Below are 144,179 nucleotides of genomic sequence, written 5' to 3'. Positions count from 1 at the left end.
TTAACCAAAGTCTATCTTTGGGTTTGAAGCCTGTGTCACGTAAAATTCCATGTTCGGGACATAAGTTGATAATCTAAAATATGGCTGCTGTCAAATGCGTCTCTTTGGGAGGCAGTATTCTAGAAAGTAGATTTGCACCTCCGTTTTCTCTCAACAAATTTCTGATTGAATGGGGAAGGTGCCAAATGGAGGAAAGCCACTTCCCAACAAGGCAAATAAATAAACAGGGCTGTTGTGGGGCTTCTGTGAGCTGCTGTCGCTTTGCTTGTGTTTATTTTACCTTGGTATCCTATTGACGGATACTTTTAAAAGTTTTTCTGATAAATAAAGCCTTTTGTTTATATTGTTGAAGTCCAGTTGATGGCCTCTAGTTGACAGAACTGAAGGCGACCATATAAGGAAGTCGTATGGTAGTTGGAGAAACATTTGTTGCCCTCGTTACTTTTCCCTGCCCATTTATGTCTCCTACCCTCTTCTGAAGGTTGTGTTTCCTTGGTGACTCGTTGATATTCTAGTTAATAAGGTTTACCAATGGATAACTTAATTAGCATAACTACACAGAAATCAGACTAATTTATCATTTTAACACATCTTTAATTGTATCTTCATTGCTCTTGTTCAGCCATCTTAATGCTGTGGTAAGAAAATGTACTGCACAGCATCTTGTCAATGTAGTGGAGCGAATGGGAGCAGGACGGCTTTTATCTGGAATTAAAGATATAACTGATCGAATTATACTCGCTGCAGCAAAATTTTCACAGGATGGATCACAAGAAACTAGGCAAGTAAATGTATTTTAATGGTGAGTTTTAAAAAACAATCTAGTGATTCAACTTGTAGACCAAGGATGGTAGATTTCCAATTTCGATTACTTTGTCAGCAGTAGGACTAATTTTTACATAGAATCTACAGCCTCGAAACAGACCATTTGGCCCAACTGGTCTATGCCTTTGTTTACACTCAAAACAAGCCTTTTTGTAGCATTGAGATCAGAATTGCACACACTACTCCAAGTGTAGTCTAGCCAAGGATGCAACCAGGCTTCTGTGAGAATAATAACTGAGCCAAGTTGACCCAAAGTTGCTGAGCATAGAAAAAGTACAAAGTAAATTAAATTAGCTGTTAACAAGGGTGAATGTTTCCACACAGATGAGAAAGAAATTCTAACTTTTTTGAATCCTCTTATTGTGTTCTGATGTAAGCATTATTCAAGACCAATAGTAGATGTTCTCTTATTTAGCTATGTAGCCTGGCACTCTCGGAGGAAGATTTCTCAATCTTGTAAAACTCTATTTAGCAAGATTAGAAAATTAGCTGCTTGCCTGCTGATCACATTTTTTTTATTGAGCATAAAAATGGATTTTTAATGTTTCATTCGGTTAAAGCCTGAGGATATCAGTAGGATGCACCCCTATTTGGGTTTCTGTTTTGTCAAGATATCTAACCCACTGGAATTCTGATTGCAGTTTATTATCCCTGGGTTACATACCCTTTACTTTGGTAATTAAGTTATTGAAACACAAGTCTTTGTAGGTGATTCAGTGACTTCTTACCATATTACAGATACTATGGACGCAAGATGCTGTTTATTATGATGACTCACCATGATTTTGACAAAGTGTTTGAAAAACATTTGTCACCCAGGGACTTGCCTTATATTCGAGATACTGTTAATAATCTTCGACAAAAGGTACAGTACAGTTGGTATTTAAGGACCCCAGTCAATAATTCAGTCACTCCTAATGCAAATATTTGAAAATATTTTTGCTACTTTATTAAGCTATAGCATGACATTTTTTTAAGCAATGATTAATTTTTTTTAATCGTTGTTTGCTTTTTTAACACTAACCTATTATTCCTCTTCATAAAGACCTAATTATGCTTTTATTTCTTTAAGGGCCTTGGAGAAATGCCATTAGATACCCCATCAGCAAAGGGCAGACGACATCCTGGTAGTGGAGGAAGTATGCGAGCTTCATCTAGCTCCAGGGAAGTACAAAGTTTAACAGGAAGGTATTATCAAATTTACTTTGCAGTTAATCAATAATTGGCTCTCTGCGAAAAGAACATTGTAATGTAGTGGCTGAATTTCTAGTTTTTTCAATGTACCTGGATTTTATGATTTTTATAATTTGAATACAGTATGTAGAATATATCATACCAATGCAACTATTGTAATAGGCAGGGTGGGGGGTGCGGGGGGGGATATTTGAATCTAGCATCTTGCTGACTCCCATACGTTATCTGCAAATTACATTCTTTAATTTGTTAGTTACTAGACAGCTAATTTAATTTAAAAATATTTTCTCTCAAGTTGTCCCATACATCTTTAGTTAACCTGTGTTGTTGAGGGGTCAAATGATAGAAGGTGTGAAACTCTGCCCAGGCAGGACATCCCCACTGGTTTGGGTTTTCTCCGCTTTTTCTTTTTCTTCTCACTTCTTTCTACTTTCCACTCTCCAAAAAAAAAAGTCTTACGATCTGAAAGTCCTTTGCATCCAATAGGCATGTAATTTCCTTGAGGTTTTCTGCATTTTCCATCAAGTTTCAGAGAGATGGTTTCCATGCATAATCTATATTTAATCCCAAAATATATATTGTTTGTAACTTAAGAGTATTGTACGATGTACCATACTGGGCAATTTTTCATCATTGCATAATCTGGTAACTGTAAAATGTACCACTTTATTCTGCTGTATTGCTATGATACAGAACAGAAATTGTAACCATGGAGACACAGTAGTAATAGTGTATCTCAGGAAGAAATCAAAAACATTTCCACAGTTAGCTACTTTCTAAAAAATATAATTGATCACCCGAATCAGAATTATTTTTGTATGTGGGCTAAGTTTTAATTTTTCACTTCCCAGCTAGGTTGCCGCTCCTGATTGAGTTTTTAGTGCTTTATTCATATTGGTCATCCCTCAAGCCACCTGAAGTAAATGTTGTCTCTCAATGTAGTTAGATGCACTGTAGGGTTCTCAATTAATGATATTTATAGTTGGCTGCAGATAGAACATGTAGGAAAAATTAAACTGAGTCTTTAGCATCAAACCCACATTGTACATTTTTAATCAAGAAAGGGCAAATGTAACTTTTTTTTCTAATGCAGATCATTTTGGAGAACCTTATCCCTTTTCAATACATTTTTTTATGTGAGCACATCTTGGGTTGTATTTTGAGCAGAAGCTTTTATACAAAACTTTCTTCAAAAGTGAAATTGTATGATTATGGATTTAATTCAAAACAGGGATATCGCAGAAGGAGCAGTGAATTTACGTGATTATACATGGAAACCATCTCCACGAAACTTGATGGAAAATGCAGAATACCTCAAGGAAATTACAGGCCTATTGGGTGCAAAGGACTTTCGAGATCGTAGCCGAGGGATTGAGCAGTTATTAACGGATTGTCAGAACAGCCAAGAACTTGTTACAGTTAACATCGTTAAGGTAACCTAGGGGCAACTATTGAATGCTTTCTGGAAATCCAAAAACATGACATCTACTGGTTCCCCTTTATCCACCCTGTTTGTTACATCCTTAAAGAACTCGAGCAAATTTGTCAAACATAATTTCCCTTTCATAAAACTGTGCTGACTCTGCTTGACTATTATGATTTTCTAAATGTCCTTCCTTAATGATGGACTCCAGCATTTTCCCAATGACAGATGTTAGGCTAATTGGTCTATAGTTTCCTGCTTTCTGTCTCCCCCTTTCTTCAATAGAGGCATTACATTTGCGGTTGTCCAGTCTGCTGGGACATCTCTAGAATCCAGGGACTTTGGTAGATTACAACCAATGCATCCACTATCTCTGCAGCCACCTCTTTTAAGACCCTAGGATGCAGGCCATCAGGTCCAGGGGATTTGTCCACCTTTAGTCCCATTAGTTTGGGTATAACCTGTAAGTTCTGGTATCATCCTAGTAAATCTTTTTTGCACCTTCTCTAGTGCTTCTACGTGCTTTTTATAATAATATGGAGACCAGAACTGTTCGCCCCACGCCAAATGTAGTCTAAACCAACATTCTATAATTTATGGGCTGGATTTTATGCTTTTCTGTTTTCGGGGTGAAAACGGAGGCGGGACAGGAAAGTTACCGGCCGGGAATAGTCTGCGCTTTGGTAAGGAATTTTTGCCACCTGGCCCTGCGTCAGGGGCCGCAGCATGAAGGGAGGCATTGTACACTTTTCAAGGTGCAAAAATGGGAAACGAACGAACGAAAGCACCGGGCCATGCATGCTTCGAGAACACCTTGGGAGCGGGGGGAAGCGAGGTGCGATTCCAGGTGTACGGGTCGGGTTCGAGTTAAAACTCGGATGGTGTCGCAACAGAGACGTTGCACACCCAGTGCAGCTCATCCCTGGTGGTGCTGCTCAGTGCTGCCGCAAAACGGAACCCAACGCAGGAGACCTCACCGCCGCATTTCGCACCACTACGGGGTGCAAAGGACCAGAAAATCTAGCCCTATAAGTTTAACATAACTACTTTGCTTTACAACTCTATCCCTCTAGAAATGAACCCCAGTGCTTTGTTTGCTTTTTATGGCTGCTGTTCTGTTTCTTTGTCAGTAAATTTTTTCCAGTTTATTTTCCCTAGTTTTATTCTCGTATCCAAAAAAATCATTTTTTCCCAATGTATTAATTTGGTCTTTGTCTTACTTGTGCGCTTCTCAATCTTTCTTAAACCTTACATTGTAATTGCTATTTCCTAGATGTTCCCCGAAGCTTAGTTTTCTTATCTGTTTGGGTTCATTTCCCATTACCAGATCCAGCAGTGCTCCCTCTCTTGGACTTTTTACATACTGGATAAGAAAGGGGCTCTGTACACATTGTAAAAACTCCATTCCCTGTACCCCTAACACTACCTCGTGCCATATTATTTGGGGGTAGTTAAAATCTCCCATGATGATTATTCTATGTCCTTTAGTCACTTCACATATTTGATTTCATATTTCTTCCTCCACCTTTTTTCCAATATTGGGTGGTCTGTAGCATGATGGATCCCTGATTTTTTTATTTCAATCCATATGGATTCTGTTTCTATCATTGTTAGTTATGTCCCTTTTTTCCTACTGCCATTATGTTATCTCTGATTAGTAAAGCTACCCCAACCCCTTCTTCTTTCCCTAGCCTTTATGATTGTTATAACATGCAATAATTAAATTGCCAGTCTTCTTTATGTAGTTATGTTGAGGCAGCATTATTGTACTGTCGAATCCATGCTATTACCTGACTAGTGGCATTTTTTTTTTTAATTTGTGGCATCGCTGACATTTATTGCCCATCCCCAATTGCCCTTGAGAGGGTGGTAGTGAGCCGCCACTTTGAACTGCTGTTCTTTGTAGCAGTTTAGTACAACTGAGTGGCTTGCTAGGTCATGTCAGAGGGCAGTGAAGAGTCAACCACATTGCTGTGGGTCTCAAGTCACATATAGGCCAGACCGGGTAAGGGCAACAGATCTTCTTCCCTGAAGGACATTAGTGAACCAAATGAGTTTTTACAACAATCCAGTAGTTTCATGGTCACCATTACTGATGCTAGCTTTTTAATTTCAGATTTATTTAATTAACCGTATTTAAATTCTCCAGTTGCCGTTGTGGAATTTGAACATTAGAATGTACTCTGAGTGGGGGCTTCAATGACCATCACCAAGTGTGGGTCAGTAGCACCACTACTGACTGAGCTGGCCAAGTCCTGAAGGACATAGCTACCAGACTGGACCTGAAAGAAAGAACCAAGACAAGAGAAAAACATACTTGACCTCGTCCTTACCAATCTACCTGTCACAGATGCATCTGTCCATGACAGGATTGATAGCAGTGACCAGCGCACAATTCTTGTGGAGATGAAGACTCATCTTCACACTGAAGACACCCTCCATCGTGTTGTGTGGCATGCCCGCTGTGCTAAATGGGATAAATTCAGACTAGATTTAGCAGGTCAAAATTGAGCATCCATGTGGCACTGTGGGCTATCAACAGCAACAGAACTGTATTCCAACACAATCTGCAACCTCATGGCCTGGCATATCCTTCACTCTACCATTATCAAGCCAGGCAGCCAACCCTGGTTCAATGAGGAGTGCAGGAATGCAGGAGCAGCACCAGACGTACCTAAAAATGAGGTGCCAACCTGGACCATCTTCAGACAGACTTGCCAAATGAATGATCCATCTTGGCCTGCTCCTGAGGTCGCCACCATCATAGAAACCAGTCTTCAGCCAATTCAATTCACTCTACGTGATACCAAGAAATGGCTGAGCACACTGTATAGGGCAAAGGCTATGGGCCCTGACAATATCCCAGCTGTCGTGCTGAAGACTTGTGCTCCAGAACTGGCCACGCCTCTAGCCCAGCTGTACCAGTACAGATACAACACTGGCACCGACCCGACAATATGGAAAACTGCCCAGGTATGTCCTGTCCACAAAAAACAGGAGAAATCCAATCCGACCAATTACCGCCCCATCAGTCTACTCCCAATCATCAGCAAAGTGATGTCGACAGTGCTATCAAGCAGCACTTACTCTCCAATAACCTGCTCACCGATGCTCAATTTGGGTTCCGCCAGGACCACTTGGCTCCAGACCTCATTACCACCTTGGTCCAAGCACGGACAAAAGAGCTGAATTCCAGAGGTGAGAGTGACTGCCCTTGACATCAAGGCAGCATTTGACCGAGTGTAGTATAATGGAGCCCTAGTAAAACTGAAGTCCATGGGAATCGGGGGAAAGACTCTACACTGTCTGGAGTCATACCTAGCACAAAGGAAGACAGCTGTGGTTGTTGGAGGCCAATCATCTCAGCCCCAGGACATCACTGCAGGAGTTCCTCAGGGCAGTGTCCTAGGCACAACCATCTTCAGCTGCTTCATCAATGGCCTTCGTTCCATAAGGTCAAAAGTGAGCATGTTCGTACAGTGTTCAGTTCCATTCGCAACTCCTCAGATAATGAAGCAGTCGCTGCCCACGTGCCGAAAAACCTGGACGACATTCAGGCTTGGGCTGATAAGTGGCAAGTAACATTTGGGCCACACAAAAGCCAGGCAATGACTATCTCCAATAAGAGAGTGTCCAACCACTGCCCTCTGATACCATTACCATCACCGAATCCCCAAAATTCATCTTCCTGGAGGTTGTCATTGACCAGCCACATAAATACTATGATGACAAGATCAGGTCAGAGGCTGGGTATTCTGCAGTGAGTGTCTCACCTCCTGACTCCCCAAAGCCTTTCCACCATCTAAAAGGCACAAGTCAGGAGTGTGATGGAATACTCTCCACTTGGCTGGATGTGTGCAGCTCCAACAACACTTAAGAAACTCAACACCATCCAGGACAAAGCAGCCCATTTGATTGGCAGCCCATCCACCACCTAAACATTCATTCCCTCCACCACCAGCACACCATGGCTGCATTGTGTACCATCGACAAGATGGACTGCAGCAACTCACCAAGGCTTCTTCGGCAGCACCTCCCAAACCCAGGACCTCTACCATCTAGAAGGGCACGGGCAGCAGGTGCATGGGAACACCATCACCTCCAAGTTTCCCTCCAAGTCACACATCACCCTGACTTGGAAATATATTGCCGTACCTTCATAGTTGCTGGGTCAAAATCCTGGAACTTCCTCCCTATCAGCACTATGGGAGTACCTTCACCACGCGGACTGTAGCGGTTCAAGAAGGTGGCTCACCACCACCTTCTCGAGGACAATTGGGGACGCGCAATAAATGCTAACCTTGCCAGCGACGCCCACATCCCAGGAATTTTGTTTTAAAAGAACTCCTGTCTCTGAATCGTTAGTCCAGGCCTCTAGATTATTAGTCCAGTAACCTAACCACTATGCTACTGTTTCCCTAGTGCTTAATGTGAAACGAGAAAAGGAAAAAATCCATTCCCTTGCAATGATATGGCTTACTAAAAATAACCTTAAAAATTACCACATTAAGATATGTATATAACTTTTCCCCTCTAGATCTTCGATGCCTTCAAACCTCGATTGCATGACTTCAACAGCAAGGTGAATCAGATGGCATTGGAAACCATGCAGAAAATAATTCCATTACTGAAGGATAATCTGGCTCAAGTTTTGAATATACTTGTCCCTGCCATTGTAGATAACAATCTAAATTCCAAGAATCTTGGGATTTATAATGCTGCCATCAGTGTTATTCACACCCTCATTCAGCATACAGGTATGTAGAATTGTTTCAAGATATTCTGTCCTGTAATCAAAATCATGTTTGTTTATATTAATATCTGTCTCTAAGTATGTGTGTACATGTTTATGTATGGTGATAGACATAGTCTTAATACAACAACGGAAGGACATTTGTTTAGAATAAAAACACTTTGTAGAAAGGTATGTATTTGTATACCTATTTGACTAAAGTATCTGTATAGATCGAGTACATTTCAAGTTCTGACTTGTTTTATGTACCGTGTTGAAAATGGAAGAAAAAAGGTCAGTTGGACAGTTGGTACATGTTAATCATCAGCCACCTTGAATTTCATCAGACTTTGTGCCCTGTATGAAGTTAGGTGATCTCCGCTTGAGTGACGAGGACAATATATTAACTTTAGCACCCCTGCATTCAGAAGGGAAATATCAACTCGGGTTCCCATTCCTGTTTACTATTGAGAGATTCCTGTCTGCAATGCGCTATTGGATGTCCGGTGGGGACAGGGTCAGGCTCTGCTATGGTGCCTTCAATGGTGAAATAGTTTTCCAAAACTTGAATAGTGTTCACTTGCCAGGTGTGCTGTACTACCTCACAACTGTGGAATTGCACCCCAGGAAGGAGTCAACATCTTCAGGAGTAGCAGAGAGGATAAAATTAATTGGAAAAATGAGCCATTCTATTGAGGTTTTCTGAGAGTTCATTTCAGAATATTTTAATGGAGCCTTTTGAAATACATGGCATGGGCACGCATCTGCCCACAGAGCCTCCTCTCACCATGATGTAAAAAGGTTGAAGCGAGAACAAACTAGGGAATAGCAGCAGCACTTGTACTACTCCATACTGGCTTTTGACATCCTGAAACAAGGCAGTCGGACAGTACAAACAAGGTTAAACTAGGGGTGCAGCATTTACTACCCTGTTTGTATGGTAGTCGCCATCTTGACGAGTTAGGAACAGGAAGCCCAGGTCTGTATCTGGTACCAGTATTACTTAAGTAGGGTTTCTATCATGCAGATAAGACCCCATTGTAGTTGTCCGGCTATTCAGCAGGATTACCATTGAGTACAGGGCCCACACAGGAAACTGGGCATTGTAGGACATTGAGAGCGGGGTTGGAGTATTATTTAAAGGGGCACTCACAGGTAAGCAGCTGGATTATAGGATCTGTTCTGATAGGAATTATTCATTTCTTGTGAGAGAGAAGTTGTTAATAGCTTCTTCTGGCCTCTTGGAAGGTAGATTAAAATGGAGTGGTTTTGCGAACCCCTATATGATCAGTGGAAGAAGAGAAGGAGCAGCAACAGGGGAAGCTACAACTTGCTGATGAGGCTGCAAAACTTTTGTGAAGAAGCAGGGAAGGGGAGTGGGGATTGTCCCCAGCCCAGCATCACATACCACAACTACTCAGAGGAACAGTGTATGTGAATGCTGCAGTTCAACTGTATGGTTATTACTACTGTGTCATCTACTGCAATCTGACCTGGAGCCCACTCTTCAAGGAGGGCATGTTTTCTGTTGTATATGCTGACAATGGATGTACTCTGTGTAGTCACTGTAAGATTGTATAAGATGGAGACTTGTTTACCTGATGTACTAACAAGGTTCACACTGTGTACATACATGCTGGCACCACTAGAGGGTGCAACTGGTGGAGACCGGCGGTTTCCTGCACTGGTGGCAGGGCCCTGTCTAAAAGGTTGCACACCATGCTTGCACAACACTCTGGAGTTTGGAATAAAGGACCAAGGTCACTGCAGTTCAAGTACAACACATTGCCTTGTGGAGTCATTCATAAGTACATTATAGACATAACACTTTCCAGCAGCAGTCCAAGTTAACAATGGCCCTTGCCGAGTACCGCCATGGAAACCCAGACGTCCGTACGTGTGCAACGCTTCCTTGGCACCGGTCTCGCTAAATTCACTTTTGCCGCCTCACTTACCGGCTGGCGGGGAACACAACACGAAAAGTTGGCGTTCACAGGTAGAACACCTGGGGCGGTATTTAAAGGGAGCTGCAGCTGGACCACAGAGGTCAGTGCTGTGTTTTCTCCTCGCAGAGTGCATCGGTGTTGGCGTGCTGCGACTACTCAGCTTCACAACTATCATTTCGCAAACATTGCTGGGTTTCAGGTCGCATCCATTAGCGACTAGCGTATCATGGCTAACTTCTGCAACTTAATGGGGGCAGTGATGGCACCCCACATCGTCCTGAGGAGAAGACTTTAAAGGTGCAGGCTACGGAGACGGCTTCAGGCCAATGTGGGTGCACGCCAGAGGAGAGGCCCTAGATCTCGGGCAGAAGGGCGTACAAACGCAGGGTTTACCATGCACATTATTCTTACCTTGATCTATCCGAGAAGCAGTGCATAAGAAGGCTGCGGTTCCGCAAGGAGGTGGTCACGGAGCTCTGCCACCTCCTGCAAACATACCTCGAAGCTGACATCGGCATCAGGATCTTGCTGTCAGTGGCAGTGAAAGTGACACTTGCCCTCAACTTCTATGCTACCGGCTCCTTCCAGTCTTCTGTGTATATACGACATTTTGTAGTTTGCAGTACATTGCTGCATTCGCCAGGTGACTGACGCTCTCTATAGCTGACACATGGACTACATAAAGTTCAGCATGTCCAGGCAGAGCCAGGATGAGTGCTTCCGTGGCTTCGCCAGGATAGCGGCCATCCCCATGATTCAGGGGGCCATTGATTGTACGCAAGTGGCATTGCGGGCCCCGCCTCACAATGGAGAGGTGTTTCGCAATCAAAAGGGCTACCACTATGTCAACATTCAGCTGGTCTGCTTTCATAGGCAGACGATCCTCGCTGTCAATGCATGCTTTCCTGGCAGCTGCCACGATTACAAAGGCGATTACAAAGGTATGAAGGCAGAGTTGGCTAAAGTGGACTGGGAAAATAGGTTAAAATGTATGAGCAGTGGCAGACATTTAAGGAGATATTTTGTAATTCTCAACAAAAATATATTCCAGTGAGAAGGAAAGAGTTTAAGAGAAAGGAGAACCACCTGTGGCTAACTAAGGAAGTAAAGGATGGTATCAAATTGAAAACATTGGCATACAATGTAGCCAAGATTAGTGGGATGCCAGAGGATTGGGAATTTTAAAAAAAAAACAACAAAGGACAACAACAAAAATAATAGCGAAGATGGATTATGGGAGTAAACTGGCAAGAAATATAAAAACAGATAGTAAGAGCTTCTACAGGTATCTAAAAAGGAAGAGCGTAGCTAAAGTAAACGTTGGTCCCCTAGAGGATGAGACTGGGGAATTAAAAATGGGGAACAGGGAAATGGCAGAGATTTTGAACAAATATATTGCATCGGTCTTCACGGTAGAAGACACTAAAAAATCCCAATAATAATCTAGGGGCTATGGGGGGAGGCGGGGGGACATATTGGCCCTGAACTCCTCCGATCTGAAATTTCTCTGCGAAAGTACCTGGTGGTCCCGGAGGCGCCTTGGATTCCAGTCAGAGGCCTTCGCTTCCCGTGCTTCGCAGCACGTCCCCGTCTTCGAGATACGCGAGTAAAGGCTGGAGTCACATGGGCCTGGACACCCAATGAGAATGGAAACTCCATATCTCCGAGCTCCTATTACTATCAATGAGAATAACCCTAAAACACCCAAACACAAAATAAAAAAACACAACTTTAATTTCAATTAATTTTAAATATGTAAATTCAATATTTTAGAAGAAAAATATATTTTGGGGATTTTTTGGGGGTGTTTTAACAGGGTTTTAAAATAAACTTGCCTTAGTGGGCAGAGTTTTTAAACAATGTTGTGTCCTTGGATGCTCTAATAATGACTCCATGAGGCAAAGTGTTGTATTTGAACTGTAGAAACCTTAGTTCTTTATTTGTTAACTCCAGAGTGAGAATCACACCTGGTGGCCTGCCTTTCATACTAGGCCAAGCACACCTGTACAGGTAACCTACAAGTCTCCCACTGCTGTGCCCTCTGGTGGCACACCTTGTGACCGTACCAACAGTAGCCATGTAGGATACATGACACATAATGTGTGTTTAAATGTAATTTTTATATGTTTTAAAACTCTTACGCTGGTAAAAACAGGCTATGCACCTGCCTTTACCAGGCTGAAGAGTTTGAAGGACATTCGCTGGGCAAGAGATGGGCAAATAGCCCAATCTCGCCTGCGCGAATGTCCTTCCTGCGGGGATGTGGTAGATCTATCAAGAGATATCGTGATAGATCAGAAAAGCCGGTTTTCGATGCACGCATATTACGCAACGAAAACCGGCTTTTGCAAGGCTTCGCTGGGTCCATACGTATTTCATACAGACATAGCGAGGCCGGGATTTCAGGGCCATTACAATCACTAAAGTAAAAGTACTCAGTAAAATAATAGAACTAAAGGTGGACAAGTCCCCTGCAGTACAGAGGGACCTGGGGATCCTTGTGCATGAAACACAAAAAGTTAGTATGCAGGTACAGCAAGTAATCAGGAAGGCAAATGGAATGTTGGCCTTTATTGCAAGGGGGATGGAGTATAAAAGCAGGGAAGTCCTGCTACAAACTGTACAGGGTATTGGTGAGACCACACCTGGAGTACTGCGTAGAGTTTTGGTCTCGGATATACTTGCATTGGAGGCAGTTCAGAGAAGGTTCACTGGGTTGATTCCTGAGATGAAGGGGTTGTCATATTAAGAAAGGTTGAGCAGGTTGGACCTATACTCCTTGGAGTTTAGAAGACTTGGAGGTGATCTTATTGAAACATATAAGATAATGAGGGGGCTCGACAAGGTCAATGCAGAGAGAATGTTTGCACTTGTGGGGGAGTCTAGAACTAGGGAGCATAGTTTAAGAATAAGGGATCGCCCATTTAGAACTGAGATGAGGAGGAATTTCTTCTGAGGGTTGTAAATCTATGGAATTCTCTGCCCCAGAGAGCTGTGGAGGGTGGGTCATTGAATATATTTAAGGTGGAGTTAGACAGATTTTTGAACGATAAGGGGAATGAAGGGTTATGGAGAGTGAGCAAGGAAGTGGAGCTGAGCCCAAGATCAGATCAGCCATGATCTTATTAAATGGCGGAGCAGGCTTGAGGGGCCAAATGGCCTACTCCTGCACCTATTTCTTATGTTCTAATGCCTTCATCCTGCCGGAGAGCATCAGGCGGGAAAGTAGTGTGCCACTGCATGAAGGGCGTGGCTGGCTCATCGGCGACAAAGGATATGGTCTCGCCACCTAGCTGATGACACCCTTCCGCACCACACCTGTCGAGCAGCGCTACAACAGCAGCCATATCGCAACCAGGACCATTATAGAGCAAACTATTAGGGTTCTGAAGCAGCGTTTCCACTGTCTTGACCGCTTTGGAGGGGCATTTCATTACTCACCTGATAGTGTCCATCTTCACCATTGTGTGCTGCATGCTGCACAACATGGCCATCATGAGGAGCCAGCCATTACCAGCAGGGATGGATGATCCACCTCAGGAGGACGATGATGAGGAGGAAGACTAGGAGCTTCAGTCAAGGAGGAGGCAGCCTGATACTGTTGCAGCTGCAAGTGCTGCTTGACAGAGACTCAATTGCGCATTGATTCCAATGAATGATGCAAGGTGTGCCGAATAGCCAACCTATTCACCTGGCAATCTGCTGGAGGCATCATGCCCCACCCTCCAATCGTCCGTGTATATAAATGGCAAGACAAGATTGTGACAAATTAAAATAATTTTTATTTACAACAAAAATCATAGTGTGCTGTAAAGAAGCACTAAAGGATGCCATCATCCACAGCAAACAATAATTGAAACCAGCCCCCTTGAAACATTCTCACCCACATCCACGTGCAACTATTTACATTGGTCCATATTCGAACAAGGACAGCATCTCTGGCCACTATCAGACAATTCTTTATTGGCTCATCCAGGTGCAGCTATTACATGAGTTCATATTCGAGCAAGGTGACCATCTCTGGCTACTAGCATACACATATTTAGTGAGTCTTTCTGAGTGCTTTCCCATCCCATCCCTTCCCCTCCACGCCTACTGCTCCTCAATGGGATCTCAGTGCCTGCAGCAAGGCTGGTAGAAGGTCATTGCCATAGCTGATGGCCTAGCAGGACGTTCCCCACCAGCTCGGGACCTCGAAGGCCCAGTTGCAGACTGCATCACCTCGGCATGGGCGGCAGCACTCTGGCGGGTGGGGCAAGGGTGGGATGATGTCATCCTGAGAGAGGACATCACGTTCCAACAGGCACGACATGCTGCTACTCCCCTGGGGCAGAGCGTCAGCATTTGGGTGAGCACAGATTGCTGCCCTGCTTTGGCAACGTTAGGTCCCCGTTAAACTGATGGGGCCCCAGACAATGGCAGAGGTCAATGCCTGTGTGGCATCAAGTTGGCTATGCATCAGGGAAGACTGCGTCTGCAGCACACCACAGAGCTGATTGATGCCACCACACACTGACGACATGACAGTCTGCAGGCTTACCATAGCGCTCAATGACTACTGCCACGTCAGCCATAGCCCGTGCCATCATGTCTTGGGCCCCATGGTCACTTGAAGCAAACAACATCCGTTGGTATCTACCAGGGATGGGCTGCTGAGAGGCATGTGCAACAGTTAAGGCGGACTCCTCCATCCTCACAGCTAGTGCATCAATACTCTCGGGCACCCTTGATAATGCACCAAGCGGATCACTGTGCATCCGCAAGGACTGTCTTGCGAGATCCTCTCATTCGGGCTCATCATCAGAGTGCTGCTGAGCATTACTCAGATGTGCACTCACCTTCCGGGGAGTTGGCCCCCTGCTTTCCCCTCCCCCGTGGCATTGCGACAGGCCACTGCGACCCGGATCTTCACCCACCTCCTTCTCCCCGACCATGCTTTGCACCAAAAAGCTGCTGGCCCCGCTCTCTGAGGCCGTTGGATCCTCCATGACGTCCAGAGAGGTGTCCTCCGCCGCCTCTTCCTCGCCACTGTCACCCACAGTGGATGGCTGACGTGCAAGCTCCTGGCCGTCTGAGTCATCATCTGAAAGCACAAAGCCAGAGAAGAGTGATTACCTGCAGGGGAGGGGCCAGGACTGGGAATGGTGTTCGGAACTGCTAGTCTCATGGAAAATGGTGAAGGATTGTGGTGTCAGGGCTAAGTGTCCTGCTAGGGGCTGTAAAGTAACTCAACATACCGTCATTGTCCCGAGGGGGATCGGCCTGATTCACCACACCCACTTGTGTGCCCATGAGGGCCGAGACACGTTCCTCCATCGCAGTTAGGAGTTGCAGCTCAGGATCCCCTCCTCCAGTCCGTATCTGCTCTCTTCTATTTTGTGCGAGCTTAGCCTGCAAGATTAAAGAGAACGTCAGAGTTAATGGCCTTCTATCCATCTGTCTGAACTGCCTTACATAGTTCAGAACATTTTAGAGTATGAGAGTATTTAGCGGTCAATGTAACCGATTAGCTGTGAGTACTTGGTGTGGCAATGCTTGAATGAGAGGGGCGAGGACCTAACCGTTACTGTGAGGATAGCGTCTTCCAGACGCATATGAAGACTGAGGCGGTAACAAGATGAGGAGTGGATTTGCACAACGGAGTAGGAAGATTAACAGCGCATGCAGGCCTTTGGGTGGGTGAGGCTGCAAATGCAAAACATGCATTTGGCCTCACCCAGGTAGAACATGGGTTCAGACACCTTGAGGAGAGACTGCACATTGAGCTCAGAGCATGGCATGCTCAGGTTAATGTAAAATATACTCACCCTCATTCCACTTGCAACACTTGCTGACACGATTTCAGCGACTTCCCGCCAGAGCCTGCAAAATGTTTGGGACTGTGGCCGCCTTACAGCCTCCTTCCTCGGTAGTTCTAGACGCCTCTCCTGGGCATCAATTTGTGCATCAACGGTGACATCGGAGAAACGGTCAGCGCGCTGGCGAGCTGCTGCTGCATCTGCCATCTTCATCCTGTGAGTGAATGCGTAGGAAGCAAATATACGCATTTGGCGGTGCCCCGCCAATCACTGCCTCAATTGAATCCAGGTGGCGGCAGTATGATTGCCGCCCCACATACCGCTGCTGACCGCCTCCAGACTAGCGTGCAGCGCCTGATTCAATCCCCTTTTCACGCGGCAAAACTGAATTTCGCAACTGCCACCTGGCAGTAAAATCTCCATTCAGGCGGTGACACCGCCTCAAAAACAGTGGGTCTGAATTTCGATCCCTTAGTGTATGTAGTCACCAGGGCCCTATTTAAAAGCGTGGCGGCCCCGACCTGCATGAGAACACCAGGCAGGTCCGGGTCATAAAAGGAGCAGCGAGCGGCCCGGGAGCAGCGTGGCGGCGTACCACTTCAGGGAGCAGCACGAGCTTCGATGGCAGCGAAGAGTGATGTCATCAAGATCCAGGTCGGTGATTGGAGCGTGGACAGATACAGCAGGAGCGTCGAGATCGGGGCGAAGGAGCGGCGAGTGACTGTAGAAGGACATGATCGGGGCCCAGGAGAGGATAATTGCAGTAAGACATCTTTACTCTTATACTCAAATCCTCTTGTAATAAAAGCCAACATACCATTTGCTTTCTTAATTGCTTGCTGTACCTGCATGTTAACTTTCAGTGTTTCGTGTACAAGGACACCCAGGTCCCTCTGAATACCAACATTTCCCAATCTCTCACCATTTTTTTTTAAAAAATACTCTGCTTTTCTATTTTTCCTACCAAAGTGGATAACTTCACATTTCTCCACATTGTATTTCATTTGCCATTTGCTTGCCCACTCATTTAGCCTGTCTATCCCCTTGAAGTCTCTTTGCATCCTCCTCACAACTTACATTCCCACCTAGCTTTGTATCATCAGCAAACTTGGACATATTACATTTGGTCCCCTCATCCAAATCATTGATGTAGATTGTGAATAGCTGGGGCCCAAGCACCGATCCTTGCGACAATCCCACCAGTTACAGCCTGCCAACCTGAAAATAACCTGTTTATTCCTATTCTCTGTTTTCCGTCAGTTAACCAATCCTCAATCCACGCTAATATATTACCCCCAATTTTGTTCAATAACCTCTTTATGGCACCTTATCGAATGCCTTCTGAAAATTCAAAAACACCACATCCATTGGTCCCCCCCTTCTCTATTCTGCTAGTTCCTACCTCAAAAAAACTAACAGATTTGTCAAACATGATTTCCCTTTCATCAATCCGTGTTGACTCTGACCAATCCTATTATTATTTTCTAAGTGCCCTGTTATCACGTCCTAATAGATTCTAGCATTTTCCCGATTACTGATATCAGGCTAACTGGTCTGTAGTTAGTTCCCTGTTTTCTCTCTCCCTCCTTTCTTAAATAGCGGGGTTACATTAGCTACCTTCCAATCTGCGGGAACAGTTCTAGAATCTATGGAATTTTGGAAGATGACAACCAATGCAAGCACCATATCTCTATAGCCACCTCTTTTAAAACCTTCGGATGTAGGCCATCAGGTCCAGGGGATTTATCAGCTTTCAGTCCCATTAATTTCTCCAGTATTATTTTTTTTTAACTAATACTAATTTCTTTCGGTTCCTCATTCTCACTAGACCCTTGGTACTCCACTATTTCCGGGAGATTTTTGTGTCGTCTGTGAAGACAGACACAAAGTATTTGTTTAATTTCTCTGCCGTTTCCTTATTCCCCATTATAATTTCTCCGGTCTCAGTCTGTAAGCGACCCACATTTAATTTTGGTAATCTTTTCCTTTTTACTTACCTATAAAAGCTTACAGTCTGTTTTTATGTCTCTCGCTAGTTTGCTCTCATCCTATTTTCCCTTTCTTTATCAATTTCTTGGTCCTCCTTTGTTGAATTCTAAAATCCTCCCAATCCTCAGGCTTACTGCTCTTTTTGGCAACATTATAAGAACATAAGAAATAGGAGCAGGAGTAGGCCATACAGCCCCTTGAGCCTGCTCCGCCATTCAATAAGATCATGGATTCAGCTCCACTTCCCTGCCCGCTCCCCATAACCCCTTATTTAAGAAACTGTCTATTTCTGTCTTAAATTTATTCAATGTCCCAGCTTCTACAGCTCTCTGAGGCAGAGAATTCCACAGATTTACAACCCTCTGAGAGAAGAAATTTCTCCTTATCTCAGTTTTAAATGGGAAGCCCCTTATTCTAAGATCATGCCCTCTAGTTCTAGACTCCCCCCATCAGTGGAAACATCCTCTCTGCATCCACCATGTCAAGCCCCCTCATAATCTTACATGTTTCAATAAGATCACCTCTCATTCTTCTGAATTCCAATGAGTAGAGGCCCAACCTACTCAACCTTTCCTCATAAGTCAACCCCCTCATCTCTGGAATCAACCTAGTGAACCTTCTCCGAACTGCCTCCAAAGCAAGTATATCCTTTCTTAAATATGGAAACCAAAACTGCACACAGTATTCCAGGTGTGGCCTCACCAATACCCTGGTATAGCTGCAGCATGACATCCCTGCTTTTAAACTCCATCCCCTTAGCAATAAAGACCAAGTTTGCAGATGACACTAAGTTGGGTGGCTGTGTGAGCTGTGAGGAGGATGCTAAAAGGCTGCAGGGTGACTTTGACAGGTTAGGTGAGTGGGCAAATGCATGGCAGATGCAGTATAATGTGGATAAATGTGAGGTTATCCACTTTGGGGGCAAAAACATGAAGGCAGAATATTATCTGAATGGCAGCAGATTAGGAAAAGGGCAGGTGCAACGAGACCTGGGTGTCATGGTACATCAATCATTGAAAGTTGGCATGCAGATACAGCAGGCGGCGAAGAAGACAAATGGTATGCTGGCCTTCATAGTTAGGGGATTTGTGTATAGGAGCAGGGAGGTCTTACTGCAATTGTACAAGGCCTTGGTGATCCCTCACCTGGAATAATGTGTTCAATTTTGGTCTCCTAATCTGAGGAAGGACATTCTTGCTATTGAGGGAGTGCAGCGAAGGTTCACCAGACTGATTCCCGGATTGGCAGGACTGACATATGGATCACCTGGGCCTGTATTCACTGGAGTTTAGAAGGATGAGAGGTGTTCTCATAGAAACATATAAAATTCTGATGGGACTGGACAGGTTAGATGCAAAAGAATGTTCCCGCTGTTGAGGAAGTCCAGAACCAGGGGACACAGGATAAGGGGTAAGCCATTTGGGACTAAGGTGAGGAGAATCTTCTTCACTCAGAGTTGTTGATCTATGGAATTCTCTACAGAGAGTTGTTGATGTCAGTTCATTGGATATATTCAAGAGGAAGTTAGATATGGCCCTTACGGCTAAAGGGATCAAGGAGTATGCAGAGAAAGCAGGAAAGGGGTACTGAGGTGAATGATCAGCCATGATCTTATTGAATGGTGGTGCAGGCTCGAAGGGCCAACTGGCATACTCCTGCATCTATTTTCTATGTCTATGTTTCTATTCCATTGGCCTTCTGACCACTTGCTGTACCTGCATACTATCCTTTTGTGTTTCATGCACAAGTACCCCCAGGTCCTGCTGTACTGCAACACTTTGCAATCTTTCTCCATTTAAATAATAACTTGTTCTTTTATTTTTTTCTGCCAAAGTGCATGACCTCACATTTTCCAACATTATGGGCTCAAGTTTCGAGCCGCACCGAGAACGGCGCAGTCCCGACCTGGACACCCGTTTTTCGTGCCACAAATTGCGCCTAAAAAAAAAAACTCCAGATTCTCCACCTCCCTGCAGGTCCTCTGGCCCTCGGCGCAGCGCAGCAGGAGCTGTAGGGGGCGGAGGAGCCAGATCTCTGCGCTGAAAACAGTGCCAGGACCTCTGCACATGCGCGCTACAGTGGGCAAGTGCAGTAGCTCCAGGCGCCCGAAACTGTGTGGGAGGGGCCCGAAGCACGCAGCCCCTAGCCCTGGCCGAATGTCCTCGCTGGGGCTGCGTGAATAAGGCTCCTCCCACGGCCAGCTCCTGCTTCCTCCTGACCCGACTCAACTCCCCCCCACCCCCGCCGTCCCCAGACCGGACCCGACACCCGCTCCCCGACCCCCCCCCCCCCCCCTCCGCCCCCGGACCGGACCCGACACCCGCTTCCCCCCCCCCCCTCCCTGCCTCCGGACCTGACACCCGTTTCCCCCCCCCTGCCTCCTGACCCGACACCCGCTCCCCCCCCTGCCTCCGGACCAGACCTGACACCCACCCCACCCCCCCCCCCCGGACCGGACCCGACACCCGCTTCCCCCGCCTCCAGACCCGACTCCCGCCCCCCCCTGCCCCCGGACTGGATCCGACCTGACCTCCCTCCCCCCGACCTGACCTCCCTCTCGCTCCCCCCGACCCGAACCGAACCTCCCTCCCTCCCACCACCCCCCCGACCCGACCCAACGCCACCTACCTGTAAATCTGGTGCTGGGGACGGGCCCTGCCCAAAGTCTCGGGCCCGGCCCGTTCAGCCTCCCTCCCCCTTCTACCCCCCCAATCTCCTTCCTCCCCCCCCCAATCTCCTTCCCCCTTCCCCCCCCCAATCTCCTTCCCCCCCCAATCTCCTTCCCCCTTCCCCCCCCCAATCTCCTTCCCCCCCCCCAATCTCCTTCCCCCCCCCCCAATCTCCTTCTCCCCCCCCCAATCTCCTTCCCCCCCCCCCAATCTCCTTCCCCCCCCCCCAATCTCCTTCCCCCCCCCAATCTCCTTCCCCCCCCCCAATCTCTTTCTCCCCCCCCCCCAATCTCTTTCTCCCCCCCCCCCAATCTCCTTCTCCCCCCCCCAATCTCCTTCCCCCCCCCCCAATCTCCTTCCCCCCCCCCAATCTCCTTCCCCCCCCCCAATCTCCTTCCCCCCCCCAATCTCCTTCCCCCCCCCAATCTCCTTCCCCCCCCCAATCTCCTTCCCCCCCCCAATCTCCTTCCCCCCCCCAATCTCCTTCCCCCCCCCAATCTCCTTCCCCCCCCCAATCTCCTTCCCCCCCCCCAATCTCCTTCCCCCCCCCCAATCTCCTTCCCCCCCCCAATCTCCTCCCCCCCCCCCAATCTCCTTCCCCCCCCCAATCTCCTTCCCCCCCCCAATCTCCTTCTCCCCCCCCCAATCTCCTTCCCCCCCCCAATCTCCTTCCCCCCCCCAATCTCCTTCCCCCCCCAATCTCCTTCCCCCCCCCAATCTCCTTCCCCCCCCCCAATCTCCTTCCCCCCCCCCAATCTCCTTCCCCCCCCCAATCTCCTTCCCCCCCCCCAATCTCCTTCCCCCCCCCAATCTCCTTCCCCCCCCCAATCTCCTTCCCCCCCCCCAATCTCCTTCCCCCCCCCAATCTCCTTCCCCCCCCCCAATCTCCTTCCCCCCCCCACAATCTCCTCCCCCCCCCAATCTCCTTCCCCCCCCCAATCTCCTTCCCCCCCCCAATCTCCTTCTTTCCCCCCCCCAATCTCCTTCTTTCCCCCCCAATCTCCTTCTTTCCCCCCCAATTTCCTTCTTTCCCCCCCCAATTTCCTTCTTTCCCCCCCCAATCTCCTTCTTTCCCCCCCCAATCTCCTTCTTTCCCCCCCAATCTCCTTATTTCCCCCCCCAATCTCCTTTCTCCCCCCCCCCCAATCTTCTCTTCCCCCCATCTCCTTTCCCCCCCATCTCCTTTCCCCCCCATCTCCTTTCCCCCCCATCTCCTTTCCCCCCCCATCTCCTTTCCCCCATCTCCTTTCCCCCCATCTCCTTTCCCCCCCATCTCCTTTCCCCCATCTCCTTTCCCCACTCATCTCCTTTCCCCCCCATCTCCCCTTTATCCCCTTCTCCCCCATCCCTCCCCCTTCTCCCCCATCCCTCCCCCTTCTCCCCCATCTCTCCCCCTTCTCCCCATCCCTCCCTCTGCTCCCCCCTCTCTCCCTCTACCCCCCTCCTCCCCCTCCCCTCGCTATCAGAAACACAGACACTGACAGACAGAGAATGAGAGGCACACAAACAGACAGAGAGATAGAGACACTGACAGAGACACACTGAGGGGGGCATCCCAGCACGCTGTTGGAGGGCTCCCGGTGCTGCAGTCGGTAAGTAGAAAATGTTTAATTTATTGATTTTTTAAAAAAATTATTTCTTATTAATTTTTTTTGATTGATTTATTGGTTGATTTATTGATGTATTTATCATTTATTATTGATGATGGCTCTTTATTTGTAAAACTGAAGTGTTTAATGTTTGTAAACTTCCCTTTAAACACCCCCCCCCCCCACCATTCCCTACGCCTGATTTGTAACCTACGCCTGATTTTCTAAAGTGTAGACAAGATTTTTTCGAGCGTACAAAAATCTTCACTTACCCCATTCTAAGTTAGTTTGGAGTAGGTTTTCACTGACGAAACTTTGAAAACAGGCGTAAGTGGCCGGATACGTCCCCTTTTGAAAAAAAAATTCTGTTCCAAAGTGAAACTGTTCTAACTGACTAGAACTGGAGCAAACTAAATGTCGAGAATTCCGATTTCTAAGATACTCCGTTCTACACCAGTTGCTCCTAAAAAATCAGGAGCAAATCATGTGGAAACTTGGGGCCATAATTCCATCTGCCAAATTTTTGGCCACTCACTTAGCCTGTCTATGTCATTTTGCAGATTTTTTGTGTCCGCCTCACACATTGCTTTTCCTCCCATCTTTGTATCGTCAGCATATTTGGCTATCAGTCCCTTCTTCCAAGTCGTTAATATAGATTGTAAATAGTTGGGGCCCCAGCACTGATTCCTGCAGCACCCCACTAGTTACTGGTGGCCAACCAGAGAATGAACCATTTATCCTGATTTTCTGTTAGTTAGCCAATCCTCTATCCATGCTAATATATTACCCCCAACCCCGTGAACTTTTATCTTGTGCAGTAACCTTTTATGTGGCACCTTGTCAAATGCCTTTTGGAAGTTCAAATACACCACATCCACTGGTTCCTCTCTATCCACCCTGTTCGTTACATCCTCAAAGAATTCCAGCAAATTTGTCAAACATGACTTCCCCTTCATAAATCCATGCTGACTCTGCCTGACCAAATTTTGTTTTTCCAAATGTTCTGCTACTGCTTTAATAATGGCCTCTTCCGTTGAACTAATACTACTTTAATTTCTCTTGTAAGCTACAGTTGGACCACTTTTCCTGTGGGGTTTTGGTACTTTAAAGGAATGTAAATTATGTATTCTTTAAATACTTGCTATTGCTTGTCTACCATCATACCTTTTAATGTAGTTTCCCAATTTACCTTAGCCAACTTTCCCCTCATACCTATATAGTTTCCTTTGTTTAGATTTAAGACTCTAGTTTCAGATTTAACTCAATCACTTTCAAACTTAATGTAAAATTCTATCATATTATCCCTAAGGGCCCCTTTGCTACAAGGTTATTAATTAACCCTTTCTCATTGTACAATACTACATCTAAAATAGCCGGTTCCACAACATACTGATCGAGAAAACCATCTTGAATACATTCCATGAATTTGTCCTCCACAGGATGTTCCTGCAGCCCTAGTGCTTTTGGACCCTGAGACCCGCTCCCAAAAAAGAAAACCTGCGAGATTTCTGGGAGAGGGATCCTGGAATCTGGGTACCTTGGTGGGGGGTCCTTTTTAAACAATCATTCTTGGGACATGGGCATCAATGGCAAGGCCAGCATTTATTGCCTATCCCCAGTTGTCAGAGTTTGATATAAATGAGTGGCCTGCTAGGCAATTTCAGAGGGCAGTTAAGAATCAACCACATTCGTGTGGGACTGGAGACACTGGTAAGGACGGGGGATTCCAACAGCTTCCTGGTCTCTTTTACTCATGCCAGCTTTTTATTTCTAAATGTTTTTAAAAACGAAATTCAAATTCTCAAACTGCCATGGTGGGATTTAAACTCATGTTCTCTGGATTACTAGTCCAGCACCGAAACAGCTACACTGTTTTATTTTCTAACCATCAACCAGGCAGCCACGGTCATTGGGCTTCCTAATCTTCTTAGGTATTTCCCTGGAGTCGAGGATGACTTTCTTCCATACTCATGAGTTCTAAGGTGACGAATGAATCCTATGTGAGATCTACAGATTCTGCCGCAGGTGGTGGTTGAAGGGACGGATGGGTGGGGTGCTTGGTTTGTTATACACTCCTTCTGCTGTTTGTACTTGGCTTACGCGAGCTCTCGACAAAGAAACTCGAAGTGTTCGGCGCCTTCTCGAATGCTTCTCCTCCACTTTGAGCGGTCTTGGGCCAGGGATTCCCAAGAGTCGGTGAGGATGTTACATTTTTTCAAGGAGGCTATGAGGACATCCTTGAAGCGTTTTCTCTGCCCTCCTGGGACTCGTTTGCCGTGTCAGAGCTCGGAGTAGAGTGCTTGTTTCAGGAGTCTTGTATCAGGCATGCGGACAATGTGGCCAGTCCATCGGAGCTGATTAGAAACATAGAAAATAGGTGCAGGAGTAGGCTATTCGGCCCTTCTAGCCTGCACCGCCATTCAATGAGTTCATGGCTGAACATTCAACTTCAGTACCCCATTCCTGCTTTCTCGCCATACCCCTTGATCCCCCTAGTAGTAAGGACCTCATCTAACTCCTTTTTGAATATATTTAGTGAATTGGCCTCAACAACTTTCTGTGGTAGAGAATTCCACAGGTTCACCACTCTCTGGGTGAAGAAGTTCCTCCGCATCTCGGTCCTAAATGGCTTACCCCTTATCCTTAGACTGTGACCTCTGGTTCTGGACTTCCCGCCTCTGGTTCTGGACTTCCCCATTGAGCGTGATCAATGCCTCGATGCTGGGGATGTTGGCCAGAGAAAGAACACTGACGTTAGTACACATATCCTGCCAATGGATTTGCAGGATTTTGCAGAGGCAGCGTTGGTGGTACTTCTCCAGTGCTTTGAGGTGCCTACTGTACATTGTCCATGTCTCTGAAGCATATAGGAGGGCGGGTGTCACTTGCTCTGTAGACCATGAGCTTGATGTCGTGTTTGAGATCTTGGTCTTCAAACACTCTTTTGCTCAGGCGACCGAAGGCTGCACTGGCACACTGAAGGCAGTGTTGGATTTCGTCATCTATGTTTGCCCTCCGAGACAGAAGGCTCCCAAGGTATGGATAGTGGCCATGCTGCCCAAGGTCTCGTCATGGATCTTCATAATCGGGGGGCAGTGCTGTGTGGTGGGGGGTGGGGGGAATTGGTGGAGAACCTTTGTTTTACGGATGTTTAATGTAAGGCCCAGTCTCTTGTACACTTCAATGAAGGAATCAACGATGGTTTGGAGTTCAGCCTCCAAGTGTGCACAAACGCAAGCATCGTTTGCATACTGTAATTCAGTGACTGAGGTTGGAACAATCTTGATGGAGGTAACGGAGATTGAACAATTTCCCATTCATCCTGTAGATTAGCTCCATTCTGGCAGGGAGCTTGTTCAAGGTGAGATGAAATATTGCAGTGAGAAAGATTGAGAAGAGCGTTGGTGCAATGACACAGCCTTGGTTGACCCTCGGTCACAGGGAGAAGACAGTTAAGGAGGACTTAGCAATAACTTTCCCAGTGGCTGATAGCAGGGAGATTCCTCTGTAGTTGCCGCAGTCGGACTTGCAGTCTGTGGTGGATCCGTTGGTAAGTATCATGCCGCAATATCCTATAAATCCCCTGGGAGGACAGACACACCAAAATTAGTGTCCTCGTCCAGGCCAACATCCCCAGCATTGAAGCACTGACCACACTTGATCAGCTCTGCTGGGCAGGCCACATTGTCCGCATGCCAGACACGAGACTCCCAAAGCAAGCACTCTACTCTGAACTCCTTCATGGCAAACGAGCCAAAGGTGGACAGAGGAAACGTTACAAGGACATCCTCAAAGCTTCCCTGATAAAGTGCAACATCCCTGGCCAAAGACCGCCCTAAGTGGAGGAAGTGTATCCGGGAGGGCGCTGAGCACCTCGAGTCACATCGTCGACTGCATGCAGAAGACAAGTGCAGGCAGCGGAAAGAACGTGTGGCAAACCTGTCCCACCCTCCCTTCCCTCAACGGCTGTCTGTCCCACCTATGGCAGGGACTGTGGCTCTCGTATTGGACTGTTCAGCCACCTAAGGACTTATTCTAAGAGTGGAAGCAAGTCTTCCTCGATTCCGAGGGACTGCCGATGATGATGATGATGATGATGATGCTTGACCCTGGTCTGCACTTGTATTGAGTCTGTGGTGGATCCGTTGGTAAGTATCATGGCTTGCGTGTCATGGTGAAGCAGACAAAGGATGGTGACAAATTTTTGAGGACAGCCAAATTTGAGAAGGACAGTCTATAATCCCTCTCGGTTGACAGAGTCGAAGGCCTTTGTGAGGTCAAAAAAGGCCATGTACAGAGGTTGATGCTGCTCCCTACATTTTTCTTGAATTTGTCGCGTGGTGACAATTATGTCCGTTGTGCCTCTTGGTGGGCGGAATCCGCATTGTCACTCTGGGAGGAGCTCTTCAGCCACTGGGAGGAGACGATTGAGGAGGATTCTTGCGATAGTTTTCCCTGTGGCAGACAGTGGAGACACCCCTCTGTAATTACCGCAATCGGACTTGTCTCCTTTCTTGAAGATGGTCATGATTTCGGCATCTCTGAAACCCCTGGCATGTTCTCCTCCTTCCAGATAAGCGAAATGAGGTCATGGATTCATGCCAAGAGTACTTTTCCACCATGCTTTAGTACTTCGGCGGGGATTCCCGGAAACCTTGTTTTTCAGCAATCAGATGGCTTTTTCAACCTCATGCCGGGCTGGGATTGTGCCGAGATAGTGGCGGGTAGCATGCTGTCGGATGCACTCACAGTCAAAGACAGAGTCTTGGTTAAGAAGTTGTTCGAAGTGCTCTTTCCAGCGGGCACTGACTGCCTCTCTGTTCTTGATGAGCACTTCCTTTCTTAGTTCTCAGTGGGATAGGTTCTTGGGTGCTTGGGCCGTAGGTGGTCTTGACTGCGCTAAAGAATCCACGCACGTCATGATTGTTGGCTAGTTGCTGGATCTCCTGCGCTCTTTCCACCCACCATCTGTTCTTTAGGTTGAGTTTTTTATTGGACCTCGGCCTTCAGTTGTCTGTAGATCTGTTTTCTTTCCCTCGAATGGTGATGATGTTTCCAATTCAAGCACACCTTGCATTCACGATTTATTAGCTCCTGGATCTCCTGGTCGTTCTCACCAAACCAGTTTTGATGTATTCTGGTAGAGTAACCAAGAGTCTAATTACTTAATCACAGGTATTGCTTCTTGCAAGTGATTGTCTGAGCAGTTCATACAGAAAACAGTTTATTAATAAATATCATCGCTTGCCTGAAACAAGGCTTTGAGAATTAAATCACCAGTTTCTTTTATAATCTTTTGAAACCTGCAAAGAAACTGTCATTTGCACTGGATACACCATTCTAGCCTTCAATTCCATCTGATACAGATTGTATTTTGTATAATTCTGCAAACTGCACATGCTCAAAAAGTACAAGTTATTTGAAAGCGCTAACTGTTGTAAGATAAAAAAAATATCCAGTGATGAACTGAGGCCTTGAAATAAAAACTTTAAAGAAGGTATTGGAAGACACAAGTAGCATTTCATTGGGTGAGATTTATCATATGTTAAAATATGTAGGGTTTTTTTTCATAATCTTATTTTGGTCATTGGAAATTTCATTTACTCAAAAATGGTAAATTAAAGTTTTATCAAAGCATTTTGAGTGAGTTGATTGCCACAGTTTGTTAATGTTTATATCTTTAGATACAGCTTTCCCAACATAAATGTTTATATAGTGATTTTCAGTATTAAATGTTGACATAAAAAGCATAACTCAAAATCATAAGCAGGAGTAAGGTTTATGAGCAGGAAGTAAGTACACCTTACGCTCGACTATATAAATAAGCAAGATGAGGCCTTGCTTCTTTTACCCATTTTTAAAGATTAGGGAAGCAGGTACTTGGTGCAGTAGATTAGACACTAGCATTTCATCTCTGGGACCTGGGTACAAATGCAGATTAGGTTGATGAATTGAAGTTTCTTGTGTCTGGTGGTAAGGGTCTTGTGTGAAATGAGTTAGGTCCACAGTACAAAACTAGCAGTCTCACTTGGAAACCACAGGGTGGCTAGTGTTACAAATAAAAAAATAATGCATTGGCAAGGGGGAGGCGCCGAGGCTCATATTTGGGGTCTAATTTGATACTTGGAACGGACACTGGTTATCAGAAATTACAGCAGCAACACCCCTCAACTTGATTAACATAAAAATTCACAAAGTATTTTTTTACCACAATCGCTTAGGAAAATGTCTTCAGCTGTTTTTTAACTGGATTAAATATACAAGACAAATGTGCTGGTTTAGTATTTTTTTCTAAAATTCATCATCTAAATATATCTTGAGGATCTGAGCACTTAATCCAGGCTGACACTCCAGTGTAATACTGGAGTGCATTGTCAGAAATGCCGTCTTTTGGATGAGGCCCCATCTCCCTGTTTAGGACATAAAACATTCCATAGCACCATTTAAAAGAGCAGTGAGTTCTAATGTCCCAGCCAACATTCTTTCCTTAACAAACATCAGTAAAAAGCAGATTAATTTGGCCATTCATTAATTTTCCGTTTGCGGAACCTTGCTATATGTGAATTGGTTGTCATGTTTACCTATACAGGTTGAACCTCCCTTATCCAGAACCCTTGGGACCTGGCCTGTTCTGGATAAGGGATTTTTCCGGACGAGGGGTGGTCACATTAAATTGGATGGTACAGGTACTGAGCAAGGGGTATCGGGGCTAGCTGGCTTGGGGCTGGTAGTGCGACAGAGAGATCATGGGGGGTGGGGGCAGGGGTGAGGGTGGCGGTAGTTCACGGGAATCGGCAGCGAGGAAGGACTTCAATTTATTCACGTCAGAGTTCTGTGCATGCACCACCCGGTGGCTGGGAATGGTTCTGGGTGATGAGGGGTGGTTCTGAATAAGGAAGTTCTGTATAACAATTGACTATACTTCAGAGGTAAATTAATTGCCTATCATCATCATAGGCAGTCCCTTGGAATCGAGGAAGACTTGCTTCCACTCTAAAAATGAGTTCTTAGGTGGCTGAACAGTCCAATACGAGAACCACAGTCCCTGTCGCAGGTGGGACAGATAGTCATTGAGGGAAATGGTGGGGTGGGACTGGTTTGCCACACGCTCTTTCCGCTGCCTGCACTTGGTTTCTGCATGATCTTGGCGATGAGACTCGAGGTGCTCAGCGTCCTCCCGATGCACTTCTTCCACTTAGGGTGGTCTTTGGCCAGGGACTCCCAGGTTCGGTGGGGATGCTGCACTTTATTAAGGAGGCTTTGAGGGTGTCCTTGAAACGTTTCTTCTGCCCACCTTTGGCTCGTTTGCCGTGAAGGAGTTCCAAGTAGAGCGCTTGCTTTGGGAATCTCGTGTCAGATGCGAACAATGTGGCCTGCCCAACGGAGCTGATCAAGTATGGTCAGTGCTTCAATGCTGGGAATGTTGGTCTGGTCGAAGACGTTAACATTGGTGCGTCTGCCCTCCCAGGGGATTTGTAGGATCTTGCGGAGACATCGTGGTATTTCTCCAGCGACTTGAGGTGTCTACTGTACATGGTCCATGTCTCTGAGCCATACAGTAGGGCGGGTATTACTACATCCTGTAGACTATGAGCTTGGTGTCAGATTTAAGGGCCTGGTCTTCGAACACTCTTTTCCTCAGGCAGCCAAAGGCTGCACTGGCGCACTGGAGGCGGTGTTGAATCTCTGCATCAGTGTCTGCCCTTGTTAAGAGGCTCCCGAGGTATGGGAAATAGTCCACGTTGTCCAGGGCCGCGCCGTGGATCTTGATGACCGGGGCAGTGCTGTGCGGCGGGGACAGGTTGGTGGAGGACCTTTGCCTTACCGATGCTTGGTGTAAGGCCCATGCTTTCGTACGCCTCTTATGATGCACTTTGGGATATCCTGAAGATGTGAAAGGCACTATATAAATGCAAGTCCTTTAAATATATATATTTTTTTAATTTGTACTCAGATAATTTACTGCTACTCCAACATTTCTGCAACAAGGCTCAGTTCTTGAACGGAAAAGCAAAACAAGACATGACTGAGAGACTTGCAGGTGAGGCGTATTTCTCTTCTTCAATTATCATTATGTAAAAGGGAGCACCGCACTAGAGAAGAAATACAGAACTAGTATTGAGCATTTGACATGCAGTTTAGCACTATGATGAACAGGATAGGTGCTATTTCTGGGTCTCAACAGTTGGCTGTAGAGATATGTGTTAGATATCTCATTGCAATCTATAAGCTGGTTTCCACTATAAGTCAATGTAAATATATCTTTCAGAAATGTATAAGACATTGAAAGCATTTCCTACTAGCAGGAGTTTCTTCTTTAGTGCCACAATCCAGTTTACTTGCTCAGGCATTGTCCGGTTGCATTAGCTGCTTGTATTATGATAGCAGTTGTTCCAGAAAATTTTCACACAAAGGTTACATTTATATAAGCGCTTTAGTCTTCAGAATGAGGCTTTTGATTAGCTGGAAAGCTGGGCAGAAAAGCTGTTTTTCAGGCAGTGAAAACACTTTTTAATGTAAACTCCTTGCTGGAGAAGGATAGTGTTGTCAACTATGTCAAAGCAGTATCTTTAAATAGAGGCAAACCGTATTGAAGGAAGTGTGGCGGCATGTATTGGAAGTTAGTTAAAGGACAGAAAACCTAGTGGTTAATGGTGTTTTTTCAGACTGAAGGATGTAAGTAGTATTGTCCACCAGGTGCCACGACACACACATAGGAGCATGGTTAACTATGAAGGGAACTAGGAGTGAGTTTAGGAAAACGTAGGTTAATAGATAGGGCAAATGGATGCTAGATGAAATTTAATACAGATAAATGTGAACACTAAATGGTAAGTTTAGAAGAAGCAAATGGACTTGGTATTTGAATAAACCATTCTTTAAAAGTGGACGGGAAAGCTGTTTAAGAAAAAGCATATGGAATCCTACGTTTTATAAATAGGTGTATAGAATACAAAGGCAGAGGTATTATGATAAAGCTATACAAATCATTGGATAGGTCAATTTTGGGTGTCTTACTCTTGGAAGGATCTTGAAGCTATGGAAAAGATACAAAAGCGATTCACTAAAATTATACCAGGGATGAGAGGTTTTAGTTATGAAGGGAGACAAGAGAAATGGGAGCTCTTTTATTACAACAAAGGTTGAGGGGAATTGGGAAAAAATGATTTACACTGGTCAGAGCCTCAGTAACTAGACAACATTAATTTAAAATCATCTCCAAAAGGAGAAGTTAGAATCTACAGTCTTGTTAGGATATGGAAATTTGATGATGTAGGTATGGAGAAACTATTCAATTGTGGATGCATCCAGAACAAGAGTGCATATATATAAGATACCAACAATAGATCAAATAAAGAATTTAGGAGGAATTTTACAGAGAGTGGTGATAATGTATAATATGGAACTCACTGCCATGTGGAGTGGTAGAAGCAGATCGTATTGACAAATTTTAAGGGAAGACTTGATGCATACAAAAGGGAGAGGGAATAGAGGAATATGGGAGCAAGGTGGGAAGAGATAGTTAGAGTTTCAGCAGGAGGCTTATGTAGAGGCTTCTGGGTGACTTTAGTAACAGTTGGTCCTAACTACTCACCCAGCTCTCGCTAGTGGCTCCAAGTGCAACAATCCAGGATCATGCCTCGGTAGGCATGCTAAACTTAGTGAGAGTAGCCAAGGAGAAGTAGTTGAACACTTGGTGAATTCTAGACCTCTGCTAATGGATGCATTATGGAAGATGTGAAAGACAATTCATGTTGGATCAGTCGTTGCCCAGATAAACAATGTCCACATTTCACCGTTCAGATGAGCTAGTTGAGAGGAATACTGGGAGTGTCAAGGATGCAAGGAATCACAAATAATACTATAAGAACATGGCTTGGACAAGAAATGCGATTTATACAGAAGATTGAAGAAGAGATGGCATGGGCTCATTTCAAGAGTGGAACCAGCTGGAATACCTTTTGTGGCCGTGGCCCTGCATACAGAAGGAACAAGAAGCCAAGGAAGTGCTGGATAGACAATGTCAAGAGTGACTTGTCGCAGAAAATGATGCAGATACCTAAAGCAGCCAGGCTAGTTCAGAACCAACAACAGTGTGAATTTAGGAAGTATAGACAGAAAGGAAAAGGAGATGGGGTGGCGTTGCTGGTTAAAGAGGAAATTAATGCAATAGTAAGGAAGGACATTAGCTTGGATGATGTGGAATCGGTATGGGTGGAGCTACGGAATACCAAAGGGCAGAAAACGCTAGTGGGAGTTGTGTACAGACTACCAAACAGAAGTAGTGAGGTTGGAGACAGCATCAAACAAGAAATTACAGATGCGTGCAATAAAGGTACAGCAGTTATCATGGGCAACTTTAATCTACATACTGATTGGGCTAACCAAACTGGTAGCAATGCGGTGAAGGAGGATTTCCTGGAGAGTATTAGGGATGGTTTTCTAGACCAATATGTCGAGGAACCAACTAGAGGGCTGGCCATCCTAGACTGGGTGATGTGTAATGAGAAGGGACTAATTAGCAATCTTATTGTGCGAGACCTCTTGGGGAAGAGTGACCATAATATGGTAGAATTCTTTATTAAGATGGAGAGTGACACAGTTAATTCAGAGACTAGGGTTCTGAACTTAAGGAAAGGTAACTTCGATGGTATGAGACGTGAATTGGCTAGAATAGACTGGCGCGTGATACTTAAAGGGTTGTCGGTGGATAGGCAATGGCAAACATTTAAAGATCACATGGATGAACTTCAACAATTGTACATTCCTGTCTGGAGTAAAAATAAAACGGGAAAGGTGGCTCAACCGTAGCTAACAAGGGAAATTAAGGATAGTGTTAAATCCAAGGAAGAGGCATATAAATTGCCCAGAAAAAGCAGCAAACCTGGGGACTGGGAGAATTTTATAATACAGCAGAGGAGGACAAAGAGTTTAATTAGGAGGGGGGAAATAGAGTACGAGAGGAAGCTTGCTGGGAACATAAACTGACTGCAAAAGCTTCTATAGATATGTGAAGAGAAAAAGATTAGTGCAAACAAATGTAGGTCCCTTGCAGTCAGATTCAGGTGAATTTATAATGGGGAACAAAGAAATGGTGGACCAGTTAAACAAATACTTTGGTTCTGTCTTCAAGAAGGAAAACACAAATAACATTCCGGAAATACTAGGGGATCGAGGGTCTAGTGAGAAGGAGGAACTGAAGGAAATCCTTATTAGGCGGGAAATTGTGTTTGGGAAATTGATGGGATTGAAGGCCGATAAATCCCCGGGGCCTGATAGTCTACATCCCAGAGTACTTCAGGAAGTGGCCCTAGAAATAGTGGATGCATTGGTGATCATTTTCAATCAGTCTATCGACTCTGGATCAGTTCCAATGGACTGGAGGGTAGCTAATGTAACACCACTTTTTAAAAAAGGAGGGAGAGAGAAAACGGGTAATTATAGCCTGACATCAATAGTGGGGAAAATGTTGGAATCAATTACTGAAGATGAAAGAGCAGCACATTTGGAAAGCCGTGATGGGATCGGTCCAAGTCAGCATGGATTTATGAAAGGGAAATCCTGCTTGACAAATCTTCTAGAATTTTTTGAGGATGTAACTGGTAGAGTGGACAAGGGAGAACCAGTGGATGTGGTGTATTTGGACTTTGAAAAGACTTTTGACAAGGTCCCACACGAGATTAGTATGCAAAATTAAAGCACATGGTATTGGGGGTAATGTGCTGACATGGATAGAGAACTCGTTGGCAGACAGGAAGCAGAGAGTCAGGATAAACGGGTCTTTTTCAGAATGGCAGGCAGTGACTAGTGGGGTGCCGCAGGGCTCAGTGCTGGGACCCCAGCTATTTACAATATACATTAATGATTTGGATGAGGGAATTGAGTGTAATATCCCCAAGTTTGCAGATCACACTAAACTGGGTGGCGGTGTGAGCTGTGAGGGGGATGCTAAGAGGCTGCAGGGTGACTTGGACAGGTTAGGTGAGTAGGCAAACGCGTGGCAGATGCAGTATAATGTGGATAAATGTGAGGTTATCCACTTTGGGGGCAAAAACACGAAGGCAGAATATTATCTGAATGGCAGCAGATTAGGAAAAGGGGAAGTGCAACGAGACCTGGGTGTCATGGTACATCAGTCATTGAAAGTTGGCATGCAGATACAGCAGGCGGTGAAGAAAGCAAATGGTATGTTGGCCTTCATAGCTAGGAGATTCGAGTATAGGAGCAGGGAGGTCTTACTGCAGTCGTACAGGGCCTTGGTGAGGCCTCACCTGGAATATTTTGTTCACTTTTGGTCTCCTAATTTAAGGAAGGATGTTCTTGCTATTGAGGGAGTGCAGCGAAGGTTCACCAGACTGATTCCCGGGATGGCAGGACTGACATATGAGGAGAGACTGGATCGACTGGGCTTGTATTCACTGGAGTTCAGACAGATGAGAGGGGATCTCATAGAAACATATAAAATTCTGACGGGACTGGACAGGTTGGATGCGGGAAGAATGTTCCCGATGTTGGGGAAGTCCAGAACCAGGGATGTAGTCTAAGGATAAGGGGTAAGCCATTTAGGACTGAGATGAGGAGAAACTTCTTCACTCAGAGTTGTTAACCTGTGGAGTTGTTGATGCCAGTTCATTGGATATATTCAAGAGGGAGTCAGATATGGCCCTTATGGCTAAAGGGATCAAGGGGTATGGAGAGAAAGCAGAAAAGGGGTACTGAGGTGAATGATCAGCCATGATCTTATTGAATGGCAATGCAGGCTCGAAGGGCTGAATGGCCTACTCCTGCACCTATTTTCTATGTTTCTATGAATTCATTTGGCCCCATAGTCACTGCTCAGCTGAAGGACAGAAATTTAGAAGTAGTAATCGAACAGTTGGGCTGAATGGCCTTTTTCTGTGCTGTTTATTCTATGTGAAGACCATGTGATCGGCAGTGGTAGCATGGATACAAAATTGGCTGAGACAGAAAGCAGTGTATACTATTCTCTGCTTTCTGTCTCAGCCAATCTAGTATCCATGCTGGCAATGCTCCTTTAATCATATGAGCTTCACATAGAATTAGAAAGGAGGGAAGTATAGGATGGTGTCCCTCAGGGTCCAGTATTAAGATCACTACTCTTTTTGATTATATATTGATGAACTGAACTTGAGTATAGAAGGCACAATTTCAAAGTTTGCTGATGGCACAAAACTTGGAAATGTAGTAAACAGTGAGGAGAATAGTGGGAAAACTCAGGAGTATATATACAGACCGATGAAATGGGCAAATAAATGGCCGATGAAATTTAATGCAGGAAAGTATGAAATATGGGAAGATGAATAAGAGGCGATATAAACTAAATGGTACCATTTTAAAGGGGATGCAGGAACAGAGACCTCTGGGGGTTCACATATACAAATCTTTGAAGGTGGCAGGACGTTGATAAAGCCGGATAAAAAATATGGGATACATAGCTTTATAAATATAGGCATAGAGTACAAAATCAAGAAATTTATGCTAAACCTTTATAAATCACTGATTAGGCCACAGCTGGAATATTGTATCCAATTTTAGACACCATGCTATAGGAAGGTATCAATGCCTTGGAGGCCCAGAGGAGAATTAGCAGAATGATATGAAGGACTTCAGTTATGTAGAGAGACTAGAGAAGCTGGGAATTGTCCTTGGAGCAGAGAAGTTTAAGGGAAGTGAGGGGTTCAAAATTATGGGGGTTTTTGGTAGAGTAAATAAAGAGAAACCATTCCACAGGATTGGTAATCAAAGGACACCGATTTGAGATAATTGTCCAAAGAACCAGAGGAAAGATGAGGAGACTTTTTTTTGATAGAGAGTTGTTATGATCTAGAATGCACTGTCTGAAAGGCTGATGGATGTAGATTCAATAGTAACTTTCAAAAGGGAAATGTATACTTGAAAAAGAAAAAAATTGCCAGGCTTATCAGGAAAGTGTGACGGGGGGAGGAACTCCAATGATAGCTTTACCAAAGCACAGGCACAATGGCCTAATGGCCTCATTCTGTCCTATAAGATCCTCTGAAGCTGTACCAATAAAGCTAACGGAATGACTGCTGCCAACAAACCGGAAGCTGCGCAGAAGCGTACTGCGCACTCCAACACCCGGAAGCATGGTGTTTTTAAAAACGATCTACTATCAAGCCCGCTCCCTTCCCGGGTTTCCCACCAGCCCGCTCCCTTCCCAGGTTTTCCACCAGCTCGCTCCATTCCCGGGCTTTCCACCAGCCAGCTCCCTTCCTGGATTTTTTCACCAATCCGCTCCCATCCCGGATTTAAAATAAAATCTTAATGAATCCACTCCCGTGACAAACCAACAACATGCATGCACAGAATATGTCCAGTTCATTGGCAGCAGTTGCATCCTAAAACTAATCAAGTACGGGAACTTCATAAAGGTCAAAACATTATAAATCATCTTTGTAATAGTGTATGGAGTCACAGGTACTCTGCTTTCAAATAGACATTGGTGCACTGGGGAAATTCTCAAATAATGTAGAGGGACTCCATTGAATTTCATGAGAAACGAAAATTGAAAACAGAAAATGATCCCGCTCTTTATACTGCTAATAATGTAAGTTAATTAACATAGTCTGAATGTGCAGAAATACAGAATACTAGTATAAAATCAGTTCTTGTCTTCCCCCTCAAAATGTGGATGTATGGCATAGACATTCAGCTATTGTATTAAGAGCTGGTTTGGAATATGATTGAAAGTGTAGCAAAGATCAAATACTCTCTGATGTGCAAGGGTTCCTTTGCTGCTGGAACAGAGGAAAGGTCACCTGAAGAAATCATCAGAATTGAATTATAGACATTGTAAAATTAGATTGATAACAGCTTCACTTTTTTATTATTTGTTATTGCTGCTGTTGAAGTTAAAGAGGAAGTGAGTGAAATATTGGATGGGATAAGCATAGTAAGAGGAAGTATTAAGGAATTTAGCATCTTTGAAAGTAGATAAATCGCCAGGACCGGATGTCATATATCATAGGCTATTAAAAGAAGCAAGGGAGGAAATTGTGGACGCTCTGACCATCATTTTCCAATCCTCCCTTGCTACAGGAGTGGTGCCAGAGAACTGCGAACGTTGTACCATTGTTTAAAAAGAGAGGAAGGGATAAACCGAGTAATTACAGGCCAATTAGTTTAACCTCGATGGTGGGCAAATTATTGGAATCAATTCTGAGGGACAGTATAAACCTTCATTTAGAAAGACACAAATTAATCAAAGACAGCATGGATTTGTTAAGGGAAGGTCGTGTCTGACTAACTTGATTGAATTTTTTGAGGAGGTAACAAGGAGGGTCGATGAGGGAAATGCGTTTGATGTCTACATGGATTTTGACATGGTCCCACATGGCAGGCTGATCAAAAAAGTAAAAGCCCATGGTATCCAAGGGAGAGTGGCAAATTGGATCCAAAATTGGTTCAGTGGCAGGAAGCAAAGGGTAATGGTTGACGGGTGTTTTTGTGACTGGAAGGCTGTTTCCAGTGGAGTTCCCCTGGGCTCAGTAGTATATATTAATGATTTTGAATGTAGGGGCATGATAAAGAAGTTTTCAGATGATACAAAAATTGGCCATGCGGTTGACAGTGAGGAGGGAAGTTCCAGACTGCAGGAAGATATCGATGGACTGGTCAATTGGGCAGAAAAGTGGAAAATGGAATTCAACCCGGAGAAGTGTGAGGTAATGCATTTGGGGAGGAACAAGGCAAAGAATACACAATAAATGGAAGGATACTGAGAGGTGTGAAGGAATAGAGTGACCTTGGAGTGTATGTCCACAGATCCTTAAAGGTAGCAGGACAGGTAAATAAGGTAGTTAAAAAGGCATATGCTTTCCTTTATTAGCTGAGGCATGGAATTTAAGAGCAGGAAAGTTATGCTAGGAACTGTAAACAACACTAGTTAGACCACAGCATGAGTACTGCGCACAGTTCTGGTCACCACATTACAGGAAAGATGTGATTGCACTAGAAGAGGGTACAGAGGAGATTTACGAGGATGTTGCCAGGATTGGAAAATTTTAGCAATGAGGAAAGATTGGATAGGCTGGGGTTGTTTTCTTTGGAACAGAGGAGGCTGAGGGGAGATTTAATTGAGGGGTATAAAATTATGAGGGGCCTAGATAGAGTGGATAGGAACCTATTTCCCTTAGCAGAGGGGTCAATAACCAGGGGACATGCATTTAAAGTAGTTGGTAGAAGGATTAGAGGGGAGATGAGGAAAAGAAATTTCACCCAGAGGGTGCTGGGGGTCTGGAACTCACTGCCTGAAAAGATGATAGAGGCAGAAATCCTCATCACATTTAAAAAGTACTTGGATGTGCACTTAAAGAACCGTGACTCACAGGGCTACGGACCTTCTGCTGGAAAGTGGGATTATGCTGGGACCGGCACGGACACGATGCCTCCTTGTGTCGTAATATTTGTATGATATCGACAACACTAGCAAGCCAGTAGTAATTGCCCATCGCGTAGTTGCCATGAGGGCATTAAAAGTCCACCACATAATGTAGGATTGGAGTCACATGTAGGCAGATTTCTTTCCCTGAATAACAGTGAACCAGTTGAGTTTTTACAACAACCCCACAGTTTCCATGGTTACTTTCTGCCACTAGCCCAAAAATGACCAGATTTTTAAAATTTAGTTTCACAAATTTACCCCTCAATCTATCTCTAGGTTGTTAGCCATAACCACTAGTACTTTCTCTGGTTAGCAATCACACTGAATGTCTCACTGGATGCAATAGTGGGTTCGTATATTGATCTTTCATCTTCATTAAAAAAAAGAGCAGATTTACTACTTGTTTTTCCATTTCAGATCTGGTACCAGCCCTATACACACGGAAGCCTCAGATTGTTGAGCAAAAGGTTTTACCGGTTTTGTGGCATCTTCTGGAGAACATGACGAACAGTGGTTCACTTCCTGGTAGTGGAGGAAACATTCGTGTAGCTGCAGCTAAACTGGCGAAGGCTCTGTTTGAACCAATGGGTCAAAGCTTAATTGATCAAGCCCCAACCCGGCCACCACATATTGCAAAGACCTTACAAGATCTGCTAGCCTCAACTCCCTAAAATCAGAAAGAACAACTTCAGTGATGTTACTCAGTGAAAATAAGAGGGATAACAACACAGATGTGTTCCCATAGTGCCTGTACTTTTCGCACATCGGACTGAATTTATTTTTAAGGAACGGAACAAATCTCTGCTGTTTGCTTACTATATATGCTCCAAGTTGATATTGGATTCTAAATTCTGTGATTGTTGCGATAAACAGCCTGGTTTATCCAGTAACCTTCAGCAACACTTACATTAAAATCACTGCAGCTAATTTTGCACTTCTGTACAGTAGAGTCTAATAGACATGTAACACTATATCACTGTATGGAAATTGATGTCATTTATTGTAAAGGTGTAGTGCACATCAAATTATATATGTTTCTATATTTGCAATCAGGTGTATAGTGTTATCTAATATACCCACCAATCTCTATTTAATGCTACATTTCCATATCACTGGAGGGCGGGAGAGCAAAGAAACTAATTGGTGGAGTATCTTGGTAGGCAGAGTTGAATCAATGGATTTATATGTCCTCCGTGGTGGAAAATGAAAAGCATTTATCATTCTAATTGTGTATTGTACAGTATTAGTTTGTCCCTGCTGGTTGTAAATTATTATTTTATTAGTTTGAAAGCTGACATAAAATTCTACCCCTTGCATTGTGTTTAAAATAGGTATCGTAACATGGCATGACCAAGATCCCTACAAAAAAATATTTTTGTTACAGATTCTAATGTATACACAGTTGTCTTAAAAAAGCATTCTTGATAAAAATGTATATTCCATATTTTTATGTGAGCATACTAAAAAAAAATCTTGCTTTTAATTACAAATTGGTGAAACTTAATTACACTAAAGTCCATTTGTGTACTTGTGTAAACTGTTGGCAACAATGCCAGCTACCCTCATCACTTCACAGGCAAAGGTACATAATTTTAGACAAAATGGTTAAAGGAAGTAAATGATTTTATTTCTTTAAAAGCAGTATTTCCCTTGTGTTTTTGAGAATGTTACAGTCTGGTTATTATTAGTAGATTAATCAATCTCAGTTGAAATTTGTGCCCCAATCTGCTATTGATGCATAAGATTAATCTGCCTCAGCAGAGCTCAAGACTCTCTTACTGACCCCTGTCTATGGTTGTTGTCGGTAATAAAGCTACTCAACAAATTAAATTAGGATTTTCTCCGTGGTGAGGCTAATTGCAATTAGAATCACTTCTAATGAAGGGTATATAGTCACAATGTCTAAACAGAAGGTGCATTGTAAATTGTGGAGCTTCAACAGTGTTCCTCCACAATTCATAAAGGTCAGCCAAATATGTAGTTACAATGCACTGCACTAATCCATAGCCATTTATATTCAAAGACTGAAATTCAATAATGGTATCTATGACCAGTTCTAGTGCAAAGTGAGGTTACAAGTTCCCAGAAAAATGTAATCAAAATAAAACTTAAAAATCACAAGAATAATTCTTGATTGCATCCACCGTATCAAACAGCAACCTGGGAATCTTCATGGCAGCCGAAAGTGTTCATTTGAAGATGTATATTGATTAGTTTGTTCTCGCATGAAACAAAGCTTGTAATGGGGAGACACCGAGCAACTGGCAATAAATACAAACAAGAAAATGATGATCCACGAGCCAATAGTTGGAAAAACTGTTGGGAGAAATTGAGCAACTGATATTGGCCTGCAACAACTTGGTCAATGTATGTTTTGTTAGTTTATTGCACTCAAACTCAAAATGGTTCACTCACTACTTTAAACTCATAGAATCATACAGCACAGAAGGAGGCCATTCGACCTACCATGCCTGTGCCGACTCTTTGAAAGAACTATCCAATTTGTCCCCCTCCCCTGCTCTTTCCCCTTAGCTCTGCAAATTTTTGCTTTTCAAGCATTGACTATCCCAACAATTTGATCAACATAAGTTTAAAAGATTGGTAGTTCCCATCTTCTTTGTGATAAAACATGAGGCTCTCCTTGGGACAGTAATTGTAGAAACCTGACAATTCAAGAGATGTCCAACAAACCCTCTTTTTAGGGACAACATAAATTAAGTCAGAAACTTAAAACCTTCACCTCAAAGGCCAAAGGAAATGGAGTCGTCAGATTAAGTGACAAAACTTGAGGATGAAAATTAAACAAGTGTCCTCAAGTGTGCATTACCCATGGATGGATCCCAGGAGTATTCTTATGGTTGGTTGCCAAAATATTAAGATGTAGGTCTGAGTGTACATTCCTTTATATAATAGACAATTTGTGAGCAGAAGTAACAGAAAAAGGAAATTCAGTGAGTGAGTCATATAAAGCTATTTATGCATGCCAAATGGCCAATTCAAGAAGTAGTATTTACAAGGATCTGAAAATAGATCATATCCCACCCCCACCCTTCACCAAGCAAAGAATTTCCTAAGGGAAATAAATTTAACTAATTCCAAGATTTTCTCAATCACCTCTGTAGTAATAAAGCCATAAACTAGCTGGGCATCAATCTTTCTGTTCTCCTGAGCAAATGCTACTTGGATTTAATTTCCAAGTTTAGAAAAAAAAGGTGTCAGACTACCAACTTGAGCTTATATGTGACATATGTATGGATGTATATCTCCTGCCCTCTTCAATCTATCATTATGGGTAGTGAACTATTGAGACTAGGGGGCAGAAAATGGACAAGAAACCCAATTGGTTTTGAACCAGCAATTACCATACAAATAGAAATAAAGGAGATAATTTCACTTGGCCACAAATGTGGCTTGAAATTGAGGAATTCTCGGCTCTCTTAATGCTGTTTTTCATTTTGTTAAAATAAGTGCAGTGTGCCAGTTGTTAATCTAGTTAGAATAGTAAACAGTTTAAAAAAAAATACCAATCAGTAGAAGTGTAAGCATCCATATTAACAATTAAAGCTGGCGCAGGGAAGCTACAATTCACTGCAATCATTCAAAATAATGTACTGTAGTCACAATAGATTTTTCCACATGGCCGTTATCCTCATGGATTATGAATGTGATGCACAAATAAAAAGGTAGAATCCTCGTTCTTGACCATCTGTGAGACTTCCTCCACATCTCCAGATGTTGATGAGTTCTTTACATTTCTTCTGAGGGCCAAAAGAAATGTTATTTTGTTCCCCGTGCCGACAATTTCAGGAAAGTCAAGATATATAATCCCAGCAACAGAGACACCTTAGCAAAAATTTTCTGGTCCTGAAATAACAGGACTGAAATGTCGCAGGTTTACACACAGCACTTTGCACTAATGCTACTAACAGCATTTCCCATGATTGGGTGTATGTAGTATGTTTAAATGTACGCAGTCCATAGAAGGCCTAGTACTGGGTGCTCAAGTTAGTATCTTTTAAAGGATGTTGGGAAAATTTTAAGTGTCATTTAAAGTTAAATAATTGTATATGAGGGCAAAAATTGTGTTATTGCAGCCTTAACAAAAGCTCTTTGTAGCAAACAAAAGGCTGCCATAAACCAGTGGCTAGCAAAATAAATGTGGAAACAGGAAATGCAATCTGGACTATTGATAACACAGTTCTTGAAAACTCTGCTTGATGCCTAGCAAAGCAAAGGTGCTGCTGTGTAAGAAAGGTTGCTCTGTTTGCTACTCCAGAGTACCTTCCCAGAAGACAGGAGGGAAGAATAGCTGTTTGGAGATGGCAGTCAGGATGAAGATGGCACACCTTAAGGAAGCTGCCATGATAAGCCTATCATGTGGTACCATTTAGCGTGCACATGGTTCCAGTATGCATAACAATGTTTGAATGATGCATGATCATTTAATGACATTAGGATGGGTTGCAGCTTTGGCACATGACTCACTGTGAATATGCTCCTTCAACTTACAATGTGAAGACTACTCTCCTTGCAATGCAAGGTGGCACCTTGTGCAAGAGAGTAGATACAAACTTGAGAAGTACTCCAAAATTACAAGCCCTTAACTCCTTTGGAGACGATCACTTTGGGCAATCTTCCCTACAAGGGCATGAAGGGACGAAGAAAACATTGGCCTGGATTTTGCAGTCGATGGGGTAATTAAAGATTATGCCGCGGGCATCCAAACTGAATGTGCACTTACCTGATGGGGACACTCCTTCGTGAACTTGCTGTTTGATGCTATGTAGTAGAGGGCAGGGTAGTGACCCACGGATCCCAGGACGCACCGTGTGCGGAAGCATACCTGGGATCATGTGGGCCTTGTGCTCCAATAAGCAAACAGAAGGATTCATTCATTTATGATCTACGGAAAGGAAAAAAAACAAACCCTCATTACTAGAGCCTCTGGGATTTAATGTGCATAAAGATTTATACTTTCAGTGCAGATTTACTTTTAAGCTTATGCTCCACATAGATGCAAAAACAAAACCCTTAATGTAGCAACCCATTCCTCCGAATTTTTCATGGATAAAAAACTTTTCATAGACAAAATCCTATAATGCTTCTATTTCTAGTCTCATACAGCTTTTAAAATTACTTAGATTTGTCAAGAGTATCCCCTTACGTTGTACAAACAGAACTCTTTTTGGGAGGAAACTAAAACATTCAATCGTGTCCCCCCGATCTGGGGGACACACCAGACATTTTCAAGACCCTTTTTTTTGTGTTTTTTTGTTGTACAAACAGACCCTGCACCTGTTTGTATCAGCTGTAAAATTTTCATACGTAATTGCTGGGCAGTTGATGGGCAATTAACTTAACTCTGCGTCAGCAATTAGGATTTTTCCATCAGTGAGCATGCGTTAAAATCCTGAACTTGCTGTCCATTTAATAGGCGGTATGACGGATTATTCTGGCCCATTAAGTCTGGTCTCCTTCAGCTGTGGTCTAGTATCAGGAATGAAGGAAAAAGGGGTTGAAGGGATATGGAAACAGGATGGATAAATGTAATTAGAACTATTGCTCGCATTGATGGTAAACAAGGGCACAACAGGTTTGTCCTAATGGTCTGTTTCCGTTTTGTATGTATTTCCATGTACTAAATAGTTCCTATGTCATTCCCTCCCTCTTGTTTTCACAGGGATGCACACAACACAAACTGCATACATTGTGAGTTGCAATGCATAGGTAAGTACAACTGGTCAAGTCTTCTGCCCAAATAGTGGAAATAATGGGCCCAAATTTGCCCAGGAGTTGCTCTGTTTTTTTTTGAGCAACTTGATTTTTCTGGATTATCTTAAAAATCCCCATTCTGCGCATGTAATTTGTAAGTGAGTTAATTAGTATTGTGTTCCTAACACGGATGAAACTGCACACAGGGAGGTTAAAGTAACAGTGACGTCAGTCTTTATTAAGACACTCCACAGTGAGGAACAGGCCTTGGGGGCCGGCTTATATATAATGCTCCCAAGGGATGCTAGGATCCCTTGGAACTTCAGGGGATGCACTCCCTGCTGGCGGAACATGGGAGTGCATGTTTTACAGATACACAACATCGCTCCCCCCCCCCCCCAAAGTCAAAGTAAAAACTATTTACAAGGTGAGGCGGTCGGGAGCCTTTCTTTCCCTGGTGGACTGCCTCGGTACAAATGTCTGTTCTGGTGTGTTGGCTGTGCCCTCGCAGGGCTGCTGGGTGAGCCTGGCCTTGCTGGGTTGTTGGGCGTGATGGGTTCAATTTCCTGGTCCTGATCGTTGATCCTTTGGGTGTGTGTTGTGGGCTCAAAAAAGGTGGTGTCTGCTGTGGGTTGTTCAGGGCAGTCTGTGAACCGCAGCCTCGTTTGGTCCAGGTGCTTTCAGCAAATTTGTCCATTGTCTAGTTTGACGACAAACACCCAACTCCCTTCTTTAGCTATCACCGTGCCCGCAATCCACTTGGGACCATGTCCATAGTTTAGCACATACACAGGGTCATTCAGATCAATTTCCCTTGACACAGTGGCATGACTATCGTTTACATTTTGTTGCTGCCGCCTGCTCTCTACCTGATCATGCAGGTTGGGGTGAACCAGCGAGAGTCTAGTTTCATGAGTAGCTCAGCCGGGGGCACCCCTGTGAGTGAGTGGGGTCTCGTGCGGTAGCTGAGCAGTACTCGGGACAGGCGGGTTTGGAGTGAGCCTTCTGTGACTCGTTTAAGGCGCTGCTTGATTGTTTATACTGCCCGCACTGCCTGCCCATTGGAGGCTGGTTTAAACGGGGCTGAGGTGACCTGTTTGATCCCATTGTGGGTCATGAATTCTTTAAATTCGGCACAGGTGAAACATGGCCTGTTGTCACTGACCAGTATGTCAGGCAGGCCGTGGGTGGCAAACATGGCCCTCAGGCTTTCAATGGTGGTGGTGGCGGTGCTTCCCGACATTATTTCACATTCAATCCATTTTGAAAAAGCATCCACCACCACCAGGAACATTTTACGGAGAAACGAGCCCACATAGTCGACATGGATCCTTGACCATGGTCTGGAGGGCCAGGACCACAAACTTAGTGGTGCCTCTCTGGGCGCGTTGCTCAACTGAGCACAGACGCTGCATTGCCGTACACAGGACTCTTAAGTCAGAGTCGATACCGAGCCACCACATGTGGGATCTGGCTATCGCTTTCATAGAAACATAGAAAATAAGTGCAGGAGTCGGTCATTCGGCCCTTCGAGCCTGCACCGCCATTCAATAAGATCATAGCTGATCATTCCCTCAGTACCCCTTTCCCGCTTTCTCTCCATACCCTTTGATCCCCTTAGCCGTAAGGGCCATATCTAACTCCCTCTTGAATATATCCAATGAACTGGCATCAACAACTCTCTTAAGGATAGTTTTAAAGCCAAGGAAGAGGCATATAAATTGGCTAGAAAAAGCAACAAACCTGAGGACTGGGAGAAATTTAGAATTCAACAGAGGAGGGCTAAGGGTTTAATTAAGAGGGGGAAAATAGAGTACGAGAGGATGCTTGCAGGGAACATAAAAACTGACTGCCAAAGCTTCTATAAATATGTGAAGAGAAAAAGATGAGTGAAGACAAATGTAGGTCCCTTGCAGTCGGATTCAGGTGAATTTATAATGGGGAACAAAGAAATGGCAGACCAATTGAACAAATACTTCGGTTCTGTCTTCACAAAGGAAGACATGAATAACCTTCCGAATGTATTAGGGGACAGTGGGTCTAGTGAGAAGGAGAAACTGAAGGATATCCTTATTAGGCGGGAAATTGATGGGATTGAAGACTGATAAATCCCCGGGGTCTGATTACTCTGGGATGCAGACTCTTAAGGAAGTGGCCCTAGAAATAGTGGATGCATTGGTGATCATTTTCCAACAGTCTATCGACTCTGAATCAGTTCCTATGGACTGGAGGGTAGCTAATGTAACACCACTTTTTAAAAAGGGAAGGAGAGAGAAAATGGTAATTATAGACCGGTTAGCCTGACATCAGTGGTGGGGAAAATGTTGGAATCAATCGTTAAGGATGAAATAGCAGTGCATTTGAAAAGCAGTGACAGGATCGGTCCAAGTCAGCATGGATTTATGAAAGGGAAATCATGCTTGACGAATCTTCTGGAATTTTTTGAGGATGTAACTAGCAGAATGGACAAGGGAGAACCAGTAGATGTGGTGTATTTGGACTTTCAAAAGACTTTTGACAAGGTCCCGCACAAGTGATTGGTATGCAAAGTCAAAGCACATGGTATTGGGGGTAATGTACTGAAGTCGATAGAGAACTGGTTGGCAGACAGGAAGCAGAGAGTCGGGATAAACGGGTCCTTTTCAGAATGGCAGGCAGTGACTAGTGGAGTGCCACAGGGCTCAGTGCTGGGACGCCAGCTCTTTACAATATACATTAACGATTTGGATGAAGGAATTCAGTGTGATATCTCCCAAGTTTGCAGATCACACTAAACTGGGTGGCGGTGTGAGCTGTGAGGTGGACGCTAAGAGGCTTCAGGGTGACTTGGACAGGTTAGGTGAGTGGGCAAATGCATGGCAGTTGCAGTATAATGTGGATAATGTGGATAAATGTGAGGTTATCCATTTTGGGGGCAAAAACACGAAGGCAGAATATTATCTGAATGGCGGCAGATTAGGAAAAGGGGAGGTGCAACGAGACCTGGGTGTCATGGTTCATCAGTCATTTGAAGGTGGGCAGGCAGGTGAAGAAGGCAAGTGGTATGTTGGCCTTCATAGCTAGGGGATTTGAGTATAGGAGCAGGGAAGTCTTACAGGGCCTTGGTGAGGCCTCATCTGGAATATTGTGTTCAGTTTTGGTCTCCTAATCTGAGGAAGGACGTTCTTGCTATTGAGGGAGTGCAGCGAAGGTTCACCAGACTAATTCCAGGGATGGCTGGACTGTCATATAAGGTGAGACTGGATCAACTGGGCCTTTATTCACTGGAGTTTAGAAGGATGAGTGGGGATCTCATAGAAACTTATAAGGTTCTGACGGGACTGGACAGGTTAGATGCGGGAAGAATGTTCCCGATGTTGGGGAAGTCCAGAACCCGGGGACATAGTCTTAGGATAAGGGGTAGGCCATTTAGGACTGAGATGAGGAGAAACATCTTCACTCAGAGAGTTGTTAACCTGTGGAATTCCCTGCCGCAGAGAGTTGTTGATGCCAGTTCATTGGATATATCCAAGAGGGAGTTAGATATGGCTCTTACGTCTAAGGGGATCAAGGGGTATGGGGAGCAACCAAGAAAAGGGTACTGAGGGAATGAACAGCCATGATCTTATTGAATGGCGGTGCAGGCTCGAAGGGCCGAATGGCCTACTCCTGCACCTATTTTCTATGTTTCTATGTTTGCAGGCTGTGCCATTTCCACCCCCGTGGTGGGCAATGGTAGCCGACTGAGAGCACCGCACAGTTCTCGGTGCCTGGCCTGTGGCGGATGATATAGTTATACGCTGATAGCGCGTGTGCCCACCTATGAATGCGGGCTGAGGCATTAGTATTTATCCCCTTGTTTTCAGCGAACAGGGATATGAGGGGCTTGTGATCGGTTTGAAGCCAAACAGGTACTGATGCATTTTCTTTACCCCGAACACACACGAGAATATAATGTCTCTTTCTCAATCATGCTGTAGGTCGTCTCGGTCTTAGACAAGCTCCTGGAGGCATTGGCAACAGGTTGCAACTTCCCCGCAACGTTAACTTGTTGTAATACACACTCAACTCTGTACGACGACGCATCACCTGCTAGCACAAGCCTTTTACACGGGTTATACAATACAAGCAGCTTGTTGGAGCATAAAATGTCTCTGGCTTTCTCAAAAGCAATTACTTGGTTTTTTTCCCCATACCCAGTTCTCACCTTTACGCAATAACACATGTAAGGGCTCTAAGAGGGTGCTTAACCCCGGTAGGAAGTTAGCAAAATAGTTGAGGAGTCCCAGGAACGACAACAGCTCCATGACATTCTGTGGCCTGGGCGCATTCCTGATAGCCTCTGTTTTGGCGTCTGTGGGCCAAATGCCGTCCGCCGCGATCTTTCTCCCCAAAAACTCCACTTCTGTTGCCATGAAGACGCATTTCGATCTCTTCAGCCGCAGCCCTACGCGATCCAGTCGCTGGAGGACCTCCTCCAGGTTTTGTAGGTGCTCGACGGTGTCCCAACCCGTGACCAATATGTCGTCCTGAAAAACCACCGTGCGTGGTACCGACTTGAGTCGGCTCTCCATGTTTCTCTAGAAGATCGCTGCACCCGACCGAATTCCAAACGGGCATCTGTTGTAGATGAACAATCCCTTGTGCGTGTTGATGCAGGTGAGGTCTTTCGAAGACTCCTCCAGCTCCTGCGTCATGTAGGCCGAAGTCAGGTCAAGCTTGGTGAACGTCTTGCCTCCTGCCAGTGTCACAAATAGGTCGTCTGCCTTAGGTAGTGGATATTGATCCTGTAGCAAGAAACGATTAATAGTTACTTTATAATCACCGCAAATCCTGATCGTGCCATCACTTTTGAGTACTGGAACAATCGGGCTGGCCCACTCGCTGAATTCCACTGGGGAGATGATGTCCTCGCATTGCAGCCTGTGCAACTCGATTTCCACTCTCTCCCTCATCATATGAGGTACCGCTCGCGCCTTGTGGTGAATGGGTCGTGCCTCTGGGACCAAGGGGATCCGCACCTTCACCCCGGAAAAGTTTCCAATGCCTGGCTCAAAAAGGGAAGGAAATTTGTTCAGAACCTGGGTACATGAGGCCTCATCGACATGTGAGAGCGCTCAGATGTCATCCCAGTTCCAGCGGATTTTGCCCAGCCAGCTCCTTCCAAGCAGTGTGGGGCCATCGCCCGGGACAATCCAGAGTAGCAGTTCGTGCACCGTGCCCTCGTAGGTGACCTTGACCATGGCGCTGCCCAGGACAGTGGTGATCTCTTTGGTGTACGTTCTCAGTTTTGTGTGGATGGGGCTCAGGGCTGGTCTGAATGCCTTGTTGCACCGCAGTCTCTCAAACATCTTTTTACTCATGATGGATTGGCTAGCGCCAGTGTCCAGTTCCATGGCTACGGGTAAGTCATTCAATTTTACATTTAGCATTATAGGTGGACATTTCGTCGAAAATGTGTACACCCCATGTACTTCAGCATCTGCCTCCTCTCTCTGAGGCTCGAAATTGCTTTGATCCACCATGGATCGATCTTCCTCTGCCACGTGGTGGTTAGCAGGTTTTGCAGAGCTTGCAGCTCGTCTGCAAGCTCATTGGAGGTGCCCCATTGTTCCACAGCTCTTGCAAACATACCCTTTGAAGCAGCATGAATAGGCTGAATGGAAGCCTCCACAACGCCAACAAGATGTGAATTGCCTTGCATTCATCCTTTGTTGCGGACTCTGAGTCATCTGGGTCACCTGAGGCCTGCTGGCAGTTACAGACTCGTGGTTTCTGCCCTGTACATTTCTGCTTGCAAATACAGTTCCAGTTAATTTCTGAACATTGCCAGCACCTGTGTGCTGAGAGATTTGTCTGGTGTTATCACTGGTGGACATTAACGCCTGTGCTATCGCAATGGTCTTACTGAGGGTCGGTGTCTCTGCAGTCAAATGTTTTCGTAGGATGGTCTCGTGGCCAATGCCCAGTACAAAAAAATCTCTGAGCATTTGCTCCAGGTAGCCATCAAACTCACATTGTCCTGCAAGTCGCCTTAGCTCGGCGACATAGCTCGCCACTTCCTGACCTTCAAATCGCTGGCACGTGTAGCACGTGTAGAACCGATACTTCGCCATCAGCATGCTCTCCTTGGATTAAGATGCTCCCGAACCAGTGTACACAGTCCTCATATGACTTATCTGTGGGTTTCACCGGAGCCAGAAGATTCTTCATGAGGCTGTAGGTCGGTGCCCCGCAGACCATGAGGAGGACGCTCTTCTTTTTGCAGCGCTTCCTTCTCTGTCCAGCTCGTTGGCTACAAAGTACTGGTCTAGCCATTCGACATAGGCTTCCCAGTCCTCACCCTCCAAGAACTTCTCCAGGATGCCCACAGCTTGCTGCATCTTTGCATTGGATTCATATCCTCATCGCCAGTTATTGTGTTCCTAACACAGATGAGACTACACACAGGGAGGCTAAAGTAACAGTGACCTTCTATATGGGTAGAACTGTGAAACACCAAAGGGCAGAAAACGTTAATGGGAGTTGTGTACAGACCACCAAACTGTAGTAGGGAGGATGAGGATGGTATCAAACAGGAATTTAGGGATGCATGAAATAAAGGTACAGCAATTATCATGGGTGACTTTAATCTGCATATTGATTGGGCTAACCAAACTGGTAGCAATACGGTGAAGGAGGATTTCCTGGAGTATATAAGGGATGGTTTTCTAGATCAGTATGTCGAGGAACCAACTAGAGAGCAGGCCATCCTGAACTGGGTCTTGTGTAACGAGAGAGGATTAATTAGCAATCTGGTCATGCGGGGCCCCTTGGGGAAGAGTGATCATAATATGGTAGAATTCTTCATAAAGATGGAGAGTGACACAGTTAATTCAGAGACTAGGGTCCTGAACTTAAAGAAAGGAAACTTTGATGGTATGAGACGTGAATTGGCTAGGATAGTCTGGAGAATAATACTTAAAGGGTTGATGGTGGATAGGCAATGGCAGATATTTAAATATCACATGGGTGAACTACAAACAATTGTACATCCCTGTCTGGCGTAAGAATAAAAAAGGGAAGGTGGCTCAACTGTGGCTAACAAGGGAAATTAGGGAAAGTGTTAAATCCAAGAGGCATATAAATTGGCCAGAAAAAGCAGCAAACCTGAGGACTGGGAGAAATTTAGAATTCAGCAGAGGACTAAGGGTTTAATTAGGAGGGGGGAAATAGAGTATGAGAGTAAGCTTGCAGGGAACATAAAAACTGACTGCAAAAGCTTCTATAGATATGTGAAGAGAAAAAGATTAGCGAAGACTAATGTAGGTCCTTTGCAGTCAGAATCAGGGGAATTCATAATGGGGAACAAGGAAATGGAAGACCAATTGAACAAATACTTTGGTTCTGTCTTCACTAAGGAAGACACGAATAACCTCCCGAAAATACTAGTGTCTAGCGAGAAGGGGGAACTGAGGGAAATCCTTATTAGTCAGGAAATGGTGTTAGGGAAATTGAAGGGACTGAAGGCCAATAATCCCCAGGGCCTGATAGTATGCATTCCAGAGTACTTCAGGAAGTGGCCCTAGAAATAGTAGATGCATTGGTGGTCATTTTCCAACATTCCATGGACTCTGGTTCACTTCCTATGGATTGGAGGGTAGCTAATGTAATCCCATTTTTTTTAAAAGGGAGAGAGAAAACAGGGAATTATAGCCCGGTTAGCCTGACATCGGTGGTGGGTAAAATGCTGGAATCAATTATTAAAGATGTAATAGCAGTACATTTGGAAAGCAGTGACAGAATCGGTCCAAGTCAGCATGTATTTATGAAAGGGAAATCATGCTTGATAAATCTAGAGTTTTTTGAGGATGTAACTAGTAGAGTGGATAAGGGAGAACCAGTGGATGTGCTGTATTTGGACTTTCAAAAGGCTTTTGACAAGGTCCCACACAAGAGATTAATGTGCAAAATTAAGGCACATTGGATTAGGGGTAATGTATTGATGTGGATAGAGAACTGGTTGGCAGACAGGAAGCAAAGAGTAGGAATAAACGGGTCCTTTTCAGAATGGCAGGCAGTGACTAGTGGGGTGGCTGCAGGGTTCAGTGTTGGGCCCCCACTATTTACAATATACATTAATGATTTAGACGAAGGAATTGAATGTAATATCTCCAAGTTTGCAGATGACACTAAGCTGGGTGGCAGTGCGAACTGCGAGGAGGATGTTAGAAGGCTGCAGGGGGACTTGGACAGGTTAGGTGAATGGGCAAATGCATGGCAGATGCAATATAATGTCGATAAGTGTGAGGTTATCCACTTCGGTGGCAAAAACAGGAAGGCAGAATATTATATGAATGGTGACAGATTATTAAAAGGGGAGGTGCAACGAGATCTGGGTGTCATGGTACATCAGTCATTGAAGGTAGGCATGCAGGTACAGCAGGCAGTAAAGAAAGCTAATGGCATGCTGGCCTTCATAGCGAGGGGATTTGAGTATAGGAGCAGGGAGGTCTTACTGCAGTTGTACAGGACATTGGTGAGACCACAGCTTGAGTATTATGTGCAGTTTTGGTCTCCTAATCTGAGGAATGACATTCTTACTATTGAGGGAGTGCAGCAAAGGTTCACCAGACTGATTCCTGGGATGGCAAGACTGACATATGAAGAACGACTGGATCAACTTGGCTTATATTCACTGGAATTTAGAAGAATGAGAGGGGATGTCATAGAAACATATAACATTCTGACGGGATTGGACAGGTTAGATGCAGGAAGAATGTTCCCGATGATGGGGAAGTCCAGACCAGGGGTCACAGTCTAAGGATAAGGGGTAAGCCATTTAGGACCGAGATGAGGAGAAACTTCTTCACTCAGAGAATTGTGAACCTGTGGAATTCTCTACCACAGAAAGTAGTTGAGGCCAGTTCACTAGATATATTCAAAAGGGAGTTAGATGTGGCCCTTACGGCTAAAGGGATCAAGGGGTATGGAGAGAAAGCAAGAATGGAATACTGAAGTTGCATGATCAGCCATGATCATATTGAATGGTGGTGCAGGCCTGAAGGGCCGAATAGCCTAATCCTGCACCTACTTTCTATGTTTCTATGTTTAACTCAATGGGAATCAGGGGGAAAACTCTTCATTGGCTGGAGTCATACCTAACACAAAGGAATATGGTTGTGATTGTTGGAGGCCAATCATCTCAGCCCCAGGACATCACTGCAGGAGTTCCTCAGGGCAGTGTCCTCAGCCCACCCATCTTCAGCTGCTTCATGAATGACCTTCCCTCCATTATAAGGTCAGAAGTGGGGATGTTCACTGATAATTGCAGTGTTCAGTTCCATTTGCAATTCCTGAGATAATGAAGCAGTCCATGCCCGCATGCAGCAAGAGCTGGACAGCATTCAGGCTTCGGCTGATAAGTGGCAAGTGCCACACAATGGTTATCTCCAACAAGAGACAGTCTAACTACCTCCCCATAACATTCAATGGCATTACCATTGTCAAATTCCCCACCAGCAACATCCTGGGAGTTACCATTGACCAGAAACTTAACTGGGACAGCCACATAAATACTGTGGCTACAGGAGTAGGTCAGAGGCTGGAGATTCTGAGGCGATTGACTCACCTCCTGACTCCTCAAAGCCTTTCTGCCACCTACAAGGCACAAGTTAGAAGTGTGATGGAACACTCTCCACTTGCCTGTATGAGTGTAGCTTCAACAACACTCAAGAAACTCGACATCATCCAGGATAAAGAAGTCTGCCTGATCGGCACCCCATCCACCACCTTTAACATTCACTCCCTCCACCAGCGGTGCAATGTGGTTGCAGTGTGTACCATCTACAAGATGGTACACACTGCAGCAACTCACCAAGGATTCTAAGACAGCACCTCCCAAACCCGTGACCTCCACTAGAAGGACAAGGGCAGCAGGTCCATGAAAACACCACTACGTCTGAGTTTCCCTCTAAGTCACACACCATGACTTGGAAATATATCGCCGTTCCTTCATCGTCACTAGGTCAAAATCCTAGAACTCCCTACCTACTAGCACTGTGGGAGAACCCTCACATGGACTGCAGCAGTTCAAGAAGGTGGCTCACCACCACCTTCTCAAGGGCTATTAGGGATGGGCCTTGCCAGTATGTCCATATCCTGTGCATGAATAGAAAAATATATGCACTGTTTTTAATATATTACTAGTGGATATCCTATGGCATTGCTCATAGTAAGCCTGAAGTTATGCTGTTTTATGCCAGGATGGGTTGAATATTTACAATAACAGACGTATACTGGTTTGGAAGAGGTTTCCCCAGAGACATCAAAGTTTTTTTATTGTTTATTCAATAACAAATTGTTTTCTTAATGCACTGTAGCTGCAAAAATAAATATATTCTTATTCCCTCTCTGGAACAGTAAATCAACTGTGTGAGGAAGGGGAAAAAGTGGATACAAAACACTTTTTATTTCTTGTCTTTCTGTAAATCCTAACATGGATCTCTCTTGCACAGAATTTCTCCATCGGAGCTCAAATTTGTTTCCTCCCTTCTTGTGACACCACCTTTCATTTCTCCTCTCTCAGGTACTTTATCGCCCATAATCCCTATTCCAACCAATCATCATCATCATCATCATAGGCAGTCCTTTGAAATCAAGGATGACTTGCTTCCACTCCAAAAGTGAGTTCACAGGTGACTGAACAGTCCAATATGGGAATGACAGTCTCTGTCGCAGGTGGGACAGACAGTCGTTGGAGGAAAGTGTTGATGGGGAGTCTGGTTTGCCGCACGCTCCTTCCGCCGCCTGCGCTTGTTTTCTGCATGCTCTCGGCGATGAGACTCGAGGTGCTCAGCGCCCTCCCGGATGCTCTTCCTCCACTTAGGGCAGTCTTTGGCCAGGGACTCCCAGGTGTCAGTGGGGATGTTGCACTTTATCAAGGAAGCTTTGAAGGTGTCCTTGAAACATTTCCTCTGCCTAGCTGGAGCTCGCTTGCCGTGTAGGAGTTCCGAGTAGAGCGCTTGCTTTGGGAGTCTTGTGTCAGGCATGCGGACAATGTGGCCCGCCCAACGGAGCTGGTCGAGTGTGGTCAATGCTTCAATGCTGGGGATGCTGGCCTGATGAAGAACACTGACGTTGGTGTGTCTGTCCTTCCAGGGGATCTGCAGGATCTTGCGGCGGCATCGTTGGTGGTATTTCTCCAGCGATTTGAGGTGTCTACTGTATATGGTCCATGTCTCTGAGCCATACAGGAGAGCGGGTATCAACTACAGCCCTGTAGACCATAAGCCTGGTGCCAGATTTGGAGTGATCTTCGAACACTCTCTTCCTCAGGTGGCCGAAGGCAGCGCTGGAAGCAGTGTTGAACCTCGACATCGACGTCTGCCCTTGCTGACAATAGGCTCCCGAGGTATGGAAAGTGGTCCACGTTGTCCAGGGCCGCACCATGGATCTTGACGACTGGGGGGCAGTGCTATGTGGCGGGGTCAGGTTGGTGGAGGACCTTTGACTTACGGATGTTTAGTGTAAGGCCTATGTTTTCGTACACCTCGGTGAAGATGTTGACGATGACTTGAAGTTCAGCCTCTAAATGTGCGCAGACATAAGCGTCGTCTGTGTACTGTAGTTCGATGACAGAAGATGTGGCCTGGATCTGGCCTGCAGGCGACGAAAATTGAACAGGTTCCCACTGGTTCTATAGTTTAGTTCCACTCCAGCGGGGAGCTTGTTGAGTGTCAGGTGAAGCATTGCAGCAAGGAAGATCGAGAAGAGGGTTGGCACGATAACACAGCCCTGCTTGACTCCGGTTCAGACGTTGATTGGGTCTGTGGTGGATCCATTAGTCAGGATCACAGCTTGCATGCCATCGTGGAGCAGGCGGAGGATGGCGACAAACTTTTGGAAGCAGCCGAAACGGAGGAGGATGCTCCATAGTCCCTCGCGATTAACCAATCACTACTCCTCTGTCTTACTGGCTATACTTTCCTATCACCTGCCCCAATACTGCTACAGTGATGGTATGGCCCTCAACACCAAGCCACATCTTGGTCAATCCTCTTACTCCTAGAATCGTAGAATGATACCGCACAGAAAGAGGCCATTTGGCCCATCGTGCCAGTGCTGGCTTTTTGAAAGAGCTATCTAATTAGTCAAAATTCCCTGCTCTTTCCCCATAGCCCTGCAATTTTTTTCCATTCAAGTATTTATCCAATTGCCTTTTGAAAGTTATTATTGAATCTACTTCTACAAACTTTTCTGGCAGTGCATAACATCATAGCAATTGCTGCTTAAATTTTTTCCTCCTCATGTCATCTCTGGTTCTTTTGCCAATTTCCTTAAATCTGTGTCCTCTGGTTACTGACCCATCTGCTACTGGAAACAGTTTCTTCTTATTTACTCTATCAAAACCCTTCAAGATGTTAAACACCTCTATCAAATCTTCCCTTAACCTTTTCTGCTCGAATAAGAACAACCTCAGTTTCTCTAGTCTCGCCACATAACTGACGTCTTTCATCTCTGGTATCATTCTAGTATTTCCTCTGCACCCTCTCTAAGGCCTTGACAGCTTTCCAAAAATGTGATGTCCAGGATTGGCTACAATACTCCAGCTGGGGCCTAACCAGTGTTTTAGGAAAACTTCCTTGCTTTTGTAATCTATGCCTTTATTTATAAAGCCAAGGACCCTGTATGCATTTCAAACAGCCCTCTCAACATTCCTGCCACCTTCTAAAATTTATGTGCATATTCCCCCATGATCCTCTGTTCCTGCACCCCCTTTAAAATTGTACTATTTAATTTATATTGCCGATCACATTTCTCTGCGTCAAATTTTATCTGCCATGTGTAAATATGCACCCCCAGGCCTTTCTGGTCTTGCAACCCCCTCAAAATGCGACCATTTAAGTTATACGGCCTCTCCATGTTGTTCCTCCCAAAGCGCAGCGCTTCACACTTAACGGAATTAAATTGCCTCTGCCATGTGTCTGCCCATTTCATCAGTCTCACTATGTCCTCCTGAAGTCTGATACTATCCTCCTCACTGTTCACTATGTTTCCAAGTTTTATGTCATCTCCAAACTTTGAAATGATGCACCGTGTACCCAAGTCCAGGTTATTAATATATATTGAAAAGATCAGTCATTCCAACACCATGCCCTGGGGATATCACTGCACATTTCCCTCCAGTTGAAAAACAGCTGTTCACTACTACTCTCTGCTTTCTGTCCCTTCGCCAATTTCATATCCATGCTGCAACTGTTCCTTTAATTCCGTACATTTCAATTTTTCTAACAAGTCTATTATGTGGTACTTGATCAAACATCTTTTGAAAGTCCATATACACATCAACTGCGCTACCCTCATCAACCCTCTTCGTTACTTCATCAAAGAACTCAATCAAGTAAGTCAAACATGATTTGTTTTTAACAAATCCATGCTGGCTTTCATTTATTAACCCACATTTTTCCAAGTGCCAATTAATTTTGTCCTGGATATTGTCTCTAAAAGTTTCCCCAGCACTAACATTAGGCTAAATGGCCTGTAGTTGCTGGGTTTATCCCTTTACCCTTTTCTAAACAGTGGTGTAACTCTAGCAATTTTTCCTCCTACGAGCACCCAACTTGTTCCATCTGTCTTGCCTCTCCTCATTCTCTACCGCCACCCAAGCTCAAACCCAGAGGTATCCTTCCTCCATTCCTCTCAACTTAGTGACTCCTTATCAACTGTGATTTTAATCTCCAGCCCAACTCACCTTTCTCTCTCGCCTCTGATTTCAGCACCCTTTTATCCACCCTAATCCTCTCCCTCCATTTAAGTCTCCTATCTGTACTCAAGCCATTCCCTCTGTTGTGTCCTTACACATTACAGCAAATCAACACGAGGCAAATACTGGAGACAAGGTCACTCTGTGATCTGTACCTTTATTCACAGGACCAAGAAGTGGTGACCCTGCGTGGGACCTCCCTTTATATACTTGGATGACCAGGTGAGGAGTGTCTCCCACAAGTTCACCCCCTGAGGTCAAGGTGTGCATTTCTCAGGTTTATACAGTGTACAGTGTTGTTACATAAAGGTTACAGTTATGTGAGGTTACAAACATGACTTCACCTCCCCCCAACGTCTTTGGGTCAAAGATTAAGTCTTTCAGGCAGTCGACGCGCTCTCGTGGAGCGCCGCAGTTGGGGCTCTGGTTGTTGAGCCTTGGCATGCGTCTTTGTCACCTGTGGTGATTCCGGCTCATCCGGGCTGACCGCAGGGACTGTGCATGCTGCTGACGGTTCTTGTTGCTCGTTCACTGGCAGTGGTGTGGGCAGCATCTCATGATTTTCCTCAGGTTCCTCAGTGTCCATGCTGAACCTTTTTTTTACTTGGTCCAGATGCTTGCGGCATATCTACCCATTGTTGAGTCTGACCACTATGACCCTATTCCCCTCTTTACCAATTACAATTACAGTACCCTTGAGCCACTTGGGCCCCACAGCGTGACTAAGAACAAATACAGGGTCATTGATTTCTATCCATCTCCCCTTTGAGTTACGGTCGTGGCACTCATTTTGGGACTGGCGCTTTCCCTCAACAATGTCTGGCAAGACTGGATGAATGAGGGACAGCCGAGTTTTTAGTGTACGTTTCATGAGTAGTTCCGCTGGCGGGACTCCTGTGAGCGAGTGCGGTCGGGACCTGTAGGCCAGCAGGAGGCGCGATAGACGGTATTGAAGGGAGGGTCCTTGAATCCGGAGCATGCCTTGCTTTATGATTTGGACCGCACGTGCCGCCTGGCCATTGGAAGCCGGCTTGAATGGCGCTGTCCTGACATGTTTGATGCCATTACCCGACATGAACTCCTGAAATTCATAGCTAGTGAAACACAGGCCGTTGTCGCTAACTAGGATGTCCGGCAAGCCGTGGGTCACAAAGACCGCACGCAGACTCTCCACTGTGGTGGATGTCGTGCACGAATTCAATATGATGCACTCGATCCATTTCGAGTACGCATCAACAACAACGAGGAACATTTTTCCCATGACCGGGCCCGCGTAGTCTACGTAAATACGTGACCATGGCCTGGGGTGGGCCAGGGCTACAGGCTGAGTGCGGCCTCCCTGGGGGCATTGCCCAGCTAGGCACACGTCGTGCACCTGCGAACACAGTGTTCCAGGTCTGCATCAATTCCCGGCCACCATACATGTGACTGGGCAATGGCCTTCATAAGCACGATGCCTGGGTGCTCGCTGTGGAGTTCCCTGATGAATGCTTCCCTACCCCTCTGGGGCATGACTACCCGGCTGCCCCATAGTAGGCAGTCAGCTTGGATGGAGAGTTCATCCATCCGTCTGTGAAACGGTCTGACCTCTTCAGGGCATGCTCCGTGTGCGGGCGCCCAATCCCCAGTCAGGACACATTTCTTAATCAGAGATAGGAGGGGATCTCTGTTTGTCCAGGTTTTGATCTGGAGGGCTGTGATGGGGGAGTCTGCGCTGTCAAAGGCATCGACAGCCATGACTATCTCCGCGCTTTGCTCCGCTGCCCCCTCAGTGGTGGCCAGTGGAAGCCTGCTGAGCGCGTCAGCGCAATTTTCAGTGCCTGGGTGGTGCCGTATGGTGTAGTCATATGCAGCCAGCTTGAGAGCCCATCGTTGTATGCGAACTGACGCACTGGCATTGACAGCTTTGCTGTCGGACAACAGGGATGTTAACGGCTTGTGGTCCGTTTCTAACTCGAACCTTCTGCCAAAAAGGTACTGGTGCATCTTTTTCATCTCGTAGACACATGCGAGTGCTTCCTTTTCAACCATCCCATACCCCCTTTCTGCTTGGGAGAGCGACCTGGAGGCATAAGCCACAGGTTGGAGTTGGCCCTTATCATTACTCTGCTGTAACACACACCCAACCCCATAGAATGATGCATCGCATGTCAAAGCCAATTTCTTACAGGGGTCGTACAGGGTCAATAATTTATTAGAATAAAGCAGGTTCCACGCCCGATTGAAAGCCCATTCCTGACAGTCCCCCCAATACCAATCGCAACCCTTACGCAGGAGCACGTGTACATGTTCCAGCAATGTACTTAAGTTCAATAGTCCCAGAAATGAACGCAATTCCGATGTGTTGCCGAGCCTGGGCGCGCGACGGATTGCCTCCGTTTTGGATTCGGTGGGCCAGATCCCGTCTGCGGCAACCCTCCTGCCCAAAAACTCGACCTCTGGGGCCAAAAACACACACTTGGATTCTTTAGTCGCAGGCCCACCCGGTCCAGTCGGCATAGCACCTCTTCCAGGTTGTGGAGATGTTCCTCGGTGTCTCGACCCGTGATAAGGATGTTGTCCTGAAATACGATTGTTCCGGGGATGGATTTGAGCAGGCTTTCCATGTTCCCCTGAAAGATAGCAGCTGCTGAACGAATGCCAAACGGACATCTGTTGTAGACCAGCCCCTTGTGTGTGGTGATGGTGGTCAGTAGCTTGGATTCTTCGGCCAGTTCCTGGGTCATGTAGGCCGAAGTGAGGTCCAACTTGGTGAACAGCTTGCCGCCTGTCAGCGTGGCAAAAAGATCCTCCGCTCTCGAAAGCGGGTATTGGTCCTGAAGGTACACACGGTTGATGGTGGCCTTGTAGTCCCCACTGATCCTGACTGAGCCATCCGTTTTTAGAACAGAGATGATGGGGCTTGCCCAGTCACTAAGTTCAATGGGCGAAATTATGCCCTCTCTTAGCAAGCTGTCCAACTCACTCTCAATTTTCTCCCGCATCACATACGGCACAGATCTGGTTTTGTGGTGCACTGGTGTGGCATCCGGGGTGATGCGTATCCTTACTTTGGTGCCTTTGAAAGTCCCGACGCCAGGTTGAAATAATGACTCGAACTTTAGTAGGACCTGTGAGCATGAACTTCGCTCCACAGGTGAAATGGCGTGCACATCCCCCCATTTCCAGTTCATCTCGGCGAGCCAGCTCCTCCCCAAAAGCGCGGGACCATTTCCCGGGACAATCCAGAGTGGTAGCCGGTTCTGAGATCCATTATGTGTGACCACCAACACTGCACTGCCTAGCACTGGGATGATCTCTTTGGTGTACGTTTGTAATTGCGTGTCAATGTGTTCTAGTTTGGGTCTGCTAGCTCTGAGTGGCCACAGTTTCTCGAATTGTTGGACACTCATAAATGACTGGCTGGCTCCTGTGCCCAGCTCCATGCGCACTGGGATGCCGTTTAACAGTACTCTCATCATTATAGGTGGCGTTTTTGTGTATGAGCTGTGGATATTTGCCACCTGGGCCCGCTGAACTTCAGCGTCCTTTGCTGTGTCCCAGGCATACCCCTGCCTTGCAGACCCCTCTTGTGGTTCATCCACTTCGTAAACCAGCCTCACTGCACATCCTGGCTAAATGTTCACTCAAGTTACAATTTCTGCAGATGAATTGTTGAAACCGGCAGGTCTTTGCAGCATGTCTGCCCCCGCACCTCCAGCATGAGCTGAGATTGTTGTGAACAAAAGAGTTGTTACCAGGCATTCCTCTCTGATTGTCTCTTTGATTACTCTTGAGCACTCTGTTTGTGGGTGTTAATGGTCCCATCCCGGGACATATTGTCCTTTGTGATGGTGTAAATGTCCATTCAACCTGCCATTGTCTCTGTTGCGGGCCCACCCTAGAGTCTGTTACTGCCTGGTTGGTGTCGAATTGCCCTTGCCTGCCTGTGCAGTTCTGAGTCGTGTTTATCATGTTAACTCCCTGCTCCATCGCCATGTTGGGAGTAGAGTTGCGCGTGTATATGATCTTGGTTTCCTCCTCCCCTGCCATGAAGGTTTGAGCCATCAACGCCGCTGCTTCCAAGGTCAAGTCCTTGGTCTCAATTAGCTTCCTAAAAATCCCGGCATGACCAATGCCCTCAATGAAGAAATCCCTTAACATCTCCCCCCTGCAGGCGTCTGTGAACTTACAGAGGCTGGCCAAGCGCCGAAGGTCCGCAACGAAGTCTGGTATGCTCTGTCCTTCCTGACGTCGGTGTGTATAGAATCGGTGTCGGGCCATGTGTATACTATTCGCCGGTTTGAGGTGCTCACCGATCAGTTTGCTGAGCTCCTCGAAGGTCTTGTCCGCCGGCTTCTCGGGCGCGAGCAGGTCTTTCATCAGCGCGTACGTCTTAGGTCCACAGCTGGTCAGTAGATGCGCCCTTCGCTTGTCAGCCGCTACCGCTCCCAACTAGTCCTTCGTGACAAAACTCTGCTGGAGCCGCTCAACGAAATCGTCCCAGTCCTCACCAACACAGTAGCGTTCCTCCATGCTACCAGTGGCCATTCTCTTGAGTCGTTGATTCCCGTTTCTCGTCGCCAAATGTTGTGTCCTAACACACTACAGCAAATCAACACGAGGCACATACTGGAGACAAGGTCACTCTGTGACCTGTACCTTTATTCACAGGACCAAGAAGTGATGACCCTGCGTGGGACCTCCCTTTATATACCTGGATGACCAGGTGAGGAGTGTCTCCCACAAGTTCACCCCCTGAGGTCAAGGTGTGCATTTCTCAGGTGTATACAGTGTACAGTGTTGTTACATAAAAGGTGAGGTTACAAACATGACAAGCTAGGCCTCTCTACTCCCATGGTCTAGATCAAAGACAAGGCCAACTCTGTTGATTTACTTTTATCCTTGCCATATACCCTTACCCACTTCCTCTGCATCCACGCCTGAAAAAGCATTCCCCTCCCAAGTTTTCTACTACAATACTTCAAAAGTAATTCACTGACTGTAAGTCCCTTTGGATTGTCCTGAAGTTGTGAAAGGTCACTATATAAATGCAAGTTCATTCTGTCTTTTTACATCTCTACTTTTATATTCTATACCACTTTGAGGCACAGCCTCAAAATACGGGGGAGCCAATTTAAAACCGAGTTGAGAAGGAATTTCTTCTCCCAGAGGGTTGTGAATCTGTGGAATTCTCTGCCCAAGGAAGCAGTTGAGGCGAGCTCATTGAATGTATTCAAATCACAGATAGATAGAGTTTTAACCAATAAGGGAATCAAGGGTTACGGGGAGCGGGCGGATAAGTGGAGCTGAGTCCACGGCCAGATCAGCCATGATCTTGTTGAATGGCGGAGCAGGCTCGAGGGGCTAGATGGCCTACTCCTGTTCCTAATTCTTATGTTCTTATGTTCTTATGTTCCACAAAACATGGTAGCTTTTTTTAATGGCCTTATACACTTGAGAAGCAGCTTTTATTGTTTTGTGAATCTGAACCTCCACTTCCCTCTGCTCTTCCACATTACCCAGTCTTCCTCCATTCAGAGTATAATTATTACTTTTTTTTAAATCAAAATGTTCTACCTCACAATTATTGACATTAAGTTCCATCTACCACATTTTTAAGCCCATTTCACCACTTATCAGTATCTCCTTCAGCTTTCTTTTGTCCTCAGAATTATTTACTCTGCCTGCTATTAATATCATCCGCAAATCTGAATACCACTCCCTCCAGCCCTCAATCCAAATCACTGGTCTAAGAACACAAGCCTGTGAGACAGCGCTACCCACTGTGAGAAATATTCCTTAATTCCTACTCTCTGTTTCCTTTCTTCTAAGTATTTTCATACAATTTGTTATCCTTCCCCTAATTCCATACTCCTTAATCTGCTCCAATAGTTTATTGTATGGTACCTCATCAAAGGCTTTCTGAAAGTCCATGTACACAACATACACTGCATTTCACCATCCACCATATCTGTCACCTTCTTAAGGAACTCAGTAGTTTTTCCGAACACATTTTCCTTTCTGAAACTAAAGCAAAATACTGCGGATGCTGGAAATCTGAAACATAAGCAGAAAATGCTGCACTATGCAGATCAGGCAACATCTGTGGAGAGAGAAACAGAGTTAATGTTTCAGTTGCTTTCGTCAGAACTGGAAAATGTTAAGAGATTTAACAGATTTTAAACAGAAAAAAGATGAACAACTTAAAAGAGATAAAGGGAAATCCCGTCGGAGAGAAGAGCAGAACTTTTTCAAGGTGGGCATTCCTGGAAGAGAAGTGGCAATGAATTGAAATCCGCGGTGGTTGTTTCAGGTCTGGACCCTTCCTTAAAAATAAAAACAGAAAATGCTGGAAATATTCAGCGGGTCCGGCAGCATCTATGGGGAGAGAGAAACAGAATTAGATGCTGCCGGACCCGCTGAGCAGTTTCTGTTTTTATTTCAGATTGCCAGCTTTTGCATTTTTTTAAAGCCGTTTTGCATCTGCATTGGGTAATGCTATGAGTGGTGATGTAGACACAAATACATACCGGAGCATGGAACACAGCACTATAAGAATGAAAATTCTCACATTCCTTCGTATAAAAACTTTTTTTTAAACCATCGCCAGAAAGGTTGGAAGCTCCTGACGGAGACCTGATTGGTTGGTGCCCTTTACTGAGCAGCTGACGTGAAGGGGTGGGCAGGGGCTTGTGTGTTGTGCGCTTGCGCGTTCGGAGGAGCGAGCGGTGGGCAGAGGAAGCGCAAGCGCGCGCGGGGCAGTAACGACATTAACGGACGGCAGCATGGAGGCGCGAGGTGAGTGTGGGTGGCTTGGCCGTGTGTGAGGAAAAGGAGAGCAGCTCCTCTCTGCCGGCTCCGGACTTCGGCTCTACTACTTGCCGCTCCTCGTTTTTTACCACAGCCCAGCCTTGCCCCATCGCGCCGCGCCCTTGATAGTGTCACCGGAACCCCGGGCTCTTCGGCCTGCGCTGAATGTTTCAGCGTTGGGCCGGGTTGACGCCCCGCCCGCGGCATTAGCCGATCCTCGCCCAGCCATGCCCAAGTGTGGTATCGCGGCTGCGTCTAAAAATATCTCCACTCGCCCGCCGTGGCAGCTGAGGGGCATGAAGTCAGGTCATGTCATGGGATTAGTTTTCACCCTGACTGCGAGACTGCACCTGTTCCACGAAGCTTTGGTTTTTAATCATTGAAAAACCTGACGTAGTGCCACCTTTCACTCCTATAGTGCATTTCCTACATTACAATAGTGACTACACTCCAAAAACGCTTTGGTACGTCCGGTGGTCGTGAAAGGCGTTATATACAAGGCGTTCTTTCTCTAGAGGATACAGAAAGCAGAACTTGCGTTTTCAAGATTTTCTTGAAAGTGGACCCACTGCACTTCTGGCGGACTACCTGTCCTGTTTTCTGAAAAACAGTGCAAGCCGCCCCAGTTTAAACACTGCAGAAAATATTTTTTTAAGTAAAAATCTGACCATGAGGACTTCTGGGATCCATTTGTGGAGCAAATTGTGAAAACATTAGTGCTTGGAGTTGCAGCTGTATTATGAGTGCCTGTGTACATTTTGAAGGTTGTGACAATCGATTTTGAGCTTATTAATTTTTAAGTGTAGTCATGCAATTGGTGGGTCACATTCTACTTTATATTTGATACGGTTGGCAGCATGCCTTTTTCAGTCACTGTCTATTATTTGAGTAGTCATTTGTGAGAAGTGTTGGCTCTTCACCAATTGTAGAATTTATTCATATCAGCAACTTGCATTTATATAGTGCCTTTTTAATGTCCCAAGACTCTTCAGAGATGCAGTACCAAACAAAATTTGACACTGAGCCACATAGAGATAATTGTGACAAGCGACCAAAAACTTGGTCAAAGAGGTAGGTTTTAAGGAGCATCTTGAAGGAGGAGAGAGAGGTGGAGAGGTTTAGGGGGTGAATTCCTGAACTTGGGGCTGAGGCAGCTGAAGGCCTGGCTGCCAATGGTAGAGTGATTTAAAATTGGTGGAGCACAGAAATCTTGGAGGGTTGTAGGGTTGAAGAAGATTACAGAGAAAGGGAGGGGGTGAGACCATGGAGGGGTTTGAACACCAGGATGAACATTTTAAATTCGAGGCATTGCCGGATCGGGAGCCAATGTAGGTTAGCGCATACAGGGTTGATGTGTGAACAGGACTTGGTGCGAGATCATCATCATAGGCAGTCCCTCGAAATTGAGGAAGACTTGCTTCCACTCCAAAAGTGAGTTCTCAGGTGACTCTACAGTTCAATACGGAATTACGGGCAGCAGAGTTTTGGTTGAGCTGAGGATTGCAAAATGTGGGAGGTGGACCAAGAGATTGATAGATGTGAGGACTTTGTATTTGTAAGACAGAAATGAAACAAATAGAAATATGGCAAAATTCATCTTTTCTCTGTGGTTTGATCTCGGTCTCTAATTTTCCATTTGTTTTCCTTTTAAGACTCAAATCAGATGACGTCACCACAGAATGATGGACTTAACTCTGCATGTGATTTGCGTAAAAATATTTCCACCACAAGCAATTCTCTTAAAGAGATGCTCACACCAAACTTGCAGCCTTCTGATGCAAGCGAGATCTACGCTTCTAAACCAGAAGCTGCGGTTAGTGAGAGTGAAGTTGACGAACAGGAGGCCAGTGTGGAGCTCTTTACACATTTGACAGCTACATCAGCGGTGCAAGTAGAATCTCCTGAAGGATCTGCCTCAATGGACACTGAATCTCAACCCGAGAACTCCCCACCTGAGAGAATAGTGGAAGATATAGAAAATGTAGAATTTAATGATTCAGAAATCCCTTTTCCTACAGAATATGAAAAGTTTTGGAAGGTGATTGAGGACAATCCCCAGGACTTCACAGGTTGGACATACTTGTTACAATATGTGGAGCAAGAGGTGAGTGAGCAGATTGTATGAAATATTGCTTCCTTTGTGATTTTTTTCATTGCTTAAAATACATCTAGAAATAGTGGTGTCATCATATTAGCACACTGAGAGCTGAGTTATTTCATTATTAACAGAAGCTTTATTGCTGGTGCTTGTAACAATTCTTATCAATCACTAATTGAAAAGATGCTTAATTGATATGATGCACAGAAAGCTAGACAGACATTTTGATTCACCCACTTCTGAACATTTGCATATTTAGGTATCTATTGCATAATTCAGAATGTGTGGTGTAATTTTTCAGAAATGTGGGTAAGTTGGAAAATCTGTATTTAAATATATAGCAATTACTGAAATGCTGCTGAGTAGTGATGTCCTGCCATTGCTTCCTGTGTAAATCACATTTTAAAAGATTGAGGTTCAGATTTCACTCTGGCACCCCGCTGAATCCTTGCACTCTAATTTCAACTATAAAAAAGGAGAATCTGACTGCAAATGTTGGTTATATTCTGTATTGCTGGGCTGAAGTTTGTACAGTACTATCAAAACAATCATTTTGAGTTTCTCAATATTAAATAAAATTTACTTTTTCTGATCCCAACATGACATCCTACCATTGAAATCCTAACTCTGTTATTAGTTGGATTAAACTGTCATTATAGTTTTACATTGTGCCATTAATTCTACCTAGTGTATAGGAATTGCAAATCTAATTCTACATTAATATTCCAGTATCTAAGCAGCAAGTCATTTTTTAAATATAATCTCTTCACTGTACAAATACTGGCGAAGCAAACAACAACATGATGTAATATTTTAACTGTTGTTAAAATGACTGGGAGGCAAAAATTATAAACTAATTTGGCAGCATTCCAGGTGGTGGAAATTACCAGTACCAATGTTAAAACAGTTCATTTATTATACATAATCGTAGCACTTGAAATTAAAGTTACAGAATTCAGACACGAGCCTTTTACTTTTACACTTCCTTCTCCTTTTTCTCTCCTTCCCTTGTCAATATCTAACGTGTTGTAAGACTGTTGTGAAGCGCCTTGGAACATTGTACTACGTTAAAGGCGCTATATAAATAAAAGTTTTATTATTACAGAATTACTGGACAGCAAGATATTGGTTCACAAATATAATATAAAATTTAAAATGCTCACATACTTCCTTTTGGTTTGCTACTAAAGTTTGGGAAACTCATTGGGCTACATTTATTCTGCATTGGTTCAAGAAGGTGGCCCACTATTACATTCTCAGGGCAAATAGAGTTGGCCAATAAATGCAAGCTTACAAGTGTTCCCACATTCTGTGAATACATTTTTAACAAACACTGCAAGTTTAGTATTGGTGCAAAGCAATTTTGACTTCACAATTACACTAAGCTGGCAGTGTAAATCTGGAATCAGGGTCCTTCCTTACTCCTGGAGTGAAGATCCCCTGGAGTAGTGTAGTCTCAAACCACTTCAGTTTTACATTGTGTAGAGTGCAACTCCAGTGTGGTGTCAAACCTAGTTTTCAGAATGCTCGGATGGTTTTTAACAGCTGGAAGAAGATTCTTGTCGGCCTCTTATCCAGATTGTTGGTTTGTCCTGAGAATGGCCAGGCACTGTAAACAGGATTCTATCTTGCTGGAATGTAAAATTGTTGTTTAACTGTAGCTGCAATGTGCATACACCATTAGGGTCTACCCTTCCTGCCAACAAATGATGGTGGATCCAAAAGGAGGAGAAAATTAGTTTAATAGAATAAATGTATGTTATTGTAGAGTTTCCACGAGATGCTTGTATGTCAGTAGAAAATTGTGTGCCAAATGGAAGATGTAAATTTGAAATGCTTACAATATTCAGACTGCTGTGTTTTGAAACCCAAATATATACACATCAGTGATGGTAAAAGTAAACCACTTAAATTAATACGGTATCATAATTAGAAACAAAATGAGATAATGTAGCATTTGTTTAAATGTGTTGAAAATAAACTGAAGCACATTATCCTTTTTGCAGAACCACATCCTGGCAGCCAGAAAAGCGTTTGATCATTTTTTGTCCCACTATCCATATTGTTACGGCTATTGGAAAAAGTATGCTGATCTTGAGCGGCGACATGACAACATAAAAGGGGCAGATGAGGTGAATGATTCCTTGTGACTTTCTTTTTGGTTTTTCACTTTTAATTTTAACCTGGCCTTGTCTCAGACTACTACTCCAAGCCAGCTTCTACTCAAAGGCTAGAGCGCAAGTCAGGTTTGCAAGAGATTTTGAGAGTTTGATCTTGGCTTTTAGTAGATGCCTTTCAAGGTCTCATCCACTTTTTCACATTTGAAATAAAACATTTTCCCTTAGCAGTTTTCAGCTAATATCTTCTCTCTTTGTTAACAGGTTCATTAGCACTACAGTTTGTCAAGCTTTGCAGTGCAAATCAATGCAGTTTAACAAGTAGGGCAGGGCTTTCCTGACAGTTTTATTTAGGTGCTATGATTTTAAGCTCAATTGGTTTTTCCTTATTTTATGTTTGTGTTTCTATTTTTGCTGAATTTTATTACATTTGTGGTTAGAGGCTGTCAGTGATGTTCTAATGGGTCTGTGCCCTATGGTCTGTACCCCAAGCCTGCCCTACCTGGTCAGAATGCAGGAGCCATCTCACACTCTGAAGATCAAGGCTGTACGCGTGGAGAGCAGAACATTGTGATGTTCTTTCCACCCTCCACACAATGGTAATGGCAGATTATTCAAACAAATTCCTGATTTTTATCTGCATTTCTGAAAACAAAGTTATCCAGAAAGTAACATTTTCAGTGTACAGACTCTGCTGGTGGTTTTCTGTTGTTAATAAATTTTAGTTATTACTAGAAACCTCTTTGTCACAGGTATACCGACGAGGTCTGCAAGCAATACCTCTTAGCGTTGATCTTTGGCTTCACTATATCAATTTCATAAAAGAAACTTTGGATAGCACCATTCCAGAGACGGATGCCAAAATAAAAAGGTAATATTGGATTGATACATAGAAACATAGAAAATAGGTGCAGGAGTAGGCCCTTCGAGCCTGCACCACCATTCAATGAGTTCATGGCTGAACATGCAACTTCAGTACCCCATTCCTGCTTTCTTGCCATGCCCCTTGATTCCTCCTAGTAGTAAGGACTACATCTAACTCCTTTTTGAATATATTTAGTGAATTGACCTCAACGACTTCCAGTGGTAGAGAATTCCACAGGTTCACCACTCTCTGGGTGAAGAAGTTTCTCCTCATCTCGGTCCTAAATGGCTTACCCCTTATCCTTAGACTGTGACCCCTGGTTCTGGACTTTCCCAACATTGGGAACATTCTTCCTGCATCTAATCTGTCTTAAACCCGTCAGAATTGTAAATGTTTCTGAGATCCCCGCTCATTCTTCTGAACACCAGTGAATACAAGCCCAGTTGATCCAGTCTTTCTTGATATGTCAGTCCCGCCATCCCGGGAATCAGTCTGGTGAACCTTCGCTGCCTCAATAGCAAGAATGTCCTTCCTCAAGTTAGAAGACCAAAACTGTACACACTATTCCAGGTGTGGCCTCACTGAGGCCCTGTACAACTGTAGTAACACCTCCCTGCCCCTGTACTCAAATCCTCTTTCTATGAAGGCCAACATGCCATTTGCTTTCTTAACCGCCTGCTGTACCTTCAATGACTGATGTACCATGACACCCAGGTCTCGTTGCACCTCCCCTTTTCCTAATCTGTTATCATTCAGATAATAGTCTGTCTCTCTGTTTTTACCATCAAAGTGGATAACCTCACATTTATCCACATTATACTTCATCTGCCATGCATTTGCCCACTCACCTAACCTATCCAAGTCACTCTGCAGCCTCTTCGCATCCTCCTCGCAGCTCACACTGCCACCCAACTTAGTGTCATCCGCAAATTTGGAAATACTACATTTAATCCCCTCGTCTAAATCATTAATGTACAATGTAAACAGCTGGGGCCCCAGCACAGAACCTTGCGACACCCCACTAGTCACTGCCTGCCATTCTGAAAAGTACCCATTTACTCCTACTCTTTTTGCTTCCTGTCTGACAACCAGTTCTCAATCCATGTCAGCACACTACCCCCAATCCCATGTGCTTTAACTTTGCACATTAATCTCTTGTGTGGGACCTTGTCGAAAGCCTTCTGAAAGTCCAAATACACCACATCAACTGGTTCCCCCTTGTCCACTCTACTGGAAACATCCTCAAAAAATTCCAGAAGATTTGTCAAGCATGATTTCCCTTTCACAAATCCATGCTGACTTGGACCTATCATGTCACCTCTTTCCAAATGCGCTGCTATGACATCCTTAATAATTGATTCCATCATTTTACCCACTACCAATGTCAGGCTGACCGGTCTATAATTCCCTGTTTCCACCCCCCCACCCCTCTTTTTAAAAAAAAAAAAAGTGGGGTTACATTGGCTACTCTCCACTCCATAGGAACTGATCCAGATTCTATGGAATGTTGGAAAATGACTGTCAATGCATCTGCTATTTCCAAGGCCACCTCCAGTACTCTGGGATGCAGACCATCAGGCCCTGGGGATTTATCGGCCTTCAATCCCATCAATTTCCCCAACACAATTTCCCGACTAATAAGGATTTCCCTCAGTTCCTCCTTCTTACTTGACCCTCTGACCCCTTTTGTGTCCTCCTTGGTGAATACCGAACCAAAGTACTTGTTCAATTGGTCTGCCATTTCTTTGTTCCCAGTTATGACTTCCCCTGATTCTGACTGCAGGGGACCTACGTTTGTCTTTATTAACCTTTTTCTCTTTACATATTTATAGAAGCTTTTGCAGTCCATTTTAATGTTCCCTGCAAGCTTCCTCTCGTACTCTATTTTCCCTGCCCTAATCAAACCCTTTGTCCTCTTCTGCTGAGTTCTAAATTTCTCCCAGTCCCCAGGTTCGCTGCTATTTCTGGCCAATTTGTATGCCACTTCCTTGGCTTTAATACTATCCCTGATTTCCCTTGATAGCCATGGTTGAGCCATCTTCCTTTTTTTATTTTTTACGCCAGACAGGGATGTACAATTGTTGTAGTTCATCCATGCGGTCTCTAAATGTCTGCCATTGCCCATCCACAGTCAACTCCTTAAGTATCATTCGCCAATCTATCCTAGCCAATTCACGCCTCATACCTTCAAAGTTACCCTTCTTTAAGTTCTGGGCCATGGTCTCTGAATTAACTGTTTCATTCTCCATCCTAATGTAGAATTCCACCATATTATGGTCACTCTTCCCCAAGGGGCCTCGCACAACGAGATTGCTAATTAATCCTCTCATTACACAACACCCAGTCTAAGATGGCCTCCCCCCAATTGGTTCCTCGACATATTGGTCTAGAAAACCATCCCTTATGCACTCCAGGAAATCCTCCTCCACCGTATTGTTTCCTGAATCTTTGACACAAAAAACATGTATATTGACTCAGTTTGCATCTTGCTGCTAAATTTCTCAATTTGAAGCTCAGTTGAACGAACTGATAAAGGTGTGAGTTTTACTGTATGATTCCAAAACAGTAATATGTGTCAACTGTACACCTTCCTGTTTCATAGAATTCTGGAAAGTTACAACACAGAAGGCCCATCATGTCTGTCCCCTTATACAGTTTATCAAGTTTTGCATTGCAAATCATTGTATAACTTAAAAAGTAGGCAAAACTTTACTGACCTTTTGACATGAGTGCTATAAATAATGTTTTTTTTAATTCACTTTGTGTGTCTCTGCTGAATTTTATTACATTTGTGTGTTAGTGATTTTTTTGGGGGGTCTGTACCTTGTGCTCTTCACACCCCAATATATTTGTATTCAATGGAAAACATTACTGTAGGGCACTCAGTAATGCACAGTGCTATCCCTCCTTGGAATATAGAAAATAAAAAATAGTTGTATTGCTTGTGCAGAAGGTTTGCAATAAATTTGGACCTAAAACAAATGCCCTCATCATAGCTATACATGCCGGGGCGGGGGGATGGGTTTTTTTTTAAAGTGAACCTGGTTTAACCCTGACTGAACCATAATAAAAAGACTGAACAAAAAGGGATAAAACACAGAATTTTTCACTTTACTATTTCTCTTCCAACCCTCCAATAAGTCCCTTACAAGTGAACCTGAATGCAAGGAACACAGATAGAGGGATTAGTTTTGAATTGCTCTAGGAAAGAACAGGCATAAATGTTGGGTTGAATGGCTGCTTTCTGTAAACTTCTGGTTCGATGGCCTTAATGCTAAATTTTTGGCTCGCTGATGTGGCCTGCCAAGCCTCCTAAGTCTTGGTGTTCCAAAGCTGGGTGGCAACCTGCCACTCCTGCATTTGGCACCCTGGCACCTTTCTTTTGCCATAGTTCCATGCAATATGTGGTAAGTCTGAGGATGCTTCCTGTTTGCATTGCCTTGTCGCAGTTTGCCTGCTGAACAAATCGCCTTGCACAACCAGCTGTGCCCAATGACCAGTGGCTGAATAATGCACAGGGACTTTGCCATTAACTGTCCTGCTGGTTTGCTGCCTAATTTAAGCAGTCAAGCCCTGTGAGAATGTTGCTCTGTCCCCAGTCATGGTTAGGATCATGTTAACCCCACCCTTGTATCATTCCCTTAAGTAGGCAAGGGTATGGTGTGAAATTGTTCAGGTGCCACATCAGATGTCTCTGACTAAGAACATTTTTGTTGGATAAAATTGCTCTTTAAATCTGGGCTGTGCTGCAAGGTTAAAGTTTTCCATCTGCTGCCTTCTGATACTTCATATGGGTTCAGATAGCAGCACCTGCTTCAGTCCCACTTGGCTTACATGACAGGCTCCCACTGTTCTGTAGACTTCCTCCCTACTTCCAAGGCCGCAAAGTGTTTGACTCGTTTGCTTGAACAGCTTCAGGGTCTTGCACCCCTGGTAAAGCAACCACACTTACTAGTTATCTGGTACCACTTCCAGAAACTGATCCCTTAACATCATTTAGCTCACTGCTAATACTCTTGCATTCTCTTTGTCCAGCTACAAGTTCTAAATATCCTCCAGGACTAAGACTACCAAATTTTTGTCTTGTGCTTCAGGTGTCAAGTCATATGAAGAAAGGATAGCATATTTTGCAAATTCATAACCTGTACTGTCTATTGGATTTACATGCAAAAAAGCAACTCGCAGTTTACTGCTAAATGAGAGCACTGGCCTCTCTGCTCAAACTGCTTTCTTCCATTTATGGTTGATTTATTAATAATTAAAACTCTTAAGAATCCATCTATGTCGCCCCTTTGTTAAAAATTTGGCATTAGACTGAATATAGTAAAATGACTTTGCACAGAGTTACAGCTTGATCAATTCCATCCTCGCTTACCGGACATACCGTCGATGTGTCTTTTGCCACCAGTTCAAGAACATGCCGCTGCTGCTTTTTCTCTACCTCTTTGTGTTTTTGCTCCTTGTTATACTTGGATCTTTTCTGACCTTAATGTACATTATTTTGACTTTTTGAATGTTCGATTACTCTCATTCCCCGTAAAGTGTTTATCCTTGCCTTGAGATCGAAGTTGGTTTTCAGTAAGTTGCCTAGGTATATGAACAAAAAAACCCTATTTGGTAACTGCTTTTAAGTACTGGGTTACTTATGTCTCCATAAGTTTGCACTTCAGTCTTCAGACTTCAAAAGCTGCAGAGCATCACAACAGGCTTCATTTAAATTACAAAGTAAATTTATTAAATTAACAAGTTAATAACAGTAATGAAATAGTTAAGTTTTTCCAATAGAACATCTATGTAATTCTTAAAGTAGATACCATTCTAACTCTTAAGCTAACTAAACTTTTGTAGGTAACTTTTAAGTATACAGGTTTTCTTTTTTTTTAATCCGCAATAAGAACCTGTCCTAAGATTTTTAAAGTCTTTTGACCTCTTGTTGAGATTTTATACTGTCTCAAATGAGAGTCCAACTATAGACTTTTTTTAATAACTGGGAAAAGAATTACCAGAACATCCTGGATTTTGCATATCTGACATCAAATTGAAAAGAGGATTGCTGCTCAAATATAAATTGCACCAATCATAAAGCAGCATGTATATATTGAAAATTGTTTCTTGTTGAGCCTTTTACCTGGGTACCACAACTGCAAACCTTGCAATATTAAGTCAGGACAGGTCTGGTGCAAAACCTTGGCTCTAGTTAGCTGTCAAAAGAGACGGATAACAAATCAAAACTTAGCAAAAATATACATTAGTTTTGTGTCACTCCTGTCTCTCTCGGGTTTGAAACATTCCTTCTGGAGTTTATTGTTTCTTTGCGTTCTCCAGTTTCAGCACTTCTAACTGGTACGTACATTCCTTGTTCTTTTCTTCTGCAGCGAGTTAAGCTGTCAGTATGTATCTTGGCCCATATACACATTCTGAACACTGCTGCTTGTTGCTCATTTTACTTTAAATTTAAAAGTTCGAATAACTTGGTCTGTGAGTGATATTCTAATTCCAACCTTTGCTGCCACCACTTTTATGTTTTTCAACTTTTACCTCCGATACTTACTTTCTTTGCCAAAGACAAATTCCCGAAGTAAGCCCTCGCTCCATACCAATCAGAATATACCATACACATTCAATATATGGGTACCTGTAGCAAGCCCAGGGTCGAACAGAAACCCTGGTCACTGTCTTTGCTTACTGCACAAGATAAGAGCTCACGGGATCGGGGGTAATATATTAGCGTGGATGGAGGATTGGCTAACAAACAGAGTGTCGGGATAAATGGGTAATTTTCAGGCTGGAAAACAATAACTAGTGGGGTGCCACAGGGATCGGTGCTGCGGCCTCAACTATTTACAATTTATATTAATGTCTTGAATGAAGGGACCGAGTGTAACGTAGCCAAATTTGCTGATGACGCAAAGATAGCTGGGAAAGCAAGTTGTGGGGATGACGCACACAATCTACAAAGGGATATAGATAGGCTCAGTGGGTGGACAAAAATTTGGCAGATGGACTATTTTGTAGGAAAATGTGAGGTTATGCACTTTGGTCGGAAAAATAAAAAAGCAAATTATTATTTAAATGGAGAGAGATTATAAAATGCAGTACAGAGGGATCTGGGGGTTCTTGTGCATGAAACGCAAAAAAGTTAGAATGCAGATTCAGGAAGGCAAATGGAATGCTGGCCTTTATTGCAAGAGGGATGGAGTATAAAAGTAGGGAAGTCCTGCTCCAACTGTACAGGGTGTTGGTAAGACCACATCTGGAGTACTGTGTACAGTTTTGGTCTTATTTAAGGAAGGAAATACTTGCATTGGAGGTAGTTCAGAGAAAGTTTACTAGGTTGATTCCGAAGATGAAGGGGATGTCATATGAAGAAAGGTTGGGCCTATATTCCTTGGAGTTTAGAAGAATGAGAGGTGATCTTATTGAAACATATAAGATACTGAAAGGGCTTGGTAGACGCAGAGAGGATGTTTCCCCTCATGGGGGAATCTAGGACGAGGGGGCATAGTTTCAGAATAAGGGGTCACCCATTTAAAACAGAAATGAGGAGGAATTTCTTCTGAGGGTCGTGAATCTTTGGAATTCTCTACCTCAGAGCGCTGTGGAGGCTGGGTCTTTGAATATATTTCAGGTGGAGATGGACCAATTTTTGAAAGATAAGGGGTCAAGGGTTATGGGGAGCGGGCGGGGAAGTGGAGTTGAGATCAGGATCAGATCAGCCATGATCTTATTGAATATCAGAGCAGGCTCGAGGGGCCAAATGGCCGCCAACAGCTCCTATTTCTAATGTGTATCCGCATGTGATCTTGACTTCTGAAGGAGGTAGAGTCCTTGGGTTAGGAAGGGGGAAATCAGCCAGATTCAGCAGGAAGTGCATATGTGTAGTTTTGGGGCAAGAATTGGATTGGGCTTAGCTGGAATCATCATTGCAGTCAAATTGCATGCCAACAAACATCTTTGGTAAGATATCCAAAAACAACTGGAGTTTGTGGAGCCATACCCCACTGAGTAGTCAGCGTATTCAATAAGGAAGGGGAAAAAATGAAAAGATCGAGAGGTAGAGTTTCTGCTTTGAACACAACTGGTAATTCCAGTGCAAATTGTGCCCATTTTGAAAAGTCCCCCCCCCCCCCCCCCCAAAAAAAAAGATCCGCTCTAACTCATTTGCATATCGCCGAACGCAAAATCTGCCATGGACCAGTACAATTGGGCAGCGTTTTAGAACGTAATTTTTTTTTTAAATTGTTTCAAAAAAATTATTCCTTGATATATTTAAGAGTGGTAACTTGGTAAAGTTTGATTAATACAGCTGAAAATGGGTTTATCACAAAAATTAAGCATTTTAAATCAGTGTCAATTCACCACCTGTGAGTAACCTGATTTTAAATTCCTGAAAGTGACTTTTAAAAAAAAAAATACAAACTATTTTCTGGTTAGATTAGTGTGCAGTAGTCAGTTCCTTTAGTACATTTTTTTTTAGTCATTCAAAAATTTCAAAATATACCTATTTGTATCCTTGTGCCAAAAAAGATCCAGCTTGATTTTTTAGAAGGCCTGTAAACGAGCACAATTAGCAGAACCTCCCAATGGTGGTTGAATCACCCTGGCGGGGCCTGGCCAGTTTTGTGGGCGGGGCCTGCTTCTAGCATGATGTTTTTAAAACTAGCGCAATAGATCACGGAAATTCTTAATTGCACTGAATGCAATTTGCGGCGATTACGCCGATATTGGAGGAATTGCGCCGGAAAAAAACAGCGCTATCGAGCAGAAACTTCAGGCCACAATGACAAACTAACCTTTTTTTCTATATTCCGCAGTGTTTTTGAACATGCTGTGTTAGCTGCAGGGACCGACTTCCGCTCGGATAGACTGTGGGAAACTTACATTAACTGGGAAAATGACAGGGGAGATCTGGAAGAGGTGACGGGAATTTATGATCGGATTCTTGGTATTCCAACACAGCTTTACAGTCATCACTTTCAAAGGTAAACTAAAAGAACCAAAACTGACAACAGTTCTTTGTCACATTTATATTTATGCTTGGAATCTTGTCTTGCTGTTGAAAATCTTGTTCCATACTTTGTGGAATGAAAATAGAATTTGAAATATTGAAAACACAAATTTTGAAATGTAAAGAAAATTAAAGATCAATAAGTATAGAGCGAGAGCTTTTATGTTTTTGTTAAGTAAATGGAGTGTAAGGATGTTTGTACAGGTTCCATCTTGTATAATGTCTTTGTCCATTGCAATTAATGTTAGGACTTTTATTGTTGCAGACGTATTTTATTGGGCTGTTCGTGAGTGTCTAATTGTTCCGAACTTAATACAAATCTCAACTTTTAAAATACCCTTGTTTCCTGACCAATAACTTCTGCAAAAATCATTACAAAATGAAATTCAAGAATTGTGCTGAACCTTGGAATATTTTTTAAATTCTCCATATTCTTAGTAACTTAAAAATTGTAATAGTTTATTTTTATTTTTGTGCAGAAATTCTACTACAGTCAACAAAGGATTAAATGTGAAATTCTCAATAAACTGAATCTTCAGGGTAGGAAAATTCCTGTAGTGTACCCAATATTTTGTATTATAAACTGGAATTTTCTTTCCTAACTTTTTTTGTCTGGTAATAAAAGGTTCGCAAATCTGGGATATTACACGAAGTATGAATGATTCTACTGTTTTTCAGGTTCAAAGATCATGTTCAGAATCACTTACCTAAAGATATAATCTCTTCAGAGGATTTTATTCAACTACGTCGAGAGCTGGCATCCACAAATGAACACTTTGATAATGATGGTATTCTAGGAAATGATCTAGCAGCTGGAATTGATATAAATGATCCTGCACAGGTAACATGAACAACAAGCAAATTTTATGTTTCATCTAAGGTAACAATGTGTGTTGTGACTTTTTTTGAGAATTTCAAAACACATGAACACAACTATTCAAGTAAAATGTTTCTATAAACTTACTAATTTGGAGATTTTGGAAAGTTTAGTCTGTTCCTGTTGACAATGTCTGCTATATATCTCTGCTCAGTAATTATTTTTATGTGTCGACATCTAGCAATATAAAATTGTTCACTTGGTAACACTAATACCCCTAGTTCGTAAATAACTAAGTAGCCAAATGCTGCTTATTCTTGGTTCTTCATAGTTCTGCTATACTCCTACAGCTACCAGACCCCAGGAGCCCAGTCTCCAGTTCTTTCAGACTTAAAAATTCTCTACCTCCACAGTTCTAGGTCCCAGGACACTTGTCTCCAGTGCTTTCTGACCTTGGCATTCACCCGAGAATCCCTCGTCCTGAATTCCAACCCATCCTAAGACATCTGTCAGTGCTCCAGCCCCTGCCACGCTCCCTTTCCTCCACTTTTTTTCGAGCCCTCCACCCTGACTCAACCTGTTTTTCATTCTCAAGGCAAGGTGCTGATACCACCACCTTTGTCACAGTCTGACGGAATTTTGGGATCTTCCCTGATAAACTCTGATACCCCTTCCCACCCCCAAGTGTGGAAACCCTAACTTTTTTTATATAAAAAAAATACTGACGGACTGGAATTCTTGCCCCAGTGGTGCCAGATACAATGGGCTCAAATTTGGCCCACCCCTTTTTTTGGCGCACTTACCGGAGATGCGCTGCTTTTCTCCGTTGATCAGTGCGCCAAAATAATCGCTCCCCACTTTGGCCACTGCCCGGCATCTCCTCAGTCGTCGCGCAGCATGGCTAGTCGAATCGGGGACAGAGCCAGCGCCCTGCGCTGAAAACAGTGTCGGGACATCTGCACATGCGCAGTGGAGTGTCCGCGCATGTGCAGTAGCTCCTCCCCCACCCCCCCCAGCCTCTCTCTGCGTGCTGCAGCCGCTGTGTGTGTGGGACCTGATGCCCGCCCCTAGCCCTGGCAGAGTGGCGTCCCGGTGCAATTGACCTCTAGTTTGAAATTTTATGCGCTGTAGCTATTTTTCGAACTTTCTTAATGGCTTGTCATTTTCCTGGACTTTTGGATATTTTGAAAAAAATTATGTAAGTATGTTTTGTGTCTTGTGAATAATGGTGACCATTTGTGAAGCCTATTCACCTGGTGTTATTGTGAAAGAAGAACATAAGTGATGGAGAAACACTGAGAAAATATCTTATTTATTGAAGTAGACTTTATTTAGATAATATGGGCTCAATTTTGGCCCACCATAATCATTGCAAACAAATAGTTGTTTAAATTAGTTGAGATTAGGGCAATTTAATTCAACTATCTTTTTATTAATTTTGTTTTCCATGAATGCTTCTGTTGTATAGTAAATTAACTTTGCGAAGTTTGTCATATGTCCCTGCATGCAGCACATGGTGAAGAAGGCAAATGGCATGTTGGTCTTCATAGCGAGAGGAATTGAGTATAGAAGCAGGGAGGTCTTACTGCAATTGTACAGGGCCTTGATGAGGCCACATCTTGAATATTGTGTGCAGTTTTGGTCTCCTAATCTGAGGAAGGATATTCTTGTTATTGAGGGAATGCAGCGAAGGTTCACCAGACTGATTCCTGGGATGGCAGGACTGACATATGAAGAGAGACTGGATCGACTAGGCTTATATTCACTGGAATTTAGAAGAATGAGGGGGGATCTCATAGAAACATATAAAATTCTGACGGGATTGGACAGATTAGATCCTGGAAGAATGTTCCCAATGTTGGGGAAGTCCAGAACCAGGGGTCACAGTCTTAAGGATAAAGGGTAAGCCATTTAGGACTGAGATGAGGAGAAACTTTTTCACTCACAGAATTGTGAACCTGTGGAATTCTCTACCACAGAAAGTTGTTGAGGCCAGTTCATTAGATATATTCAAAAGGGAGTTAGATGTGGCCCTTATGGCTAAAGGGATCAAGGGGTATGGAGAGAAAGCAGGAATGGGTTACTGAAGTTGCATGATCATATTGAATGGTGGTGCAGGCTCGAAGGATCGAATGGCTTACTCCTGCATCTATTTTCTATGTTTATATAGCTGTTTGATCCTATTCACATTCTTTCGTCAAGTCATTAAGTTCTGCTGACCTCCAATGTACCTACCTGTGCTGATTTCTTAACTCTCCGCAAGGGTTTTCTGAAGTGGCCACATACGCTGTAGATTTGGAGTAACTATTAGCTGGCTAAAGTGTCCTAAATTGCCATGGCTGGCAACTCCCCCTTTTGAGGAAAAAAAACAAAACTTTAAAAAATCCTAACTAGCTCACTTACACTGGCACAAATTGAATGTGCAAAATGGGGATTTTTAAGATAACTCCAGAAAAATCAAGTTGCTCCAAAAAAACTGAGCAACTCCTGGCCAAAATTGAGCTCTGCTGAACCTGTAACACCTTTTGGTGCTGCTAGATCCCATAATTCTCCTCTCTGCCCTGTCTCCTGTCAGATTCCAAAATCCTTTTTTTAATTCCTCCTTTTCCCAGTGCTTAAAACCTAACACATCATCCTCAAAAAGCCATACCTCAGAAATCATCCTCAGAGACTCCATAGTACAATGTAATCAGAAGACTATTTGACTTGCTCAGTTGTTGATCCGTGGCCCTGATCATGCATTGTATGTTACATTGTATTGTACCACTGTTGGAAAACGTTGAATCCTCCAACTCGTCATTAACAATGCCACAGGAGATCCACAAGTTAATAAATTAAAAATTATCAATTCGCACACACTGTTAAGTGACTTATTGCACTGTTGCAGTTGCAAAACAATCTTAAAATGCTGATGATTCTGAGCTGTAGTCTGATACTAACCATAACCCGATATGCAAAATTCCTTGACCATACAACAATTAAACTCTGACCTAAACCTCTGCTTGCTTAACAACAGTAAGACTGTGCTCTCAAAAGGACATGTCTCCAGCTTAGCAAAAATAATACATTATACAGTATAACACTTCTCGTATTACTTTGCGCAATGCATGGGAAATTAATTGAGAAAAATCTGTAATCTAATTTATGTATATAAAAGTATATTAACACACTAATCTACTTTTGTGTTGTGGCCTATAGTGCCAACATTTTAGTATGGCAGCTGCTGGATGGCCTTTCTATAATGGGCCACTTGTGGTGCCCTTCTACAGAAAATAATGTAGTGCATTGAAAGTGATCATTTGTCTACAACCAGAAGTGTCCCATTGGACATTTGTAGGGCTATGTTTGTTAAGACTGTGGTACAAGAAGGTACAGTAAATGCCAGGTTTCTGGTTTGATAGATAATGAAATGAGTAGCTTTTCTGAATCTCCTCATCTGGTTTATCCTGTTCATTTTGTTCAGATCCCAGTTGACCCATCAGCCAGCCCTCTTTACTAAATCTGGCTCATGTATCCACATGGCAGACCCATGAAAACTAGACCTACTTTTCTACCACCAGGATAAGAGCTGGATTTTGTAGTGCAAATTGAGGGAGCAGGCTCGTGGCCACAAGTCTCCTAGAATTCCAAACTAAACAAGCACCAGGATAGAACTGCCTATTGAATGCAGTGCTCGCATATCCATGGGGATGCAGTACAGGTAGTAAGAGGGGTGTCTATAGTCTGGGGGGGCGGGGGCTGATGGTTTCTTTTGTAGAGTCCCAAATGGCATGTTACTTTCCTGGTGCCAGGGTTCAGGACATCACTGAGCTAATACCACAGGTGATGGAATGGGAATGTGAGCAGCCTGAGGTCGTGGTTCACGTGGAACCAGTGACATAATTAGGAATAGGTGCAGAATTGTCAGGGTAGTAAGCTCTAGATTATTCACAGTGGCACATGCTGGACCAGATAGGGAGAGAAAAATTAGAATTGACAATGTGTGGTTGGAAGGATGTGGTGAGGGAAGGGTTTCAGATTTTGGGACCACTTGAGGCCAGGGAAGGCTGTACAGATGGGATGATCTTCACCTAAACTGTCCTATTTAAACTCTCCAATGAGGAACAGTGAGGGTGGAAGGGGAAAATGTGTGCAAAAGACCTGCAGAACATATGGGCAGGATGGGGATGTATACCCAGAAAAGAGTTCTGTACAGGAATCTACATAGCATAAAACAAGTGAGTTATAAGTACACACTCAGGCCTGGCTACAACTTGAGCACGATTGGGAGCTAAATATTCCAGGCTATAGATCTTTAGAAAGGACAGGAAAATTGGGAAAGAATGGGTAGTAGCAATATTGATGAGTTTGAAAAAAGGGATTTCAGTAAGGGCGATCAGGCGGCAGTATGGGTAGAATTGAGGAAAAGCAAAGGACATAAGACTCTAGTACTCTTGTACTAGTGATGTAGTGTGGGGGTTGGGGAAGATGTATAAATACAGCTATTGGGGAAGCGGTAGCAAAAACAATGTGGTTATAATGGGAGATCTTAACCTTCACATAGACTGGAACAGACAGTTCAAGTAGTAAAGGCAATGAATCTTATAATATATTTGGGACAGTTTTCTTGAACAATATATTTATGAACAGACGAGGCAACAGGCCATACTGGACTCTGGGCTGAGTAACAAACCAGAGTTGGTTAAGAATCTGAGGGAGCATTTTACAAACTGTGACTATAATATGATTGAATTTGATATTGGGTTTAAGAAAGAAAAACTTGCATTTACATAGTGCCTTTCACGACCACCGGACCTCCCAAAGTGCTTTAAAGCCAATGAAGTACTTTTAAAGTGTAGTCATTGTTGTAATGTAGGAGGGAGATGGGAGAGTCACAAACCGTGGTTTTAAATTTAAGTACGGAAAACTTTGAAGGGATCAGAAATAAATTGACCACAATAAACTGGGCAGAACTGCAAATCAATAAATCTATAATCAAACAGTGGGAAGTATTCAAATAAGTATTTGGAATGATGCATAATTCCTAAAAGGCAAAGGTTCCACTTGTGTAGTTTAAGCAGTCATGGTCAACAAATGAGGTAAGAGACAGTATTAAGTTAAAAGAAAAGGTTTGCACAAATGTAAAGAAAAGAGGAGATTTTGCAGATTGGGAGAGCGATAAAAAGCAACAAAGTGGTACAAGAAAGTAATGAGATGCAAAAAAGAATATGAAAAAGACTTGCAAGGTATAGTAAAGCAAACAGCAACGGTTTTATAAATATATTGAGAAAGAATGGTAAAGGGGAATGTGGACCTATTAAAGACAGATGCAGGTGAGACTATAATGGATAATAAGAAAATGACAGGCTTGTTAACTGAGTACAATTGTACACCTCCAATCGGGCACCCTCAGGACCTGACCGGTGCCGGAACAGAGAATTTCCCGAACCATGGGAGGTCTCGCTTACCAGTGCCGATTGTGAGCGGCACCCGCGCACGCACTCACTCATTCGCTGACAGCCGCTTCCAGCCGATCACCGAACATACCGATGGCAGCCATTGAAAAATTAAAAAAATAAACCCTCCATTCCCTCAGGCCCAACTAATGCCGAACCACTGACGTTTCCGGATGAGAGTCCGGACTGGAGAGGTACAACCTGTACTTTGTATCTGTTTTCACAGTGGTATAAGAGGACAAAATACAAGCAGTTCAAGGGCACCTAAAGATAAGCCACGGGGCCGAACTTAGTAGATTTAATATGTTTTTTAAAAAAAAGATTATGGAGAAAATACAGGTGCAGCATCAGGAATTTGGGACCGAGGCCATTCCGGATTCTAGGCTTTTCCGGACTTTCAATCATTTTCTGACGTCATTAATCTGGAAATACCCAAGCCCAGGTTCGGGTATTTCCGGATTTCGAAACATCAGAAGGCGGGGGGGCGGGGCGGGCGGGTTCCCGCTGAAGAGCTGTTCGGGCCTGCGAAGGGGCTGTTTGGAGCTGCCGGCCCCATCGATGAGGTCGTCGGGTGGGGCCCCGGTGCCGAGGAGCTGTTCGGGCGATCCCCGCTGCCGAGGAGGCCCCGAGGTAAGGGCAGTGGCGGTGAGGTGAGACCCGAGGTCGGACAGCGGCAGGACCCAGAGGTCGACTGGTCCGGATTCCGGAACATTTTGCGGATTCCAGATAATCCTGCCACCGATTGGTCTGGAACTCCAGATTTTCGACGCTACACCTGTAATAGGATATAACTAGACAAATCTCTAGACCTCAGAGTTTCCACCCCAACTTGTCAAAATAAATGTGTGAAAAAAAAATTGCATACTTTTCCAATACTCTCTAGATTGTGCCCTTGGACATGAAAATTTCAAATATCACTAGAAGGGAGGGAGAAATCATAACTCAAATATTTGTGGATTGTCTTCTGTTCTTGCTGTTACAATTTCTAAGAACTAAATACAAGTTGGCAAGAATCATAATAGAGTAAGTATATAAAAAATGCTGTATCTATTTCTGCCAATGCTTCATCAGTGTGGTTAGCATTGATGGTGAAGTTTTTTATATACTTCAAAACCATGCAGACTTGTGGAGGGTGACCTCCTGCTTGGCAAAGTCTTTTGATAGGAAGAAAGACTTCAGCAGAGAGTAGGTCCTATTACTCCATGGGAAGTATAGTCAGGCAGTCAGTCCCCTCCCAGATTAAAGAAAGAACTTGCATTTATGTAGCACTTTTCACAATGTCATTAAGTCCATTAAAAGTCATTGGTGTAGTTTTGTACATCTAGTCACTTGTAATGTAGGGAAACCCTACATTACAACACAGCAAGGTCTCGCAAGCCACAATGAGATAAATGACTATGTAATCTGTTTTACTGATGTTAGATGAGGGATAAATATTGGCTGGAACACTGGAGAAGTTTCCTGTTGTTTGAATAATGCCATGGAGGACACCTGGGATCTTGATTTAACATCGCAACAAAAAGAAGGTGTCTCTGATTATGCAGTACTCAATTTTGCACTGAAGTACCAGCCTAAATTGTATTCTCAAGTTTCTTGAGTGGGGCTTGAACCCATATCTTCCAACTTGGATGCGAGTACTACCACTGAGCCAAGGCTGACATTTAATAACCAGAACAATGCTTAAGCCATAATTTGATGTTTATGTCAGGAACACAACCTGTTGCGGCTAACCTCAGTGTTTTCTATCGGTACAAAAAGTACGCACAAAATCAGTGACAAAACTTTACCACCTCCTGCTGGCTGAGGAGCTCTCTCCCAGGCACACTTGTCAGGAATTCTGTCTCTTGATTACACTATGGGAAATCAGATTTTCCTGTTGGTACCCCTGTAGTCACCAAGGTTAAATCCAAGATGTGTGAGTTTGTTGACTCAAACCACATACTATCATGACAAAAGGTAGAAAGAAATTATTTAGTAGTATTTTTGTTTGATAACCCTTGGCTTCTTTTCTCTACTGCAAACTGTTTTCATAAACCCCTCTCCCCTATCTCCTCCACCCTCACCTCCAACAACTAGTGCGTGGAGCTCATGGATATTTTGTCACTAAGATTGAAACCCTGTGATCACCTGCCTCTGCCGCTTCCCTCCCTTTCCCTAGCCCACTGGGCTAAACTTCCTCTACGGTTCCCCCCACCCTAACCCTGAACATGCATCTTTCTATAGGTTCTTTCTCATCTCCCCTCATGCCTTTTCTAAGGTCATCTTGTTCTTGAGCTCTCTCGACCCTATTCCCACTAAACTGCTGACAACTCAACTTCCCTTCCTGGCTCCCATGTTAGCTAATACGGTTCTCTCTCCCTGGGTACTGGCCCCTCTCCTTCAAATCTCATCATCAAACTAATCAATCTCCATCCTTGCAAACTACCGCCCCATCTACAGCTTCCCTTTCAACTCCATTATCCTTGAATGTGTTATTGCCTCCCAAATCCATGCCCATCTTTCTTTGAGGGATTCAAACATAAGAGTTCAATCAGGTTTCTGCCCCTGCCACATTACAGAAAAGACTATTATCAAAGTCACAAATAACATCCTATGTGACTGTGACAAAGGTAATCTGTCCCTTCTCGACCTGTCTGCAGCCTTTGACATGATAGACCACATCCTCCTCCACCGTTGTCCAGCTGGGTGGGACTGCACTCGCCTGATTCTATTCTTATCTATCTAATCGTAGCCAGAGAATCACTTGCAGTGGCTTCTCTTCCCAATCCTGCACTGTTACCTCTGATGTCCTTAGCCCCCTCCTATTTCTCATCCACATCTTGCCCCTCGGTGACATCATCCCAAAACAGTCAGTTTCCACATGTCTCTTGCCCCTCCACTGTATCTAAATTATCAGACTGCTTGTCCGACATCCAGTACTGGACGAACAGAAATTTCCTCCAACTAAATATTGGGAAGACCGAAGCCATTGTCTTCGGTCCCCGCCACAAACTCTTGTTCCCTAGCCACTGATTCCAATCCTCTCCCCAGCAACTGTCTGAGGCTGAACCAGACGATTTGGAACCTTAGTGTCATAGTTGACCCCGAGATGAGCTTCCGACCACATATTCACGCTGTCGCCAAGATCGCCTTTCCCACCTCTAGAACATTGGCTGGCTCCGTTCCTGCCTCAGTTCATCTGCTGCTGAAACCTTTATCTATGCCTGGTACCTCCTAGACTTAACTGTTCCAACACAGTCCTGGCTGGCATCCCACATTCTACCCTCCATAAACTTGAGGTCATCCAAAACTCGGCAGCCCATGTCCTAACTCGCACAAAGTCCAGATCACCCATTGCCCCTGTGCTCGCTGACCTACATTGGCTCCCGATTAAGCAATGTCTCGATTTCAAAATTCTCATCCTTGATTATAAATCCCTCCAGGGCCTCATCCCTCCCTATCTCTGTAATCTCCTCCAGCCCACAACCCTCTGATATCTGTGCTCCTCTAATTGTGGCTGTTTGAGCATCCCCAATTTCAGTCGCTCCACCATTAGTGGCCGTGCCATCAACTGCCAAGGCCCTAAGCTCTGGAATTCCCTCCCTAAACCACTCCGTCTCTCTACCTCTCTTTTCTCCTTTAAGCCACTCCTTAAAAGCTACCTCATCTGCCATAATTATCATCTTATGCGGCCCGGTGTCAAATTTTGTTTTATAATGCTTCTGTGAAGCGCCCGACTCATTTTGCTATGTTAAAGGCACTATACAAGTACAAGTTGTTGTAGTTAAGTTCTCTCTCATGCCCACCCACACAAATAAACTGCACTTTAACAAGTCTGTAGTTTTGAATTTGTATATTGTCTGATTTTATTCCTGCAAGTCAGATAGTTATTGTGAAGATTTTGCGCCTCTGGTTTATTTATCAAATTAGTTAGTTTTAAAGTGAACTATAGTTTGACCAAGCTTATAAGTATAAAGGAAAGTTTTTTTAAAGTAAAGAAATGTATGTGTTTGTTTTATGATTCAATATTGCATTTTGAATTTTAAGGCACTTTTGAATGCAGTTCTCTCAGCTCCTGTTTAGTTGAACAATAATTACATTGAAACTTTTTTGAAGGTGAAAGGATTGTGATGAATATTATGGCTGCTGTAAGCTAATTTATCTAACCTAATAAAAAAAATGTCTTGGGTTCAGTCATACTGAAATCTAGTATCTCCTCATATATTTTCTTTTCCTCTCTCTTCATATTACTTGCTTTCTGTAATGGTATACCTGCTACCCTTTGAGTTAATCCTTCCCTCACAGATGAAAGAGCTAATCTACATCCACATTCAGTTTAAGAATTAACTCCCTCCTCAGAGCAGGAATGCAATTGTGCAATAGAAAATCTATAAACATTCCTTATCCCTAACCAAAGATCAAACCAATGTCTTTATCTAATTTGTTATACAGACTACGTCAGTTTGCAAAGACTGGAGTTCATGTTGTTCATGGAAAGTGAGTTAAGGAAACCAGAGCATAAAGTACCTGTATCATGAAATGGAATGTGCCAGGCATTTGTTGGCATTGTAATCAAAAGTCAAACATTATAAATTGGGCTAATTAAACATTAATACTGGTGTGTTCTTTCTTATCCAGTTTCTTTTTGGACTTTGTTTTTCTTGTTTTCTGTCTCTCCTGCTTTTCTTCCCCTTTTTCCTCCGATCTTTTTCTCTCTCAACCTTTCTTTTTCTCTCCATTGCTCACTTTCACTTTCATACACTCTCTCCCTCTTTCTCCCTCTTTCTCCCTCTTTCTCCCTCTTTCTCCCTCTCTCTCCCTCTCTCTCCCTCCCTCTCCCTCCCTCTCCCTCCCTCTCCCTCCCTCTCCCTCCCTCTCCCTCCCTCTCCCTCCCTCTCCCTCCCTCTCCCTCCCTCTCCCTCCCTCTCCCTCCCTCTCCCTCCCTCTCCCTCCCTCTCCCTCCCTCTCCCTCCCTCTCCCTCCCTCTCCCTCCCTCTCCCTCCCTCTCCCTCCCTCTCCCTCCCTCTCCCTCCCTCTCCCTCCCTCTCCCTCCCTCTCCCTCCCTCTCCCCCCCTCTCCCTCCCTCTCCCTCCTCCTCCTCCCTCTCCCTCCCTCTCCCTCCCTCTCCCTCCCTCTCCCTCCCTCCCTCTCCCTCCCTCTCCCTCCCTCCCTCTCCCTCCCTCTCCCTCCCTCTCCCTCCCTCCCTCTCCCTCCCTCCCTCTCCCTCCCTCTCCCTCCCTCTCTCTCTCTCCCTCTCTCTCTCCCTCTCTCTCCCTTGTTTTCTCTGTCGGTTCTGTCCTCGGATACTGTTCCCCTAGCCTTCAAATCTGCTGTATCACCCCTCAAAAAAACCAACCCTTGATCCCACTTTGCTTGCTAGCTATCGCCCCATCTCCAACCTCCCTTTCCTGTCCAAAGTACTTGAACATATTGTTACCTCCAAAATCCGTGATCATCTTTCCATGAATTCAATGTTTGAATCCCTTCAATCTGGTTTCCGCCCCTGCCACAGTACCGAAACTGCTCTCATCAAAGTCACAAATTACATCCTTTGTGACTGACAAAGGTAAGCTATCCCTCCTCGTCCTTCTGGACCTGTCTGCAGCCTTTGACACAGTAGACCACTCCATCCTTCTCCAACGCCTCCACCACTATCCAGCTAGCTGGGACTGCACTTGCTTGGTTGCATTCTTATCTAAATCGTAGCTGGAAATCTCCAGCAGTGGCTTCTCTTCCCACTCACACATCGTTACCTCTGATGTCCCCCCAAAAATCTGTCCTTGGTCTCCTTGGCCCCAAGTTTCCACACGCGGAAAAACAGGCGCCCCTCTGAGCTGGGCGCCTGTTTTTCGCGCCGAAAACGGCGCCTGAAAAAAAACGCGCTATTCTCGAGCGCTTTGCAGCTCGATGTCAGCTTGGCGTGGCATCCAGGGGGCGGAGCCTACCACTTGTGCCGATTTTGTAAGTAGGAGGGGGCGGGTACCATTTAAATGAGTTTTTTCGTGCTGGCAACCCTGCGCGTTGGAGCGTACGCGCAGTGTGAAGGAAACATTGACACTCGGCCATTTTTGTAGTTCTTTGTAGCTGTTCAATTTTTTACATTTTTTAATAAAACCACATTGCCCTTCCATGATCAGCACTGAGGCTTCTTGCAGCAGTGAGAAGGCTGCAGGAAGCCTCAGAAGTTGAGGCAGCCGTTTCCTGACGGGCCCGACCGACGGCAGGGGGGCCTCTCTCTCTCTTTCTCCCCCCCCCCCCCCCCCCCCCCCCCCGGCCGTCCGGAATGGCTGCCTCAACTTCTGAGGCTTCCTGCAGCCTTCTCTCTGCCTCCTCCGCCCCCCCCAGCCGTCGGGAACGGCTGCCTCCCCCCCGCTGCCATCGGGAACAGCTGCCTCAAACTTCTGAGGCTTCCTGCAGCCTTCTCCCTGTCTGAAGCATTTTCACACGGGTAGGAACATGGTTTATTTAATCTTTTCTTTGCTTATAAATTTTTATTCAGGTTGGAATTATTTGTATAATATTTGTATAAGTATGACTAAGGATTTATTGTAGAATGTAATGACTTCCCTTCCCCCCCCCCACCTCATTCCGGACGCCTAATTTGTAACCTGCGCCTGATTTTTTTTAATGTGCAGACAAGGTTTTTTCAGGCCTACAAAAATCTTCACTTGCTCCATTCTAAGTTAGTTTGGAGTACATTTTCACACTGGAAACTTTCAAATCAGGTGTCAGTGGCTGGACACGCCCCCTTTTGAAAAAAAAAATTCTGTTCCAAAGTGAAACTGTTCTACATGACTAGAACTGCAGAAAACTTAAATGTGGAGAATTGCGATTTCTAAGATACTCCGTTCTCCACCAGTTGCTCCTAAAAAATCAGGAGCAAATCATGTGGAAACTTGGGGCCCATATTTCTCATCTTGTATGCTGCCCCTTGGCGATATCATCTGAAAACACGGAGTCAATTTCCACAGGTACACAGACGACACCCAGCTCTACCTCTCCACCACTTCTGTCGACCCCTGCTTGGTATCTAAATTGTCAGATTGCTTCTCCGACATCCAGTACTGGATGAGCAGAAATTTTCTCCCAATTAAATATTGGGAAGACCAAAGCCATTATCTTTGGTCCCCGCCACAAACTGCGTTCCCTAACCACTGACTCCATCCCTCTCTCTAGCATCAATCTGAGGGTGAACAAGACTGTTCGCAACCTAGGTGCCATATTTGACCCTGAAATGAGTTTCCAGCCACATATCCGCAGTGTAACTAAAACCACCATTTTCCACCTCCGTAACATTGCCCATCTCCGCCCCTGCCTCAGCTCTTCTGCTTTGTTACCTCTAGACTTGACTGCTCCAACTCAGTCCTGGCCGGCCTTCCATATTCCACACTACGTAAACTTGAAGTCATCCAAAACTCAGCAGCCCGTGTACTAACCCACACCAAGTCAAAATCACCCATCGCTCTTGTGCTTTCTGACCTACATTGGCGTCCAGTTAAACAATGCTTCGATTTCAAAATTCTCATCCTTGTTTACAAGTCACTCCATGGACTTGCCCCCCTCTATCTCTAATCTTTTTCAGCCTCTCAATCCCACAAGATGTCTGCGCTCCTCAAATTCTGGCCTCTTGAACATCTCATTATAACTACTCAACCATCGGTGGGCGTGCCTTCAGCTGCCTGGGTCCTAAGCTCTGGAACTCCCTTCCTAAACCTCTACGCGTTTCCTCCTTTTAAGATGCTCATTAAAATCTACTTCTTTAAACAAGCTTTTGATCATCTGCCTTAATTTCTTCTGTGGCTCAGTGTCAAATTTATCTGTTTGTCTGCAACACTGTTGTGAAGTGCCTTGTGACGTTTTACTACGTTAAAAGCGCTATATAAATTTATTATTTATTATTATTTTCTCTTTCACATTTTCTGTCTCTTTCTGTATCTTCCCATTCTCTTTTCTCTATCCTGTTTTATGTTACTCTCTCTCCCTCTACCCTTTCCTCTCCCCTCTCTCTCTTTTCTGCTTTCTGTAAATTTGTCATTTTTCACTTTTTCTCACTTCTTTTCTCTCTCTCTCTCTCTCTCTCTCTCTGTCTCTCCTCTAAACCCTTCCCTCTGACTTTCTCCCTTGCTTTCTATTGCTTGCTTTGTCTTTATTCTCTTTCATTCTGTTTCATTACTTTTTTGCCATCATTTCTGTCTTTCTGTCCCATTTTCTTTGTCTTCCTTTCTCTCTGCTGTCTCTGCCCTCTGCTTTTTCTTTCTCTCTTTCCATCTCCTCTATTTCTGTGTATATGTCTCTTTGTTTTATCTTTTGTCTTTTTCTCCCAAGCCCCCAGTTTTCCTTTTCATGTTCACTCACTCATAGTTTCTCTGTCTTTCACTTGCACATATACTCCCTTACACCTTTTTGCAACGGTGGGGATCTCTTGACTTCTTTAATACCATTAACTCAGTCTTCATGCTTCATGGCTGTTTTTTGGGATGTTCAATTGTTTACTTCCTTATTTGGTCTCGCTCAGATTGGTTCCCTTTGTTATCACTTCTGTCTGGTGAGAATTTAATATTCTTGTTCTTCCAGATTGTTTCTGAAATAGAGAATATGCGTCATAGAATAATTGAAGTTCGTCAGGAAACATATAATCATAATGAGAATGAAGTTAGCAGACGATGGACCTTTGAGGAAGGGGTAAGTATTTTTAATAATTTGAATTTACTTTTGCTAAAATTATATGTAAATATTCTCAAAATCTGAAGTATGCCATGTGTATTTAAGCTTTATAATTGCATAATGCAACCATGAGGAAAAATATATACATGATTTTGTTTCCTTGAAGATTTAAAAGATCAGTTATGGAAGTAACCCACTTATTTTGCACTTGGTATTTACAGACTTCTTGAGTTTGTGGTTAGAATCTCAGAATTGTGCAGCACGGTAGGAGGCATTTCAGCTCATCAAGTCTGTGCCAGCCCTTTGAAAGAGCTGTCCAATTTAGTTTTATGAACAGGAAATCATGTTTGACAAATTTGCTGGAGTTCTTTGAGGATATAACGAGCATGGTGGATAAGGGGGAACCAGTGGATGTGGTTATTTGGATTTCATTTCCCCTCTAATTCTTTTGCCAATTATTTTATATTATGAACTCTGGTTACTGACCTACATGCCAGTGGAAACTCTTCCTCCCGATTTGCTATAACAAAACCCCTCATAATTTTGACTATTGGGGGTCTCCTTAACTTTCTCTGCTCTAGGAGCACAATCCAAGCTTCTACAATCTCTCTACATAACTCAGTCTCTTTACATAGTTGAAGTCCCTCATCCCTGATAAACAACCTCTGTATCCTCTCCAAGGCCTTGACATCCTTCCAAAAGTGCGGTGCCTAGAATTGTACCCAATACAGCAGTTGAGGTCTAACCAGTGATTTGTAAAGGTTTAGCATGACTTCCTTGTTTTTGTATCTAATGTCCTTTTTACAAAGCCAACTATCTCGTATGCTTTCTTAACTGCCTTCTCAACTTGCCATGCCACCTTCAAAGATTGGTGAATGTGCAACCCCAGGTCCCTCTGCTCTTGCACCCCCTCAATAGTACCATTTAGATATTGCAACCTTTCCATGTTGTTCCTCCGACTTCACATCACTTCACACTTATCCACATTAAATTGCATTTGCATGTGTCTGTCTGTCCTCCTGAAGTCTGCTACTCGCCTGCCCACTAATCTACGAAGTTTTGTATCATCCGCAAACTTGAACATTGGTCCAAGGTCATTTATATATTACAAGAAAAGCAATGGTGGAAACCCCATTACGTACTTCTCTCCAGTCAGAAAAACATCTGTTCACCACTATTCTCTGCCTTCTATCCTTTAGTCAATTACGTACCCAAGTTACCACCGTCCCTTTAATCCCATGTGCTTCTATTTTCCGAATAAGTCTGTTATGTGATATTTTATCAAATGCTTTTTGAAAGTCCATATATACAACATCTACAGCACTACCTTCATCAACCTGAGTACTCAATCAGGTTACTCAGACACGATTTGCCTTTGACAAATCCATGCTGACTTTCCCTTTATCAATCCAGGCTTCTCAAAGTGAGAATTGATTTTGTTCTTGATAGTGGTCTCTAGTGGTTTTCCCACCACTGACATTAAACTGACTGGCCTGTAGTTACCAGGTTTATCCTTCGCCCCTTTTTTGAATCGTGTTCTCTGCAGCATATAGTACAGAATAAGATCATACTTTGCCATGTCTTCCCAAAGGCCAGCATGCAATCCATCTATTTCCTGCACCATTGATCCCTTCTGGCTTGCAATAAAACCAGCCAATTCAGGCTGTGTGTGATTCTCCTGTCTGTCTCATTTTTAAAAATGTGTTTTTTGATTGCAGATGTGATTAAATGTATTTTTGCATTTAATATTCTTCATCTATTCAATAGTACAGAGCAGCTGATAGCATCTAAATCTAGTTTTGGTAACCTGAAAGCGATAATGTTTAACCACAAAACAATGGTAAGAGATGAAATAGTTGGACCCTGCAACTTTTAAGCATTGTTGTGACAAAGGTCTGATGCAAGAAATCATTTGGGTTTTTGTGTTTGAAGAATTATCCTAGGTGTCCTGGCCAATATTTTTCCCTCAATCATTCACTAGTTCTGTGGAAAGGCAAATTGTGCAAGAGGTCTGGAGAGCATATGTGACTCTCTGCAGACAAAAGGACAGAGATGGAGTGAGGAAATTCTAGGTCATTAAGTTTTACTTTAGTTGTTTGTAAACTATTGGTCTATAATATGGGATGAAATTACTAAGCACTTGAAGAAACACAAGTTCATCAGGACCAATCCATATGGATTTCTAAAATGCACATCATATTTGAGATCCCTTAAAGAATTCTTTTCAAGAAATAATGAGAATAGATAAACAAAAAATGCTTTAAGTGGTTTATATGTATTTTGTAAAAGCATTTGATAAAGCACCACGTAAGAAATTTATGGCAAAGATAATCACTCGTAGATTTAAGGGGAATGTGTCTGTGTGGATGCAGAGATGGTTAGAGGATAGAAGGTGAAAGGAAGCTTCTTGGATTAGAAGGAATGGTGTTCTGTAGATGACAGTTTTGGGCCCCATTCCTAGTTACTTTATACATAAATAGTATGGTCTTGGTAACTGAGAACATTATCATAATTTGCTGGTGATGCCAAGTATCAGAGGGATTGTGAAAGACTGTGCTTGCAGGATGGGTATATAGCTTGTAGGTGCAGGTTCATAAATAAAAATGTGAACGAATATATTTTGGAAGTATAGGGAAAGGCAATGCACTTTAAATGGCAAGATTTAAAATTATACGCAGATATACACATCATTGTCAGCTGTGGTTCAGTGGGTAGCACGCTCGCCTCTGAGTCAGAAGGTTGTGGGTTCAAGTCCCATGCCAGGAACATGAGCACATAAAACTAGACTGACACTCAGTGCAGTGCTGAGGGAGTGCTGCACTATTGGAGGTGCCGTCTTTCGGATGAGGCATTAAACCGAGGCCCTGTTTGCCCCCTCAGGTGGATGTAAAAGATCCCATGGCACTCTTTTGAAGAAGAGCAGGGGAGTTATCCTAGGTGTCCTGGCCAATATTTTTCCCGCCATCATAACATTAAAAACAGATTATCTGGTTATTATCGCATTGCTGTTTGTGGGAGTTTGCTGTGTGTAAGTTGGCTGCCGCGTTTCCCACATTACAACAGTGACTACATTCCAAAAGTACTTAATTGGCTGTAAAGCGCTTTGAGACGTCCGGTGGTTGTGAAAGGTGCTATATAAATGCAAGTCTTTTTTCTTAAAGGTGGCAGCACAAGTAGATAAAGCTTTTTTTTTAAAAAGCAAACCGAATCCTTGATTTTTGTATCTGGAGGCACTGAATAGAAAAGCATAGAGCTAATATTGATCTTTGTAGAAAATCTTGCGTGCAGTTGAGTATAGCCTACTAATAATTCAAGTTGTTTTAAAAGTTTAAAAGTATTTCCAAATTATTTTAAGTTACACAGGTTGATTGAGGGCTTAATAAATAGATTAAGAGTTGATTAAAAGTTATAGAAAAAAAGTTCTCCAAGTTGATTAAAAATGTAAACATTTTCCTGAATTGTTTAAAAAATTTAAAAGTTGATTAAAAGTTTAAAAATTGGGTCGCTTCGGCCGGTTCGACGCCAGCCCTGGATTCCCTTCAGCCGGTTCAGTGCCGGCCCCGAACAGATGTTTCATCGTACTTCCAGAACACTCCACCCCAGCGTCTTCCTTGTGGCTGGCGGGCCCCGGCGAGCCTCAGAAGAGTCGACGGGCCCCGGGGTCCTTTCGGCCCAGGATAGAAGCAGGCCGGTGTGGGATCCCTTCGGCCGGGGATAGAATTTGGAGGGAGGAGAGCATGGCGGGAGATCTGAGATGCAGTGATCGTGACCATCTTTAAAAGGGGGGGAAAAGTCCGACTGCGGCAACCACAGGGGAATCTCTCTGCTATTAACCACTGGGAAGATTGTCGCTAGAGTTCTCCTCAACCGTCTTCTCCCGTGGCCGAGGAGCTCTTCCCAGAATCACAGTGCGGATTTCGTCCCCTACGGGGCACAAAGGACATGATCTTTGCAGCGTGACGGCTGCAGGAAAAATGCAGGGGGCATCGCCGCCAGCCCTTTTACATTGCCTTTTTCGACCTTGCAAAGGCCTTTGACACTGTCAGCCGTGAGGGCTTATGGAGCGTCCTCCTACATATTAGATGCTCCCAAAAGTTTTTCAACATCCTTCGCCTGCTCCACGACGACATGCAGGCCGTGATCCTTACCAGCGGTTCCATTACAGACCCAATCCACATCCGGACCGGGGTCAAACAGGGCTGCGTCATCGCTCCAACCCTATTTTCAATCTTCCTCGCAGCCATGCTCCACCTCACAGTCAACAAGCTTCCTGCTGGAGTGGAACTAAACTACAGAACCAGTGGGAAGTTATTTAACCTACACCGCCTCCAGGCCAGGTCCAAGATCACCCCAACCTCTGTCGTTGAGCTGCAGTACACAGACGATGCCTGCGTCTGCGCAAATTCTGAGGCTGAACTCCTGGATATAGTTGATGTATTCACCGAGGCATATGACAGCATGGGCCTCATGCTTGACATCCGTAAGACAAAGGTCCTCCACCAGCCTGTCCTCGCCGCACAGCATTGGCCCCGTGTCAAGATTCACGGCACAACCCTCAACAACGTGGACCACTTCCCATACCTCAGGAGCCTTTTATCAACAACGGTAGACATTGATGCGGAGATTCAACATCGCCTCTAGTGCAGCCTTTGATCGCCTGAGGAAAAGAGAGTGTTCGAAGACCAGGCCCTCAAATCTACCACCAAGCTCATGGTCTACAGGGCTGTAGTAATACCCGCCCTCCGTATGGATCAGAGGCATGGACGATGTACAGAAGCCACCTCGAGTCACTGGAGATATATCATCAACGATGTCTCCAAGATCCTGCAAATCCCCTGGGAGGACAGGCGCACCAACATCAGTGTCCTCGCCCAGGCCAACATCCCCAGCATTGAAGCACTGACCACACTTGATCAGCTTCGCTGGGCAGGCCGCATAGTTTGCTTACCAGACACTAGGCTCCCGAAACAATTGCTCTATGTGGAGCTCCTTCATGGCAAACGAGCCAAAGGTGGGCAGCGGAAATGATTCAAGGACACCCTCAAAGCCTCCCTGGTAAAGTGCGACATCACCACTGACACCTGGGAGTCCCTGGCCGAAGCCCGCCCTAGGTGGAGAAAGTACATCCGGGAGGGTGTTGAGCTCTTCGAATCTCAATGCCGCGAGCGTGAAGAGATTAGGTGCAAGCAGCGGAAGGAGCGTGCGACAAATCAGTCCCACCTCCCCTTCCCCCAACGAATGTCTGCCCCACCTATGACAGGGTCTGTGGCTCTCTCATTGGACTGTTCAGCCACCAAAGGACTCTCTTTAGGAGTGGAAGCAAGTCTTCCTTGATTCCAAGGGACTGCCTGTGATGATGACCAATAATTCAAATTTGTACTTTGCATTGAAAATTTTAAGTTAGCCAATAATTTGAATTAAACTGTAAATAAAGAATTTGCATTTCTATAGCACCTTTCATGACCCAGTGATGTTCCAAAGCATCTTATGGTTAATGAGAAGTACTTTTGAAATGTGGTCACTGTTTTAATGCAGGAAACACGACAGCCAATTTGTTCACACACACACCAATTAAATAAATGACCAGATCATCTATTTTAGGTGTTGGTTGAGGGATAAATATTGGCCAGGATACCAGGAGAACCACTCTCCTCTTAGTAGAATAGTGCTGTGGCATCTTTTACATCCACCTGAGGACAGATGTAGCCTCGGTTTAATTTTTCATCTGAAAGACTGTACCTCTGACAGTGCAGTACACCCTCAGTACTGCACTGGAGTGTCAGCCTAGTGTCTCAAGTGGGACATGAATCCATGAGCTTCTGATTCCCGAGGCGAGTGCTACCACTGAGCCAAGGCTGAAACATTAACACCGCAAAGTGCTGAAATTTTTTTGAGGCAGCAGATAATTTGATTTAAATGACTAACTTAAGGTGTGCACGGTTTTGGGTACCCCAATATAGGAATGATATGATATAGCAATGAAAAGGCTTAATATAAATTTACCAGGGGTGATGAATTACAATTGTGAAGAAAAACTTTATAGCTTCAGTTTTTTCACTAGAACTGAGAACTGATTATCTGTGGAGGTCTTCAAAATTATGAATGGTTATGATAGAATGCATAATAAATTGTTTCCTGTTGGTTAGCGAGTCAGTAACAAAAGACCGCAACTTTTAGAATAGTCATGAAAGATTTAATGGGGATTTTTTTTTTAAGTCTTTCTTGGCTGCTGAATTCTCTGTCTCAAACAATGGAAACTGAGTACATAAATTATTTTTAAAGGGATTAGATATTGCTTGAAAAAGAAAAATATGGAAAATGAGCATGAGTGGAATTAGACTAGATGACTGGAGAAAAACACCAGTGCTGAATGGTCTTTTCTGTGCTGCAACATTGTGATTTTATAAGCATTTTTTCCCCATAGAAAAACCAAGATCTAAATTATATGTTGGTAAAGCATTTACTTATAATTTATTTGCCTTCTATGATAGATTAAACGGCCTTACTTCCATGTGAAGCCATTGGAAAAAGCCCAGCTAAAAAATTGGAAAGATTATCTTGACTTTGAGATAGAAAATGGAACCCTTGAGCGTGTTGTGGTTTTGTTTGAGAGATGCCTTGTCGCTTGTGCCCTTTATGAAGACTTCTGGATAAAGGCAAGTGTTTGTGTTGGAGCCTTACTTAAAGGGTACCATTTTTTTTTTACTTGGTGAAGCCCTGAATCTACAGATTCTACTGGAATTCTGTTTGGTTTGTAGTATTTGATTGTAATAAGGGCAAAAAAAAATCTTCAAGGGTGCCCAAAAGCTGTGACCCTAGTTAGTGTGTCGGACTCTAAACACTGACATGAAGTTTGATTTGATCTCAGCTGACTTGGGTTTCCTCAAAAGGTAGGATTGCCAGGTTGTTAAATGCACTTGCTGCATCCTTGGAAGTGTCAGATTGTATAGTTCTAACCTTCCAAAGACTGGTAAAGTCAATAATTTGAGGTTATTCAAGTTATATTTGTAATGAGTTTACCATCAAAGTACAAGTAAATATTCTGTCCTTTCCAAAAGTTGATCTTAGCAATGAAGTTAAATCAGATGGAATAGATCAACTGAACAACTAGAGCTATCATTTACTTTTATTTCATTATTCAAAAATATCAAAACCTTAGTAAAAAGTATTTACCAATCTATAACCTAGTCACTAGCTTAAGTCACAAGGAATGTTATTTATGAATTTTAAAATTTTTCAGTATGCTAAATACATGGAAAACCACAGTAATGAAGGTGTGCGGCATGTTTACAGCAGAGCATGTACAGTTCATCTCTCAAAGAAACCCATGGTTCACTTACTTTGGGCAGCTTTTGAGGAACAGCAAGGTAAGCTACTATAAATCATCAAAATAAACCTGAATCTATACTGCTTAATTCCATTTGATATAAATCCTTGAGCTGTGGCAATGAATTGATGTAGGTTTGTAAGGACTTAGTAAAGTGGGGCCAACAGCATTCTTGCAATAATGGCAGTGATCAGTTCCCAAGCAGTTATAACAATGTATATAAAATATTTTATTCACTTACGATTGTCTTTATTTTGTGATTTCTGTTTCCAGGGAACATTAATGAGGCAAGAATCATCCTGAAAGCATTAGAAGAATCTGTACCAGGGTTAGCCATGGTCCGCTTAAGACGAGTGAGCCTAGAGCGTCGCCATGGGAATATAGACGAAGCAGAGTTTCTGCTACAAGATGCTATTAAAAACAGTAAAACGCCCAGTGAAGCATCTTTTTATGCTGTGAAGTTGGCTCGTCTTTTATTCAAAGTAGAGAAGAGTCTTCCCAAGGCCAGGAAGGTTCTGGTGGAAGCAATAAACTTTGATAAGGTATGATGGAAATGATTTTCAAATGTAAACTTCAGCATTAAAACAATGACTTGTGCGAACCAAGCTTGTAGAGCAGAGAAGCACATTTCAGCTCTGATGAGGTTAAGGACCTCTTGTCAAGTATGGAACCATTCTGCGTCGTAGTAATGTTAATTTTAAGGAGCTTTTTAAATATAAACCGAAGTTGCATTGGATCACGTGGTGGCTGCTAAGATTCTTTACCAATCCCGTGAGAAATACCTCCAACTCATTTGCAGTTACCTTTCTAATATAAGGATTGGATTTGAAACTTCTTTGACTTTATATTCTCTCATCTATTCTCTCTTTCCCCCCCCCCCCCCCCCCCCAGATCATTGTCTACTCCAGTTCAGTGAGGAGGAGGGTGTGTTTTAAACCCAGCAGGGTTAGTCCTACCCTTTATTTAGATTGTTGGGTACAATATTGAAATATTAGCTGGAGTGACCAAAGGAATACGAAGTACAATTCAAATGCTATAAATATGAATCCTTTTGTAAGGCAAATATAGCCAGCTGGACTGAAATATCAACACTGTTTTAATCCCTGTTGAATTTTAATATCATCCCAAGCTGTGGTTACATGCCTGTTGTTCAGGAGGACAAGCTGCTGATCTTTAACCTGTTCCATGAGGAGAGAGGAACTGTTGCACCTTTCTCAAATTGCCAACATATTTTCAAAAGTCTGTGCCTATTTCTGGGTACTGTACTCACCACATTTCCAATTTCCTTATTAACAAGTCACAAGGATGCAACTGTCACATTATTTAACTTTTTAAAAAAATCCCTTAATTGTGATATGCAACTTTAACAACTCTCTGAAAATCAGACTTTCTTTAACTGTAGTTTTTAGTTCTATCAATGGATTCCTAAAGAGACTTGTACCCCTGTAGAAAGTTTAGTATCTATTGTGGCTAGGTGAGACAATATCGATGAAACACTGGATTAAAAAATTGTGTAGTTTAATAAAATACTTCAATCTTTGTTATGTGCCATATTTCTATATGAATCAGTCTTTTCATAAACACATTTGTGGGCAAATAGAACAGAACTATTTTTACTTCAGCTTTCACTTTCATCATTCCTGTGTGTATTTTCAGATTATCTTCTACAGTAATTTGACCCATTGGAACAGCTATAATGGCTTTATTCTACTACCATATACCATGCTGAATACAGCTGGGTATGTTCTCTTACTCCCATCCTGTGACACAAATTGTCACCTGTTCAGAATATGTATTTTTCAAAAAAGTGCTGATTTTTATTTTCCCTCCCATTCTCCAGGCTGTCTAAGACGAGTGCAACTCCTCCAAGGAAGCCCAAGTGCACATTCTTGTCAAGACTGGGAATCCGACTCCGGATTCTGATTTGGGAGCTCACCAATTAAATGTAGTCAGTTAGTTACTATGAAATGAGTAAAGTATTGCCATCTTTTAACTAGGTAGTATTACTGAGTTTTGCAAACATTTGGATGATGGTAGTGTCGACCTGTTTTGTGATTTTAGGAAAGCACCAAACTATATCTGAATCTTTTGGAACTTGAATACAACTCCGATCTCAAACTGAATGAGGAAAACATTCTGAGTGCTTTTGACACGGCAATAAATAGCTCGATGTCTTTAGAAACGAGGATAGCCTTCTCCCAGAGAAAAGTTGAATTTTTGGAGGACTTTGGCTCTGATGTGAAAAGGTAACATTTATTTATGCTTTGACAGACAGTATGAAACAAGGTGATAATTCCGATTAAAACAATTTCAATATTAATTTGGTTGCTTACTTGGTGAGCAACTGGTGAAAGCAGTGATAGATAATAAAGATTTGTTGCTTTTAAAACATCTGAAATTTTGGCTCTTACTGTTGACCTCGTCTTTAAATTGCATATTTCTTCTGTTTTTAAATGCAAGTGGAATTTTTCAACAGAATTCTGCATTGAACTGTTTTTATCAGAATGTCACCTTCCCATGTAATCCATAATCTAAGGATGTTTTATAAAATAAATCACAATTTGCTAGTTTGTTTTTAATTGGAAAAGCCTAAAATATGTAATTGAGGAAAAATCCATATAATAGCTGATCAGAATTTCCCTTTGGAAAAGCCTATTTAGGTATCATGACCTTTTGTTTAATTTTGTCTTAAGGCAATGTTTTTTGTGTTACTCTGTTTACATTATTTTAACGGTATTTTTTAATTCTTACTGGATTGATATCCTAACTTAGCTGGTTCACCTTCATCCTCATTCACTTGGTTAAGTAGAGCAACACATGAAATAGAGCCTGCTGTGTGTGTCAGTGTACTGTATACCACTTGGGAATCTGGTTAGATACACAATAACCAGCACACACACCAGTGGTGGTGCTCTACTTGTGATTGTCAATAAAAAATAACACACTTAGAGTTGCAATATTCTTTTTATCATCAACAATATCAAATTTTAAAATGTTAATGTATTTGGAAGTTTCCACTACAACTGTCTGCATGGAACACGACTAAAGCATTAACTATATTTGCATATCAGCAGTGCATTCAGTTCCAACCATATAAGAACATAACAACTTAAGAAATATGAGCAGGAGTAGACCAATTCAGCTCCTTGAGCCTACTCCATCATTCAATAAGATCATAGCTGATCTTCTACCTCAACACCACTTTCCTGAACTATCCCCATAATCCCTTGAGTCCCTTAACCTCCTTTTCTGATGGGAGGACCTGGCCCACAGGATAAAAATTACAAACTGCTGCAGTACAGAGTGACCTAGGAGTCCTTGTGCATGAAAGACAAAAAGTTAGTATGCAGGTACAGCAGGTAATCAGGAAGGCAAATGGAATGGCCTTTATTGCAAGGGGGGGTGGAGTAGAAAAGCAAAGAACACTTGCTACAACTGTACAGGGTATTGGTGAGACCACACTGAGAGTACTGAGTACAGTTTTGGTCTCCTTATTTAAGGAGGAATATACTTGCATTGGAGGATGTTCAGAGAAGGTTCACTAGGTTGATTCCTGAGATAAAGGATTTGACTTGTGAAGAAAGGTTGAGTAGATTGGGCCTACTCATTGGAGTTTAGAAGAATGAGGTGTGATCTTATTGAAACATATAAGATAATGAGGAGGCTCGACAAGGTCGGTGCAGAGAGGATATTTCCACTCATGGGGGAATCTAGAACTAGGAGCATAGTTTCAGAATAAGGGGTCGCCCTTTAAAACTGAGATGAGGAGGAATTTCTTCTCTCGGTTGTGAATCTGTGGAATTCGTTGCCCCCAGAGAGCTGTGGAGGCTGGGTCATTGAATATATTTAAGATGGAGGTCGACAGATTTTTGAGATAAGGGAATAAAGGGTTATGGGGAGCAGGCAGGGAAGTGGAGCTGAGCCCATGATGAGATCAGCCATGATCTTATTGAATGGCGGAGCAGGCTCGAGGGGCCAAATGGCTTACTCCTGCTCCTATTATGTTAATATCCAAAAATCTATCGATCTCTGTCTTGAATGTACTCAACGACTGAGCATCCACCACCCCTTGGAATCAAGAATTCCAAAGATTCACCGTTGTCTGTGAAGAAATTTCTCCTCATCTCGGTCCGAAATGGCCGACCCCATATTCTGAGACTGATCCCTGGTTCTAGACTCCCCAGCCAGAGGAAACATCCTCCCGGCATCTACCCTGTCAAGCCCAACCCTACATTCAAGTTCAGAACCACGAAATAAAACTATTGCTTCAGATATAGATTTTTAACCAATAAGGGAATTAAGGGTTACGGGGAAGAGGGCAGGTAAGTGGAGCTGAGTCCACGGCCAGATCAGCCATGATCTTATTGAATGGCGGAGCAGGCTCGAGGGGCTAGGTGGCCTACTCCTGTTCCTAATTCTTATGTTTATTAAATCTAGTACAAAGCATGCTGCTGAAGAGAGCAAGTCGAGAATATTATGTAACCATGCTATAAACACACACATTATACTTTCATCTCTTGATCATATTGAGTTAGGGCTGCTGTTCCCCTTCAGGCTAGTGCACGGAGAGATGTTGATTTAGCTACCTGAGAAATGCATGAGTACAACAGCCATGGGGTTATGATACTGGACTAGCATAAATGGCACATTGTGAAATTACATTCAATAAATCTGGTAATGTGGGATGGCACCAGAAAAAATTGTCATGAAATACCGCACTGTCATTTAAAAATCCAACTGGGTCCAGGGAAGAGAACCTGCTGCTCCTACCTGATCCAAACGTGTAAACCCCCCCCCCCCACCAGTCCCACATTGTGGTTGACTTTTGATGTCTTTACAGTACATGGGAATAGCCAATAAAATACTACCTTATCATTTGTTATGTTCATTTCCAGTTTTAAATTAGTCCTGGAGTATACATCAGTACCCAGACAAAATAGAGATTGGAACTGTTATTCTGAAATTTAATTGAATAGAACTACTTGCTGATATTTATGCTTTTAAATGCTTTGATTTATGTTTCAAAATCACTCATTTAATGTTCATTTGTTGTGTGTATATGTGTGTGTGTGTGTGTGTATGTGTATGTAATATATATATATATATATATATATATATATATAATCGTATGGAAATTGTTCAAGCTGTATGAAGCAGCAGCATCATGATGTTTAGTGGTTACTAATAAAGAATAATTAATTTCAGGTACCCATATTGACATATGCGGCTTACCTACAATATTTATGTAACCCCAATTTATTTAAGTTGGGTTGTAATTTCAGATGAGATGAAATGTGCACATTTTGGTATTCTGAGGGTGCAATGTATCTATTGAGCATTGAATGTAGTTGTTGGCAGATACAAAAACATTTTGAAATGGGCATCAACTTTCAAGCAACTATTTTAATCCGTTTTTCTGTCTTAACCTGCTTGATTAATTCCTTTTTAATGGAACGGCATCAATGGCAGCCTTTGGCCTGTTTCTAGTGATCTAGCATGTGATGTATTTTTGAGAATCAAATTATTATACACATATTTTTGAAATCTTTGTCCAGGATCTGCCATTAATTGTGTTCTATATCCTAGACTTATGGTGGCTTATGATGATCATCAAAAACTTTTAAAAGAGCAGGAGTCATCTAAAAGAAAGGCAGAAAATGGGCAAGTAGTGTTTTTAATGAATATATAAATAGCAATGGGTCAAATGTTGATTGAGGAACCGCAAGGTATTTGTGGTAAAGGATCATCCTTCTTTGTAAATGTTTTGTTTCCATGATGAGTTTTCTCTTTTCTCTGTACCCCATTGTACAGATTGGGTTTTATTGCTTGCAGCCAAAAATTGTATACTTAAAATGACATCAGCCCACTGTCATAAAGTGGTAGGACACCAATTCACATTTAACGTTCCTTGTACATGGTGTTGGGTGTTTAGGTTCAGATAGTTCCCAAAAAGGAGAGTTGCCCTAGGCAGCATTAATGCTCCTTGCACTGGCTCACATAACATAGGAACAAAAGCAAGCCATTCAGCCCCTTAAGCCTGTTTCCAGCTTTCAATTAGATCATAACTGATCTGCATCTTCACTCCATTTACCCATCTTAGTTCCACCAGAAGTGACATTAGCAGAGGCCCAAGAGTAAGTTACATACTATGGGCCCAAGTTTCCACATGATTCGCGCCTGATTTTTAGGAGCAACTGGTGGAGAACGGACTATTTTAGAAATCGCAATTCTCCACATTTTTTTTTTCTGCAGTTCTAGTCAGGTAGAACAGTTCTAGTTTAGAACAGAATTTTTTCTTCAAAAGGGGGCGTGTCCGGCCACTGACGCCTGATTTGAAAGTTTCCACAGTGAAAATGTACTCCAAACTAAAGTAGAATGGAGCCAGTGAAGATTTTTGTAGAACTGAAAAAACCTGTTCTACACATTAAAAAATCAGGCGTCCAGAACAAGGTGGGGGAAGGGAACTCATTAAATTCGACAATAAATCCTTATTTATACTTCTACAAATATTACACAAATAAATCCAACCTGAATAAACATTTATAAGCCAAGAAAAGATTAAATAAACCATCTTCCTACCTGTGTGAAAGTGCTTCAGCCAGGGAGAATGCTGCAGCCGTTCGTGCCGCTGAGAGTGGGAGTGGGGGCAGTCGGTGGGGGGAGCGGGTGTCTGGTCCGGGGGGGGGGGGGGGGGGGGGGGGGAGAGCGGGTGTCGGGTCGGGTCTGGTTGGCGCGGGGGGGGCGCGCGCGTGCGCGAGTGTTGGGTCTTGTCGTGGGGGGGGCAGGAGCTGGCCGTGGGAGGAGCCTCATTCACGCAGCCCCAGCGAGGCCATTCAGCCAGGGGCTAGTTCGGCGCCTGGAGCTACTGCACTTGCGTGCCGACTGTAGCGCGCATGTGCAGAGGTCCCGGCACTGTTTTCAGCGCCGGGACCTGGCTCCGCCCCCCTCCCCCACAGCTTGTGCTGGCTGCGCCGAGGGCCAGAGGACCTGTAAGTAGGTGGAGAATACCGAGGATTTTTTTAGGCGCCGTTTTAGGCGTGAAAAACGGGCGCCCAGCTCGGAGGGGTGCCCGTTTTTTTTCTTGTGGAAACTTGGGAAGGAACCAAGAAAAGGCAAAGGGAAGAATTTCTTAAAATTGTACGTTTCCACGTTTAACTTTTTTTGATGTATAAACTACTCATGGTTATGTGGCATTTTACACACTGAAGTCTGGGGGGAGGGGGTGTGGAGGAGAGAAGTGTGGCCACATTTTTAATGTATTTTTAGTAATCTCAGTGGGGAGTGGGACCACTGGGTTGCACCTCAAAATTATTTTTGTAGAAACCTCCCCCACCCTAGAATGGGCAGTAGGGCAACATTTTGAAAATATTTTAAAGGCCACACAGTAAGTGGGTGGGGTCACAGGCTCACTTTTAACCTGGTAAAGGCTTGGTAGGTAGTGTTTGGACGGAGCCACAATAAACGAGGAGTGAGGCCAAAGTGTCAAGCTGGCATAAGTAAGGAGTGAAAACACCAAGTAAGGAGTGAATTTCGGCCGCAGAATTTATTTTTTTACCTGGGAGCAGGGAATTTTGAACCAAATACGGTCAAAGACGGGCATCCATAAGCAGGAAAGGTTTGGTAGAGCATGGAGCAGCCATTAGTACCAACCACTGGGGTGGCTATAAAGATCAACGGCCAATTGAGGAGTGGGTTGGCTGAGGTTGCCTTAAATGCAAGCCAGGATGTGGGGAGCAGTTTTAAAACCAGAGTAGGCCATTCAACAACGGGACTGCTATAACTGCCACCAAGAAGCAGGAGCACCTTAAAATCCAAGTGGTGAGCATGGGAACGGAGCCACCATAACTGCCAACAGGGGAGTGAGGGTGCAATGCCAATCATAAAGGCTGAGATGAAGGCAGCCATAGGGCAGAAGCAAGGCCTGAGACCACCATGGACAAGTATTGATATCCTTTTATTCTGTTTTGTCTGGATTGATATCTAGGTGCAGAGTTGAAATGGTGTTCTAACTTTGCAATCCAACAAGATTCTGAAGTTTAAATATGTCTCTGTAATTTTACTTTACCATAGAACATTCCTCCTTGTAATCTTTTGAATGAAAAGTAATTTAAATTTGCAACTTTTTTAGTTTTTCTGTGACCTAATATGGTTGTCTCAGAATTTTCACAACAAATGTCTTCTCTTTAAATTAATGTGTTGTTGTGGAATGAAGTGCATTCAATATATATGTCTAAATGTGACAGGTCAGAAGAACCAGAAGGGAAAAAGCAAAGGAGTGATGCAACATTAGCATCTACCCAGCTGATGAGTGGGGACTTGCAGGCTAATCAGGCTGCATATAACTACAGTGCTTGGTATCAGGTGGGTAGTTTCTGCTCAAATTATAGATTATCAATGAAAAAACTTGGTGTTAAACCTGAGAATCATAAAATCCATTTCTGATTTATTTGGAAGATTATTGAATTTCCTTATCCAGTTTGGTATTTTATTAATGCATATCTGATGCTCCATTTTGTAAAAAAAATTCTAATTGAAATGTTGACTTGGATTGAGTGTTCGGATGTTTAATTTGTGTAGCTGTGCATGTTCAATCTGCTTAGCTAGAGACACCTCTATTGCAGAATAGCACTAAGGACTGCTCAAGTGTGACTTCCCTCAAATTCACCTGTCGGGGGATGCTTCCAATCAGCATAGCTCGGGTTGGGAACTGAGTGGAGCAAATATTAAATCTACAATAGCTTAGTGAGCCGTAGAGCCCAGGAAGGCCCCTGATGTATCTTTTTGGTCTGTGCGGAGCTATCTGATCTCAAATGGGATGATGAGGATGCTACAGTTGCCTTCACATCCTTGAACTAAGATGGAAGGGGAAAAGTCAACCAGGATCACATTCCCAATTACTATTCTGTCTGAAAAATACATAGGTATGTTTATTACATGAGGGCCGGATCGGGTCAGTTGTAATGTTCCCATGGTTGGGTAGTCTACTGATTCTCGCTGTCCAGCTGCATACTTGAAAATGACCATTTGGAGTGCAGTTCCGTGGATTCCAGTTGCTTTTGCATACCTCATCCAAAAGGAGTTTCCATTTTCAGGAGGAGCAAAATAGTGCTTCCAAAAAGTACAATGTGCCTCGTACTTTGCCGGTTTTGACTTTTCAGCACGTACAAAGGCAAGCAGCTAAAATCTCATTTGTCCTATTTGAATTTGAGTTTTCTGCTCATGGTCTTTATTTGAAAATAAAATTAGGATAGAAAATTAAATCCACCAATTTCACCTATAATGTGTAAAGTGCAAGGTGAATCCATTTAAATTCCTTCCCTGACTAGGGTTTTAAGATTAATAGTACACCTTACCCACATTGAAATGCTGTGCCATGATGCCTTTTTTTTTAATAGTTACTGTCCCTCGATTTGCAAGTTTCGCAGGTTATATCTTGTGCTTTACTATGGCATATTCACTGTCTTATGTTCCCTTTAATTTTTTGGGGGGTACGCGGCCCCTTCAAAATATTGTGCATGCGCATTTTTTTCCCACTTGCAAACCGGTGAAGCGGTTGCACGGGAGCTCCACACAGCTGTGTGGCACGGAGCTTAAAGAGAATGTGGTTCACTGTTCTGTGGAGCTCATTTCAATACATATATTGCTTTTTCACAGCCAGCTCTCGTAATCCAGATAACTTGAGTTAAAATCCATCCATAGCAGTTTGAGAATTTGAATTCGGTTTATAAAAAAAATTGTTTTAATATTTGTATCAGTACAAATCATAAAAATCCAACTGGTTCACTAATGTCCTTTAGGAAAGGAAAGTTGCTGTCCTTACCCAGCCTGGTTGATATTGACTGGAGTCCCACACCAATGTGGTTGGCTCTAAACTGTTCTCTGAAGTTGCCTAGCAAGCCACTCAGTAGTATCAAACCACTACAAAGAATAACGGAATAAAACCAGATGGGCCAACGAGCACATTTCACCCTGCACAGTCCTTCTCGCTAACATCTGGGGACTGGTGCCAAAATTGGTCTGTGGGACAACTCTCCCAATCAAGCAGGTGGGGTAGCTCTGTTAAAGGATGAGATCAGTGCAGTAGTGAGAAATGATATTGGCTCAGAAGATCAAGATGTAGAATCAGTTTGGGTGGATATAAGAAATAATAAGGGGAACAAGTCACTGGTGGCCATAGTCTATAGTTCCCCTAACAGTAGCTACACTGTTGGCCGGAGTATAAATCGGGAAATAATGGAAACTTGTAAAAAAGGATCGGCAATAATCATGGGCGATTTTAATCTTCTTACTGATTGGACAAATCCTTCAGGCTATCTTGGCCAATTTGAAGAGTTCATAGTGTGTATCCGGGATGGTTTCCTTGAACAGTATGTTGTGGAATCAACCAGGGAGCAGGCTATCTTAGATCTGGTACTGTGTAATGAGACAGGATTAATAAATGATCTCAGTGAAGGATCCTCTAGGAAAGAGTGACCATAGCATGGTTGAATTTCAAATTCAGTTAGAGGGAGAAAGTTGGATCTCAAACCTGTGTCTTGATCTTAAATAAAGGCGATCACAAAGGTATGAAGGCAGAGTTGGCTAAAGTGCACTGGGAAAATAGATTAAAGTGTAAGACAGTTGATGAGCAGTGGCGGACATTTAAGGAGATATTTCGTAACTCAACAGAAATACATTCCAGTGAGAGGAAAGATTTTAAGAGAAGGGAGAACCATCCATGGTTAACTAAGGAAGTAAAGGATGGTATCAATTTGAAAACAATGGCATACAAAGTGGCCAAGATTAGTGGGAGGCCAGAGGATTGGGAAACTTTTTTAAAAAACCAGCAAAGGATCAAATAAATAATAATAGAGGGAAGATAGATTGAGAGAGTAAACAAGCAAGAAAAAGAAAAACAGATAGTAAGAGTTTCTGCAGGTATATAAAAAGGAAGAGTAGCTAAAGTAAACATTCATCACTTAGAGGATGAGGCTGTGGAATTAATAATGGAGAACAGGCAAATAGCAGAGACTTCGAACAAATATTTTGTATCGATCTTCACGGTAGAAGACACTAAAAACATCCCAATAATGGATAATCAAGGTGCTATAGGGAGGGAGGAACTTAAAATAATCACTATCGCTAAACAAAAAGTACTCGGTAAAATAATGGAACTAAAGATGGACAAGTCCCTGGGACCTGATGGCTTGTATCCTAGGATCTTAAAAGAAGTGGCTGCAGAGACAGTGGATGCATTGGTTGTAATTCCCTGGATTCTGGAGAGGTCCCAGTGGAAAACTGCAAATGTAACGCTCCCATTTAAAAAAGGAGGCAGACAGAAAGCAGGAAACTAGACCAATTAGCATAACCTCAGTCGTTGGGGAAAATGCTGGAATCCATTATTAAGGAAGCAGTAGCGAGACATTTGGAAAAGTATAATTCAATCAAGCAGATTTAGCATGGTTTTATGAAAGGGAAATCATGTTTGACAAATTTGCTGGAGTTCTTTGAGGAAGTAATCAGGAAGGCAAATGGAATGTTGGCTTTTATTGCAAGGGGGATGAAGTATAAAAGCAGAGAAGTTCTACAATTGTACAGGGTATTGGTGAGGCCACACCTGGAGTACTGCGCACAGTTTTGGTCTCCATATTTAAGGAAGGCTATACTTGCATTGGTGACTGTTCAGAGAAGGTTCACTAGGTTGATTCTAGAGATGAGAGGGTTGTCTTATGAAGATAGGTTGAGTAGGTTGGGCCTAATACGCATTGGAGTTCAGAAGAATGAGAGGAGATCTTATCAAAACATGATCGAGGGGGCTCGACAAGGTGTATGCAGCGAGGATATTTCCACTCATGGGGGAAACTAAGATTAGGGGGCATAGTCTCAATAAGAGGCCGCTCATTTAAAACTGAGATTAGGAGAAATTTCTTCTCTCGGCGGGTTGTAAATCTGTGGAATTCTCTGTCCTAGAGAGCTGTGGAGGCGGGGTCATTGAATATATTTACGCCGGAGATAGACAGATTTTTGAGTGATAAGGGAATAAAGGGTTATGGGGAGCGGGCAGGGAAGTGGAGCTGAGTCCATGATCAGCCATGTTATTAAATGGCAGAGCAGGTTTGAGGCCCCAAATGGCCTACTCCTGCTCCTATTATGTTCTAGCTGTACACTCAGCCAATGCCCCAGAATCCTCCATCATTATCCCTGGGTATGTCCTGTCCTAGCAAGACAGATTCACAAGAGTTGGGGCACAATTATATACTTTTGGGTGAAGTGGGAGGGTGTCCCTGGAAGTCCTCAGCATTGACTCCGGGCCTTGTGAAGTCTCATGGCTTCAGATCAAACATAGGGAAGGAAAACTCCTCCTGACTACCACCTACCGCTCTTCCTCAGCTGATTAAACCCATGCTCTTCCATGTTTAAAACCATTCGGACAAAGCAAGAGCACAGAATGTGCTCCAAATGTCCATCACCGTGAGTGGCCAGTAGTACCATCACTGATCAAGCTGGCTGAATCCTAAAGAACACAGCTGCCAGACAAGTCTTGTGACCGGTGATGAGAACAAACATGAGAGTATAACTTACTTGACATCGTCCTCACCAATCTAGCTGTCACCGATGCATTTGTCCACGATGGCATTGGTGGGAGTGATGGTCGTTGCGGACACCTAGTCCCACTTTCACACTGAGGACACACTATTTCTAGTGTTCCTTCTAAGAGGTCGCGCAGCAATGGGAAAGGACCCGTGCTGGCCACTCACCGGCTTCTCCATTGTAAATGCTGTGAATGCACAGAAATTTTTTTTTTTTTTTTTAAAACCGTCCATGCAAAGTGCAGCTTACAGGGAACATGGAATATTGTGTCGGTATGTCACTACCAACATGCTAAGTGGGATTGATTTTAAAATAGATCTAACTGCTCCAAGGACCATCAGCAGCAGCTTAATTGTGTACCACAACAATCTGTAATCTCTTGGTCTGCCATCCTCCATTACCATCAAGCCAGGTGATCAACCCTAGTTTGATGTGTAGAAGAGCTTGTGAGGACCATGAGGTGCCACCTGGTGAAGGTAGAACCTAGGACAATATGAATGATAAACAGAAAAAACGGCATGCTATTGATGGTGTTAAGGAATCCCACAATAAATGGCTCGGATCAAAGTTCTGCAGCAGTGCCACATCCAATCGTGAATGGTGGTGGACAATGAAACAGTTAATGGGAGGAGGATGCTCATGAACATCCCCTTCTGCAACAATATCAAAGTCCAGTATACGAGTGCAAAAGACAAGGCTGAAGCATCTGCAGCCATCTTCAGCCAGGTTGTCACTATCACGAGTGTCAGTCTTCAGCCAATTCGATTCATGCCTCGTGATGGCAAGAAATAGCTGAGTGCGCTGGACACAGCAAAGGCTATGGGCCCCAACAGCTTCCTGGCTGTAGTGCTGAAGACCTGTGCTCTAGAACTAGCTGATCTCCTAGCCAAGCTATTCCAGTAGTTACAACACTGGCATCTACCTGATAATGTGGACATTTGTCCTATCCACAAAAAGCAGGATATACCTGGCCAATTACCACCCTAACAACATACTTCCAATCGTCAGCAAAGTGGTGGAAGGAGGTGTCAATAGACCTATTAAGTGGCACTTGCCCACCAGTAACTTGCTCACCGATGCTGCGTCCAGGACCACTCGCCTCCAGTCCTTATTAGTGTTAATCTAAACATGGACATTAGCTGAATTTCAACAGTAAGGTGACAGTGGCTGCCTTGCAGCATTCAACAGAATGTAGCACCAAGGAGCCGTAGTAAAACTAAAGTCAGTACGGATTCTCTAGCGGCTGGAGTTGTACCTGGCACAAAGGAAGATGGTCGCTTCAGCCCAGGACAGCATTGTAGGAGTATCTGAGGGCAGTATCAGCTTGCTTCATCCATGACCTTCCCCATCATAAGGTCAGAAGCATGGCTGTTTGCTAATAATTTCATAATGTTCAGCTCTATTTGCAATTTCTCAGATAATGAAGCACTCCATGCCCACGTGTAGCAAGACCTGGACAACATCCAGGCTTGGGCTGATGTGTGTGCGAATGTTACTTGCCACCTAATCGCCAAGCAACGTCCATCACCAGCAACAGAGCCTAACCCACCTCTTGACATTCAGTGCATTACCATTGGCATGTCCACCAGTATCAACATCCTGGAAGATCACCATTGACTAGAAACTTAACTTGACCAGCTAAAAATGTCGTGGCTACTAGAGCAGGTCAACAGCTGGTTATTCTGTGGCGAGTAGATCACCACCTGACTTTCTCACCACCTACAAGGTACAAGTCAGGAGTGTATTGAAATACTCTTCGCTTGCCTGGATGAGTGGAACTACAGCAACATGGTAAGCTCAACACCATCCAGACAAAGCAGTCCACTTGAACAGCACATCATCCACTAGCCTAAACATCCACCTTCTCCACCGCCACCACTCTACTGTGGCTGTAGTATGTACTAATGACATGATGCACTGCAGCAGCTCACCTCGGTTTCTTGTGCAGCATCTCCCAAACACATGACCTCCACCACCTAAAAGGATAAAGGTAGTAGGTGCATGGGAACACCATCACCTGCAAAGTTCCCCTCCAAGTCACAAACCATCTTGACTTGGAGATATATTGTCGTCTCTTCGTCATTGCTGGGTCAAAATCCAAGCATTCTGCCTAGTAGCACCGAGGAAGCACCTTCACGTGGACTGCAGCGGTTCAAGAAGGTGGCTCACCATCACATTTTCTCAGAGCAAGTGGAGTAGGCTGTACCCAAATCCTGGGAATTTAAAACTTTTATATTCACCCTCATTTTATAATACTTTCCTAAGGATGCGAGATATTGGTTACCATATTTTTCACATTCTTTTTCAACACTACTCAAGTAATTGAGAACCTATGTGAAGTAGGAAAGGAAGCAATTGGTGGACTGACTTTTTAAACTCAATCACCTGGGTTTAAATCCAGCCCATATACTGAGATGGAAGTCTTGTATGTCTGCTGGCTCTATGGATCTTGCACAAAATTAGCTTTGGCTGTCTATCCAATATCTAATGAACTTCGGCCTGCACAACCTTCACCTAGTTCAATACTAATTGCTACTCAGGCTACAGAACCGCTGACTGGTGTGGGAAAAGGTAAAATATTGCATTGCAGCAGTAGGGGTGCTCTTCTAAAGTTGGGGCTGCAGCACGGCAATGTCGAGAGAATTTTTATTTACTTGCAGAGTCAGCATGGATTTATGAAGGGGAAGTCATGTTTGATAAATTTGCTGGAATTCTTTGAGGATGTAACGAACAGGGTGAATAAAGGGAAATGAGTGGATGTGGTGTATTTGGACTTCCAGAAGGCATTTGACAAGGTGCCACATAAAAGATTACTGCACAAGATAAAAGTTCATGGGGTTGGGGGGGTAATATATTGGCATGAATAGAGGATTGGCTAACAAAACAGAGAGTCGGGATAAATGGTTCATTCTCTGATTGGCAACCAGTAACTAGTGGGGTGCTGCAGGGATTTGTACTGGGACCCCAACTATTTATAATCTATATTGACGACTTGGAAGAAGAGACTGAGTGTAACCTAGCCAAGTTTGCTGACGGTACAAAGATGGGAGGAAAAGCAATGTGTGAGGAGAACACACAAAAATCTACAAAAGGACATAGGCAGGCTAAGTGAGTGGCAAAAATTTGGCAGATGGAGTATAATGTTGGAAAGTGTGATGTCATGCATTTTTGCAGAAAAAAAATCAAAGAGCAAATTATTATTTAAATTGAGAGAGAGTACAAAGTGCTGCAGTACAGTGGGACCTGGGGGTACTTGTGCATGAAACACAAAAGGATAGTATGCAGGTACAGCAAGTGCTCAGGAAGGCCAATGGAATCTTGGCCTTTATTGCAAAGGGGATGGCATATAAAAGCAGGGAAGCCTTGCTACAGTTATACAGGGTATTGGTGAGGCTACACCTGGAGTACTGCGTGCAGTTTTGGTTTCTATATTTACGAAAAGATATACTTGCTTTGGAGGCACTTCAGAGAAGGTTCACTAGGTTGATTCTGGAGATGGGGGGTTGACTTATGAGGAACGGTAGAGTAGGTTGGGCCTCTACGCATTGGAATTCAGAAGAATGAGAGGTGATCTTATTGAAACGTATAAGATTATGAGGAGGCTTGACAGGGTGGATGCAGAGAGGATGTTTCCACTGATTGGGGGAGACTAGAACTAGAGGGCATGATCTTAGACTAAGGGGCTGGTCGCTCATATAAAACTAAGATGAGGAGCAATTTCTTCTGAGGATTGTAAATCTGTGGAATTCGCTGCCTCAGAGCTGTGGAAGCTGGGACATTGTCTATTTCTGTCTTAAATTTATTCAGTTTCTTAAAGGATAAGGGAATAAGGGGTTATGGAGAGCAGGCAGGGAAGTGGAGCTGAGTCTGTGATCAGATCAGCCATGATACTGAATGGCAGAGCAGGCTCGAGGGGCAATATGGCCTACTCCTGTTCCTATTTCTTGTGTACTTATGACCTGGAAGGACTTAATGTTGACACCGGAAGCCCAAAATGGTGGTATCACCATGGCAAACATTTTTTAAAGTTTATTTTTGTGAGAAAGTTTGTTTACAAACCTCTGCTCTATATTTAACCAGTTTTTTTTGTCTTCGCCAACAGTACAATTATCCAACGCCCTGGAGCTATGGGCAGTATTATCCACCTCCTCCTACCTAATTTGCTGGAATTTCCTGCGGGACTGAAGTGTTTCCTTTCATTTTAAAAGTAATGTGGAAAATATTGCATTTTAATGGCTGTTATCTACGACTTGTGAAATTATTTTTTTTTGAAGGAATAAGATTGGGGAAAAGTTGTTTATTGCAAAATATGAGGTCAGGCATGGTTTGTGTTCAAAAACATTTTGAATTCTCGTATCTTTTTGAATGATTTAAAAAAAAATATTCTATTCATACTTTTAATTTGTTAATAAGCAAATAAATTTTTAAGTGCTGCAGAGCACCATTGATATAGTTTCTTAACTGGCAATTTCATGCAAACATAGAATTTTGAAAAATTGCTAAGAAAAATATGTAATAAAGTTTAAAAGTACAACTAGTACATTTGTAATTCTGAGATGGGTTAACTTCAAAGAAGTATTTTGCTTTTTGTATTTAATTAAAATATAACTACACATCTGCGAGCCCTGACTTTTCATACCTAAAAGTCAATGATAACTCTTGCTTTGTGGAAGTAGTACTGATGTATCCAGTAATTATTATGCAATGGGATCTTGAAGATCTGTTCTCGACTACACTAAACTGAAATTGAGTTGCTCCGTGTTTCCAGTTTGTTCAACATTAAACATAGAGTTGCCACTTGCACGTGCTCTCATTTTAAATGCAATTTTATTTAACAAAGGGAACTCCACCGGCTATATCTGCTAATAAGCAGCAAGTATGAAAGAGGCGGTATGCATACATACCATTTAGAGGCTGTCTTACTTTTGAGCATTCTTTTATATTTAAACTGACACAGAACATGAAACTTGACGCATTCAAAAAATAAAATGGCTTCCTATTAAGTATACAAGAACAACAAGAGAATATAGATTCAAGATTGTGAGCAGCAAGCTTAAGACAAGAAACCAGGATTTTAAAAAAAATTTATACAAGCTGATCAATAGCTAGGTTTCCAGGAACAGACATTGAGGATAGGACTGGACTTGAAGCAGCTAGATATTGAGGTGGAGATAAACTGACTTTTCTATTTTGGAAGAATTAGATTTAAATAAGCCAAGGGAACTTCTTGACATAAACCTCCTCTAATATAAATTGGAGTTCTACCAAGCTTTATTCTTGATTTGGTAGATTTGCTCTGTGTTCCACTTAAAGACTTACATTGCCAATGCAATCTTATAGTTGTAAAAGGAGCAAGTATGATGTCAAAAGATGGGCATTCAGAGTAAAGCTGGCCACCTCAAAGTAGGTCACACCAAGCCCTCCAGAAAGTTGGTAATATCCAAGCTCTGTTCCTGTTCTGATTTGTATAAAATCAGAGTTCATGCACCCTTTCACAATCACTTCGATAGACTGTTTCATTTGATTAGAAATCAGCCCATATATTTTAAATATTCTTCTTCCTTGCAACAGCCTCTGACTCTCACATGGCTCAGCATCACCATTAGCTATATTCTAGGGTTATTAATATTTCAGCTGCTGACGACTAATCCAACCTAAACTATACAGCTAGAAAAAAGGTTCATTTTATCTCTACTTTTGGGGACTAATTTTGTGGAATGACATCCATTTTATAGCGTATCTTTTTTGCCAGAAATCTACATGTTTTCTCTTTGGGACTTGTGCACCATGGTGATGTGATGTGGAAGTAAATCATTTTTTTTAAGTTGTGATACTTTTAGCTAAATTTACATGATATGTAACAGAATATGCATAGCGTAGACACATTGTGGGCGTGAGAAAAATTAGTGCGTGCCATTTGTTTACTATAGGCTTTAAGAAATTAACTTTCAATGTCTATATAGCACTTCAGACAATCGCAAAGTTGATTCAACTGAGAAAAATTACTGATCTATTGACTTCTATTTTTTTTAAAAAGTTACTGTGCAGCCCTAAAGAATGTAGTCAATACCTATCTTGAAATAGGACTTAAATGTATCGGGTTAGTTGCATCATAGAATGATACAGTACAGGAGTCTAGTCGGCCCATCGTGTGTATGCCAGCTCTTTGGTAGAGTTATCCAATTAGTGCCACTCCCCTGCTCTTTCCTCATAGCCCTGTAATTTTTCCTTCAAGTATTTATCCAAATCCCTTCTGAAAGTTACAATTGAATCTGTTTTCAGTCAGTGCATTCCAGATCACAGTAATTTGTGTTTATTAAAAAAAAAATGTTTCCGCATGTCACATCTGGTTGTTTTACCAATCACCTTAAATCTGTGTCCTCTTGTTATTGACCCTCCTGCCACTGGAAATAGTTTTTCCTTATTTACTCTATCAAAATGGTTCATGATTTTGAACACTTATCAAATCTCCTTTTAACCTGCTCTGCTCTAACGAGCACCAGCTTCCCCACTCTCTCCACATAACTGAAGTCTCATTCTAGTAAATCTCCTCTTAATCCTGAGGCCTCGACATCCTTCCTAAAGTGCAGTGCCCAGCATTGAACACAGTACTCCAGCTGAGACTGAACCAGTGTTTTATAATTTTGCATAACTTCCTTGCTTTTGTACTCTATTAATAAAGCCAACAATCCCATCTGCATTTTTAACAGCCTTCTCAACTTACACTGTCACCTTCAAAGATTTGTGTGTATATCCCCAATTCTCTCTTCCTGAACTACTTTAAAATTGTGCTATTTATTTTATATTGCTTCTCTTCATTCTTCCTACTAAAATGTATCACTTCACACTTCTCTGCGTTACATTTGTGTTTGCCCATTTCACCAGTCTGTCCTCCTGCAGTCTGTTACTATCCTCATTGTTTACTATATTTCTGAGGTTTGTCTCATCTGCAAACTTTGAAATTACACCCTGTGCACTGAAGTTCAGTTCATTGATACTTTGTCTCTTGACCAATTTTGTATCCATACTGTTGCTTTAATTTTGCTAATAAGTCAATTATGCATGGTATCTGGTTCCTAAATTCTTATGTAATCTCAACATAAATGAGGAATAAAAATTTGCAACCCATTCAGAAAAAGTTCGGAGAAGTCAAGCAAAGTTCCAGGTATCTCGGAACCTCAATTACCAGCAACTTACCACCTATAACTACATATGTGCTTCTCATTCACACGCCTGTTAAAATTCCCTTTTAAAGGCGAGCAGCAAATGCATATCCGTCACGTGGTCTGTTCCAGAGGATACTGACTCACCCGAAGAAATACCTGTTGGCATCTACTCAAACCTATGGGGCCTGAAATTCCGATCAAGGTCTTCCTGCGGGCAATCGACTAAAGTTTTTAAAAAGATGCTTGTTCCTGCTGCGCCCGCTCGAACTTCCGATCCTAAGGCCTTCACTCCCTACGCATCGGAGTGCGTGCACGTTGGGACGTCCGTATGCTGGAGCTGGAGTCAAATGGCTCTGGGCAGCCAATCAAGGTACAGTATTTTCTCATTTGTAATGTTCCCATTATTATTAATGAGAAACCCCCCCCCCCCCCAACACAAAACACTAAGAAAAATACAATACATATTTAAGATTCATTTGAATTAAAATACTTATTAAAAAATATATTTTCCCGACTTTTTAAAAAAGTTTTTTTTAATAATGTCTTAAAATAAACTTACCATTGTGGGGAGGGTTTTTAACAAAATGTGTTTTTATAACTTTATTTTAAAATGTTTTTGTGTATTTTTAAACACTTGCGCCTGTAAAAGTAGGCTATACTCTTGCTTTTGCAGGCTTAAGATTTTTGAGGACATTAGCTGGGCAAGATATACGTAAATATTGGAAATCTTGTCCTGCAAGTGTCCTCGCTCCCGATATGCATGAGATCTGTCCAGCCAGAAATGTGACCGATCAGAAAAGCCGGTTTTCAGCCATGGACATTGCGTGCTGAAAACCGACTTTTCCGATGCCTTCCCGGTTCCATAGAAACTTCATACGGACCCGGGACATCGGAATTTCAGCCCCATGCCCTTAATTCTACCATCTCTATCCATCTTAAATGCCTATCCAACCTAAGTGTGTTCAATCTCTCTTTGAATAAAAACCTGACATATGCCCTCTAAGCCTTTGTTTTTCTAAACTACTCGTAGCTTACCTAAAATCTCTTAGTTATAAGGATATCATTCTCCTTGCCCTTCTCTGCACCTACTCATCTCAATATTCTTTACCATATATGGGAACCAAATCTGGACATTGTATTACAAATGCCATATTACTACAATATATACTCCCTCAAGTCAAAAGGGCGTAGACTTGAACAGATGTCACAGACAACTGGTTTAGCCATTCACCGCCAGGTCTGGCTCGAACACACAAAACACTCAGTTCTTACTCTTGTCTACAAAAACTGCTCACTATTCTAGGATCATTCTGGATTGCAAAAATAACCCCAGGCTATTATACTGCTAACCGTCTCCTTAAACCCCGCTTCCCCTGTCTCCACCACACTCGCCTCCAACAAGTGTGAGGAGCTCACGGACTTCTTTGTATCAAAGATTGAGACCATTGTTAGCACGAATATTCCCTCCAAGAATCACTCGTCACTCTGGGCCAGTTCCATACATCAAAACGGTTTATTACGCTGGCGGGGAGATGAAGCCACTGGTTCATCCAGGCACACCTCTCGCTGCTGAACAAAGGATTTCATGGATTTTTATATGTTTTACAACAGTTTGCTACAATTACATCAGCCCATTTTGGCCGGACACTATCCAATCATATTGATTATAGATTACATGTAGATTCAGTTAGACCAATAGAATTGGTCTCAACATTAGGTGGCTGTGTGATCGCCTCGTGTTGCTAAGAGTTACTCATGGTCTTGTGACATTGTCCAGGCCCCCCCCCCCCCCCCCTTTTCTTGCTGTCTTTGGGTAGTTTCCTTATCTTAATCCTGTTACACGAGTACTATTGTTCCGTCATTCTACCAGGACATCTTGTCTGGGGTCTGGAAGCCTGTTGATTAGAGACATCTTCTGAGCTTGTCTTTTCTGTGTATTCCTGTGTGAGAAACAGCAATTATCAGTAGCTAGGAATGTGGTCCCTCTCTGCTGGCTACACTCCCTTGGTGCTTTGCTGAATCACTGGCAGCCATTTTCATGCATCTCCTACCACCATTTTATACACACATATTTAATTCTAACATTACACATATTTAATTCTAGCATTATGCCACAGGTGCCTTTGCTCTGAAAATGCTGTCCAACAATCCCCCTTTTCGGTAAAGGGACTAGTCCTAGCCCCCTGAAACTAATTGATATTTATGTTTTTGTGTCACCTGGTATTCCCTGCTTCGATGTGCTGGCCAGTCACACAATTTCAGGAGTCCCAGTTGTTTAGATCAAATTAATATAGTTCGAATCATCCCTCTCGCCTGTCACACGGACTTCCTTGCTTATCTGAGCTTTGGTGCTAAACCTCCGTTGTTGTGCATAATATCTGCAGGACCGGCAAGCCATAACTCCCCATGCTAATGCTAGGACTAGCTGTATTCCGACAAGTATGTGTGATATAATTCGAATCCAGGGGTGGATGTTAACATTCCTCCCCCAGTTCCAAACCCTCCTCCACCAACTCTCATCCTGCAGCTCCGTGTCGCTGTCTTTCTCCAGTATCTCAATCTTTGTCCGTAGTTGGTGATAGAGTTTGACAGACTGGCCGACTCTGAGTCTTAGTTCCCTTAGTACTTTCGCTAAATGGGGGATAGGGGCCTGCTCTGGCTCGTCATAGTCCTGCAGGTGATCGTGGAGCTGATCGGTAGCGTTAATTATTTCGGTACCTCGCCGTCTAACTTGGATAATGTGGGCTTGCCCTATCGTAACGGGTCGTAGGGGTGTAAAGCAGAAGTTTGGTTGCAGGATCTGGCATTGCAAACCGTTATACTGATATGAGCGGTCCGTGGTGGGGATACAATATCTCCCTTTGCCTCCGTACCCGGCCTGGGCAAAATGTGTAGGGGCAGGTACTATTTCCAGAACGCATCCAACGGTTCGATTAAAACCACACTCATCTAATTCTCCCTATCCCACCGAGTGGGGGCACACTGTGATCTCGCCCCTCTGTTTGCACCCTATCAGGGAGATGCCGTATAGCGTGTTATCTCTACGGATAGCGGAGTCTGCAGTTAAGTAGTAACGGAAGGAGGCATTGTCGCGTACGACCCCGATATTCTCTAGTTGATAAAGGTGACATGGACCTGAGTCTCATGTGACTATAGGGATCATCAAGACAATCCCCACTCCCGCAGCTGTGTCCATTTGGCAGTTTGGGATCGCTGGGTAGACTCTGGGTAGTCCCTTCAGAGTGCAGTTATCCAGTGTCCCCTTCTGCTTGGCGAGCTGAGCCAGATGTGAGCTGTCTATCCAGTCTGGTACCTCCCCCCTTTGGATCTGATCGAGGTTGTGTCGTATCTGTCCCACCATCCACAAACCATAAGTGTGACAGAGTTGCCCTTGTCAGAGCTTTCCGGCATCTTCCTTTTCTCTGTCAATTAGACGATTAATTGTTTTGGCATATGTCTCGATTATTGAAATTCCATCTAACTGTATCTCCATGTTTTCCCTTCCTAGGTCGGCTTGGTCTTTTTGATTCTCTGCCTGCTCTAGTAGTTCCCTCATCACCCCTTTAAGTTGTTCCACCTTTTCATTCAGCCCTTGTATATCCAGTAAATTTACCATGGAGGTTCCGGTATTAAAACCGGAAGCAGCATCATTTCCTATTCCTCTCTTATCCCTGTGCACCTGCTCTTGTCCTCGGAACCTACTGGCGCCCATGGCTTCAGCAGCCTGCTGCATTACAACCTTACTTAATACACTATATATATTCCTTGCCTGTTCCGTACAATATTCTGGCATTTGTATGCCTGAGATATTGAACAGAACAGGCACAATTTCATGCTTAACATTATGCGTTAAAATAAGTTCTGTCCTTGCTCCAGTCTTTGGCTACTGGGATACATATTATCCAGTGCTTGCGTGAGCCTTAAGGTTCCCAGTATCATGAGTCTCCAGAGTCGAAGTAGCTGCTGCGGTCCCATCTGAGTGTTTTATCTGCAAATTTTAAACAGATCCTAGTCGTCACCAGGTGTTAGGTTCTGGTCTACTCATCTTTTATCCATGCATGTCGAGGTCACTCTCTGAAATCAGAGGTAAGGGTTAGGTTGGGTTGTGGACTACACTTATCCACCGTGGGGTACATTGGCTCTATTGCCATAGGTGATGGTGCTATGGCTGCGCACTGCACTATCCGTCTGGTCTCGTTTTTAAAAAATCTCTTCCAGCTTATTTATCTTAGCTTTTAACTCTTGAATTTGTTTTGTTTGAGTATTTCTTTCTTTATTTGTATCAGGCAAGTACTATTACATAGGCTAGTTCTATTTTATTTTTATTCTGTCAATCCCACCATTTCCTCTATCTGTCAGGTGAGTCTTTATTTTTTTTAAGAAATCCAAATTAATAATGTCCAGTATAAAACAGCTGTCAATGGAAAGGGTTAACTCCTTTACAGGTTTGTAAAAAGGCCTGATGTCATTATGTGATTTCGCATAATCATCCGAAATTTTTTTTTCAAGTTTTTGTGCCTTCAAAACTTGCTTAGAAATTAGGAATCCGTTAAAACAGCAGAAATCATTAGTAAAGCCGTCATAATAAAAATCTTCTCATCAGGAAAGACAACATTTTAGATTAAACTCCAATTTTTTCTAAACTTCTAATTCAAGTACTTGCCAAAGATTTTTTTTTTAATTGATTTAAAACGAGACCACACATTTTTAATAGCTATTTTGTTTACTGAAATCCAATTTTCACACAAGCTGTATACATTCCAACATTTCGGGGTTTTTTACGGTCCCGTTCACTAGGCAAATCTTGTGTTTTATTTCTCTCTCGGCACAAAATCTAAACTTCCGTGCCAGTTCCATTTTCTATAAGAATTTTAAAATTCAGTAAGATTTTCTAATTCCCAGTTTTTTCTTTATGTGCTGAGTTCGCATAGCTTAGATCTTTTCTTCTCGTTATTTTCAAAACCCTCCTGCTTTAGACTGCTCAGGACATTTCTTGATAAACAACGTTCATTTTGGAAATCTTTTCAAGCTGCAGTGAAACTTTCTCGTAATTTAAAAACATTATCAATGGAGAGTGTCTTTTACCTCTTCCAATTTTTTTTATCCAATTAAACCAATATCTTTTTCACAGCCAATATCAATTAGTATTCAGTAAGTTATGTCTTTTTCCATCGCACACCTTTTTTTTCAGTACCTATTCAGATCTCCTTTCTTCACATTAGGTTTTGTATTTTACACAGAGGGCTCATGTCTCCGTAAATTTGTAAATTTAAAATCATCAGACATTCGAAGACACTTTTTCTTTCAAATTCGTTCAATTAGTTTTCTTTCAAGGTTGCACCTTTATCTTTTTTTCGTCTTTTCCATAACTAGAACAGAGTAGCACGTAGGCTTTGAAAGCTGCTTTTTGTTATCTCAAATGTTCCAGTTTCAAGGCCGTTACAATGTCCTTTATTCTAAACTGCTAAAGCTTGCCGTTTTAAAATTTTTTTTCAAAAGTCCCTTTTACACTTTCGCAGATAGCTCACCACTCGCCCAGGAGTTTGACCTAATCCCTGAAGGTATTTCTAGATTGTTTCCAAACCTTTTAGTTTTATTTCTCTTTTTTTTTAAAAAGAGATGAGATTGAATTTTTTTTTTGTTTGAATCTATCTCAGTATTTTGCTGTGCCTTCTCTTAATACCTCAAAATCCCAATTCAAATTTTGTAATGCCAATCTTTTATTTAAAACTCTTTTTACTCTAGAAGCTTTCACGTCAAGGCTTTACACAAAGGAAAATGGGAGCGTACTTCCTCAGCCCGTAGCCTCGAGAGACCCACGCAGGCTTTTTTTTTAAAAAGGCATTACAACGTCCCTTCTCCATTCTTTATCTCATTCCTAGACTAAATTTATGTCTTTCAGCCCAATGTAATCAATGATTGCGTCTTTTCTTTCGACAAGTAAGTGAGCGTGTCAAATAATGTTTTTTTTAAAAACCAACGGGACCATGTATTTTTTAATCTTTTACTCAACAAACCTATCCTTTGTGCATTTCCTAGCTCCGTAACTTATCATCCAAATAAATACGCACCTGCATTTCTAACTTAAAATGTAATTCAATTATAGGTTCACACTTTCTTAAAACTTCCTACATACAGGACAACACTGCAAAGGGTTAAAAAAAACTTTTACTTTGTTTGAATAAGTGGGCAAAGCTAAAACAAACAGACAGCTTCACCACTTTTCCAAACAGGCTTTCAGACATGTGAAAAATTAATTCTGCAGTCAAAAATCACACAAGCACTCTCACTCAAAGACAGACATTCACAAAAGTCTCTCTTCGTTCAACAAAGCTTATTGTTTGGCCAGCTCTATTTTTCCATCCATACATTCTTAAGATAGTCACTATCAGTTTTTTTTTAAAATAAATTAATACACGATGATAGATTAATACATGATTGATTTACTTTCACTGTTAATTTTACGTGGACTCGAAGAATCAGAACCCAGGCCTTTTCTATTACTTTCTTTTGTTTCTCTGCCAGCTGGCGGGTAAGGGACCTTTCTGGCCCCCACTCGAGTTTTGTTGTTAGACTGGCCATATTGGGTATGATTAGCTCGTTAGAAATCTATCTCTCAGAGGTCCGCTTTTTACCCAGCGCGACTTGTAGTAGACCATCTAACTCTCAGAGGTCCGCTTTTTTTTTTCTTTTACCCAGCACAACTTGTAGTAGACCGTTTAACTCAGAGGTTCGCCTTTTTATCCAGCGCGACTTGTAGTAGACCATTTCTAGCTACTATCAGGTCACAAGTCTGCTATTACACAAACTTAGACAATTCTTAAAACGCATTTAAGCAATTCCTGCAGTGCCCTACGCCTCCTTAACGACTACCTACCACTGTTTTGCCTGTTGGTCTGACCCTTCTCAGAGGTTGGATATTGCGTCAGCCTCTGGACACCACCTGGTCCCTTCCCCCTGGGACCTACTGCCACTTATACTCAACCGGATTCTCCAGGGGTGTCCCAACGGCCTCTGCAATATCCTGCCGGCTATGCCATTGTTAGCGCGAATGTTCCCTCCAAGAATCACTCGTCACTTTGGGCCAGTTCCATACCTCAAACTGGTTTATTACCCCTACAGGGAGATGAAGCCACTGGTTCATCCAGGCACCTCTCTCGCTGCTGAACAAAGGATTTCATGGATTTTTATATGTTTTACAACAGTTTACTATGGTTACATCAGCCCATTTTGGCCAGACACTATCCAATCATATTGATTATAGATTACATATAGATTCAGTTAGACCAATAGAATTGGTCTCTAAACATTAGATGGCTGCGTGATCGCCTCATGTGTTGCTAAGAGTTACTCATGGTCTTGTGACATTGTCCAGGCCCCCCCCCCTTATCTTACTGTCCTTGGGTGCTGTCTTTGGGTAGTTTCCTTATCTTAATCCTGTTACAGGAATACTATTGTTCCGTCATTCTACCAGGACATCTTGTCTGGGGCCTGGAAGCCTGTTGATTAGAGACATCTTCTGAGCTCATCTTTTCTGTGTATTCCTGTGTGAGAAACAGCAATTATCAGTAACTAGGAATGTGGTCCCTCGCTGCTGGCTACACTCCCTTGGTGCTTTGCTGAATCACTGGCAGCCATCTTCATACACCTCCTGCCACCATGTTATACACACATATTTAATTCTAACATTACACATATTTAATTCTAACATTATGCCACAGGTGCCTTTGCTCTGGAAACGCTCTTCAACACCATCGATCAGCTGCCTCGGCGAGTTCCCTTCCTTCACCTAGCCCACAGGGCCAAACTTCATGTGACGTTCCTACCTGCCCTAGCTCTAAACTCAGATCTTTTTCTAGTTTCTCTTTGATGACCCCTCTTAATCTCTCCAAACTCATGTTAGCCATCAGACCCACTTCCTGCTCTCTTGACCCCAATCCCACTAAACTGCTGTCCACCCAACTTCCTTTTTTGGCTCCCATGTTATTGTTAACAGTTCTCTGTCCTCGGATACTGTTACCCTCTCCTTCAAATCTGCTGTCATCACTCCTCAAAAAAACATTGACCCCACTTTGCTTGCTAGCTATCGCCCCATCTCCAACCTCCCTTTCCTGTCCAACTTACTTGAACGTGTTGTTGCCTCCCAAATCCGTGATCACCTTTCCATGAATTCAGTGTTTGAATCCCTTCAATCTGGCTTTCGCCCCGGCCACAGTACCGAAACGGCTCTCATCAAAGTCACAAAGGACATCCTTTGTGACTGTGACAAAGGTAAACTATCCCTCCTCGTCATTCTGAACCTGTCTGCAGCCTTTGACACAGTGGACAACTCCATCCTCCTCTAACGCCTCTCCACCTATGTCCAGCTGGGTGGGACTGCACTCGCCTGGTTCCATTCTTATCGATCTAATCGTAGTCAGAAAATCTCCAGCAATGGCTTCTCTTCTCCCTCCCGCATCATTACCTCTGGTGTCCCCCAAGGATCTGTCCTCAGTTCCCTCTTATTTCTCAAGTATATGCTACCCCTTGGAGATAATCATCCGAAAACAAGGAGTCAGTTTCCACATATAAGTAGACGATACCCAGCTCCAACTCTCCACCACTTCTGTCGACCCCTGCTTGGTATCTAAATTGTCAGACTGCTTGTCCGACATCCAGTACTGGATGAGCAGAAATTTTCTACAATTAAATATTGGGAAGACCGAAGCCATTATCTTTGGTCCCCGCCACAAACTGCGTTCCCTAACCACTGACTCCATTTCCATTCCTCTCCCTAGCATCAATCTGAGGGTGAACAAGACTGTTCACAACCCAGGTGTCATATTTGACCTTGAAATGAGTTTCCAGCGACATATCCGCAGCGTAACTAAAACCGCCTTTTTCCACCTTCGTAACATTGCCCGCCTCTGCCTCAGCTCTTCTGCTGCTGAAACCCTCATTCATGTCTTTATTACCTCTAGACTTGACTACTCCAACTCACTCCTGGCCGGCCTTCCACATTCCACATTAAGTAAACTTGAAGTCATCCAAAACTCAGCAGCCCGTGTACTAACCTGCACCAAGTCAAGATCATCCATCACCTCTGTGATTTCTGACCGACATTGGTTCCCAGTTAAACAATGCCTCGATTTCAAAATTTTCATCCTTGTTTACAAGTCACTCCATGGACTTGCCCCCCTCTATCTCTGTAATCTTTTTCAGCCTCACAATCCCACAAGATGTCTGCGCTCCTCAAATTCTAGTCTCGTGAACATCCCTCATTATAACTTTATAACTGCTCAACCATCGGTGGACGTGCCTTTAGCTGCCTGGAGCATAAGAACTGGCACTCCCTCCCTAAACCTCTACGCTTCTCTACCACTCTTTCCTCCTTTAAGATGCTCGTTAAAATCTTTAAACAAGCTTTTGATCATCTGCCTTAATTTCTTCTGTGGCTCAGTGTCAAATTTATTTGTTTGTCTGTAACACCATTGTGAAGCGCCTTGGGACATTTTACTACGTTAAAGGCGCTATATAAATAAAAGTTATTAATATACCAAAGTCTTGTTCACCCTCAGATTGATGCTAGTGCTGTTGGAAAGGGATTAAACGAATATGGCAGGGGGATTTAGGGAGACAGAGGGAAATAAAATGGGGGCAGAAGCAAAAGATAGAAAGAAGAAAAGTAAAAGTGGAGGGCAAAGAAACCAAAGGCAAAAATCAAAAAGGGCCACATTACAGCAAAATTCTAAAGGGACAAAGTGTGTTAAAAAGACAAGCCTGAAGGCTCTGTGCCTCAGTGCGAGGAGTATTCGTAATAAGGCGGAGAAATTAACTGCGCAGGCAGCTATTAACAAATATGATATAATTGGAATTACGGAGACAAGGCTCCAGGGACCAAGGCTGGGAACTCAACATCCAGGGGTATTCAACATTCAGGAAGGATAGACAGAAAGGAAAAGGAGGTGGGGTAACGTTGCTGGTTAAAGAGGAAATTACCGCAATAGTAAGGAAGGACATTAGCTTGGATGATGTGGAATTTGTATGGGTAAAGCTGCGGAATACCAAAGCGCAGAAAACGCTAGTGGGAGTTGTGTACAGACCACTAAACAGTAGTAATGAGGTTGGGGACAGCATCAAACAAGAAATTAGGAATGTGGGCAATAAAGGTACAGGAATTATCATGGGCGACTTTAATCTACATATAAATTGGGCTACCCAAACTGGTAGCAATACAGTGGAGGAGGATTTCCTGGAGTGTATTAGGAATGGTTTTCGAGACCAATATGTCGAGGAAGCAACTAGAGTGCTGGTCATCCTAGACTGGGTGATGTGTAATGAGAGAGGACTAATTAGCAATCTTGTTGTGCGAGGCCCCTTGGGGAAGAGTGACCATAATACGGTAGAATTCTTCATTAAGATGGAGAGTGACATATTAATTCAGAGACTAGGGTCCTGAACTTAAGGAAAGATAACTTTGATGGTATGAGACGTGAATTGGCTAGAATAGACTGGCGAATGATACTTAAAGAGTTGACGGTGGATAGGCAATAGCAAACATTTAAAGATCACATGGATGAACTTCAACAATTGTACATCCCTGTCTGGAGTAAAAATAAAACGGGGAAGGGGGCTCAACTGTGGCTAACAAGGGAAATTAGGGATAGTGTTAAATTTAGGAAGAGGCATATAAATTAGCCAGAAAAAGCAGCAAACCTGAGGACTGGGAAAAATTTGGCATTCAGCAGAGGAGGACTACAGGTTTAATTAGAAGGGGGAAAACAGAGTATCAGAGGAACCTTGCTGGGAACAAAAAATCTGACTGCAACAGCTTCTATAGATATGTGAAGAGAAAAAGATTAGTGAAGACAAATGTACGTCCCTTGCAGTCAGAATCAGGTGAATTTATAATGAGGAACAAAGAAATCGCAGACCAATTGAACAAATACTTTGGTTCTGTCTTCACTAAGGAAGACACATATAACCTTCCGGAAATACTAGGGGACCAAGGGTCTAGCGAGAAGGAGGAACTGAAGGAAATCCTTATTAGTCAGGAAATTGTGTTAGGGAAATTGATGGGATTGAAGGCCGATAAATCTCCAGGGCCTGATAGTCTGCATCCCAGCGTACTTAAGGAAGTGGTCCTAAAAATAGTGGATGCATTGGTGATCATTTTCCAACAGTCTATTGACTCTTGATCAGTTCCTATGGACTGGAGGTTAGCTAATGAAACACCACTTTTTTAAAAAGGAGGGAGAGAGAAAACCGGGAGCAGGTTACCTGACATCAGTAGTGGAAAAAATGTTGGAATCAATTATTAAAGATAATTTGCGCATTTGGAAAGCAGTGACAGGATCGGTCCAAGTCAGCGTGGATTTATGAAAGGGAAATCATGCTTGACAAATCTTCTAGAGTTTTTTGAGGATGTAACTAGTAGATGAACAAGGGAGAACCAGTGGATGTGGTGTATTTGGACTTTCAAAAGGCATTATACAAGGTCCCACACAAGAGATTAGTGTGCAAAATGAAAGCACATGGTATTGGGGGTAATGTATTGACGTGGATAGAGAACTGGGGGAGTCGGGATAAAAGGGTCCTTTTCAGAATGGCAGGCAGTGACTAGTGGGGTGCTGCAGGGTTCAGTGCTGGAACCCCAGCTATTTACAATATACATCAATGATTTAGATGAAGGAATTGAGTGTAATATCTCCAAGTTTGCAGATAGCACAAAGCTGGGTGGCGGTGTGAGCTGTGAGGAGGACGCTAAGAGGCTGCAGGGTGACTTGGACAGGTTAGGTGAGTGGGCAAATGCATGGCAGATGCAGTATAATGTAGATAAATGTGAGGTTATCCTCTTTGGTGGCAAAAACAGGAAGGCAGAATATTATCTAATTGGCAGCAGATTAGGAAAAGGGGAGTTGCAACAAGCCCTGGGTGCCATGGTACATCATTCATTGAAAGTTGGCATGCAGGTGTAGCAGGCGGTGAAGAAGGCAAATGGCATGTTGGCCTTCATAGCGAGAGGATTTCAGTATAGGAGCAGGGAGGTCTTACTGCAGTTGTACAGGGGCTTGGTGAGGCCTCACCTGGAATATTGTGTTCAGTTTTGCTCTCCTAACCCGAGGAAGGACGTTCTTGCTATTGAGGGAGTGCAGCGAAGGTTCACCAGACTGATTCCCGGGATGGCAGACTGACATATGAGGAGAGACTGTGTCATGTATCTTACATTATTATATGTAACTGTATCCCAACATGCTATACATGACTGTAATAAGATATGACCTGTAACCACCAGCATACCTTACCACCAGGGGTGCACTTGCAAGAGACAGGTATATAAGGACAGGTCTCAGGCAACTGCAGCATTCCAGAGCTGTGAAATAAAGGTGCAGGTCCAGAGTGACCTTGACTTCACTACATGCCTCGTGTAAATCTGTACTGAGGGGACAGGACTTTACAGTGGCGACGGGTTACGGGATTACAGAATCCACAGAATGGCGAACAACGGATCAGATGAAAAGTACAATGCGGGAGACAATTGGGAGGACTTTATAGAAAGGCTCCAGCAAAGCTTTGTAACCAAAGACTGGTTAGGTGACGATAAGGCAGACAAGAGAAGAGCCCATCTCTTGACCAGCTGTGGCTCGAAAACATACGCTTTAATGAAGGATCTGTTGGCACCCGAGAAACCAGCAAGCAAGTCGTTTGAAGACCACCTGAAGCCAGCGAGCAGCCTACACATGGCCAGACACAGGTTCTACAACTACAGACGCTGTGTGGGCCAGAGCATACCTGACTTCGTGGCGGAACTTCGGAGTTTGGCTAGTTTATGTGAGTTCTCCGATGAACTGAGGAGAGAAATGCCGAGAGACTTTTTCATTGAAGGAATAGGCCATGCAGGCATATTCCGAAAGCTCATAGAGACCAAGAACCTGACCTTAGAAGCAGCAGCACTGGTTGCACAGACATTCTTGGTAGGGGAAGAAGAAACGAGGTTGATTTACAATGCAGGTACGACAGCTAACGAAATATCGGAACAAGAAGTTCACAGCACTAAACAAGCTGCTACCCCCACACACAGACAAAACCGGGAGAACAGGTTCTCGACAGCAGGCAGAAGCCATCAAGGGCCACAGGAACGGCCGTTCACACCTCATCAACCCACAATGCGAGCAATCAACGACAAACTGAGAGAAGCTCAAGAGAGATCAGCCAGACGCAGCTCATTCATTGGAAACTCTTTGAACAATGGAACAGGTCTGTGCTGGAGCTGGGCACTCATCAAGGGGATGTCGATTTCAGCAGGCTGTTTGCAGAAATTGTGAATATACAGGGCATTGGGCCCGCATGTGCAAAAAAATGGCAGCTTGGCTGGTATACGAATCGGATGGGTCAGAAAGTGGACCAGAAGATGGTGGGGACAGTACCCGAGACACCGGTGTACAGCGGGTCAACACGATCAATGGCTGCTGCTCCTACAACAGGATGCCTCTGATAATGATGAGGGTCCTACTCAAGGGGATATCTGTCAACATGGAGCTGGATACGGGAGCGAGTCAATCTCTCATGGGCGCTCAACAATTTGAACAACTGTGGCCGCATAAAAGAGACAGACCAAAACTCACAAGGGTTGACACCAAACTAAGGACCTATACCAAAGAAATCGTACCAGTCCTCGGCAGCCCCATGCTCTCTGTCACACACAAAGGGACAGTGAACCGACTTCCCCTGTGGATTGTCCCCGGAGACCCCCCAGCACTGCTGGGGAGAAGCTGGCTGGCAAAACTAAACTGGAAATAGGATGATGTCCATGCCATGTCATTAGAGGAACTGACCTCCTGCTCAACAGTTATAAAGCGATTTGAACATCTCTTTCAGCCAGGTGTGGGCACTTTCAACGGGGCCAAAGTCAAAATCTACATCACACAGGATGCTAGACCGGTCCATCACAAGGCCAGAGCTGTACCCTATGTGATGAGGGAAAAGATTGAACACGAACTAGACAGGCTTCTGCGGGAAGGCATTATATCACCTGTGGAATTTAGCAACTGGGCAAGTCCCATCGTTCCAGTCATGAAGCCTGATGGATCCGTACGAATCTGTGGGGACTACAAATCTACCATAAACAGAGTCTCCCTACAGGACCAGTACCCGCTGCCCAGAGCGGAGGACTTATTTGCCACATTGGTTGGAGGTAAACTTTTCTCAAAATTAGACCTCACATCTGCGTATATGACACAAGAATTGACCAAGGAATCCAAGCTACTCACCACCATCAACACACATCGAGGCCTTTTCATGTACAATCGATGCCCATTCGGCATCAGGTCGGCAGCTGCCATAGTCCAGCGCAACATGAAGAGTCTGCTCAAGTCCATCCCGGGGACGGTTGTATTTCAAGACGACATACTTATCATGGGCAGGGACACCGACTCCCATCTCCGTAATTTGGAGGAAGTACTAAAGCGGTTGGATCGGGTAGGCCTACGAGTCAAGAAATCCAAGTGCCTGTTTCTTGCACCCGAGGTTGAATTTTTGGGCAGAAGGATTGCCGCTGATGGAGTCCGCCCAACAGAGTCCAAAACAGAAGCAATTCGCCTGGCACCCAGGCACCGGAATGTCTCAGAACTGCGCACCTTTCTCGGGCTACTCAATTACTTTGGGAACTTTATGCAGAACTTAAGCACACTGCTGGAGCCTCTCCATGTGCTACTCAGGAAGGGGTGCGATTGGTTTTGGGGGGACGCCCAGGAACGCGCCTTCAATAAGGCACACAACCTTCTGTGTTCCAACAGTGTTTTGACTTTCTTTGACCCAGGTAAAAAGCTAGTTCTCACATGCGATGCGTCAGCGTATGGGGTCGGGTGCGTTTTGCAACATGTTAATAGTGCGGGCAAATTACAACCAACCCATAGCTTATGCCTCCAGGTCATTTTCGCGGGCGGAGCGCGGGTACGGAATGGTACAGAAGGAGGCGCTCGCGTGCGTGTACGGTGTCAAAAAGATGCACCAATACCTTTTCGGGGCCAAGTTCGCGTTAGAAACCGACCACAAGCCCCTCACGTCCCTCCTATCCGAGAGCAAGGCAATAAACGCCAATGCCTCGGTGCGAATTCAATGGTGGGCACTCATGCTGGCGTCCTACGACTATACCATAAGGCACAGACCAGGCACAGACAACTGTGCCGACGCACTCAGCAGGCTACCCCTGGCGACCACAGAAGGGTCTGACGAACAGGACTGTGAGATAATCATGGCAATCAATGCCTTTGAGTCCACAGGTTCGCCCATGACGGCTCGCCAAATCAGAGCCTGGGCGGCCGGCGACCCCACGTTATCTTTAGTAAAAAGATGTGTCCTAACCGGTGACTGGGCAGAGGCTCGCGATGCCTGCCCCGAGGAATTAAAACCCTTTCACAGGCGCATGCATGAGCTATCACTACAAGCAGACTGCCTGATGTGGGGCAGCCGAGTAGTCATGCCTCTGCGAGGCAGAGAGGCATTTGTCCAGGAGCTCTACCGCGAGCACCCGGGGATCGTTCTCATGAAGGCCATAGCCAGATCCCACGTCTGGTGGCCTGGCATTGACGCGGACTTGGAGCTCTGCATCCGACGGTGCACCATTTGTGCCCAACTCAGCAATGCCCCCAGGGAGGCTCCACTGAGCCCCTGGCCCTGGCCTATCAAACCGTGGTCGCGGGTGCACGTAGACTATGTGGGCCCATTCATGGGCAAAATGTTCCTCGTAGTTGTAGATGCATTTTCAAAGTGGATCGAATGCACCATTTTAAACTCGAGCACAACCTCCACCACTGTGGAGAGCCTCGCAACCATGTTTGCAACACACGGAATCCATGACATATTGGTCAGTGACAATGGTCCGTGCTTCACCAGCACAGAATTCCAAGACTTTATAATTGACCACGGCATAAATCACGTCAAGTCGGCACCGTTCAAGCCGGCCTCCAACGGCTAGGCGGAGAGAGCAGTGCAAATCATTAAACAAGACATGCTTAAAATTCAAGGTCCCACGCTGCAGGGTCGCCTGTCGCGACTGCTGCTGGCATACAGATCTCGTCCGCACTCACTGACTGGGATCCCCCCCCCCCCGCGCAACTGTTGATGAAAAGGACTTTAAAAACAAGGCTCTCATTAATCCTCCCAGATATGCATGAAATCGTTGAGGCAAAGCGCCGTAAGCTGACTGAGTACCATGTCAGAAATTCGAGGGGGAGTTGGAATGAGATAGGGGACAAAGTGTTTGTACTAAACTATGACAGGGGTCCCAAATGGCTTGCAGGGACAGTAACGGGCAAGGAAGGAAACAGGCTACTGGTAGTACAAATGGACAATGGCAAAACCTGCCGGAGGCATGTAGACCAAGTCAAAAGCAGATTTACCAACAACACTGCGGAACCAGAGGCAGACTACAATGTGGAACTCGCACCACACCTGGTGGACAGACAGAGGGAACAACCTGAGGAAAGGGCAATCCCAACAGACAGCCCAGGCGAGTCAACAACAATCACACCAATAGAAACAGACAGCCCAGGCGAGATACCAGCAACCACACCCAAAGAAAAACAAACACCAAGGCAACCATCTGAACCACAACTCAGACGCTCCACGCGAGAGCATAGACCACCTGAGAGACTGAATTTATAAAGACAATAAGACCTTGGGGGAGGGTCATGTCATGTATCTTACATTATTATATATAACTGTATCCTAACATGCTATACATGACTGTAATAAGATATGACCTGTAACCAACAGCATACCTTACCACCAGGGGTGCACTTGCAAGAGACAGGTATATAAGGACAGGTCTCAGGCAAGTGCAGCATTCCAGAGCTGTGAAATAAAGATGCAGGTCCAGAGTGACCTTGACTTCACTACATGCCTCGTGTGAATCTGTACTGAGGGGACAGGACTTTACATAAATGTTTAGTTTTGGTCTGTGACGCATCGTCAGCTGGAATTGGTTGCGTGTTACAACAAGCCAATGAGTCGGGGAAACATAGAAACATAGAAACATAGAAAATACATGCAGGAGTAGGCCATTCGGCCCTTCGAGTCTGCACCATCATTCAATAAGATCATGGCTGATCATTCCCTCAAGTACCCCTTTCCTGCTTTCTCTCCATACCCCTTGATCCCTTTAGCCGTAGGGGCCATATCTAACTCCCTCTTGAATATATCCAATGAACTGGCATCAACAGCTCTCTGTGATAGGGAATTTCACAGGTTAACAACTCTCTGAGTGAAGAAGTTTCTCCTCATCTCAGTCCTAAATGGCCTACCCGTTATCCTTAGACTATGTCCCCTGGTTCTGGACTTCCCCATCATCGGGAACATTCTTCCCGCATCTAACCTGTCCAGTCCCGTCAGAATCTTATAAGTTTCTATGAGATCCCCTCTCATCCTTCTAAACTCCAGTGTATAAAGGCCCAGTTGATCCAGTCTCTCCTCATATGGCAGTCCCGCCATCCCGGGAATCAGTCTGGTGAACCTTCGCTGCACTCCCTCAATAGCAAGAACGTCCTTCCTCAAATTAGGAGACCAAAACTGAACACAATATTCCAGGTGAGGCCTCACCAAGGCCCTGTACAACTGCAGTAAGACCTCCCTGCTCCTATACTCAAATCCCCTAGCTATGAAGGCCAACATACCATTTGCCTTCTTCACTGCCTGCTGTACCTGCATGCCAACTTTCAATGACTGATGAACCATGACACCCAGGTCTTGTTACACCTCCTCCTTTCCTAATCTGCCGCCATTGGATAATATTCTGCCTTTGTGTTTGTATCCCCAAAGTGGATAACCTCACATTTATCCACATTATACTGCATCTGCCATGCATTTGCCCACTCACCTATCCTGTCCAAGTCACCCTGCAGCCTTTTAGCGTCCTCCTCACAGCTCACACCGCCACCCAGTTTAGTGTCATTTGCAAACTTGGAGATATTACACTCAATTTCTTCATCTAAATCATAAATGTATATTGTAAAGAGCTGGGGTCCCAGCACTGAGCCCTGCGGCACTCCACTAGTCACTGCCTGCCATTCTGAAAAGGACCCGTTTATCCCGACTCTCTGTTTTCTGTCTGCCAACCAGTTCTCTATCCACGTCAGTACATTACCCCCAATACCATGTGCTTTGATTTTGCACACCAATCTTTTGTGTGGGACCTTGTCAAAAGCCTTTTGAAAGTCCAAATACACCACATCCACTGGTTCTCCCTTGTCCACTCTACCAGTTACATCCTCAAAAAATTCCAGAAGATTTGTCAAGCATGATTTCCCTTTCATAAATCCATGCTGACTTGGACCGATCCTGTCACTGCTTTCCAAATGCGTTGCTATTTCATCTTTAATAACTGATTCCAACATTTTCCCCAGTACTGATGTCAGGCTAACCGGTCTATAATTACCCATTTTCTCTCTCCCTCCTTTTTTAAACAGGGGTGTTATATTAGCTACCCTCCACTCCATAGGAATTGATCCATAGGCGATAGACTGTTGGAAAATGATCACCATTGCATCCACTATTTCTATGGCCACTTCCTTAAGTACTCTGGGATGCAGACTATCAGGCCCCGGGGATTTATCGGCCTTCAATCCCATCAATTTCCCTAACACAATTTCCTGCTTTATTAGGCTATCTTTCGGTTCCTCCTTCTCACTAGACCCTCGGTCCCCTAGTATTTCTAGGTTATTTGTGTCTTCCTTCATGAAAATAGAGCCAAAGTATTTGTTTAACTGGTCCGCCGTTTCTTTGTTCCCCATTATAAATTCATTTGAATCTGACTGCAAGCGACCTACGTTTGTTTTCACTAATCTTTTTCTCTTCACATATCTATAGAAGCTTTTGCAGTCAGTTTTTATGTTCCCAGCAAGCTTCCTCTCATACTCTATTTTCCCCCTTCTAATTAAACTGTTTGTCCTCCTCTGCTGTATTACAAAATTCTCCCAGTCCTCAGGTTTGCTACTTTTTCTAGCCAATTTATATGTCTCTTCCTTGGATTTAACACTATCCTTAATTTCCCGTGTTAGCCACGGTTGAGCCACTTTCCCCATTTTATTTTTGCTCCACACAGGGATGTACAATTGTTGAAGTTCATCCATGTGATCTTTAAATGTCTGCCATTGTCTATCCACCGTCAACCCTTTAAGTATCACTCGCCAATCTATTCTAGTCAATTCACGGCTCATACCATCGAAGTTACCTTTCCCCAAGTTCACCACCCTCGTCTCTGAATTAACTGTGTCACTCTCCATCTTAATAAAGAATTCTACCATATTATGGTCACTCTTCCCCAAGGAGCCTCGCACAACAAGATTGTTAATTAGTCCTTTCTCCTGTCGTGTATGCATCCAAAAGTTTGTCTAAAGCAGAAAGAGTCTACAGTATGGTAGAAAAAGAAGCTTTAGCGTGTGTTTACAGTGTTAAAAAGATGCATCAATACCTGTTATGTCTGTGTTCGAATTAGAGACCGCTCATTTCGTTGTTTTCCGAGAACAAAGGTATCAATACCAACGCTTCATCCCGCATCTAAAGGTGGGCAATGACATTATCTGCCTATGATTATGTCATTAGCCACAGACCTGGCAGAGAATTGTGTCGTTGCTTTGAGCCAGTTGCCGTTGCCCACACCGGAGCTGGAAACGCCACAACTGGCAGATTTAATGTTAATCATGGTTGCTTTTGAGAGTGAAGGTACCCCTGTCACGGCTCAACAAATTCAGACCTGGACCAGCCAGGACCCGATATTATCGGTGGTAAAGGGTTGCATCCTCAAATGGGATTGGTCTACCATACCTAAGCAAATGTGTGAGGAGGCCAAACATTACATTTGTCGCAAGGACGAACTGTCTATTCAAGCAGATTGCATATTGTGGGGCAATCGAATTTTAATGCCTAAGAAAGGGAGAAAGAAGTTTGTGCATGAGTTACACAGCGCACATCCTGGTATAGTGATGTTAATGGATTCCCTTGCCAGTCTGGCGGTCCCATACCTGGGGATCAGAATGGCAAAGAACCTCTCTGTTTCTGTGATAGCTCTTTTAGGACGGTGTAGATGTTCCAACAGTGACTTTATATGATACATATAAGGCACAATATAGGCTAAATAGCAGGATCCCGTCCAATTCTGGGGCAACCAAGGTTAGGCCTTGTGGCCACACACCCAATTGGTGCCATTATAGGCAATGAATGTTAGCTGTTTCTTTGTCAGCAACACTCCGGGGCCTGTCCAGGCTTTTCCATCTGTTTTATTCAGAATCCCCGTTACGTTAAAAATTCCCACAACGGCCCAGTTTGGACAGTTCCATGGCCTGATTATATTATAATTCCGGGAGCAGTTATTATACCCCATATTTTGGCCTCCTTTGATGTTTCTAATCAGACAGACCGATTCCCCCGGTCTTCCTATTCCCATTGTATTAGTGATAACAAAAAATGGGGGCCGTTTGGAATTATTGTACCACGGTTGGTATCCCCCTTCAAAGGTAGTCAGATTGTAACCTGCTGACTTCCATTTACGTGCTCAGTTTTCCATATCCTGAAACGCATTGCCTGTTTTGTTTTGATTAATTATCCACTCAGCCATTTCCGAGATATTCAAGGGAACTGGCCTCAAGGGAATCCCTCCCTTTGAGTGAATAGGAATATGCACACACACCCAACAACTAGAAATGTTACCTTGTTTGGCATAAATATATGACATATATAAAAAGATATTTACATGTAATTCCCTGGCTATACTACTATTTCCCTTTGGTGCAGAGGGTCGGCTAGTAAGAAGTAGGCATATGCCTAGAATACTTACAGTCAGTAATACAGTAAATTTATACATTTTGGCAAAAAGTAATTGTCCTTATCAGATTTCAGCTTCAGTTACGGGTGCTCGTTTGACATGTGAAGCATGGATCCAGGCTTTCTTTCCTTGGACTTTAACAGCTGCCTGGATGGTCAATAACACTTGATAAGGTCCCTCCCACTTAGCACCCAAAGGTTCTTTGTGGAACTTTTTCACATACACCCAGACTCCCGGGATGATGTCGTGTCCTCCTTCGGGTGGATTACCCCAAGCTGCCGATACCTGTCGGGAAACAGAACTAATAGCATTGGTTAGGTCCTGACAGTATGATAACAAAGTGTCACTCATTAAGTGAACATCAGCTTTCCGTAAATCAATCGTTCCTGGCAGCGACATGGGTCTTCCTGTTATAATTTCAAATCGGTTTAGACCTGTAGTTCTGTTTGGGGTTGCCCTAATGCTACATAGCACTATTGGTAGTGCCTGGGGCCATGGTGTTCCTTCTTGGTGATATTTGGCAAGCTGTTGTTTCAGAGTTCGATTCATTCGTTCTACTTGTCCTGATGATTGTGGATGATAAGGACAGTGTAAATCCCACGTAATGTTCAGTAACCTACAGACTTCTTGGCAGACAGCACCTGTGAAGTGTGTTCCCTGATCTGAGTCAATGCTACTCGGGACTCCCCATCGGGGAATGTAATCCTTACACAAGACCTTTGCAGTGTGATTGCCTGTGGCTCTTTTAGTTGGGACAGCTTCTACCCATCTAGAAAATCTGTCGACCATGACAAGAATGTTAGTGTATCCTTGGCATGAAAGAAGAGATATATAATCAACCTGCAGATGCTGGAATGGTCCGACAGGAGCAGGGGGCCTCAGTTGGGGCATTACTGTGATGGGTCCAGAATTATTTTTCTGACAGACCATACAGCGGTCTGCTACCAGCTGGGCATGTTTTTTAAATCCCCGACCCAACCAGCTTTTCTGGAACCGTGCCGTCATCTGTTGTGAGGCCAAGTGTCCCCACGAGTGGATCTGTTGGGCTAAAAAAGGCATAAGCGCTTGTGGCGCAACTGGCTTGTCGGTAACTCTTTGACTCCAGACACCATCTTCACATAGCTTAATTCCTGCCTCAATCCATGTCCATTTTTCCTCTCTGGAGCACTCGCCTTGCATTGTTTGAAGGTCTCGTGTCAGAGTCCTGAGTGCTTTCAATCTGCACATCTGTGCTGGTTCTTCTGGAGGAACGCCCTGTGAGGCAGCATCTTTAGCTGCCTGGTCGGCTAGGGCATTTCCCTGTGCTTCCGTGGTATTTTTCTTGGTATGGGCCTTACACTTCAGGATGGACACTTCCTGAGGTAATTGTATGGCCTCCAGTAAGTCTCGGACTTCTTTTCCATTTCGGATAGGTGTACCAGCAGCAGTGAGGAATCCTCTTTTCTGCCATAACAGACCAAAGTCGTGAGCGATTCCAAAAGCATAACGTGAATCTGTGTAGACATTAGCTGTCTGTCCTTCTGCTATTCGACATGCTTCTGACAGGGCCCGTAACTCGGCCTGTTGTGCTGACGTTCCTGAGGGTAAACATTCTTTTGCCACTACCTCATATAAGGTTGTAACTGCCCAATCTGCTTTTCTGGTACCAGTGTCCACAAAGGAGGAACCATCTGTAAACAGGATGAGGTCTGGGTTGTGTAGAGGCTCCGCTGCTGGTAAGGCTGCTTCTTTTGTTTCTTTTAAAATCTCCATGCAGTCATGCTCTTCACATTCTCCCCCCTCTTGCTCCCTTGATTCTGACATCGGGAGCATAGTTGCGGGATTAACGGGCTGGCCCGGACGATACAAAGATTAGGAGCTTCCAAAACTGCTGTCCAGCGGGTCCATCTTGCTGCTGTCACCTGAGACATTCTATTCATAGACAGCAAAGTGTGTACGGTGTGGGGACACTTGACAATCAGCTTTTGGTCGAGGGCTAGACCCGCAGTGATCATTACCGCTTGACATGTAGCTTCCATGGCCCTTAGGCAACTTCCCCATCCGAGGGCTACTGCACCCAGTTTTGCCAATAGGTCTTTGCCGATCCCCATGTTCTTGTGTCAGTGTAGCTGTCATGTATCCTTCTTTCTCATGGACAAACAGGGTAAATGGCTTACCACTGTCGGGGATTCCCAGAGCCGGTGCCGAACACAAAGCCTTTTTCAAACTCAGGAAGGCCTCTTGCTATTCCTTAGTGAGGTTGATGGCTTCTTTAGAGGTACGTTTCCCCTTTAAGATATCATTCAGTGGCTGAGCAAGCTGTGTGAAGGAGTCAATCCAATTTCTGTTAAAGTTACACAATCACAAAAAAGACCTTAGTTCCTGAATAGTGGTGGGTTTTTTAGCAGCCTGAATGGCTGCAGTTCTATCCTGGGTACGTTCTCTCTTTCCTTGTGAAATCTTTTGTCCCAGGTATACAACCTCTTCTTGGGATATTTGTGCTTTGTCAATGCTGGCTTTATGTCCTTCAGCCAAAGGTGGTCCAGCAAAGCTCGTAAATCTTGTTCATGCCGTTCTTCCGTGTTTGAAGCTAGCAGGATATCGTCTACATATTGGATGATTGTGGATGACATGGGAGGTAATTCTCGCAAATGGCTTTGTAAAGCTATGTGGAATACCGTAGGGCTGTTGTGGAAACCCTGCGGTAACCGGGTCCAAGTATACTGTTGTCCTTGGACCATGAAAGCAAACCACTGTCGAACCTCCGGTGCCAGAGGCACCGACCAAAATCCGTTGGCCATATCTATAACCGAGAAATATTTATGTTCCGGTTTGAGGGCATTAAAAATGGTGGAGGGATCTGCAACCAAAGGAGCTTTTTGATCAATACACTGGTTAGCTTTCCTATAATTGACAGTCAAACGCCAAGTCTCATTAGATTTCTGTACCGGCCACACGGGACTATTGGAGGAGCTATGCGTTTTAATAAGCACCCCTTGTTTCTCCAATTGCTGAATAACCGGTAAGATTCCCGCGATGGCAGTTGGACTGATGGGATACTGTTTAGTGCATGGAGGCTTGGTCCCAGCAAATGACGCAGGCTCCATCTGGAGTAGGCCACAATCGTTCTTATCTTTAGCCCATATCGGGTGTTCCTTCAATTCTTCTTTCTTCAAAGTTCTAATTGACCATGTCACGCGACCATCCTCGAAATGCAACGATGAATCTACTTGGATTAGAACGTCCATTCCCAAAAGGGGTTGATCTACTGGGTCTATCCAGACTGGCGTGGACCCAGCCCTATAAGTACCGGTGTTGGTCCTTTTAATTTCCATTTTATGGCCCCCAACTCCATAGGCTGTACGTGCCCTACCATCCAACGGCAAAAAGTCTCCATATTGTAGGGGTAAGCATGTTAATTCCGCCCCTGTGTCTAAAAGACAGTCCACATCCTTATCGGCCACCCTCACAGTTATATATAGCCCATCTCCCCTCTGTTGTATTAGTGTGAGGAGGGGGGCCAGGGTGGGCTCTAATCG

At 43.8% G+C, this 144,179-nt stretch overlaps 2 protein-coding genes across 10 annotated transcripts in view; both read left to right on the top strand.

Annotated features, from left to right (window-relative positions):
* Window positions 1-40,229, top strand: part of LOC139263395 (TOG array regulator of axonemal microtubules protein 1) — a 175,165-nt gene extending 134,936 nt beyond the window's left edge. For 5 of the 7 annotated variants that reach the window (XM_070879430.1, XM_070879427.1, XM_070879425.1 and 2 more), the window contains 7 exons: window positions 623-781; window positions 1,564-1,690; window positions 1,898-2,013; window positions 3,251-3,452; window positions 7,980-8,199; window positions 30,120-30,206; window positions 39,009-40,229. In XM_070879430.1, coding sequence (XP_070735531.1) covers window positions 623-781; window positions 1,564-1,690; window positions 1,898-2,013; window positions 3,251-3,452; window positions 7,980-8,199; window positions 30,120-30,206; window positions 39,009-39,262 — 1,165 coding nt within the window. In that variant the 3' untranslated portion in view covers window positions 39,263-40,229. Of the gene's footprint in view, window positions 1-622; window positions 782-1,563; window positions 1,691-1,897; window positions 2,014-3,250; window positions 3,453-7,979; window positions 8,200-9,422; window positions 9,943-30,119; window positions 30,207-39,008 lie in introns of those variants that run through there. The other 2 variants (XM_070879428.1, XM_070879429.1) reach the window with 2 other exon arrangements.
* A 24,496-nt stretch (window positions 40,230-64,725) lies between these two features.
* Window positions 64,726-117,501, top strand: prpf39 (PRP39 pre-mRNA processing factor 39 homolog (yeast)). Of its 3 annotated transcripts, XM_070879420.1 has the most exons (14): window positions 64,726-64,806; window positions 66,471-66,922; window positions 68,923-69,048; window positions 69,786-69,904; window positions 77,713-77,880; window positions 78,585-78,747; window positions 92,712-92,819; window positions 99,293-99,457; window positions 100,042-100,168; window positions 100,402-100,670; window positions 102,190-102,374; window positions 105,715-105,789; window positions 108,372-108,489; window positions 116,801-117,501. In XM_070879420.1, exons 1-14 carry the CDS (start codon window positions 64,794-64,796, stop codon window positions 116,855-116,857), a joined length of 2,145 nt encoding a protein of 714 aa, XP_070735521.1. In that variant the 5' UTR covers window positions 64,726-64,793; the 3' UTR covers window positions 116,858-117,501. The 3 variants fall into 3 exon arrangements, with proteins under 3 accessions (XP_070735521.1, XP_070735524.1, XP_070735522.1); XM_070879423.1 differs by lacking the exons at window positions 105,715-105,789; window positions 108,372-108,489; window positions 116,801-117,501 and adding exons at window positions 101,785-101,867; window positions 101,969-102,073 and having other exon boundaries at window positions 102,190-102,273; XM_070879421.1 differs by lacking the exons at window positions 105,715-105,789; window positions 108,372-108,489; window positions 116,801-117,501 and adding an exon at window positions 101,785-102,073 and having other exon boundaries at window positions 102,190-102,273.
* Window positions 117,502-144,179: the final 26,678 nt, after the last annotated feature.

This window comes from Pristiophorus japonicus, chromosome 4 (assembly GCF_044704955.1).
Source record: "Pristiophorus japonicus isolate sPriJap1 chromosome 4, sPriJap1.hap1, whole genome shotgun sequence".
In the NCBI taxonomy this organism is placed as follows: domain Eukaryota; kingdom Metazoa; phylum Chordata; class Chondrichthyes; family Pristiophoridae; genus Pristiophorus; species Pristiophorus japonicus.
Note: the sequence above shows the minus strand (reverse complement) of the source record. Positions and strands in the feature narration are given on the sequence as shown.

Coding starts and splice junctions, on each gene's coding strand:
- prpf39 (XM_070879420.1), top strand. Junction 69,905..77,712: donor ACGGATGCCAAAATAAAAAG/GTAATATTGGAT, acceptor TATATTCCGCAG/TGTTTTTGAACATGCTGTGT. Junction 105,790..108,371: donor AAAAGAAAGGCAGAAAATGG/GCAAGTAGTGTT, acceptor TAAATGTGACAG/GTCAGAAGAACCAGAAGGGA.